The sequence below is a fragment of the Micromys minutus genome, assembly GCF_963924665.1.
Source record: "Micromys minutus genome assembly, chromosome: 17".
NCBI lineage: Eukaryota > Metazoa > Chordata > Mammalia > Rodentia > Muridae > Micromys > Micromys minutus.
Genome location: NC_137952.1, coordinates 39,012,075 through 39,152,073, shown reverse-complemented (window position 1 = coordinate 39,152,073; position 139,999 = coordinate 39,012,075). Strand labels below are relative to the sequence as shown.

The 139,999-nt window shown below is 45.3% G+C and overlaps 1 protein-coding gene and 1 pseudogene across 5 annotated transcripts; one reads left to right on the top strand and one right to left on the bottom strand.

The window, feature by feature from the left end:
- Window positions 1-19,482: 19,482 nt before the first annotated feature.
- Window positions 19,483-93,121, bottom strand: SHLD1 (shieldin complex subunit 1). 4 transcript variants are annotated; one of them, XM_080931327.1, is made up of 4 exons: window positions 93,098-93,115; window positions 68,888-69,072; window positions 56,505-56,574; window positions 19,483-20,287 (listed from the first exon to the last, which is right to left on the bottom strand). In XM_080931327.1, exons 1-4 carry the CDS (start codon window positions 93,108-93,110, stop codon window positions 19,845-19,847), a joined length of 711 nt encoding a protein of 236 aa, XP_080787453.1. In that variant the 5' UTR covers window positions 93,111-93,115; the 3' UTR covers window positions 19,483-19,844. The 4 variants fall into 4 exon arrangements, with proteins under 4 accessions (XP_080787453.1, XP_080787456.1, XP_080787455.1 ...); XM_080931330.1 differs by lacking the exon at window positions 56,505-56,574 and having other exon boundaries at window positions 93,098-93,121; XM_080931329.1 differs by lacking the exons at window positions 56,505-56,574; window positions 93,098-93,115 and adding an exon at window positions 73,418-73,511.
- A 23,549-nt stretch (window positions 93,122-116,670) lies between these two features.
- Window positions 116,671-117,604, top strand: LOC308431627 (peptidyl-prolyl cis-trans isomerase D-like; annotated as a pseudogene). Its single transcript has one exon. The product of its transcript is annotated as a peptidyl-prolyl cis-trans isomerase D-like (transcript).
- The last annotated feature ends 22,395 nt before the right edge of the window (window positions 117,605-139,999 follow it).

The window sequence follows — 139,999 nt, the reverse complement described above, 5'->3', positions numbered from 1 at the left end:
GGGATAGGAAGGGGTGAGTGGTGACCCAGCTCTAGATCTAAGTGGAAATATCAGGATTTATCAGACTAGGGTCTGTTCTAACACATGGTGACTTACAGCCCAGAGGCAGAAAAAAAAAAAAGTAAAGAATTTTAAAATACCTGTCCTGGTCATCTGAGAGGAGGAAACTTCAATTGAGAAAACTGTCTCCAAAAGATCAGCTGTAATCAAGCATGAAGTCATTTTCTCAATTAGTGACTGATGGAAGAGGGCCCAGCCCATCTTTGTAAAACTATCTTTTACTCCCCTAGTGTAATTGTCCTCTCAGTCTGCTAACCTAGTCCTAGTCCTAGAAGCTTCTAGTGTCCACTCAATCTTATCAAGCACTAGAATGTTTTCAGCCTCTGAGATTTATTATTGAATAAGCTCACCCTTTCTAGTTCTTTCTGAACTCTGGCTGGCTGGTCAACTCAGCTCTTCTGGCTGAAAAACTTCTCTCCAAGCTGACTGTTTCAAACTGGCTTCTTTCCTCTTCTGATTGAATTGCTGTTTGGCCTCATACTATGGCAATATGTTCTAGTCTTCTGGCTCCTCATTCTCTGGATTATTCTGTCTTCACCTGTGTCTAGCTTGTTCTCTCCTCTCTCTCTCTCTCTCTCTCTCTCTCTCTCTCTCTCTCTCTCTCTCTCTCTCTCTCTCTCTCTCTAACTTGTCTCTGTACAACTGCCCCCAGCAAAACTGCTCTCTCTCTCTTTGTTTTCTGTCGTTGATGTTGTCTCTTACCTAGCCTCTTTTTTCTCTCTGTTCTCAGTGAGAGTTGGGAAGATCCTATTCTATCAAATCTTTCTCTGACTCATCACTGTCTGCCTCTCAGTTAGACATCACTTTCAAACATGGTGCTTCCTCATACAAACTAACTATACTTCATTGTTTGGAATTAAAGGTGTGTACTAAGGGCTGGTTTGTATTCTAGCCAAAGAGATTAAAGGTATGTGCTAAGAGTGTGTCTGTATTCCAGCCAGAATAACCATGTTGCTGGATTAAGATCCCTTTATACATTGTAGGTAGTGCCACTTGTAACCTGGTGGTCCTTGGTTTTCTAAGAAAGCAGTCAAATCAAGCCATGGGAAGCAAGCCAGTAAGCAGCCTCTCTCCCTCCATGGCATTGGCATCAGCTCCTGCCTCCAGGTTCCTGCCTAGTTTGAGTTTCTGTCTGACTTTCTTCAGTGATGAATAAAGATGTAGAATCATAAGCCAAATAAATTCCTTTCTCTTCAAGTTGCTTTGGCCATGCCATGGTGTTTCATGCTGTAGCAATGGTAATCTTAGAGTTTCAGGAAGTTCTTAGACTTAGTCAACAGTTTGACTAAGGGTTTGCTTGAAATTCACTGACCATATGTTGCAAGTGTTCTGTCTGTGGGAATAAGTAAGAATTAAGGATACACCTGAGTGTATGCCTTCTGCATGAGGTGAACTACACTGCACCATTTTGGAATTTTTTGTCATCTTGCTTTACGGGGGAAAAGAATGTCATACAAAGGTGAGATTCCTGAAGAAGTCCAAGGCAGAAGATGTCCATGAGTATAACAGTGCAGGCGCCAGTAAGGGATATGCTTTAATGAATCTTTATGAGATCCCTCACTTATGACCAGTGAGCCATGAACCACTCAGTGGGATAACTGTTCTGTAGGTCCCTAGAGAGAGAGTAACGTTCAGGATTAGATGCTTAAGGTACAAGAAGCTGCTGAGAAGGACATCTCTGTGAGTCCGTTAGAATAGGTAGTGGGCTGGGAAGCCTTTTAGAACTGAGAAAATAACATTTTTATCTTTTTACTCTGACACCTTCTGGTCCGATCCCAGGGATCAGTTTCTGGACAGGTAGGCTACATGTCATCAGGGCTAAGGAGACGCCATCTTGATGTACCACTTGGCTGCTTTTGCAGTTCTTATCTATCCACCTGGCACTTAAAGACTCAATTATGCCCGAGTCTCAAGGCCTCTCGCAGTCCTCTGCATCCTGGAAGAGATGTAGAGAATTCAGCATCAGGACCACATTTGCCTAGTCTGGAATCTGAGTGCTGGTGACTCATCTCCCTAGTCACTTCCACTGCAATCTAAGATTCCATAGTGTGTAGTTAAGAGTTTTGGGAATCTCAGATCAAATCCCATTAAAGCCACTTATCCAAGTTGTGTGGTTTTGGACACATATTCACTCTGTGAAGCTTTAACTTCCTTATCTCTAAGAGGAGGATAAAGAGGAGAGCCTCGGAAGCCAAAACTGGGGAGCAAATGATTCTGTAGTAAATCTGCCCAATAGAGTAGGTAAATACCCAGAAAATCATTAAGCTTTGTAATAGTGGCAGGAAAGGCATATCAGCATTGAGAAGCAACCCTGGGATGAAGTCTCTGGGGACTTTGCCTCAGCCATGAAAAGAGTGGACCATCTGCAGAAGACTTGCTTGCCCATGGCCTTTCCTAAATGGCCCCTGAAGGCTTCCCCACTTGTGTCTCTGTCTTGTCCTTGTCTCCTCACACAATATGGCAGTCAGACAGAGTGGGCAAAAATAATTGAACCATTTCCTCCAAGACAGGAAAACAATAACAACAGAAAAATAACTCAAAATAGCTTTACGAAGTTCCTAAAGCTGACAAGATGCACTAGGCCCCTTCCTCCCCAAGTACATATAAGCTCAAAGATGGCTGAGAGATGCTTTCAGACAAGCTGAGTAGACTAGAAAAGGCTTATACCAACAAAGCTACATAGAAAGGATATTCCCCAACCTGTTTGGCTGCCTGCAGGTTGTATAGTACGCTCCAGGTTTCCAGCTTTTGTGAACTATCACTCATGCTAGGATGGGTTTTGGTGATACAGTTATCACCAAAACAGATAAGTCATTCTGTTCCTTATCTGTTTTAAACAACAGATATAAAACTCATTGGCTCACCAAATTTGGTCTTTTAATATCCTTACTTTCGTTGTGTTGTTGGTTTCCTTTTTTTTTTTTTTTTTCCCAGTATCTAAATCATTGATTGTCCCCACATTGTACTTGTGATCAGGGTCTTGTTTCTGGAGCTGGGAAACTGAGGTCTCACTCGTCAGCCTGCTGCACGGTTCCCTTCTCAGACACACAGATGTCATCCGAAAACTTTCTGTTGTCCTTGTGTTTAACTGTTGTGGCTTGCTGAATCAGAGCCGCTGAATTTGAAACAAGTTCAGTATCATTTCCTTCAAGGATTAATTCATCCTACTGGGTTTGAGACAAAGAACAAGCAACACCTGTCCTCATCTGAACCCTGCAGATGTATTTTTCACCCAAGAAATTTCGGATTTCAACCAAAGACCCATTCTCCTGAAAAATGACATTGATAGGGAAGTGAGCACACACAGACCTCATCTTGTAACGGAAGCCCAGTGTGCCACCCTTGATCACGTTCTGAACAGGACTGCAGAGGGTTCTGACAGTGGCCAGTTCCTTTTTGTTACCCCACCATTTGTCAACACTGAGCCTTGTCTTTTTCTTTCCAAGACTCAGCTCTACACTGATGTGATTGAAGTCCCTCCGCAGAGTTCCCCCGGGGCCCTTCACAATGACTGTGTGCCCTTTCAGAGTGATTTTCTTGAACGCCGACCATCTGATTGCTGAGAATGGGTCTTCATTCTCGCAGTAGATGGGGTAAAAGGCATTGTTGGCTCCTTCACTGGGGTGAGTAAAATTCTTTGTTTATGTCTCCCCAGGAACAGTGTCACACAAGGTTCTGTCATTCACTCCTGTGCTCAAATTACTCCGAGCCACAGGCTGCAGTAGTTACTAGCCCATCAGGATTTGGTTTCTCTCGCCCTTCTCCTTTCCCATCTCACTACCCCACTCCACACTGTCTTCTGCACCATTCCAGACAGAGCATTCTGCCACAGGCCTTTCGCACTTAGAGCAAGAGGCACGTGGATAGCAGCAAGCAACGTGAGAGGACCGGCTAAGACAGAACATACTTCCAAGGGAGGAAGTGGCCCTGAGGGATTTCAGCAGCACAACTGGCTCTCTCCACAGGACTGAGGCCTTTGTGTTTCCTGAGTGGAGGCTTTGGACTCCTCTGTACAGCATGGGTGTCTCTGCACAGGCTTTGTTACATGTAGTTTTATACATTTTGCATAACTCAGCAACATAAGTACCCACCCAGAGGTGTGAGTTTTAGTATTACAAGTAATCAGGTCACCTTCAGACTCTGGAGGGCCTCTGTGCCTGAGCCAGTAGTGGGTCTCAGCAGGTCTTGGGAAGGGTCCAGACTTCCTCTTTGACAACTTTAAAGTTGTTTAACTTAATTGATGATCGGTGGTTAGTGGTGGATGGTGTGTGTGTGTGTGTGTGTGTGTGTGTGTGTGTGTGTGTGTGTGTAGTGACCTGTGGAGGCACTTGTGGAGGTCAGAGGACAACTTTCAGGAGTTGGTTGTCCTTTTTAATTATGGGTTCCAGGGACCAAATTCAGGTTCTCATACTGTGTGGTGAGCGCCTTTACCTACTCAGTGGTTTTTACGACATGCTTGTTTTATGAGGCTTTACAAGAAGCCTTCTAAGCTTCACTTTCTGCTCCACTCTTTGCCTTATCACTGTATTATAATTAATTTTTCTTGGGCCTACTGCTAATTTGGAGTCATTCTTACAAATAGAGTAAATATCAATAACTTCATACTTTATACAATGTAATATACTAGACCCTAAGAGTTCCAGCTTTGGAAGCAAAAAAGTCCATATATTGATCATTTTAGAAAGTGATTTTTATGTAATGCTATCAAATTCCTAGGTGTTTTGGTTAGGGTTTTACTGTTATGAACAAGCACCATGACCAAGGCAACTCTTACAAAGGACAGCATTTAATTGCGGATGGCTTAGAGCTTCAGCGGTTCAATTCATTAATTAAGTGCAATCATCAAAGTGGGAACATGGCAACATCCAGGCAGACATGGGCAAAAGGAGTTGAGATTTCTACATCTTCATCCAAAGGCAGACAGAAGAATAACTTCCAGGAAGCTTCCACAGTGACACACCTCCTCCAACAATGCCACACTTCCTAATAGTGCCACTCCCTGGGCCAAGCATATACAAACCATCATACTAGGTTAAAGTAAATGTTGGATTATTTAAAATTTCTCAGTAACTTTTGGTAGCATTTGTAATGTTTAGATGTTTGCTATAGACTATGGTTCTTCACAAATACTACTGAACAGAATATATTTTTTTAATTTTTAAAAATTGAAAACCTATAGCAATAATAAAAAAAAGAATGGCATGGTTGTGCACTCCTTTAATACTGGCATTTGGGAGGTGGAGACAGTCTGTGAGTTTGAGACCAGTATGGTCTATGTAGTGAGTTTCAGGACAGCCAGGGCTATGTAGAGAGACCCTATGAAGAAAGAAAGAGAGAAAGGAAGGAAGGAAAGAAAGAAAGAAGGAAGACAGAAAGAGAAAGAAAGAAACAAACAAAGAAATCAAAAAGAAAAGAGAGAGAAGAGGAGGAGGAGAAAAGAGAAGAAAAACAAAACTGAAAAATAAAGATTTTCTGGCTTCCTCCATCCCTAAGAATGAATAATGACTTAAATGTTTGGGAAAAAAAGTACAATGACATAAATAAAAATGTTAATCTACTTTGAAACTTCCTGGAAGCGGTCTTGTTTTAGGAGAAAATATAATGGTTTCCAAGAAAGCACAGGTTTTGAGGGAAACAGAGTTACAGCACACAGCAGACATCTCCACAGGTGCCCCTGGATGTGTTCCATTTTCTCTTACTTCCCCTGTTCACTGTTTCACTCACAGGCATCATTCTACTTCTGTCTTGGCTGACAAGTCAGGTCTACTAAGGAAAAATGCTTAGGGGAAGGTAGTAAGCCTGGCTGCTGTGCCACCCGGGGAATCCCAGCTTTGTAGTTAACCTCTCCAAGGCCAAGGAACTTTGTTGGAGCAGTGGGGTCTGCAACTCCCCACACACCCGCTGAATGTTCTCCAGTCAGACTGCTTTGGGTAGACCCAGGTAAGACAGTTCCGTCCTTGGTTCTCAGAGGCTGGAAAGCTCAGAGAATATGGAAGATAAACCCCTGCACACTTAGGTTTTCCTTCAGTCCTCAGACCTGCCCCTCTTCATTGCCCGGAGATTACAGATCTGTGCTACCATACTTGGCTTCTATGTGGATGCTGGCAATCTGAAATTCCCTCCTCCTGCCTTTGCGGCAACCACTTTACCCACGAACCCAATGGTTTCTATTAAAAGTGCAAATTATCTTCAGAAAAAAAAATGTGATGATTTAAAACTCCAAGTTATAAATAGATGTATGTGGGTCGTCCTGGCCAGTTTTATGTCAACATGACACAAGCTACAGTCATCTGAAAGGAGGAAATCTCAATTGAGAAAATGACTCTGTAAGATCTAGCTGTAGCATTCTTAGCATCGATGGGGGAGGGTCCAGCCCATTGTCGGTGGGGCCATCCCAGGCTGGTGGTTTTAGTTTTTGTAAGAAAACAGGATAAGCAAGACATAGTGAGCAAGACAGTAAGCAGCCCCCCTCCATGCAACAGCTCCTGCCTCCTTGTTCCTACCCTGCTTGAGTTCCTATCCTGGCTTCCTCCAGTGATGGACTTTAGTGTGATAGTGTAAGCCAAATAAATCTTTCCTTCCCCAACCTGCTTTTGATCATGATATTTCATTGAAGCAATAGAAATCCTTAAGACATGAGGAGGCACTTGATATACCCTGATCAGGTACTACATATATGTTCTCAAAGTTTTATTATAAGAATTTTAAACATACAAAATATTTGAAAAAAATAACATCTGCATACACACATCTAGATTTTACCGTGAATAGTTTACTCTGTTTGATGGTCTCATGTCTGTCCATCTGGGATGTTGTTGACCTGACAGAATTCAGAAGCAGCCGGGAAAATGGGACTCTGGATATACTTATGGGGGGAGGGGGTATCTCGACTGCATTCATTAAGGTGGGAAGATCAATTCACTGTGCACGGCATCGTTCCTTGGCTGGCATTGTGGAATGTATAAGTGGAGAGAGAGTTAAGTAGCAGCATGCATCCATTGCTCTTTGCTCCAATTGCTGTCCTGGAAGACTACGTTCTCAAAATCACCATATTTGACCTTATACAGACATATAGTACCAGCTTGCCTCTGATGGCCACCCATACAGTTCTTGATGGCAATTTTTGTTTTTTAAGGAGTAAGAAAATCATTATGATGTTCATTTAAAAAATGAACCTGGAATTCAAGTAAGGGTAAGCCCAGAAGCTTTTGTTTTGTTTGGGTTTTGTCTTTTTTAAATGTAGAATGATATTATTGCATTTCATTGCATGCGTGTGAGTGTGTGTGTGTGTGTGTGTGTGTGTGTGTGTGTGTGTGCCACAGTATGTGAATGGTGATCAGAGGACAGCTTGTTGGGGTCATCAAGCTTCTTAACATTCAGTTCCAGGGACTGAGAGGGCAGAATGTCAGATGTCAGACTGGGCAGAAATGGCCTTTCTCCACTGGCTCAAGCTCAGAGTTTAAGAACAGACACTGGAGGGAGAGCAAGACAGCTCAGGAAATGGCTAAATTGGTGAAGGCACTTGCTGAAAGCCAGACTTCTTGACCCTCAGACACCATGTAACGAAAGCAGAGAAGAACTGACTCCCAAATATTGTCCTCTGATCTCCCTCTCCCTCTCCCCCCCCCACACACTCACATACACACACTCACACACTCACACACACACTCACACTCACACATACACACTCACACACACACACACTCACTCACACACACATTCACACACACACACAGAGTAAAAATAAATGAAAATTAGAGCACACACTAAGAATATGCAAATACAAATACTATCCCAGTTCTCCAACCCTTCTTTTGGAAAAGCGTTTAGATTACTAATCTTTAGTGTTGCCTGGGGACTGAGCAGTTGCTCAAGATAACGTACGAAGGTCCCTTTTGTTTGGGATTGAGGGAAAAAAATGATGAAAACCAGAAAGACACCAGATTGCAAGCCAAGCATGGTGAGACACTGCTGTAACTCTAACAGTGAGCAGGTGGGTCAGGAATTCAAGGCTAGCCTGGGTTACAGAGCTAGAGCCCGTCTTTAAAAAAAGAGGGCAAACAAACTAGATTATTCATTCATAGAAGATTATATGGAAGACTTCGGATGCATCTTTAAAACCATTTAGTAAATGTCAGTAGGATGCCTATGCTTCAGACAAACTGAAGTGTTTCCATAGTAACCCACATCCCAGCCTCCCTTGGACAGTGCCAAGTTGCCCACTTGGAGCCAAAGCTCAGCTCAGGCAAACACTGCCCACGTTCTCGAAGGAAGCCCATGTCTTTCTCCCAGAGATGAAATCCCATTAAGATTATGGTTCTGGGGATACAACTCAGTGGTAGAGTGACTGCTCGGGTGTTCAAGGCCCTGCGTTGGAGCCTAACACCACAATAAACAAGCTCTCAAGTTTCTTCCCACACGAGAGTCTTTGTGTTCAGCAAACCATTCATCTCACCCAAATCATCAGATCTGACATGAACCCACTGCAAGCGCACTGACTGCAGACTGTGCTGTCTCCTGGTAGCCAGCTTTGCTGAATGGGAGGAATAAGAGTCAGCTAGTAAGCACCCCTTCAGCGTGTGGCTAATAAGCTATTGAGCACTGGCTAGCCTTGTAACATGGCAGGCATTGTTGAGCAATTTGTGCCAGTGAGAATTTTGGTTTTGGAAGTGGCAGAGATGTGTTTCTGTTGATTGGTTCTGGAAGCTTCCTGCTGCGGGTTGAATGTACTGGGGCGGGGGTTGGGGGGGAGGATGTCAGATGAAGTAAATTCAGGGTACCCAATGCTGAGGGTGACTCTTCTGGTCCTTTGAGTCCTCTGATCCTGTGAATTCTAGCCTTAGTCCCAATTGGCAGCATCTGTCTCTGTATCAAAAGGCATTGTCTAGTAGCTAAGACCGGCTCTGTTCCCAAACACTGCAGTGCGGTGCTTGAAATCACAAGTTTCCCAGTTGCCGCCTTAACCAGACTCATCGGAACTGGTGTTCACCAGTCCCCCTCTCTCGCTGCCCTGGATACCAGACTCTCCCTGTAGGATTCCTCTCTACTTGGCCATTTGTTTGGTAACATCATCTTCTTGGCTTCCAAACTCTGTCTCAGCCCCCAACCTCTCCATGAAGAAAAAGTACTTTTTTAAAAATTTGTTCCCCAGGGTCTGTTTCTGAGAGGACCATAAACTAGACTCACAGGCAGAGAAGCTCTGCCTGGCTTGTCATTTTACACCTTGCAATCCTCCGAGGCAACCAGAAAGCAGAGGAGATCTAATGCTTACCCCAACCCAGGAAATTCAAGGGCACCTTTCCCAGTAACAACTAAGCTCCAAGCCATTGGCAACCGCTGTCACGGTGTCAGCTGGGGCCTCATATTACTAAACCACGCAACACCATCTCCCATTATGGAATCCGAGAGCCATCAGCAATACACTGAAGTACAGATGCACACATCTAAGTTTCAAGTCGGCTCTCACCCAGTCTGGTGGCTCTCAGCCTGGCTTTCACGTGCAGCAGCTCTAAGTGCTGACACAGTCTCCGAGAAGAGATTTTTAACACCCACTCTGAGGTCGGAGCAAAGCCAAGTAGACACACTGTGCTTGGTTCTCCTTTACAGTTGGGCCACGTGGTCCCAATATGCAGAAAGAAACCGGTTCCTCTTCAGTGAGGTTAAAGCTTTTGCAAACTTGGAACTCAAAATAAAGATGGAATGCTTTAGGGGCGAGAATAAGGGGTATTTCTCCAGGTAATGACTGTAGGCTATGCTAACCAAATTCAAGGGCTGCTAATTTAGTTTACAGTCGTACAGAGGAGGGTAGGGACATCCTATCTGGACTGTCTCCGAAATGTGACTTTGACTGTTCCTCCTGTCCGGCGTTCATATATCTTACCAGTTTTTAGAAACCTGGCATCCGTCCTTCTGCCCAATTCCCTTAGCAACTCGTCCTTTTGTTAAAGTCAGGAAGAGTTCATTTCTCTCTGTGCAACCCAGAACCTTGACTGACAGAGAAATCAATAGCCCATAATAGAGCCTTTTCTGGGCTCCTGTGCAGGATGTGGGTTGTGATGGGGTCCTCTGCTGAACTGCTTAATTTATATTCCTGCTGTGAAGTTCTGCGGTTTTCACATGCTGTGATACCAGCTGAGACTCTCAGCTAACAGAGGTTTGCCAGACTTAATGGTGATGGGAGAGGATATGGAAAAAAAAAATCTTTACAAAGCCAGAGATATGGTCCAGATAAAACCTCATAGTGTCCTAAGTTACCATGTGTGTGAGTGGGGGGGGGGGAGGAAGTGGGTGTTGTCAGAGGATGTTGCTTTGTCGTCAAGGCCATGAAAGGCCGTGGTTCATATTATGTTCACAAGTGACTACATCACGCTGATAACAACAATCTAAAAAGTTCTGTAATTCATTAACATCAATGGGCTATGGGGCTTTGTGGGCAGTGAGTCATTCGATGATCCCACTGAAGCAAAATGCAGGGGAGGAAAAGGTTAAAAACTCATGGATCAGGAAATCTTTCTTGGCGGATGACAAATAAGCCAATGAATTTGGAACAAGATTCCAAAAGAGCTTCTTTTTTAGATGTGAAACCTCAAAAACTTATTTTGCTATGTGTTTACGTGTTTGTCTGTCTCTGTGTGTTCGCATGTGCATTGTGGGTATCTGTGAAGGCCAGAAGGGGCGGAGATCCCTGAGAGCTGGACTTACAGGTGGTTGTGAGTCACCAGATGTGGGTGCTGGGAACTGAACCTGGGTCCTCTGCAAGAACAGCCAATGCTCTTAACCACTAAGCCACCTCTCCAGCCCTCAGTACAGTTTTGAAAGGGTAAGACTACTACAGTTTGAAAGATACTTCTGGAGTAGTTCAACCACACATAACCACAAATCCTTGGATCCTTGTTCTAATCGTGAGAGAACTGAGGAAAATTCAGTACGGACCAACGATGTCAAGGAATTGACTATTGGGAATATTAGTGGTGCTATGGTTGAACAAGAGAAAGAAGCTCTGTGGTGGTGCATACATGGAACCAGAGCACTCCAGGTAGAATGTCTCCAGCTACATACCAAGTTTTAGGCTAGCCTGGGCTAGCATATCCTTATCCCCCATCCTCAAAAGTTTTATCCGTAGGGTATATCTGCCGAACTTGCTTAGGCAATAGAGCAATGCCTGAGATATGTTACAAGCCGCTCTAGTGCAGGGCTGCATTGTATCTTGGTTGCTGGAGTACCTGCTTCCAGCCCCACAAGAACCAGGTTTACTAGGCAGGCCTGTTATCCCAGCATTTGCAAAGCAGAGGTAGGGGAATCACCTTGAAATTTTGGGGCCAGCCTGGGCTTCTTAGTAAGATCCAGATCAGCTGTGGCTCCATAGAGAGACTGTTTCAAAAAACAAAACAAGCAAGCAAACCAGCTGGGGCAGGGCCCCAACTTGTCAATAAAGATATTTTAAACATATATATTTGAAATGTATACATTTACATCTAAACATAGAATATATACACACATACACATGCAAGTAAAATAGCATACCAATGCTACCCAGAGCCCACATCTCACATAGGGATGGTATATAATGATTCAAGTCAAGCCTTTTGGTTCTACCAAAGAAGGTGTAGGTAAACAAGCTGTAACTTGCTGGAGTATGAACTCCAGAAGCATGTATTATGTGTCAAACTCAGGTTATACAGCAACATTGCTTTAGGGCATGGGTCCCGTGAGATGCCTGCCCCTTCTGTCTCCAGAGCACTCAGCCCAAGGCTGCTAAGTAAATGATGTTTAATAAACATGGGCTGATAGACTAAACTCCAGAAATGAATTTGATATGAAGAGGAGTTTAATTCTCCAAGCACTTACCCCACGATGCTCAATCAATTTGGAAACCAGGCTCCCAGATTCACCCTCTTAGGGGATTTGTCACAGCACTGAGGGGGATTTGGAAATGTGCTAATGTCCTCACTTGGAGGAGGCAGAGGTAAGGGCTCCCGAAGGGTTGCAGGACATCCTGCTTACTACTGGCGTACTACCTAATGTCTGGCTCTTCACTGTTAAGTTGAACTTATTTAGCACTATTATCCCTTTGTGTGTACTAGTGTGGGTGCACACCTGCCATGCCATGCATAGGGATGTGGGAACCACTTGGAGGAGTACGTTCTCTCCTCTCACCTTCATGTGGACTCCAGGGCTCAAACTCAGATAGTCAGACTTGCATGGCAAGCGCTTTACCTCCTGAGCACTTCTCGGGCCATCTTTAATTTTTAACCAGGAATTTAAGTTTTGTTCTAAGTGCCTATCATCTGCAGTTGTAAGAAAAAATAGATATCCTGCATGGATATCTGCATCTCATGAAGAGATATCCTGAATGGATATCTGCAAATCATGGATAGATTTCCTGCAGAGACATCTACATCTCAAGGACAGATATCCTGCATGGATATCTGCATATCATGGATAGATATCCTGCATGGATATCTGCAAATCATGGATAGATTTCCTACACAGATATCTGCATCTCGTGGACAGATATCCCGCATGGATATCTGCATATCATGGATAGATATCCTGCATATTCTTAAGGCCATTTCCGTCCTCAACTTTATCATGCAAAGCTATAGTGTAATATCACAACTGGGATGTTGCTATTCGTGATGATGTTGGTCAGATTTTCCCATTTGATCTGTACTCATTTGTGTACCTCCAGTCGGGTGCAATTTTCTCATCTGTAGGCTCTACAGCTTGGGTCGAATAGACTATGGAAGACTTCAGTGTGAAACAAAGGGGTCACCCACACTTTCATGGCACCTTATAGTTTATAAAGAGTTTGCACACATATATTTGCATTCATATACACTGAACATTCATTGACCTGTAGAACTCCCATTGAAGCCTGGGACATAGCAATGACTTGCTAATTTAAAGACAGGAAAACTCAGGTCGATGGATGCTTATGTTCATGAGTGACCACATCTCAAACCTAGGCTTTCTTGTCTTCACATTCCAATGCCTTATTAGGCCATATCTACTTTCTGGGTTTAGACAGTAGACGCAGAGGGAAGAGGTGGTCAGAGAAAACTATGATTAAATGAAGGGCTTGGTGAAGGACATTTATTTTAGTGGGTTGGTTGTATTCACAGGCATTTACCTGTTTGCTTATTTTAAGATACAGACCTGTAAACTCCGGGACAGAAAATGAAACGGGAAAGATACTAGGCTGGGGGTGTTATATGGGAGGGAGGAGCAGGCACTGTAGCATCCTTGCTGTCAGGGACAACAGCACACTTTACACGAAAATGTTCCCACAGCTCCTTTGGTGTCTTGCAGCAGGCACTGAAGCTCTCATGGGAGGGGGATGAGACTTGTGAAGGCAACTGGAAGATTCTCACAATTTAATATGCAAGAATTACAGTCTCATGAGCTAACTCAGGGAGTTCCAGGCATCTGACAGTAGGCCCCAAGAAGAAAAAGCAGGAAGTGGGCAGGGATGCTAAGTCTTGTATCTTCTTCGAATGCACCACCCACAGAGACAGCAGGGAGAAGGATTTGCTTGGCATGCTTCAAGGTTTCTTGTTGAAATACTGTCTGTGATGCCCAGCTCCCAGGAATTGAAGAATACAGAAAGAATGAGGCCAACACAAAGTAGATGGGCCTGCCCTGGTCCACAAGCCTATCCACATTGGTTTATGCCAATGTGACCTTACTCATAAGGATGAAATCTCCCAGGCATAGGGAAGGTGATTTCCTTCCAGGAGAAAGCAAGAGTCTGAGAGAGCTGGGTGCTACAAGAGACCAAGGAAAAGGGAAAACAATAAATCAGCATGTTGTTCCCAGATGTGACAGAAGAGACAGTGTGACACTTGTTGGGGTTCACACAAACCTTCAACATGCTAATGAGGCTGATCTGACCTGTTTCATCACACCTCTGTTGAAGTATTTTTGAAGATTCATTTGTTTAGTTTTGTGAGTATACTGTTGCTCTCTTCGCTTGTTGTTTATGAACCAGACTGACCAGGTTAGGCATGGTGATCAAAACAGGCAGCTCCCAGTCTTTGTTCTTTGGTGAGGTGTGGAGACATTCAAACTGCATGTTTGCCTTATGTGTCCATGATGCTGAGGTAGTATATAAAGTAAATGCCACCTGGACTGGAGAGATGGCTCAGTGGTTAAGAGCACTGACTGCTCTTCCAGAGGTCCTGAGTTCAACTCCAAGCAACCACATGACTCATAACCATCTGTAAAGGGATCCAATTCCCCTTCTGAAGACAGCGACAGTGTGCTCACATGCATAAAATAAATAAATCTTAAGAAAAGTAAATGCCTCCTAATGGTTCAGGGGGGAAAGACATGTATAGAGGGATGGTCTGAAAAGGTCTCTCTGAGAGAGGAACCCTCCAAGGGGAAGTAGCTGCATATGAGAAGGCTATTGGGCACAAAGGGCAGCATCCGAGGCCAGGGAGTTAAGAATGGGCTGGAGCCATCTTACACCTGTTAGCCCCATGCTTCACTTTCCCCGTCTTTGAAGCAGACATGGTGAGAACACAACCATGCTACCTTAAACCACGCTGGCTACGGGGTGACATGTGACAGAGGCCACCACCAACTGCCTCTGCTTTTCACCCATCTGTTTAATTACAAAGGTGATGTATTCTTTCCTCCTAGAGGTTCTTCCTCTCATGTTTCCCCTGTCATGAACTGCATACACTGTTCTCTATGCTGGATGTTTGGTCTCTCTGCTGTGCTTTTAAAATGTCCTATTACCATCTGTTAGCTATATTTGACAACGTGTTTCATTATGACACACACATGTACATACTGTATTTCCGTCATGCCCAACCCTCCCTGTTACTGCCTTGTGCCTGTCCACCTTCCACTGACCCCGCCCTCCTTTCTATTAGCTTGTCTTTCTGTCTGTGTGTGTCCAGGTAGGGTTACTGGGGTTATTTACTGGGCTCTGGCTACAAACACATCAGAGAAGACATATGCGTCATTTTCCTAACTTCATATTTTTGTAATTTTTCCATCCTGGTTGCCTGTCTAATGACTTTCAAGAACTCTTAAAAAACCTCTATTTACATATTCCATGTATTTTTCTTTATTTTGATCTTATTATAACTTTAAAGCTCCCACCTTGTTGGAACATAATCAAAAGAATAACCCATGGTGAACAACTCTGTGGAGAACTGTAAGAGAAGCTCCAAGAAAAAAGGCAGAGGGCCCTGGACTGTTCCTGGGTGTGATTTCAGTCTCCTGTGACAAACATTTACACTCACTTTATAAGACTTGCTTATTCTTGTTGTATGTCAGAACATAGCTATAGAACCTGATGAAAGGATATGCTGCGTGCTGTCCTCAATGTGCCCTGGATCTGAGTATGGCTTCGGCATTGCTTTCATATTTCCCCATGCATAATCTATAACATGCGCCAAGCTATTGTGTTTTTTAAGCATCTTTTTTTTAAAAAGATTTATTTATTATAAGTACACAGTAGCTGTCAGACACACCAGAAGAGGGCGTCAGATCCCATTACAGATGGTTGTGAGCCACCATGCGGTTGCTGGGAATTGAACTCAGGACCTCTGGAAGAGCAGTCAGTGCTGTTAACCACTGAGCCATCTCTCCAGCCCTGCCATTGTGTTTTAAACTGGTCTGTCTTGAGAAAACTCTGGGAAATGGCTGTTCTGTCAATATTTAGTAGGCACCTACTAACATTTATTTACATGTATTTCTGAACTCAAACCACCATCCTTGGATCATGGCTTTCTTTGTTACATAAGGCTGTCTATGGCTTTAGACTACAGTCTGCTCCAGTCTTTCCGGTCCTCAGATCACAGGTCCAGCAGACAGGATCAGCATAGGTTGGCAAAAGTTGACACCACCTGAGGTTTTATGTTTTTTAAAAATGTTTGTGTGTGTGTGTGTGTGTGTGTGTGTGTGTGACTATGATGAGTGTGTATGTGACAGAGTCTGTGTGTGTGTGTGTGACAGAGTGTGTGACTATGTGTGTGTGTGTGTGACTACGTGAGTGTGTGACTGTGTGTGTGTGAGTCTGTGTGTGAGTATATGTGTGTGTGAGTGTATACGTGCCCATACATATACACCAGTACTATTAATTTCATAGGTCAGAGGACAACTTGCTGTAGTCAGTTCTCTCCTCCTGCTATGAAGCCATGGGGATCAAACCCAGGCAGATCATCACACTTGGTAGCAAGAACCTCTTAAGTCATTCTTGCCAGATCATAATAAAGATGTATGTTTTGAGACAAGCTTATGAATTTTTTAGGGTTTTACTTTTTTTGAGCAATTCTTAGAAAGATTTCTCCATTCTAAGACATCCCTCTCTCCCCATATGTGTATGTATACGCTTTATATATATATACACAGAATGCATAACTTTCACCGTAAACCAATCTAGAATATATTTTGATATAAAAAGTGAGATGGGAACTCAGCCGTCTCCTTTGACTCTCCCTCTCCCAAAGCAGGGAGTCCCTCATTCCGAAACCATTGCTGGCAGCTCTGTCCTTGCCTTATGTCTTTTTTCTTCTTCTTCTTCTTCCTGTGTTGATCACCAAACCAGGACTGTGCGCATGCCTGGTAAGTGGTCTACACCAAGCTATAGCCCCAGCCATGCCTCATCTGAAACACCACCTTTATCACATATTCAATTTGCATATCTGCTCATACACATTTATGAGCTCAACTTTTCCCTTTGATGCGTGTTTTTCCATTGGAACTGCTTCAGTCACTAGACCGAAACTGTTTTCGTTGATAAGGCTGCTTTCATATTGTCTGGTCATTTGGGATGCTTCTTTCTAAAATAATTTCCGCTGTAGCAAAGAGAGTCGAAGTTAGCTTACAACTTGGATGTATTCTGCACTTTCTAGTCCACCCGAGACTTGCCCACAACCCTCTCCTGCTATAGTTTACTATTATAGTCTATTCTACTGTGTCTTAGACTTCAACAATTGGGGCAGGGGAGGTGTCATCCCATATGTCTTAACTTTTCGTGCATATGGTGTGACCTACTCTATTATTAACTTTTATTCACTCAGCCTTTTACATTTACGTACTTATATCAAGCTAACCCTACCCAGCGAGGTAAAGGCATGGACTAGATGTTGTAGCATTTGCATTTCCATAGGGTACTGAATGGAACAGATTAGCAATGAAAGAAATAATATCCATGTGTTTATCCAGTTTGTGTGCTACCAGCACCTTGAGAAGACTGGTCAGTGCCAACTGCTCTCATCGGCTTCACAGATGGAACCCTCCACTTAGAAGGTGCCACCAGTCTGTTGGTGACCCTTATAGCTCAAGATTTTGCAAGTGGGCTCAGTCTTTGAGAATTATCAAGACATTCACATATAGAATATATGCACCTTTGTGTGCAACCTATGATTCAATACAGCATTCATATAGCATGTAATCATTAAAAAACATATTCAAAGGGCTTGATGAGTTTAAAAAGAATGAATCTTTCTGGACTGTTTTGAAATTGCTGATAATAAAATCAGTCACTTGTACTCTAGAAAAAAAATCACACTTGCTTGGGTGTAACTGAGTGCAGGCTGAGCAAGGGCGAGGTCTGGTCCACTCCTGAGCTTGGATCATCTGGAGAAACAAGCCTGGGCGTAGGGCAGGGACCTCAGATTCTGCTCAAAGTTCTTCAGGGTTTGATGTTTCTGGAACAAAGTGGCCCTCACTAAGGCTCTGTAGATCTGGAAAATGTCACCGACGATATCCTAAGTCCCCTCCCAATGTTCTGGAGATGGTAAGATGCCCTGACCGTACCCTCGGTGCTGAAACAGGCAACGCTGCCAAAGGTGTGAGCTGCAGTATCCTTATCTCTTAGTCTTTATTAAAGGCTCACAGAGAGAAATGGAAAATGCCACCCTATCTACACAGAGATCAGATTAAGAGGCTGGATCACATAGAATCAAATATCTTGTACTGTTCTGTCACAAACACTTACTCCGACTGACGTGCACACATACCACGTTCTGTGCTGCCCCGAGGCAGCCCTGTTTTACTCTCCACATCCTAAACTGTCAGGCTTTCTCCTGCTGACCTCCTCCAGCACCGATACGGGTGACGCTTAGACATTCTTTGACACTGAGATCTCTTCGAAACAGAGCCCACTACTTTCCCAACATGAAGATTCAAATCGTTTTTTGTTTGTTTGTTTTGTCCTTTAAAAATAAGCAGAGACTAACCCAGATCCCCTCTGTTGGGAGCCATGGAAATCAACTGTACTTCTGTGGCTGAATAATTTTCAGTAACTCCTCAAGGGTAAGAATAATAAGGCCTGGAACCTTCACATTTAACCTGCACATTTGGGGTTGACGCAGTACCAGTCTGCTGACTGTCGCATGGCCTGTTGAACAGGAGAGAGGGGAAAACTGGAGCCCCGTTTGTGAGCATCTCTCAAGGTCCTATTCACATCTGATTTCCTGCCATGTGGAACCCTTTCCACAGGTGCTTTGGTCTTTCTGTGTGGGATCTCTTACCTTCCCTGAACTGGAAGCCGGCACACACCCTGCTTGTTTTTAGGTTTCTTTCCATTCAAGAGTCCCCAGGAGACTCTCCCGGGTGCACCGGCCTGCTGCTCCATTTGCATAATCCACTTTCTGAAACGCTTTGGAGTCTTAGGCCAATTCAACTTCACCCTGAATCTCTCAAAATGTAACCGCACAGCGTTGCCAGCTTTTGCTATTCCTCCAAACGAGAGGAAGAAGCCTTTCTCCTGATGTAATTTGCTTGAAGAACTCTATGAGGCTTCCCAATTACTGTTTTGAGTTCCTGGTGCCAACTGACGTAATTCTCAAACCGAGGTATAGGATACAACCCGCAGAGCAGAGCATCTGCCACCGCGAGCCTGAAGGAGCTATTTAAAGAGCTCCCTGTCAGGCTAAGCACCTGCCTGGAGGGCAGGCATAGGTGACAGCAAAGCCTCCTCCAGGCCAGCATTGGCACTGGAGCTCAGGGTACCGCAGGGTGGGGATGAGGGGCAGCCCTTCAGGTGCTAGCAGTGGGCAGAGGGCAAAAGTCACAAGGATAGGGTCACTAATCACAAATGAGAAAGGTCACAGGGTGTTGCCCTAACACACCAGGCGTGTGCTCCCGCATCCTGAGTGGATGCTCAGCACAGGCTCCTTCCTCCCGTGCTGCAAATCTAGTAGAGAATTTTAGCTTTGTAGATGGAATTCTGGCTTTGGAGAGAAGCCAAAGGTATGATTAAGATGTGATACATTGTTGGAAGTGTATTTAAATCTTCACATTGCTTTAGGCCAATCAATTGGTACTCACCTACAACTGGGTAAAACTCTTACTCTTGATTCAGCACAGAAATATAAATCCTCAAAACACTCATCTCCCAGAATCCTGTTCTCCGAGGTTTGTTCTCCCAGGAATAGACTGAGTCAGGGATGCAGATGTAAGAAGTTTATTAAGAAAAGGTCCTAGAGATACTGGTAGGTGAATTGGGGAAGGGATGAAGCCAAGCAGGAAAGTGATTTCCTGCCAAAGTTCCAGCTCTGGCCAGGTCCCCAGGAAAGCACTCAGGAGCACAGACTAAGGCAAGAAGCTAGGCTAGGACTCAACGCTGGCTGAGTCAACAGCAGCTTTGGCCAAGGTGCAGAGGAGGTAGCACACCAAGATGCTCACTGGCTCTATCATTGGGTTGCTGGCGCTAGCCTCTACCTGCAAAGCTTATGGCTAATGGCTGGAGACAGAAAGATGCTCTACACACACCCATGGACTCTGGGGACCAGGTGACAGCACTTCCTCTCCAGCACTGCCTATGAGTCTTTCATCACGGTCTGTCTCAAGAGGAAACGAATGACCTCTCTTGACAGTCCTGGGGTGGGCTCTTCATCATCCACAGATCTGTCTTCTTGCTCCAGCGGGTAGAAGCGGGTTTTCCTGGAATGCTGCTGTAAGATAGAGCAGCCATCCCGGTTGAAGATGACCCGAGCCATCTGGAAACTGCGGAGAGCATACTCTTGGCTCTCCTGGCGCTTGAGCTCAGAAATTGTCTGGGTCAGGCGCTGACACACAGGTTCGGAGAGCGGGTCCCCAGAGCCTGACAGTGGATGGGCAAATGCCTCATAGAATCTATCCAGGGAATTCCGAAGTCCATCCTCCTCTTCGTTGGTCTCCACCTGGCCTTTTGCAGAAGAATCAAGCCAGAAGTGCTCAGAGTCCCAAGAGTCTTTTTGTTCAGTAGTCAGAGAATCGATATCTGCAAGACAAAACACATTCTGATAACCAACACGATCAGTTAAAAGTATCATAAAATGGGCTGGAGAAGTTGCTCAGTGGGTGAAGCCATTTTGCTACACAAACCTAATGTGTGCTTGTAGCCTGATGAGGTCAGAAGAGGGAAATGGATCCCCTGTGTCTGGAGTTACAGAGTGTTATGAACCAGCAGATTCTACTACCAGACAATAGACAAAATCAAAATATCCATTTCTCACTAGATTCACCCATTCACTGGGTCAGAGCCCACATGGTCTAACTGTGTCTGGAAATGTTCTCACAGACACAGCCAGAGGTGTCTCTTACTAAAGAGGTGCGCTTTATTACTGTGGTGGTGTGAGTGAGAAATGTCTCCGTAGGCTCATATGTTTAAACATTTGATCCCCAGTAGATGGCACTGTTTGGGGGACGTTATGGGACTTTTAGGGAGTATAGCCTTTCTGGGAGTTGGTGTGAGAATTATCATTGTTTAATCAAAGGTAGTTAACCTGGCAAGGACTCAAGTTTACTGAGCCTGAACCTTCTCCCCCATGTATCTACTAGTCAATCGCAATAGACTGTAAAGTCAAGCTCCTACCAATGGGATGAGGGGCTTTCTCCACATATGTGTGAGCATCTCTGTGACCACCACACCCAGCACAGTAACGATCTGTGGAAGGCTAGAAGGCAGTTCCACTCAACACTACTTAGTAGCTGGTGTTGGTTCAATGTCCAAGACTCTGACCTCAATTAGCTTGTTTCAGGCATATTTAAGCACAGCATACTTTGACGCAATCCTGTGTGCACAACAAAGCTTAAGATGTGGTTACACCGAAAGTCTTTGTAAAGTTCAGATGACACTGTCCATAAAGATGGGTTCTGTAAAATGAGGAAACAGGCTCAGAATGAGGGTCTGGGGAGGATCCAGTGTAATCACGGTGCCACACAGATGGCACAATGGCCACCAGGCTGTTAACCAGACTTTGGCAAAGAAGATAGGTTGTCCCTTTAAAGAGACAAGCCCATGTTTTTACCATTCCTGGATCCCTTAGTGCTTATCTGTGAGCACAAGGACCTACATGTCACCTACACTATGTCAGGGATAAAGGAGGAGCCATGCTGCCCCAGTGTGCTGCTAGGTTCAGGCACCATTTTTCAAGGTGAATCACCTTGCCCAGACACTTCCAATTTGCATGTTTCTTTGTGCAGCAAGGAGATTATTTATTCTTTGGTCCTCACAATGGGCCTTGCATTTCTAGACTCCCCACTTCCGCTCAATCTCTTAGCTTCATGCTCAGCTATTCTTTCTGCAACCACAATGGACTCATCCCTCTGGAACCATAGGCTGAAACTCTGGTCTATACGTTGCTTTTGGTCATGGTGTTTGATCACAGCAACCAGAAAGGACCTGACGCAGGCGCTCTCTTCCCTAAGCGTCTTCTAGGTGTTGAGATTTACTGTTCTAGAATACAACACGATTTCTTCACATGTATATGTACATGCTTGGTTCCTACACCAACTTTTCTATGTCTCTTCAGATACAACTTTCTCAGTGAGTTTTCAGCATCAGCTAGAATGGGTTATGTTTTGCAACATAACAAGTGTTACTGGACTCAGGGACCACAGCTTGCACTCTAATAAGCCAGGTTTAGTCCCTCATCCTCAATAAGCCAGTCAAAGGAGCCAAATTAATAATGAAAAGCAGAAAAAAGATTCAGTCAGTGTGGCTACCCCACCCTCAAGTCTACCTCTTTGGCCATGACAAGGGGGTAGGATTTAAATAAAAGCAAGAAGTATGCAAAACTAAGAAGTCTGTCCCTGCAGTAGTCCCGTCCACCACTGTAGTCCCGCCCACCACTGCCTATTCTCTGGGCTGTGTACAAGGTCAGTCTTGTTCATTTCTTCAGGAGACAAGTTCCTCTTCTGGATGATCTCCCAGATGTCAGCCATTTCTCAGCAGGAGATTCCTAGGTAAATTTCTGGGGTTCATTCTTTTAATAGTCAGATAGGCAAAGAAGTGTTCCTCTAAAATATATTCATTCCTGCTAGACAGGCTGTCACATAAGCATTAACGTTCAGGGGTGTAAAACAGCAAAATGTTAGCTCTCAGGTCTGTGGGATATGTCACATGAGGAGTATACACACAGACAAGCAGATCTGTTCATCTGACCCTTACCCCAGAGCCTAGTCTGATAGACCAGTTACCTTAATCTAACTGACTATGATGCTGGTGAGAACATGATTAAGCACTATTCCCAGGAAGCCTGTTACTTTGGTTTGTATTTCATTGACCAAGCCTGATTTCAAACGGACATGTGAGGAACTACTGTGTATGGTCAGGCAGAGAATACTGGTGAACGGTGACTCAACAGACACCTTCCCACAGCATATTATTTAAAACCACATTTCCCAACTTAACAAGAGCCAAAATAAATGCAAAAGTGTCAACTGTTAAAAAAAAAAGTCAACTGTTCTAGGAACACATTGACCACTGAGAAACCAAGCAGACACCTAGAGTATGACTTAGCTTGATTTGCAGAGGCTTGGGCCCAAACAAATGCTTTCACGGGTTGGATAAGTTTGAAACTCCATGGGACCATCTGAAGATGGAAATTTCCATCACCATTTAGCCATGATTGCAGGGACAAATATTGCAGGAAATAGGTCAAACATCCCTTCTTAGCAAACAGGATCTGTAGGTTGACCAGATAGCTGTAGTAATCATTTCTTAAGGCAGTTTCTTGCAAGCATTTTTTTAAAGCTACCATTCTAGTACTGTAAAAAGGCACCATGACCAAGGCAACCCTTAAAGCATTTAATTGGGAGCTTGCTTACAGTATTAGAGAGTTAGTTATTCCAAAGCCATCATGGCAGGGAATAGAAGGACATGGCGCTGGAGCAGTAGATGAGAGCTTTACATCCTCATCTGCAGGAAGCAGGCACAGAAAAAGACACGGCCTGGCATGAACTTTTGAAACCTCAAAATCCATTCCCTCCCTTCCCCCCATGATCCACTTTCTCCCATGAGGCCACATTTTCTCCAAAAGGCCATGCCCCCTAATCCTTCCCAAACAGTTCAGCTGACTGGGGACCAAGCATCTAAATATATGTGACTGTGAGTGCTATTCTCATTTAATCCACCACACATTTACCTTCCCAAGATAAGAAGGTAGCAGAACACAGTACATTTACTATTTCAGAGGTAAAACTTTAAATCCCTCTGTTACTACACACTCCTATAGTTTCTAGGCAAGGGGTGTTAATAGGCTATCATAATACAGAGTAGGAATATGATCTTATTGTGCACACATAAGGTTTACTAACATGTATGTATGTATGTATTGCACCCACAGACAGCTCTGCCAAAACTTGTTGGAGTTCTTACTGAACTCCAGACAGTCATCCTTCCTCCCCCTTTTCAGAGTAGGCAGTTCTTCTGCTCCCTTGCTGTTCTTCTGGGAAATGCTAGAAGGAACGATCCCTTGTCACTCTGTCAGCATCTTGAGATGTTTTCTAATCTGTTCCTTTCTTCCCCATATAACAGCAGTGGAATTCTAAAGCAACTTATATCCTATTAATATTATTCAAATGAATCATAAAACATGAACAAGCCTGAGCCTCCCTCATCCTAGCAACCCTGCCACCCACAGTCTATGGGATCTGCAACAGTTCCTTTAAAAATCAAAATCACAAAGAAGGTGTGTGGATATCAAGCTATTGAATCGGAATTAACCAGGAGGCTGGCTGCCTCTGGGTCAGGAGCTTTTGAAGCTAGGCAGTCTCTGTGGGTACTTGTTTACATCTGAAAGCCAGAGCTGGATGAGTCATGCAGAAGGAAATGGCATCTGCTGCCACCCTTCATCTTAATGATAAGCAGATGCACTGCTCAAAGGACAGCCCCGTGACAGGCCACTGCTGAGGAGGAAAGTGAGAGCCAGAAAAAGCCAAAGATACATGTGCAGAGACAAAGCCCCCCATGAGGGTCAAGGCAGCTGAATCCCCCGGTGTTCTGAACTGTAAATTACTTACAAAATTATTTATCAATCTTAAAAAATTAAATGTTCTAGGGCTGGAGAGATGTCTCAGTGTCTAGAAGTGCTTGCTACATAAACCTGATGGCCTGATTTTGATCCATGAATCCCATGGTGGAAGGAGATATGCTGCTCCTGAAGGCTATCCACTGAACTCCACATGCATGTACATATGTGTATCCATGAACACACACATACACACATGCACACACTCACCCACATGTACATATGTGTATCCATGTGCATACACATGCATAGACTCACATGTATGTTTATACCTGTGAGAAATGAGTTTTGTTTGTTTTTACAAATATAGTTAGTTAGCTTAGCAAGAAATCCCTGAAAGATGCATTCTGAGCCAAAAGTGGTGCAAAACTGAAACCCTGTCTCAAAAAATGCTCTCAAATAGTTTTTTTAAATATTATTTATTTAGTGCACTCTAGCTGTCTTCAAATACACCAGAAGAGGGCATCAGATCCCATTGCAGATGGTTGTGAGCCACCATGTGGTTGCTGGGAATTGAACTCAGGACCTCTGGAAGGTCACAGTCAGAGCTCTAAACCACTGAGCCATCTCTCCAGCCCTCTCAAATAGTTCTTAAACTTTCATTTCAAGGGCAGAATGGATGGCTCAGCAGTTAACAACACTGGCTGTTCTAGAGGGTCCTAGTTCAGCTTCCAGCACCCCCACACGGTGACTCACAACCAACTGTAACTCAGATAAAGAAAATTTGAAGCCTTCTTCTGGCCTCTGCCAGAGCTGCAAGCACGCACTACAGACATTATACACTTCAGGCAGAACAACCATATCATGAAACAAATGAATCTTCAAACTTTCAGTTCCGTTTGTTGCTCAGTCCCAGCTTGGGTACTAAAGAGCCCTTGTGAGAAGGAAAGAAAAGCAAGCAATTGAGATCCTAGGTTTTCCGGTCGTGTGAGACATGTTCTCACGTTGCTTCAGTGTTACCCACCGTGCCTAGTTTATCCTATGCTGGGGGCTAATCGAAGGCTTCTTGAATGCTAGGTAAGCACTCTGCCAAACAAACTGTGCCTGCAGCCCCAACACTGCTACCCTGATTATGACTTTGCTTCAGCAGAGCGGGTTAAATGTGAGCTAATTAAGATGATGCCTGAGGGGCTGGAGAGATGGCTCAGTGGTTAAGAGCACTGACTGTTCTTCAAGAGGTCCTGAGTTCAAATCCCAGCAACCACATGGTGGCTCACAACTATCTGTAATGAGATCTGATGCCCTCTTCTGATGTGTCTGAAGATAGCTACAATATGCTCATATATATATTTATATGATATATATATAACAAATCTTTTTAAAAAATATGATGCCTGAGCTTTAACCTTAATTATAAAACACATACAAGCATCTGAAAAGGATTTGCTTTCCTTTTACTCATGTGTACACATGTGTGTCTGTGTGCAGGTGTACATGTCTGAGTAATGGTAGTCATGGAAGCCAGAGGGCTTTAGATTCCCTAGAACTGGAGTTACTGGCAGCTATGAACCACCTAGGATGGGTTCTGGGAACTGAATTTGTGTTCTCTGCAAAGCATTATGGGTCTTAGCTACTGTATGAGAGCCAGCAAGATGGCTCAGGGCGCGAAGGCACTTGCTGCACAGCCTGACAAGCTGACTTTGATCTCCAGGGTCCACACAGTGGAAGGAGAGGACAAATCCACATGAGTCCTGACCTTCATAAGTGCCAGGACATGCATGTACGTACAGAGCCACAATAAATATATTTTAAAAATTTTAAGTCAGAAACAGCCTGCTTGCTGGCTCCTCTGAGGTCTTTAAGAAAAGCTAGTCCCCCTTTGCTTCCCAGGTCTGACTTAGAGCCTTCACCATGCTGACTATAGTGCCAAGACCAAAATCCCAAATCCTCTGACTAACATCCATGGTGTCTTCCCCATCTGTCTGCTCACCGTGTTAATAAGTCTTCTAATAAACTGTTTACCCCCCAAAGACGATCTGTCTCAGTGGAACCCCTGGAGCCTGCAACCAAGACCTTTCACTCTCCACTGAGATTTTTTCATTCTTCTATATATACATTACGGGGGAAAATAATGCTTGAAGTGTGGAGGATGCAGTCAGGCTATTTGGAAGACTGGTCCTGTGTCCTGAAGAACTGAAACCCAATCCTTTCTCCTTAAAGAGGAATGGGACCCTGCCACATTTACCCAGTGACCAAGCAAGACTCCTGTAGTGTACCGTTACAGTGTTGACATTAGCAAGACCTGTTCAAGAGAATGTGACACAATTGGTCTGTGATATACCATGTTTCTATATTCAGGAGGGGTTTTGCTGGATGCACAGTTTTCTAAATGGATTACTATCCACACTAACATGTCAGTATTTAGGGGGAAAGAGGCAGACATCCCACTGTCGTCTGAAATAGTACCTCAGGGCTTCCCCAGGCTTCTGGGGGACTTCCAGCTCCAGCCAAACTTAGATTTGTTGCTTTGACACTGAAAAGAATTTCGGGGTCAGCCAGTTAATGAGATAGAGCTGGGGTTAAATGAGGCTATTGTTTATATAGGTGTTAGCACAGGATTAGAAGAAAGAAAGGCTCTCAAAAGCATGTCCGGCTTCTCACAGAAGAGCTGTAGACAGTCAGTCACAGCCGAGTATGAGATGGGTTCCCCCAGGGAGAGCATCCGAGTATCTTTGTCTAACGATTGTTTTTACAATTATCATATAGTATGGTTTTGTGGGGTCTAAAGTTATATCTTTAAAGGATTACTCAAAAACTTAAACATGGTCGCAGAATGATTCCTGGAGGACCCTTGACCAGAGTTTACAGTTGATGAACTACCCAGTATGCAGGAAGGGAGGATGTCTCTGATGTAAACAAAGTCAATAGCACTGCTTGTCATTTCCAGAAAATGTCCTGAGGAAGGAATAAGGTCCCATGCGTCATCATAGGCCTGGGTCATCGCTACTTAGACATCTAAGACAAAAGGTGACACATTGTCACCTCTGTGTCAGCAGCCTTACAGCTGCTGTGCATGGTAACTGTGCAGGGATGATTGTTTCTTTGCTGTAAGAGGCTCAACCAGACTCCCAGGGCGAGAGGCCCCTCGCCTTTCCCATGTCCCCATAATTTCCCCATCTTTCCATCCTGCAGGTACAGATTTAACCGTGAACAAATATTGCTATACTATAATGCATGTGCAAAAGAGTTCGGGGTCCTCCTCAGAGTCAGCACCCAGCGACCAATGCTCTTATTTGTAAGACACTGATGCTGCTTAAAATTGTCAAAAGTTGTCTTCAGCCCTAGAATCGTTTTGGTGTCCCCACTGGTCACAAATCACAGCCCCAGGGGATGGCACTGCCCTTTTAGAAATCGTCATGCGGCATCAGTGCTGAGATCTGGTAAATACTCTAGATGATCAGGAAGATCACACGTGGTAAGAAGCAAGGAGTCACCACAGAAAGGAAAGAATGCCTTTATGTTTCTTCACGAGCTAATTTAAAAAGCAATCCTCACACAATCAGTTGTGCACAATGCCAGGTTCCAATGCAGTCAGACTTCTAAACGGTTACTTTGTAAGGTGAATTTCAGTTCAGGCCTTGTAAAAGTCAGTTCATGGTCAAAGATCTGAAACTGGAATGTCTTCATCCTGACAGAAATGCTTGTAAATCTAGGAGAGGGGCCATGTGGCCTTGGGCAAATTACTCAACACCAAGGAATTGTGTTTCCACTTATGACAGCCTATAATCTAGCTGTTAACATAAAGCCTAATACATATCAAGTGCTCAAGGAATAAAAGATAATTTTTAATTATTGCTATAGTAACAAGGGCAGAACCCACAGCAGATTTGTTACATCTGAAAACCAGGGAGTTTGTCACTTAACATCTGGGACTTGAAAAGATAAATTGCACATCCCCATGCACATCTCCTAGGCTGATGGAGGGTAAGGAAACATATCCTGTAGCTGCTGGCCCATGCTGGGAAGGGATGAGTCACTGGGAACATTATCCAGCTCCAGGCAGAGGTCCCCAGAGCACCCACTGCAAAAACAATCGTGATCCCAGTGTGGGTGGAAACAGCAGGTGCCTTAGTGTGTGGGAGAGTCACACACTGAAGCCCAGGCTGGCAGAGCCCTCCAGATGTCCCCAAGCCACTTCCCCCACAAGACCCCAGGAAGGGAGCACCGGAGTAGGTGAGACGGAGATGGTTATGGGGAGGTTTCCTCGGTTTCGACCCCAGCAGCGAGCTCTGAACTCTGAATTTGTGCTCCCAAGAATTTGTATGGGGTAGAGTCCAGGCAGATAGGAGTTCGTTAGAGCCAGCAAGGAAGCATGGTACCCTCTTTAGGAAGAGGGTGGGCTGGACAGGAGAGAGGCTCCGTGGATAAGATTACCTGCCTCTGCAGAGGAGCTGAGTTCTGTTCCCTGCACCCATGCTGGGCAGATCACAACAGCCTGTAACTTCTGCTCCGGAGGATCTGATGCCCTTTCTGGACTCAGAGGGCAGGCGGGCAGGCTGACAGGCACACAGACAGACAGACACAGACAGCAGATATATATATATATATAACATATACACATAAATACATAAAAACAGAAACAGGAGAAAAGTGGGTTGGGCAGAGAGACAACTGACTATTGGCAGGGTAATAGTTAATCCTCAGGGCCAAGGAGGCAAGCCTGGGGGGACATGCTGTGAGAGCTTATCTTTATTTTTAAAAGTTTTAAAGGTTAATTTTTAAGTGTGTGAATGTTTGCCTGTATGTCTGTATGTACCATGGGTATGCCTGGTGCCTACAGAGGTCAGATGTGGCATCAAAGTCCCTAAAACTGGATTAGATATGGTGGTGAGCCAGGTGTGGGTGCCGGGAACTGAACCTCTGCAAGAACAGAAGAGGAGCCATCTCTGTGAAGGATTATGTTGATTAGGCAGCAGTACTTCCTGGGCCAGGACCCTAGACTTGTAAAAAAGGAGGAAGCTGCCATCTTCCCAAGGACACATGGGCTGATGAGCCACTCTGCTCTGAACAAGGAGGAGAGAAAGGTAACAGCCCAGGGAAGGAGCAAAGTATCCCTGGTGGGGGTTGACGCTGCTGACCGGCTCCTCCTCCACCTCTTCTTCCTCCTCTTCCTCCTCCTGGTTTTATTTAACTCTCTAAATATGCCCTCCTTTATACCTCTAGGCCTTTTCCTAGGATATGAACTGTGTCTCAATATCTGTAAGACTATGCTGTAAACTTTCTGTGCCTTTGGATTTGTAAGTTCCTTGGGTAAAGTTAACATTTTTATAACATGTGTAAAAAAAAAAAAAAAAAGGTTATTAAAACTTGTAACGAACAGTTGATGGTTAAGAATCTACAACATGCTTATAGGTAATTTGGATTCAACTCTTGTTTGGGAAAAAGTTTTTTTTGTTTTGTTTTGTTTTTTTTTTTTTTTTTTTTTTTTTAAGGGGGTGTGCATACCCCTTGGGCTCACCTTGAAGTAAATGGCAATAAAGTGTCTTGGCATCCATCCACCTCACCAGGATGGAAGCAACCATGTGGCTGCTGGCCATCTTCACATGGTTAAAAGAGGACATGCCATGTGATCTCACCACCATCATAATATGACCACGTGGCATAAACCAAATAAAGCAACATCCATAAAATGTGTTAGTCCTTCTGAGCGCTCAGGTTCTACCTCCTTTTTAGACTAAGGAGGCAACTGCAGACCTCTGGGACATTTTGGATTAGGACGGGTTTTTGTAGGATGATTTTGGTCTTGAGAGTAAAAATAACCGATGAGAACAAAACCACAAACAAGGTCTTTGAGAAACGGGACTTTAAACCAATGATGTCGATGAGTAAGTTATTAAAGCGGGCTTGGATGCACTGCCTGAGCAACCAGAAAAATTTAGGGGCCAACCCCGAAGAAACTGGCAATGAAAGATGTGAATAAAAATGGTTAGTGGTTTTTATTCGTCAACCAAGGCAACATAAATGAGGCTTTGTTTACGGTGTTCAGTAGCTTTTTGCTATTTTTGAAAAAGGCTGAGTTTCTGAGAGAAGCACAGAAATAAAAAGTATATATATATATATATGTATATATATATATATATATATATACACATACATACATACATATATATGTCTTTTAAGGCAGCCAAGAAAATAGTTATGTAAATATTTATGTAATTATGGAAATATTTAGTCAATCTATCTAGGTCAGTGAGTGGTTTCCCAGCAGGGAAAATCATTACTGTCTTTATGAAATGCCAGCGTGAATAACAGGTCGTCTGGAGGTCACCTTTATGTCAGAATAGTGTCATGGGTTGAACCAAAATGCTGTCCTTGAATGTCCTCAAAATGCAGCATCTGCAAATGTCACTGGTTCGATATATGCCGAGATTCTTCTAATAGTTTTGCCTATTCTAGTTTTTAATATAAGTAATGGGTTGTGGCCAGATCTATCTCTGAGCTAACAGAATTCACCAGCTCAGGACCCAGAGGACTAGGCCTGAGGGATCTACTTAAAAGGTCAAGGTACTTAATCCCAGTACTTGGGAGGCAGAGGCAAGCAGATCTCTGAGTCCCAGGACAGCCAGGACTACTGAGTGAGTTCCAGGATAGCCAGGGCTACACAGAGAAGCCCTGTCTCAAAAACAAAACAAAACAAAATCAAACCAACCAACCAACTAATAACAAAAACAAAACGGTCAAGTCAGGAAGTGCTACCAAATCAGAACCATGAGAGAAATCATCACAGGTCACCTCCGGAAAGGAGGGACAGACTGGCTTATCACATGTAGAAAGTCAAAGGGGTCAGCCTGGGCTTTATGTATTTCCTGGGGCATGGAAGGAACCCACAGAGAGCCTGGGATCTGATGGTTGGGAGTTGTGTCCCCAGGATCCTTATGTTGGAGGAGGCCACCTCCACACTGTGTTTAAAACGGAAACTCATTTAACCAGATGGATTCCTGGCCATTCACAGGTGCCTCTGTGCCCATTACAGCAGAGAAGAGCAGAAAATAGAGATCCCTTAGTTATCAGCTTCTCTTAAAAAAAAGAGAGAGCCTCTCCTCCTTCCTTCCCCTATGCGTGTTCCTTCTTTTCTGCATCAGACAAGTGGGCCTTTCTGGGGACAGAGTGGACCTCAAATGAGCCAATTCTGCCTCCTGGTTGATTGCCTCTAGCCAGATTTTACTGGCACCCTTAGTTGGGTCTCTTTATTAAAAATATGCCTTAGGGAAGACCAGCAGAGGTTTAACTTCATGAACTAGGGTCTGGCCAGGGTTTTGGACAGGCTGAGATGGCAGAGATGGGTATTATTCTAGATGAAGGATAGCAGAGGCTCAAGGAGCCGGTGAATGGTCCAGGATGAGGAAGGATCAAGGAGATCCTTTAGGGATGTGGGGAAGGAGGAGAGAGGCTGAGGAGTTAGGGGCACAGCTGTGAGCATCAGAAACGGACTGTTTCAGTCGAGGGGACACTGCGACTGGAAACACTGAGGTGACCCTAGCTTGTAGCGCAGCAAGACTATAAATCAGTGGTTCTCAACTTTCCTAACTGCAACCCTTTAATACAGCTCTTCATGTGGTGGCCACTCTCAACCATTAACATTTTTTCATTGTTACTTCAGAACTGTAAATGTGCTACTGTAACGAATTATAATGTAAATATCTGATACACCACACCTGTGAAAGGAAGATTTCAAATTAGAGCCAAGGATTGTGCTGAAGGGGATAAGACAATTAAGCAGATGCCTGATATTAAAGGGGACAAAGGCTAGGGCAACCTCAGGGCAAGACTCCAATTAAGCTTCCAACTAGTGAAAGGAAAAGGCCCGAGGAATGTTCTGCTCCTAAAAGCCACACAAGAGCTACGGTAGTAGCACACACCTTTAATACCAGCACTTGGGAAGCAGAGGCAGGCATATCTCTTTGGATTAGAGGCCAGTCTGGTACATATAGTGAGTTCCAGAATAGCCAGGGCTTAATATTGAGGCCCTGTTTCAAAACAACAACAAAACCTTAATAAACAAAAGCTGCTGCAAGCGTGGTTCAGGGGAGCTAGGCTCTATCCCAGGTGGGCAGCAGAACTTGGCAGTGTTATCCATGTGGGTCTGGCTTTAGGACTGTGAAGGATGCACTAGCAAACGGGCTGTAGAACCTTCCTCTAGTTAAGGAGAACCTCTGAGTGCAGGTGTGTGGCAGGGAAGGCTCTGCACAGAGGCCAAAAGAGGCCATCAAAGGAAACTGTGAAGCCCGAGTTGCAGTGGAGACCCCAAGATACTGCAGGTACCAGAACCACGTATCTGCCAAGAAGAGCTGCACACAGGCTGTGGAATCACCAGAAAAGAGAGAAGTGTGTTGTGGGTAGCAAAGCTGGAAGGGTAGAGCCAGCCAAACCCTCTGGTGTCAGACATGGAGCTTCAGGACTTAGAGTTTGTCCTGACAAACTCCCGTCTTGTTTCTGTCCAATGTTGCTTTACTAGGCCCCTTATTTTTCCCCTTTGGAATAGTCATGTGTATTCTGTTATAAGAATATAGCTTGCTTCTTTATTTTACTGGGGATTACAACTAAGAGATTGTCCTGCGTCCCAGAAGATACTTAGACTCTTAAGCAGTGTTGCGCTGGAAAGACTATGGGAACTTTTGAAGTTGGACTAAATGCATTTTACAGCCACAAGCCAATGGGGGCCAGGGAGTGGGATGTGGGGTTAGAGTGAGAATAGCCCCTAAAGCCTCCTTTTGCTAGAACTCTTTGGGAAGGATTAGGGGATATGGCCTTGTTAGAGGAAGGTGTCACTGGCGGCAGGCTTGAGATTTCAGAAGACTAATGACATTCCCAGTGCATTCCCAGTATATTCCCAGTGTTTCCTCTCTGCCTCCTTCTGTGGACCAAGGTGTAAGCTCTCAGTGATTCCATGCCTTTGGTCTGTCATCACGAATGCTAATCCTCTGAAATTGTAAGCCCAATTAAACACACTCTTATAAGTTGTTGGGTCGCAGTGTTTTGTCACATCAATAGGAATATAACAAATGCATATGTTGAAGTACAAATTGGACTAGATGGGTTATGAAAAAACAAAATTGGGAGGGAGTGGGGGAAGGGGTATATCTACAAGGGGTCATGGTAAAGAAGGAATATGACCAAAAGGCATGATATGAAATTCTCAACTAATAAAAACTATTATATTGTTAAAAATAAACACATTTATTTAGTTGCTAGAGAGTGGTTTGAATGAAAATGGCCCCCACAGTCTCATGGGGGTAGCACTTTTGGGAGGTGTGACCTTGTTGAAGGAAGTGTGTGTCACTGGGTGTAGTTTCAAATGCTCAAGTCAGGCCCAGTGCTTCTGCCTTGCTGCCTGCTGATCTGGATGTAGAATCAGGTGCCTCTCTAGCACCACGGCTCCCTCTATGTCACCATGCTTCCCAGAGTGATAATGGACTAGACCTCTGAACTGTAAGCCAGCCCCAATTAAATGCTGTCCTTTATAAGACTTGCTATGGTCACGGTGTCTCTTCACAGCAATGGAAACCCTACAATGGACCACTTGTTTGCATGTACAAGGTCTTGGGTTCAACCCCCAACACCACAAGCAAACACTTGTTTGAAGACATGAGACTTGTAAGCCTTACAGCTAGGGTTTGAACTGAAAAGACACCAACAGAGAGAACAATATTAGAAAATACAGGTAAGCTCACAGGTCATGTTCCAGCACAACACACAAAATTCTCCTCACAGACATCAACTATATCCATGGTGCTCATATTGATATCACCTCTAGGAATTCAGACTTGCAGTTGCTCATCTTCAAAGTTCAAAAATACTGATTTACTTAATAATTTTTGGTCTTGGTCTAAAAGTGGTTTCAAATGTCTTGGAGGCAGCAGATAGGGGAGTGGGTGGAGGTGCTAAAACTCTCATATCACACAAAGGCTGTGCTCAGTACAAATTATAATTACCACAGGTTTTTCTTTTCTTTTTTTTTTTTTCTTGGAGGGGGGTTGTGGGGCAGGAAGGCAGTACTAGGGATTGGATTCTGGGCCTTCAAAATGCTAGGAGGGTACTTTACCAAGCCATATCCTACCCCCTTATTGTAGGCCTTTCTAATAGAGCTCCCTTTTGATCCTACATTTATCAATTAGTTTGGTAAACTACGCTGGATTCAAAAGGAAAGATCATTATTTATGTTCTGCTTGGAAAGATAACCACAATGTAGATCTTAGAGACTGAGAGACTAATGCCTACCGTGTATCGTCTGCTCTTGAGCCTTCCCCCATCTTCTCTATCTATCTGCCTACCTGTATTCATCCATCCCCACCATCCATGCCTTTATGACACACCTCTCAGACTAAAAGATTAAACTGGGTTTAAATAAACTCACTGACTACAGACTAAGGCTGTGTGCTGGTATGAATGGGAAATGGCTCCCATAAGCCTTAGGCATCTGAGCACTTAGGGGAGGCACAGGCAGTGTGCATTCTTGCTAGAGGGAGTGTATCACTGGCTTCAAGATGAAAAGCCTTGGGCTCTCTGCTTCCTGCTTGCCACAGAAGTTTGAGCCCTCGGCTTATTTTTCCCACTGTCCTGTGTCACATCCCTGCCATGACTGACATGGTATCCCTTTGGAACCACAAGCCAAAGAGAACCCATCTATAGGTCGTAGTGTTTTTATCACAGCAACAAAAAGTAGTTGAGCAAGCGGTGAGAAGTGGCAAGGGTGAGTTTGCACGTCAGGGATGCAACTGTCAAGCGTCCGCACGCGGTGGGACACAGCAACTATTTTAAAAGACAGTTTTGAACGGAGATCCTTATGGAGGCACAGAAAGAGAAAACGTTTGATTAGACATGAAGAGTTATAAATGCTAAGTCTGCCAGTTGGTGAAGGTAAATGTTTGCTGAAGATTAGATATGTGGGAAAGACATGTCACCAAATCTAAAGTAATTAAAAAGCCCAATTTAATATGATACAGCTTTACTCAATTTTAATAAGCCTCTCTGCGGTGCAGAAGGAAATGACAAGTGCCTTTAGTATGACTCCAGTGAGGCCAAGCTGAGTTAATTATTCCCAAAGTAAATAGAAATAGACTTGGTTCAGTAAATGAACCTGGCCGACAAGTTCATTTCCACATGCCAGAGAAACTTCCTAGTAACCAAACACACATCAAACTGTTACAGGGACATGTGTGCATAAGAAGGGACGTCAACGGGCATATTTTAATTAATGACTGATGTTTACTTTTATTGACATAGTAATTTTGAAAGAAGAGACTGGGTCCTGTTCTGGAGAACAGTGGCTTCCCTATCTCTTCAGCATCCCCTCAGCCCGCCACTTGAACCCACTGCTTCAACTTTTCTGACCGTTGGGTCTGTCTAACCAATGTTTCCAAGGCAGCCCACCAGTTTTAAATGTCACATGTTTGTCTCCTACCCAGCAGAAGAACTTGAGCCTAAGGCAGCGGGGGAAGTCGTCCCTTTCCCGTCCTCTGAGTATGGTTATATCAACCACAGTAAAGCGGTATTCAGTGCGTATAGTGTTGTAACTACACAAACCTGACCGTGTGTACATGCTTGGTTCTCTTCTGTAGCTGTTTGCTGTGATGCTAACTGGGTCTCACTATGTAGCTCCAGCTAACCTGGAACTCACTGTGTAGACCAAGCTGGCCTAGAGCTCTCACAGATCTACTTGCTTCAGCTCTGAGTGCTGGGATTATGGGCGTTTGTAGCAGGTTTATATGCTGTGTTTATAGCTAACTAAATTTTACCCCAATCCTGCATTAGTGTCTTAATACAGTTTTCCTACATTAGGACAAACCCTCGTTTTCTCAGCCCCTTGCCACACTCCAGGACCTTCCAAACCTGGCTCCAGCATGCTGGAATCTCCACCCTATTTTGGCTTTGGTGTTTTGTTTCAGATTTCTCTGTCCCCTTAGTTGTCTCTGCTTCTCCCAAGTTCCTCAGTTCTCACCCCTGTTGGTCACCATAGCTCTATTTTTTCTAACAGACAATTTCCTTGAATGGCCAAGTCAGTATTTTGGGGAGAGGGTAACTGGAAAGCCTCATATGAATAGAACTCACAGATAGACCTCCCTCCCACCTGAGCAGACAGGGGAGGTTCAGGTCCTACTGTATTTAGATGAGATCCACAGCGTTCCCTTCCCTGCTCAGTTCTGCAGAGAACTTCCCTTTGTCAGCTCCACACTGAAGAGTTAGAGACTAGAGGGCATCTAGAGCCTCCGCCTGAATGTAAGTTCAAGTGACTCAGAATTGGCTCTAAGAGACACCTGTGCCCCTCCTCCACTGGCCACCCTCCCGAAAGCCCCAGTATGTGAACACCGCCAGCCATGTTCCCTACTTAACCTTTCCTTCTCTACCAGAGGCCTCTGGTGCTACGTGGGAACACAAGGCCTGTGCGCAGCCTCTGGGTAGCCATCCTCAATTCAGGGAGGTTAGTGGTCCCCACCAGCCCCCTGCAGCCCACACACCGATTCAGATTCCTCAAGTTATTTTGTTTGTATTTCCCTGGTTGACATTTCCTGGAAGCAGAGACCCTGTCCTGCCTTTAGGGAGGAAGAACGGATGAGGGCCCTGGTTTTTAATGCGAAGGGTTAACTCCCAAATAACCATCACACAAGCAGCAGTGCAGACCTGGAGAGATGCAGAGGTGCGGTTCCAACCCAGTCCCTAGTTAGTGCTTTGGCTTCGGGTCCTGCCCCCTTTCACAAAGGGAGCACAACCTGCGTTCTCTCATACACACTGGAAGGGGGGTTTGAGTTGCTAAGTCTGACGCTGAAAAGCAGGATGCTTGGGTCTGCAGAGGTGTCTCCTCGGGTTCATATGTTTAAATCCTATCCCAAAGTGATGGTGTGACAAGCCGGGCCTTTGGGAAGTGATTAAGTCATAGGGGTGGAGTCTTCATGAGTGACATATTGGTGACTTTATAAAGGACAGCTTAGACAGCCCTCCCTCTCCACTACTTGAGGACACAGCTAATAGGTACCTTCTATGACACCAAATCTGCTGGCCCCTGACCTTGGACTTGCCAGCCTCCAGAACTGTAAGCAACAGACTTCTTTTATTTATAAGCTATTTAGTCCATGGGCTTTTGCCATAATCATCCATACAGACTAAGGCACGCTGTGGAGCACATTCAACTGGTTTAGAGCAGACTTCTGTCCAGAGGGTTAGAAGAGGATGGGCTGGATAGAGTAAGAAAGAGAAAGCTACTAAGGACTGGCTAACCATGAACTCTAGGGACTTTTTTGTTTGTTTGTTTGTTACATTTTGGGTTTTGTTGTCACAAGGTTTCATGTAGTCCAGGTTGGCCTTGAACATACAATGTAGCCAAGACTAGCTTTGAACTCTTGACCTTTCTAATCTGCTGGGATGACAGGCATGTGCCACTCCAGCTCTGATCTGTGGTTTTGCTTTGTTTTTGTTTTCTTCTGCTTCTTCCTCTTCTTCATCATCATCATCATCATCCCTAAAATACTCAGTAGATTCTTTTCATAAACTTTTTAAAGAGAGAAAGTTAGTTCACTCAAAATACTAGGCAAATTAGAAGGCAACCTATCAGGGTGCGCTTGGGACACCTGTACAGATATTCCCCACTCTTCTCTCTCCTCAGTGCCTAGGAATACCTCAGGTGGGTTTCAAGAAGGGATGACTCAGGGAGGGTAGGCACAGTGACCTGGGCAGTGGCTAAGGGCTCTACAAAGTGGAAATGATAAATGTGCCAGTGCTAATGACCTCCCTCTGCGGTTCCTGAGAAATTCCTCACTCCCTCACAAAGGCCCAGGCTCACAGCATCATACCTCCTTGGCGTTTAGATGACCCTGTTCAGGATGTTCAGTAACTTACAGCTACACAGTTAAGCAGAGGCAGCGACAATATTACCCTGCCCTAAACCAGAATACGATGCACCCATTAAGGTTCAAGAGGGACGTGCTTGAGGGCTCCTTAGGGCTGCTCACACACTTCAGGAGCCTGAAGACGAGGGTGAAGCTCAGAAGGGTCTGGCAAGAAAGACCCAAGGGAATCAAGGAAAGAACCCTAAGGGCCTTTAGAACTGGCTTAGGAGCCCATTTTTAGGAAGCAAGAACAAGAGTTCAAATATAGTAGGTTGTGTGTGCCTGAGAGCACACAGGTTAGGAACAGTATGACAGCAGCATGAGGCCACATTAGTCACACTAAGGCAGCAGCTACTGTGGTTCCAAAACCGTGAAGGTCACCACAGCTACCCAGAAACCCAGGCAGAGTCCGAAAAGGCAAAGCTTAGGATCCAAGGTTAAGAAATCAGGAAGTATGAGGTTTTAAAAGGTGAAAGTTGTTGAGATGTACACACACACACACACACACACACACACACACACACATACACACACACACACACACACACACACACACACACATACACACACACACACACACACACACACACATACACACACACACACACACACACACACACACAAAGTATACAGTATATATGCTTCCACTAAGCTAAAGTAAAGGGGGGGCTAATGAGGGTAGAAGAAAGACCGTGAATCGTGATAGCAGAAGGTGATATCTGGGGGAGGAAGACGTACAGGAAAGGAGGACGGATGGGGAAGGGACAAACAAGAAAGTTACAATGACATACGTGTATGAAAACGTCACAGTGAGGGGCTGGAGAGATGGCACTGACTGCTCTTCCAGAGGTCCTGAGTTCAATTCCCAGCAACCACGTGGTGGCTCACAGGTAGAGGGAGGTGCCACAGAGGCCAGAAGAGGTCATCACAGTCCCTGGAGCCAGGGTTACAGGTGGCTGTGAGCCTCTGGATGTGGTGCTTGAAAAGGAACTTGGGTCCCTCTGCAAGAGTAGCAGCTGCTTTTAACCCAGAGCCAGCTCTCCAGACTGCTGTCTCTCTGACTTATAAACAGGAAGTCACACAGGACATGCTCATTGGGGGCTGGGTTCTTTCACCTATCATTGGGTTTTGACAGTCATTCCTGTGTACCGTGACAACCTGTATGTTTTCAGTTCTACACTGTGAAGAACGACTACTGACCGTCCATTCCAGTTGTGGCAGCTTTGGGGTGGTTTCCGGTTATCGTCAGCATTGGTGTGCTGACCGTCAGTGGATCTGGGCGTGTTCCTTTCAGAGATGTACCTGGTAGTAGATGTGTTATGCTCAGAGAGCACAACATGCTCAGCTTTGGAGATACTGCACACAGGAAGGCAGCTTCTCTGTGCTCTGCCTTAATCCTTACGATGTGGCATCTTACGCCAGGACTTGAGCAAATATGACCTTTCATCACATAGGACTGAAAGCACCCGGAACGTTTACCCTAAAGGGGTTGTCAGAGACCGGGCTTCATTCATGGGAGCCCATGTGAAAGCAGGAGAGATACAATCCCACAAAACTGTCCCCTGACCTCCACAAGCATGTCACGTGTCACGTGTGTTTCCCTGTGCTCCACGCCCCCACACCTACCTCAGCCCCACACACTAAAATTAATAAATAGCTTCAAGCCAGGCATGGTGGCTCCTGCTTGTAATCTCAGCACATGCGAGGCAGAGGTTGAGGGACAATCAAGAATCCAGGACCAACCAACCAGCCTGGACTACTGAGTTGCAGGTCAACCGGGGTAGAGCAAGATGCTGCCTCAAAACAAACGACAAAAATTACCAACAGCAGCAAACATCTGCGGTGCCCCGGCCACCATGTCAGCCCCTGCAAATGCCAAAGATGATGTCTGAACAGAGATTTCAGCGACAGCTGTCTGAGCCCTGCCGCCCGTTCCCTCCTCAGTCAGGAGCTCTTAGAGACACTCGAACCAGCAGATGTCAGAGCCCCTTGTCCCTGCAGCTCCTCCACCCCTTCAGGGGTTCAAGCAGGAATACCATGACCCACTCTATGGGTTCCAGTCACCCATGGGAATCAAGCAGGAGCCCCGAGATTACTGTGCTGACTCGGGTTAGCAAAGACCTGCTTCACTGACTTCTATATTCTCATAATTGGCTGTCTAATGAGTGTTGAATCCACTGTCTACGATGTTTTGGGGAATTATTATATAAGAATTGGGGACTGAGGCAGCAACACAGTCTTCTGGAGTTCATACCCAGCACTTCCAAAAACAAATAAACTACCCTCAAAGAGCTTAAAAATTTTTTACCTTCACAGATATTCCTTAAGCTTTTATTTTTTTTTAAACTCCTGAAGAAGCAGCTATTTATCAAGAAGGGCGGAAGGAGTAATACTGCAGTTAAAAGTAAATTATATCACAGAGGACAAGCTGCTGAGTAAAGCACAGGACAATTAAACATAATTAAAACAAAACACAATTAAATCAAAATCAATCAAGTGATCCACATAAAACCCAAGCACTAACTGGTAAGCTAATGAAAGAAATTGGACAGGAGTGTGCTTTTAATAGCGTCTGCTCCGAACGCCGCGGTTCCAGCTTAGGTGACCAGGCAGATGAGAGGCAATTAACTCTCAGAGACGCAGCAGAATTAATCTTCCCGGTTCATTAGGACCATCTGCTCACTTGATTTTTCCAGATTTTCACTTTATATAATCTTCCTTAGTCCCCTCAAGCTAATTGCCTGCTGCTTTTATATTTGATCAGTATCTTTTCTTAATATGCTCAGTTTATGAGCCTCATAGGGCTCTGTTATCTTAAAGTGCGTGTTCAATTTCCTCCCCAGAAGCTTTCTAAAGATTATTAGACCAGGGGAGGAAATGACAGATGAAAAGATTATTGGGCCATGCAGGGCTTAAATAAACCGAGGTTTCAAGGCTATGTTGCTGCTTCCTGTTTCCAAAGGCAATTTTTTTCCAGGTTATTAAACATCATTTGTGACCTTTAAGAAGAATTGCCAGTCGTTAATAATGAAATCTGTCACAAGAGTAATATAAAATGATGCCAATTCTCAATAAGACTTAAAGCCTATTTGCATATATTCAAAATTACTACATAGGCTCAATGTAGTCCAAATTATAACAGAATATATTTTACTTAGCATTAGAAATTAAGAAACTACAAATACATGGAGGCAGAGACAGTTGAATCTCTGAGTTCAAGGCCAACCCATCCACAGAAGTAGATGGACAGCCAGAGCTACCCAGAGAAACCATGTCTCAAAAAAGAAACCAGTCACAATAGACAGATGATTTTGGGTGAGAGACCTCAGTGTACGGGTGTTTCTTGGGAAAGCCTAGTGACCTGAGTTCAATCCCTGGAGCCCACAGAAAAGTAAAAAGAGAGGACCAACTCCAAAAGTTGTACTTTGACCTCCACACAAGTGTCCCATAACACACACACAGATACACAGACAGACATACACACGGACAACAAAGAAAATACTTTTTTGGGTTGGGGAGATGGCTCAATGGTTAAGGGCACTGACTGCTCTTCCAGAGGTCCTGAGTCCAAATCCCAGCAACCACATGGTGGCTCACAACCATCTGTACAGAGATCTGATGCCCTCTTCTGGTGTGTCTGAAGACAGCAACATATGCATAAAATTAAAAACAAAAGAAATATCAATGAAAATACTTATGAAGGACATGTTAAGTTCCACATGCTGTTCTAAGACCTGGAGATTCCATGACAAGCAACATGAAATGGCCTCTGCCCCCATACCCTCTAGAAAGATCTAGAAAATTAAATGTGGATGTTGGTGGCGGGGGTTGGGGGGGGAGTGAACAGCCTATTTACACAGGACATAGGGTAAAAAGTAACGAGGTGACAATAAATGATAAGATGGTCAGAACCCCAGGGTTCATGGTGACCCGTCTTAGCTAGTACAGAGTACCCGCTATGCATGAACCTTTAAGTTTTCTTTAAGTTTGGAAAGACCTTTAAATGGGCAGCTTGAGGGCATCGTAAGAGAATGTAGAGAAGTAGGGTTGTCTGTCCATAGCTGGATGATCTAAGGTAGCCGTTCCCAGAAGGATCAGCAAGGCCAACACACGAACCCCACCTAGTGAGGTCATAAAATGTCATTCGGCTATTCTGGTACCTGACCGGAGGCAGGGGGACTGCAGACCAGGTGGGTTGGTTATTTCCAGCATTTCTCCAGACTAGAAAGCTAAGGAATCCTGGGGAAGGAAACAGCATGAAAGGTGAAGAGTCACAGAGGTCACGGTGTGGTGGGTGAGCAGTTCCTAGGACAGCAGAGTTCTAGAAGAGACACAAGGTTCCCCAAAACAGTCTGAGCAGTAGTCAGCTAACAGCCATATCCGAGTAAACTGCTGGACACAGGAGGACAGAGGCTTCGAAGTCATCCGTGGGTACATAGAGAGTTCAAGACCAGCCTTGGCTGCCTAAGATCCTCTTTCCAAACAGACAGATAAGCAAATAGTGATCAGCCCTGAACAAAGCCATGGTTATGTTCCTAAGGAACATTAAAAATAGCTACTCAACACAGAAAGGGAGAGCAGAGGCTGTAGATAAAACTGGGTGATTCTTCCTGTACTAGTTCAACAGTGAAGCGTTGAATTCTGTCACTAGCCATGAATAATAAAGCACTGGACCACAGACCAACAAGAGAATCAAAAGGAAAGACCCTAGACAGCAGGAAAACGTAACCTGTAGCCCATTCACAGCCACAAACAGCATAGAAAAATCCTCCTTGCTGCTAGCCGGCCTCTGGCCTCCTTCCTCACCCTCCTAGGTGTGGCCAAGCCATGAGTAGACACCTTTCCTCTAGTCCCCGGGCTCGCTCTGGGTGCCCCTTCAAGTCCTAAGGGTGCAGAAAGCCTCCACTCAACCCGTTCATAACAGCCAGTGTTCTCTATGCAAATTTCTGCCTGGCTAATTAACAATTTGTGTAAGGTCTCCGGCAGCAGATAAGATCATGAAAACAGCACTCCGATAAATGAGGATTGCTTGTGATGTAACGGCCCCACAGCACATCCTGCTACTTGTTTTAAATGGCACTGTGCCATCTTAACCCAGGCAGTCTTTGAGCCCTGCCACTATGCCTATTAATATCAGAAATAACTTCCCTGGCAAGCACTTCCTCCCCTTAAGGAGAAAGACAGGAAGGGAAAAGGCTCCCTGGTCAGACCCATATCTTTCTCATTTGCACCATGGGCTGCCAAGATTGCAATGAGGAATCTAGTGATGAGCTCTTTGAAGCACCGGCAGGGGCCTTTGCTTCTGAGGGCCTGAGATAACAGCGCTTGCCGTACCGATGGCCTGACCTAATGGTGCTCTCTCCTGAAACGCCCTTTCGCTGTGTCCCAGGCACAGCAGACAGAACTGGAGGGAATGGTTCATTTCTGCATTGTCCTCTCACTATCAAAGGCAGGTTACCATGACTACATGACTACTACTTTTCTGTGTATGAAGGCAGCTGGCAGGGTGCACGCCCCTGTCGGTCAGTGATGACCCACACGTGCACTTTAACAGGAGCCAAGAAAAACAGGTACACACTTTTCATGTATTTCAAAGGGATAGATATATGCCTTCTTTAGGTGCAAGACAAGGAAGGAGTTAATGTGGTATTTCTCAAGGCAACAATGTAGGCAAACCATCTTGTGATTTGCAAGGAAGGCTAAGGTCTCTAGTGATTACTGCGCCATCTACACAACCCACAAGAATCAAATCACTGCAGATCTGAAAAGACGATATCAATGCAAGGGTCCAGAAAGGCCAGCAAAATTTTAGGACCCCCAAAATAAGCCAGAGAAAGCAAACCTTAATGCCCATGGTTGAACACTAGGCGTTTGCCAGTCAGGAGAGAGGCTCGGCAGTTAAGAGTGGTCCCTGCTCCTCTCTGAGGGCTGGAGTTCAGATCCAGCACCATGATCACAGAACATGATCACAGAAAACTAGCCATTTGGTTGCCAAATCATTCCTGGAAGTCCCCCTTTAAAATGCAACCTCGGCTAGGGTGGTGGCTCCTGCTTTCGACCAGGCATCCGGCATTCCCGCAGCAGAGATGGGCTGGTCTCTGTGAGTTCTAAGCCAGCCTGGTCTACATAGTGAATTTCCAGGACAGTCAAGCTACACAGTGAAACCCTGCCTTTAAAAAAAAAAAAAAAAAGTGACCAAATAAATAAACAAGAGAGCTTTGTTTTCCGGTCTGCTTTCAGCCTGTTGCTCCAGTCCGACTGTACCAGGCTGGTGGGTGGGTCTCTGAAGTCTTCAGTTATGGCCGGTGGAGAGGACAGGAGATAATTAAATCTTGCTCTATCTACCGCAGAAGCACTAGTTCCGAGTTTCCCTGAACACACCCCACTATGTGTCCTCTAACAAACAGCTAGACAGTATTTCCAGCCAAGGGCGACCCTTCCATAATGTCTTCTCCTCTGGAATGTGGTCAGAAATGACATGTGCTCCTGAAAGCCATGGCCCACTGAAAATATCTTACCCTGGGGCTGGAGAGATGGCTCAGTGGTTAAGAGCACTGACTGCTCTTCCAAAGGTCCTGAGTTCAAGTCCCAGCAACCACATGGTGGCTCACAACCATCTGTAATGGGATCTGATGTCCTCTTCTGGTGTGTCTGAAGATAACTATAGTATACTTATATATAATAAATAAATCTTAAAAAGAAGAAAAATTAAAAAAAAAAATCTTACTTCTCCATGTTCTTTGTTGTTTTGGTGTCTTGAATAATGACAGGGACCAGGAGCCATGTGATGGAAGGAACCTGGGTTCCCAAGGGGCCGCGTGGAGGGAAGCCCCCTTGTTGACCTGACCACTGCCTAGGAGGTTTACACAGTCAATGAAAAAAATTTCTATTCTCTGCTTTAAAAAACAAACAAAACAAAACAAAACAAAACAAAACAAAAAAACTGGGACAGGGTGTACTGGAGGGATGGTTCAGTGGTTAGGAACACCGGTTGCTCTTCAGAGGGCCAGAGATCTGTCCCAAGAACTCATATTGGGCAGCTCACAATTGCTTGTAACTCTAGCTCCAGGGAAGCTGACACCCCCTTCTGGCCTCTAAATACTTTCATATACATGACATTGATTCAAGCATGTGTGCACGCACACACACATGCATACACACACACACACACACACACACACGTGCACTAAAGTATGATATTTACATTCTATTCCTAGCAAATGTATTGTCTTCGTTACTGTTCTCTTGCTGTGAAGAAGCACCGGGACCAAGGCAGCTTATCAGAAGGCATCTTCATCCATGACCAAGATGGAGGGGAACATAGGCAACCAGGGCCCTGACGCATTAGCCGAGAGCTCACATCTGATCCGCAACATGCAGGCAATTACTGGAGAGCAGACCTGCCGGGCCTGGGCTTTTGAAACCTTGAAATCCACCCCCTCCTCCAACAAGGACAAACCTCCTTCCTAATCCTTCCAGCAGTTCCACTAACTGGAGACCAAGCTTTCGAACATAGGAGGCCATTCTCATTCAAACCACATATCCAAACCACAAGGAACAACGAAACAGGCCATCTAAAACAGCTTGCAACTGACAACTGAGAATCTAGCAGGGCTGGGGAGACAGTTCGGTCAGCGCTGGCTTGCCTTGCAATCATGAGTCAGAGGTGCGGCACACAAGCACACACTTGTGATCCTAGTGCTGGGAAGACGGAGACAGGAGGATTGCCGGGGCTCACTAACCAGCTGATCTAGCTAAACAGTGAGCTCCAGGCCAATGAGAGACCCTGTCTCAAAGGACTTGGACAATATTTCTAAGAAGATTATCCAAGGCTGTCTAATGTAGTCACATGTATGTGCACACAGGTATATACTCATCCACATACATGAATATACACAATCATTTTTTAAAAAAATCTACTGTTCTTGGAATGTACATTCTAGAAAAAGACAAAGTGTGGGAACAGTAAGAAGAAATGTAAAACAAAATCAGCAAAAACCCAAGAAACTTCAGCCAGAGGCTAAAGTTTCAGGAAAGGACAGAAGGGTGAAGAGGCAGAGGAAAGTCTTTTTGACATAATAAAGCTATTCTGTGTGACCTGGCTGTGCTATGATGAGAAATACCTCCTACGGGACCCCTTGTCTAAATGCCTGGTCCTCCTCACTGGGAGCAACGGCTGTCCTGGGTGGTTGTGGGTACTTAGGGTGAGACTTAGTTGGGAGAAGCAGTTCTTTGGGGGAGTCAGTGGCCTTGGAAGGTTGTCCTTGCTCCCTGGCTCTCCTCTCTCTGCCCCACCCTATTCTCCAGGGGGAAGACCCTTTCCCTTAGTGTCCTTAGTTCTGAGAACCTAATCAAGTCCAGAGGGTGTACCACACCCAGTGAACACACCTGTGACCTATGCACTTTGCTGAGAGTGACAAACGTGTCACTGGGGTGGGGAGACCTGTGCGTGTGTGAGAGAGAATGTGTACGGGGAACCTCTGTGCTTCCAGCTGTGCTATGAACTTAGAAACTCTCTTAGAAGGGAGTACTTGTACTTTTACATTTTATATTCGTCAAACATGGAGACGAGACTGATAATAGTCTTATAAAAGCTGTTAGGAATAGAGTTCATTCCTGATTCCTTTATTTAAAACAAGCCTTTCCATGATGGAAAATGTTCTTCACAAGTCACCCAATATGGTGGTCACTCTTAGAGCACTTGAAATACGGCCACCGTGACTTAGGGCCATGGATTTTGGAGTTGCGTGGCCTTATGTAACTGGCTGGTACCATATTGGGTAGACGGTACCAGAACCTCATGGTTCTGCAGCTCAGAATGGAAACTGGATGGCCCAAATTCTATTTCTGAGACCCGGCAAACAGCATACCATCTACATTTCCAGTCTCTTAAAATTCAGGAAGGAGGCACCATTTGGCACTTCAGCATCTTCTGGCCCAGATAAACAACTCTCCAGTGAACCCCAGTGGAAATGTTTCTACTTGCACACGACTAGAAGCCTCCCTGTGAAGACTGATGTGGGGTTAGAATAAAATAATTATGCTATGGCTATTTAGGCATGTATGCGTTTCGGAGAAAACGTCTCTAAACTCCACCCTCACAACTCTACTGTTTAGTGGCACCATGATACATGAGGATTCCATGCACGTGGAAGGGCAGAAGTCGCTCTAACTCCCAGTGCCATCCCCAGGCAATGGCAATACTGTGCTTGACAAAGGTCCCCTGTGCTGACCACGTCTGTAGCACAGAATGCTTATTATCTTACCGGATGAGATACTTTTGAAATGAAAACATTTCAAAAGGTAAGACATTAATACAACGTTAAAGTGAGGTAATAATTTTCATGTTATCTGAAATGCGGACTGGTTCATTACTTGGCACAACATGCTGGCGCAGAGGCCATGCTAATCTCTGGATTGCCCCACCCTTAGTATATGCGCTGCTGAGGCCAGCACTAACTTAGCTAGCGAAAGCAGGCTGGGAAACCTGCAGTCAGCTGACGGCCTGGGATCAATACCCAGAACCCACGAGGTTCTTTGGAACTTGTGCACACATCATTATGTATGATAATTTCAGAAAAAAAAAAATTAGATTGCAGGTTTTTGGTAAGAAGTCAAAACATGGTAACACATAAATGGGAAAACTCGGGGCTGGAGAGATGGCTCAGCAGTTAGGAACACAGACTGCTCTTCCAGAAGATCTGGGTCCACAAAACCCACACTGGGTGGCTTACAAGTGTTTATAACTTCAGTCACGGGGGATCCAGTGCCTCTTCTGGCCTCTGTGGGCACAGAGGTAGGCTCAGGAAAATACCTATTACATAAAAGTAAATGTTAGAAGAAGGAGGGTTCAAGGCCAGCCAGGGATCTTTGACTCAAAAACCCAACAAAACAAAACCGATCATAAACCTTGAGTCAACCAGTAGGGGTTGAGGGAACTGAGGTGTGATGTTGGTGACAAGGAGGCTTCGAAGAGACGTGTGACAAGAGCAGAGGCTCTTGTGAGGGCTGGAGGCAGATGAGCCTGGTGGCAGGGGAGGAGAAAGCCGCTTCTTTTTCCTCAGTAAATTGGGGAGGAAGAAGAATCGTAGGAAGCAGATAACATGACTTCCTACGCCGACAACAGCCAGGCTCAGATTTGGACAGGAGGGGGCGCCAAAGGCCAGCGGGCAGCCCAGCCTACAGACCTGGTCAGGTCTTAGCAACTTAGCAGCCTTGAGGGAGAAAGAGACTGGTAGCAGTGGGATCAGGCACCTCCACTTGCATGCCTCTGGCTTGCCAGGCTGCAGGACTCTGAAGAGGGGAACTGGGGCTTCCCCATAGCAACCAACGATTCCCACGTCTGCTGTTGCTGTTCGTGCCCTGGGAGCTTCTCTTCCAGGGTTCATCGGTGTTGGGCTCTGTGATGCCCAGATCCTCATACTCATAAGTCTCTCTCCCTCCCCCGCTCCCTCTCCCGCTCCTACTCTCTCTGTGATATTTTGAGGACACTCTGATGCCCAAGAAAGGGGTCTCTGGAGAAAAACCAGAGTTTTGAGCTTCTCAGAAGCAGGTTCTCCACCTTTGCCTGGGCTTCAACATCAGCACGGAGAGAGAAGGAGCACTTGGCCAAGCTAAGCCCTCCTGGGTTTCTGACCTCCGAAATGGGAAACAGTCAACACGTGTTGTGTCCCGGCCCTTCGGCTTGGGATAATGTCTTATTGCTCCCTGAGGGTAGCCAAACTCCCTAGCCCTCCATACTGAGTGCACTACAAAAGTCTTTACTAAGGGCTGGAGAGATGGCTCAGTGGTTAGAGCACTGGCTGCTCTTCCAGAGGTCCTGAGTTCAATTCCCAGCAACCACATGGTGGCTCGCAACCATCTGTAATGGGATCAGATGCCCTCTTCTGGTGTGACTGAAGACAGCAATAGTGTACTCACATAAAAATAAATATATTAACTTTAAAAACTCTTTACCAGACAGTACCTTACAGGCAAAAAGACCAATGTCAGTCATAGATTTCCACACAGTTTCTAAAACCTCTTAATTACTATGCATACAATGGGTAGCTCCATAATCAATTTTCTCAGCGGCTATAACTCAGATGGTGAAAGTTTTTTTTCAAAAGACTATAAATAGCTATGACATCATCCAATACCTCAGCAGTACACCAGGCTGGCTTTTCCCTCGCTAGGCTCTTTGTGTAAAAACGACCCCTGGAGATGAAAAGAAGATAGGCCAAAGCTGACTGGAGAGCCTGCAGGCTAACCCAGCAGACCAAAGGTGACAGAGGTAAAAGCCTGGGCTAAGGTATGGCCGGCAGGTTACGATCACATAAAATTCCCCACGCTTTATCTTACAAACTTGCTCATGTTTTTTCATTCTGCTTTTAAAATTCTTTTCAAGTGAAAACAGCTTCTATTATGAATATTTTATAAATCCATTTTCCTGGTTATTCATCTCCCAAATGGGAAAGGCTGCCTTTTGCTTATATGTCATCCCCAGGGGACAGCACGGAGCCTGGAGTAAGTGCTCACATACGTCTGCTAAATGAAGACACTGAGTGTGTCCAGTGGGCCAGTCAGGGAACACCCGTTGAGTGCCTATTCGTAGTGCAAAAAGCTGCCAAGTCTATAAAAGTTAACACGATCTATACTTATTTACATTTGCTTACGTGGACTCACCTCAATACCTTTGGTTTGTGGCTTTCCTGTGTTTTATTAAGTTTGAGTTTTAAAAAAAAACTTTTTTTTAAAGATAGGGTTTCTCTCTTGTAGATCTGGCTGGCCTTGAATTTATACACAGACCCACCTGCCTCTGCCTCCTGAGTACTGGGATTAAAGGCGTGTACCACCAAACCCAGCCTAGATTCTGAATTTTAGAAGTCCCCGGGCAAACACTTTACAAAGAGCGGGGCTACACGAACACTCACGAGCCCTCGTGTCGTATTTGCTCCTTTCTGTCACTTTTAGGGCATAACCACAAAAGTTTAAACAGCGCTTGCAGTTCCTGAGGCATCTGAAGTCAAGAAGGCTTCACTGGATGCTTCCCACACTCCACGAGATCACAGTGATGCCCAAGATAGGCACTGCGGTTAAGCAAAACTGGGTTTGGGAAGAATCATCTTCAATATCGTTAGATTCGCCTATCATCAGAATGTGTTTGCTTTAAAATGGGGTGTATTTAGACTTTAGAACTAGAAGAATAACGGAGCTCCTGCCGAGGAGGAGTGCCGCTTAAGGAAAGAGAGCAAGAGCTGATTAAGTCGGGAAACAAGGAGTGCAGGCCACAGTACGCAGGCACAGAGCTTTGCCTCTGACCCTGTTTCCGGACCTGTAAAATCGACACGGGGGTCGTCTTTTGGAAGAGGGGTAAGATTACATGAGACAATACATTGTCCTTGGCTATACAGCAAGTTTGAGGTCAGGCTTTGCTACATGAAATGTTGTCTCAGAAAACAACATCCCCAGAGCTGGAGGGTGGCTCTGTAGTTTTGAGCACTCGCTGCTCCAGCCGCGGTCCGGGGTTCAGTTTCCAGCGCCCACAGCACAACCTGGAACTGCCTAACTCCAGAGCGTCCGCCTGCACCTACATTTTCCTTTTGCACCGGAAACTGGCATTTCAGTCACAGAACTCACTTGATAAGCAAAAGAAAATATACTAACTTGCTTTCTTGTGTTCTTTTTCTTTTCTTAAAAGATTTATTTATATGAGTACACTGTAGCTGTCTTCTTATGCACCAGAAGAGGGCATCAGATCTCATTACAGATGGGTGTGAGCCACCATGTGGTTGCTGGGAATCGAACCCAGGACCTCTGGAAGAGCAGTCAGTGCTCTTCATTCAGAAATGACACTGAGCCATTTCTCCAGCCCTCGTTTTCTTAACATTTATTTAGTTTGTGTGTAAGGTCAGAGGACAATGTTGTGAAGTGGATTTTCTTCTCCTGTGTCAGTTTTGGGTACTGAACTCCAACTTGTCAGGCTTTAGTGACAAGCACCTTTCCCTGCTTGGGCCATCTTCCTGGTCCTTTCCTAATACCAAACAGGTCTGTCCAGATTGTATAAGCATATCACATTGTCAGAGGCCTTTGCCGGTCATCTTATCTGAATTGACTGTCCTCCCCATCTCAAATGCTGCTTATGAATTGTCCCCCCATCTCTAACACCGTTTATGAATTGTCCCCCCATCTCTAACACCGTTTATGAATTCGTCTTCTCCCCATCTCTAATTGACCCCCTTCCCCATCTCTAATTCTGCCTTTCTTTTCCTCACAACACACCTAACACACACGTCTCTGTTTAACTGTCTCTCTCCCTCTTCCATTAGAATCTGAAAAGCTCCTGGGATGGTTGGATTCTTATTTCATCCTCTGTCCCCAGTGCCATGTACAGGGCCTGGAGCCTCTGGTGCTCAGCGGCCATTTCTTAACTGGATGAACAACACACACTATGGTGTAAGAAATCCAGTCATTAGGGGCCAGGTACATACCCCAGTATAATATGAAAAGAACTCTGTACATCAACGATAAAGAATTCCCAGTGAAGGCAATTCACACAGCAAAACCAAAGCTCACTCTCCCACTGGCCAGTTTTATAAAGCAGGGAGACCACGTTACTGAGTATTTCAGATCTAACAAACATGACCTATAAAACTTTATAGAAACCCCTCAGGGATGGTTGTCTTCCAGAGTTCACTCAACACTGTTCAGAGGTCTAGACTCTGTATGCATCGACTCTAAGCAAGTTATCAATATTGTTTTAATCCTCCATTTTGCTAATAAGCACCCAGCACAAGAAGCAGCTCAATATGCTGGCTGCCTTGAACCCCTCCAGGCGCTGGCCTGTAGGAGGTGCTCACGAGCCAGCACCGAGTGAGAAAAGCAGGGACTACAGAAGGCTGATTTCTATTCTGGGATTTTTCATTTTAGATATGCAAATATCAATTCTTCCAGAAATTGTGATAGGTTTGCAAGGAGAGTGATATTTTTAAAGTTCTTTCCTTGGAAATTAAAACTATTACGGCAATCTATATAGATCTTCAAATTAAAAAGAAGAAGAAGAAGAAGAGGTTAGATGTGTATTGACTCACTTAACCCTCATAGCAACTATGTGAGTATCAGTACCATTCTGCAGATAGAGAAATATGGGCGAGAATTATCTACCATGGGCAAAGAGAGGCAAGAGAATTTAATGCAAGCTCCCAGACATAACCCATTTATCAGTTATTCTATTGCTAGTGAGGTATTAGCTCAGCATCAGTACCCCAATGTCAGAGACGACAGCTCAGCATCAGTACCCCAATGTCAGAGAAGATTGTTTATAGGAGGAATTTACAATGGCTGAATTTTTGTCCAGTTTGTGGCAAGAAGCTTTTTTTAGAAAGTATTCTAGTTAGCTTGTGTCAGCTGGACACATGCCAGGGTCATCTGGAAAGAGGTAAATTCAAATGAGAAAATGCCTCCATCAGAGTGGTCTATAGGCAAACCCATTAGACGTTTTCTTGATTTGTGATTATGTGGTATTTCTTGTTCAATGGTTGATGTGGGATGGTCTTGAACACTATGTGCAGTGCCACCCCTAGGCAAGTAGTCCTGGAAGGTATAAGAAAGCAGGCTGAGCAAGCCACAGGGAGCAAGCCAGTAAGCAGCACCCCTCCATAGCCTCTGCTTCTGTTCCTCCCTTTAGTTCCTGCTCTGACTCCCCTCAGAGGTGCAGTGTGGACCTGGAAGTTGTAATAAACCCAAGAGCTGAAACAACCCTTTGCCTGTGCAGGCTATTTTTAGTCATGGTGTTTATCACAGCACTAGGACAGAGAGCACATGATTTCTATGTGGTTAGGTCAGACCTCCACTCCCTTATCCTGTGACCGGCTGAGATCACAGGCGGAACACACTCTCAGAGTAAGGGGAACTATTAAGACCTCTGTCCCTAAACTGTCACAGAGACTCTGGCCTGGGAGCATTTCTCTAAACTCTGCCCTCTATGTCTTTACTTAGAGAAGAGGCCCTTTATAGCTCTCGTCCAACTGTGTGTGGATCAGAGCTCAGTGAGTGTCTGTTTAAGTTACATGTGCATATGAATTGATGCTGACCCCCTACTGCAGAAGTAACAACGGTGGCTGGGGCCATCTTTTGATTACTGATGGAACTGCTTGGAGTTGGATGTCCAGATTCAACCTATAAGATGCTCTTAAATGCCAGGACCTCTGCAGAGCTAACCAAGTATTTGATGGTTGATAGATAGATGAAGACTATGTCTGGTGCTCCAAAAGCACAAGTTGAACAGAACATCTCTATGTGCCTACTGGCAACCTCTCCTGACCCCCCAGAGCACATCTGCGGTGGCAGTGATGCAAGAGTTTAAGACTTAAGGTCGCCACAGACTCGCAAGCAAATGCCCTCATTCACACACAATGGTGAGAAGTAATTACACAGCTCCCCCAAAGCCTTGCAGCTACTTAGAGCAGCTATCTGCTGTGTCAGCATCCTCCACCACAGCATTGGTTCCCTTGGTTACTCTGCATCTAGGGCAGCCTCTTACTGAATGATACAGCACAGCAACAAACAACGAAACAAAGCAGAGAAACGGAACCCAACCCAGGGTGACAGTGAGGCCTCGGTGTGAACAGCGGTAACTCTCTGGTGGGAAAGCCAGCCCGAACACTGAAGAACCTCTACCCAGTGGAAGCCAGCGGAACATTCAAGGCTCTACCAACCCTAAGTGCTGAGTCCCCCTGTGCCCGATGGGAGATGAGACTGCTCCCAGTAGAGTTACCTCTGCAGCCCACAAGGCTGTTGTAAAATGCAGGGTCACAGAGGACACCATCCCCCTGCAGCTGCTGAGGGTCAGCTGCACTGGGCCATTCCCAGTGATAGATCAGAAGAAGTGCAGTCAGGAGCAAGCTGGACTATGGTATTGGAGGCCGCCATGACTTTGTGAGGGCCATACCTTACCTGATGCTGCTCCTTGGCCATCTGACCACAGAACTGTGATAAAGAGGAAAGTAGGGGACCTGGCTGTGAGCCCAGGGTAAGTTCAATTCTAATGATTCCCTTAACGACACCATACAGACGGGCTCTGCTCTCAGGGATGACTCCAAATTGTGGCTCTCAGGTTTCCTAATGCTGTGACCTTTAACATGGTTCTTCACAGTTTGGCGATCCTAACTGTAATTTTGCTACTGGTATGGATTGTAATGTAGATACCTGATATACGGGACATCAGATATGTGACCTCCCCAAAGGGCTGGAGAACCATAGGTGGAGGACCATGGCTCTAAACTGTGGTTCATACTCACTTCATGGAACTGCGTGGGTTTCCTAGTTTTGTACAAACACGTACAACCAGATCCTTTCTATACAGCTACAGTATCCAGTAACTTTTACAAGCTGTCATCACTCATAAATCACTTACAAGTACATTTTTGGAATGAGAAGAGCGTCCAACACTTCCCACCTCCTCCTAGGAGAAGTTACTCTTGCACCCCCACCTCCATAAGTGCCACTGAGTGTGCCCAGCTCTGTCCCTGGACCCCAGCAACTTAAAAACAAAAGAGCCATCCTTACGTTCCTGCGTGTGGTGTTAATTTGATGTTCTAAGACAAAATTACCACCAAGATTGGCTCCTAACAAAACTGAATTCTAAATACACATACATGTGTAAGATGTACTTGTTTATGTGGGTATATACAAATGTGTGTGTGGGTACATGAACACATGTGTAAAAGCCAGAGATTAGCACTGGATTTTTCTTCCACTGTTCCCCAGCCTACTTTATCTTTATTATTTTTAGTTATGTGTATGGGTTTATGTGTGTACAGGTGCCCATTTGGCCAGATGGTGTTTGGGGCTGGAGTTCCCGGTTCTGACTGACCAGTATGGGGGTCCTGGGAACTGAATCCAGTTCTCTGCAAGAGCAGCAAGTGTTCCTAAGTGCTAAGCCATCTCTCCTGCCCCATACCTTATGCCTTGCTACAACATCTCTAACCAAATGTGGAGCTCAGCTATTCGGCTAAGCTTGATGGCTAGTGAGCTCCTGGGGTTTATCTGGGACCCCCCTCCTCAGCACTGGGATGACAACAGGGTTCAGCTGCTTCTATCTGGGTACTGGGGATCAGAACTTGGGCTCTCTCACCTTTCGTAGCAGGCACTTTACTGAGTGAGACATCTCCCCAGTGCTACCCCTCCCCCCTTTAGAGATTTCATTCTATAGTCTTGGCAGACCTAGAACTCATAGCAATCCTCCTGCTTCAGCCTTTCAACTGCTTTTACCAAAAAAAAAAAAAAAAAAGTATGTTTATGGCACATTTTTGAGAAGATCTTTTGTTAGTTATTGGACTTCGTATTTTTGGATAAAAATCCACTACACTGGTAATGCCTGACATTAGCGACAGAGCTATACGTTCAGGTCTGATTCTATCGGTGAAAGTATTTATTCACTGAATGCATTGAGATACGTGTATAAGGAGATCCGAGACTGTCAGTGACAGTGAAAGGCTGAGTAACTAAACATCCATCCTGTGTCATTCATGCAGCCATGACAACAGGAATGCTCCACACACACTAGTGTGACAGGGTGCCCTGACGCAGTAAAGAAGAACAAGGTAGTATGGTATCCGGAACCCATTCTTCCTGGCAGAACTCAAAGCCAGGACCTCACACATGCTGGACACGAGTTCTCCCACTGAGCCACAGGCCAGAGCTACCCCCACATGCTTTTAAAACCTGATGAGGATTCATGCGTCTAAACACTCAGGTACCTGTGTATCTGTGTAAATACACTTACAGGTGCAGGGAAGCAGCAGAAAGGACCTAGTTGTTTACAGAGATGCTCTGTGGGAGACACTTTGTGTAAATTCTACTAACACATTTCACACAGAACTTTCAATATGTATGCAGACCAACTGGCTTTGAGCTTGTGCAATCCCGTGGCTACTGGTGCTGGGATCATACGCCACCATATCTGGCCTCACGTTTGATTTTATATTTTGCTGGGATATTTTTTTTATTTCTATTTTTTAAAAGGAAGAAGGACACTTTATTATTAAAAACTGCTGTGGGACTAGAGCCGGCTCAGTGGCTAAGAGCACTGGTCACTCTTGCAGAGGCCTGGGTTTGGTTTCCAAGACTCGCAGAGTGGCTCACAACTATCTCTAACTCCAGTTATAGGGGATCCAGTGCCCATCTCTGTCCTCTGAGGGTACTAGGCATGCACACATAGTGTATATGCATACATGCAGAAAAACTATCATTCATATATATACATATATATACACACACACATATATATATATACACATATACGCACACATATATATAATAAAACAAAATAGACCAAACCTAAAACACATGCACACACAAAGCTGCCAGGTGTAGTGGCTCCTACCTGTAATCCTAGTACCTGGGGGCAGGGCTGAGGCAGGGAGTTTAAGGCCAGCTTGACTGTGAGATCCCATCTAAATGCAAACAGAGCTGTTGAAATCCACCAGTAGGTAAATAAAGCCCGATCACCCATTTCTGATACCTGGGACCCACGTGTTGGAAAGAGGGAAACGACTCCTATAACTTGCCTCTGACCTCCACATGCACACCTCACCCCACACATTAAACAAACAAATGTATTTCAAACACAAACGAAATAAACTAACTTGGGCTGGCAATATGGCTCAGCAGCATAGAGCTTGCCTAGCAGACAGAAGACCTTGGATTTGATTCCAAGCAAGCAAACAAGCGCGCGCGCACACACACACACACACACACACACACACACACACACACACACACACCATACAAAGCCAGACTAACTTTATCCCAAATGCTCTAACTATCATGCAAACACCTAAGTAAAGTCCCCTCTCCCAAATCCAGCAGAAGTAATTCCACAACAGAAAAACTTTAGATATGTTCTTATAGAGCCTATTGTCTGAACTCATTTCTTCCTTTTAAAAAACAAAGTCTGGGCTGGAGAGGTGGCTCAGTGGTTAAGAGCACTGATTGCTCTTCCAGAGGTCCTGAGTTCAAATCCCAGCAACCACATGGTGGCTCACAACCATCTGTAATGAGATCTGATGCCCTCTTCTGGTGTGTCTGAAGACAGCGACAGTGTACTTATATATAATAAATAAATGCCATCGGCCACTACCCTGTTCTTTCCCTTGCCCTGGATATCCCAGTTCATACCCAACGGACACACAAAAACAGGAACTCACACATAAGTATCTGCACAGCATAAGCACAGGCAAGATGGCTGAAGTTAGCATTCCTGCCACTGTTGCTGTGTCCAAGACCAGAGCAGACAAGAGCACCTGGGAGCCAGCATGGTGGCTCGCGCCCATAATCCTAGCACTCGGCAGGCAAATTCAAGGCCAGCTTCCACTACAAGGTGAGTTATAGCCCGGCTGGTGCCTCCAGAAACAAAAGATAATGAAAGCCCCTGGGCCCACACTGATGTTATTCTATCAAACTTCCACTGTTGTGGCTGGAGAGGTGGCTCAGTGCTTAAAAGTCTTCTCCAAGGACGCAAATCCAATCCCCAACAGCCACGGACGCTCACAAACAAGTTTCAGAGTATACAGCACCCTCTTCTGGCCTTCCCAGACACTGCATTCAGACATTACCAGCTGGGCACAGTGGCAAAAGCATATGGGTTTCTATAAATTTGAGGCTAGCCTGGTCTCCCTAACAAATTTTAGGATAGCCAGAGCTAAAAAATAGAGAAACCCTGTCCCAAAAAACAAACAAACAAACAAACAAAAAGGTACAAGGCCATCCTTAGCTACTTAGTGAATTCAAGGCTAGCCTGGGCTTCTGAGATGTGGTGTAGGAAGATAGAAACAAACATAAGGCTTCTAGAGAGACCTAATTTCTTTCTTTTCTGTTCTTTGTGTGAGTGTGTGTGTGGTATGTGTGAGTGGTATGTGTGTGTGTGAGTGTGTGTGAGTGGTGTATGTGTGTGTGGTGTGTGAATGAGTGTGTGTGAGTGGTATGTGTGTGTGTGTGTGAGTGTATGTGGTGTGTGTGGTGTGAATGAGTGAGTATGTGTGTGTGTGAGTGGTGTGTGCGTGTGTGTGGTATGAATGATTGTGTGTGAGTGGTATGAGTGTGGTGTGAATGAGTGAGTGTGTGTGTGTGTGTATGTGAGTGGTATGTGTGTGTGGTGTAAATGAGTGTGTGTGTGTGGTGTGTATGGTGTGAATGTGTGTGTATGTGTGTGTGTGTGTGTGTGTGTGTGTGTGTGGTGTAGACATGCACTTGCAGAGGCTGGAGGATACCAGATGTCCTATTCTGTCACTCTGACATATGCCCTTGACAGAGAACCGGAACTTGTTTTGCTCAGTAGCAGGCCAGCAAGCCCCAGCTCCTCCCACAGCTCGGGCACTGGTGAACTGGCCACTCTGCTTTTGACGTGGACGCTGGGGCCAAGCCCTGCTCTCCACAGAGCCTCAGCCTATGCCTTGTTTTTTTGCTTTCAAGCACTTGAGATGGTCTTGCCGTGCAGCCCAGGCTGGCCCTGAATTCAAAAGGAAACTGAGGGCACGGCTTTAAGACTTCTTAAAGTATGTACTTGAAATCTCAGACTTATAAAGTCACACTCAAATGCTTAACGAGTTTGGAGTCAGCAAAGGCTACTTAGCAAGACCCTGTCAGGAGGGAAAGGAAGAAATCCAGGCTGGATGTAGCTTAATGACAGAAACTTGCTATGTGTAAGGCCTTAGTTCAACCACCAGCACCGGGTAAGGGCAGCTGGGCATCAGGCCTGTAATCCTAGGTATCTGAAAGAATGAGTCAGGAAGACCACCCCAGAGCAAGGCCTGTCTGGTCTCGAACACGGCTGTGTCAGCCTGGGCAATGTAGTAAGACTTTGTCTTGAAATTAAAATAGGGTGAGAGTGGGCAGAGGATAATGCCCGAGGGATGCTTACCCAGGGGGCACCAGGCCCAGTTATTGGAAAGGGAGAGTAGGGCGGGATTTTTAAATGCCATATTGCACTTAATGTGACCGTAATTCTATCAGCAGAGGAAACATGTTCATCCTTTATTCTTTCCCAAAGAAAAAGCCTAAGTGTTAGGAAAAAGATGAAGAGGGTGGGGGAGGGGGATATACTCTTGGGAGGTAGGCCAGGCCTGGGGGTAAGGGGGAAGCCTCTGGGGGACCCATGTTAGGAATCCCTTCCCCCTGAGGGACCAGCCACATGGTATAGTACAGAATAGAGTTTATTCAGGGCATGGGGAGGGGAGTTAAGAGGGTGGTAGGGGCAGAGAGAGAGAGAGAGAGAGAGAGAAATAGAGTAAAGAAGAGGAGGCTGGACATGAGCAGGTGGAGAGAGGGGGGGAGGGGGAGAGGAGGGACAAGGAAGGGAGAGCAAAGCGCAAGAGATCAAGAGGACAAGAGAGAAAGGAGGGGGCAAGCAGCCCCCTTTATAGTGTCCGGTAACTGGGACGGAGCATACCTGGCTGTTGCCAGGTAACCGTGGGGTGGGGTTTACAGAATCCCAACACCAAGCCCTATTGGTAAATGCACAGACAACACTATTGCACATAAATGAACATACTCTTAGACCACATCACACATACATAGTGATGACACCTGACACTGGGGACAGTGACAAATTAGCTTCTCAGGTTTCAGCCTAAGATCCCAATTTCAAAAAAGGAGCCTCTCTACCCCTTGTAGACAGCTTCTACAAAGAACACAGGAGAGGGGCCGGGTGTATAGCTTAATCTATAGCTCTTGCTTCCCATATGCCCGAGTCTTGAGTAATCCGAATCATGACTGTGTACATCTGTCAGTCAGTCAGTCAGTCAGTCAGTCTGTCTGTCTGTCTGTCTGTCTGTCAGTCTGTCTGTCTGTCTGTCTGTGGGTGGGGGGTCAGCTTAATCAGAGCAGAGAATGAATAACAAAAGGTTTAACTCACTTAGATTACAGCGCCCCACCCACCCTCAGAAATATGTGAACAGCAGCCACAAGAGGGCAGTAGAGCCGAGCGCAGCATTTGATATTACTGTATTTGATATTACTGTATAAAAAGCAGCCACCTCCACCTCCACCCCAAACTAGCCCTTCTAAAGCAGCACTGCTCATGGGTGACTTCGTATTCTATACCGTGCTCAACTTAAATTCTCAACCGTCACTCTCCGAAAAGTGAAAGCCGGTCTGGTGGCTCACCTTTGTCATCCCCAGAGACAAGGGGATCCTGAGCTTGAAGCCAGCTTGAGCTACGCAGAAAGATTTTATCTCAAAACATAAAACTCTAGAAAAAAAGATGAGAAAGTACAGAAACACCAACTTCTGTAACATGCTGGGAAGAAACACCTGCCATCCTATTTTATCATTTTATTAGTAGGAAAAGACCCAAAGTGCTGGTATGTGTTAGAAACGGTTATGCTGAGGAGAATATCTGCAGGCAAATGAGACTGACCAGCAGTGCAAGCGCGGGTCATGAAAAACTGAATTGACTTTGATCCTTGGATCTCACACAGAGGTGAGGAATTAGCTGTTTGTGAGGCAGAGTCTAACAATTTATACCAGGCGGCCCTGACAGAGCTCTGTCTACCTTTGACCCCCACATGCTCACCCATGGCTACCCCAAGGCTTTTCAGCAGACCAAAAGCTGGAGAGCACAGCTGTGGGGGCAGGAGTTGGGAAGGGAGGGAGGTGTCCACTCCGTAGCAGGACAGCAAGCAAATCAAGGCCCTGTCCATATTTGGCCGCCTGACTGACAGTGGTGGGTGATCACACTCCCCAGAATGCACAAGACTCCTGATGTGGGAAGAGATACTCTATCCAGGCCTTGAAGGAGAAGGCGTGTTTGCATATATGCGTGTTTGTGTGTGTGTGTATCTGCCTGTGTTTGTGTGCCTGTCTGGTGTGTACTCACGCATGCCAGAGGATAACCTTGGGCACTGCTCTTGAGAGGCCATTTGTCTTAAGAGTTTTTACTGCTGTGAAGAGACACCATGCCCACAGACCCTTCACCCCACCCCACCTTTTTATTTGGGGGGGGTGGCTTTTTCAAGACAGGGTTTCTCTGTGTAGCCGCCCTGGCTGTCCTGGAACTTGCTTTTGTTGACCAGGATGGCCTCAAATTCACAAGAGAGCCACCCGCCTCTACCTCCCGAGTGCTGGGATTAAAAGTGTGCACCACCACACCTGGTACCCACAATCACTCCTAATCAGGAAAACACTTCATTAGGGCTGGCTTACAGTCCCAGAAGTTTAGGTACAAGTAACACTTAGGAGCTAGAGGCAGGCAGATCTCTGTGAGTTCAAGGTCTATATTGTGAGTTTTAGGGCAGCCATGCTACATAGAAAGATCATATCTTGCCTTTAAAAAAAAAAAGAAAAAAACCTTTAAAAGCAATCTTAAGGAATATCCTTCATTCTATAATTTTATGTGCTCTTATTAGGAAATATTTGCTGAATTAAGAAACAATTCCTGGAGTGGAAAGATGGTTCAGTGGTTAGAGTTCCTTGCAGAAGCCCCACACCAGGGAGCTCACAACTACCTGTAACTTCGGATCCAGGGAGTCTGATACCTCTGGCCTCTGCGGGTACCTACACTCACACACACACACACACAGACACACACACACACACACACACACACACACACACAGACAAGCGCACGGAATGGCTGAAACAATTCCCTCAGGGCACAGTGGCACAAACCTATAATCACATCACCTGAGCGGCTGAGGACTACGGATTTTGAGCTCAGGACCAGCAGAGGAAACAAAGTGAAATGCTGCTCCCACAGCAGCAGCCCAGAGGGCATGAGTCTTTAACTGGAGCACTAAGGAGTCAGTTGGATCTCCGAGTGTTCAAGGCCAGCCCTGTTTACATAGTGAGTTCCCAGCCAGCCAGGGATATACAACAAGACCTTGTCTCTCAAAGTAAATACAATCAGTGAATAAACTCTCTTTTCGGAACATATATGCATCAGTATATTCCACTCGGTAACATGATATACCTTTAAAGCTCCATCACTTCCTACCCTGCTCTTCCTCTTTTGCTATTTTCTTTTGCTTATATATTAACCACATTTATTTATGGAGTTGGTTCTCTTTCCACTGTGTGGGCTCCTGGGATCAGACCAAACAGCAAGCACGTTGACCTTGGAGACTTCACACTGTCTAGCCCACGCTGGCCTTGAACTCACTAGGCAGTTCAGGCTAGTCTCAAAATCCTCCTCCTTTCCCTCCCCCTCCTGCCTCAGCTTCCCAGGGGTGCACCACCATTCCAGCCCCAAGAATTCCCTTTTCGAGGAAAAAAGTGAGTGGGGTGCATAGAGAGAAGTGTGGACTAGTCACTTTCTAAATGTGGTTTAAATAAATCCGAAGGGCCTGTGCACACTTTTACCTTGTGGACTTTGTCATCTACCCTCATAGGCAAGATCAAACATTGCTTGAATGTGTCAAAAAAATTACAAATTTATGAGCAGGCACTTATGAACAATACTTTGAATCCTTAAATCTTTAAAAAAAATTTAATGTATTTTATGTATATGAGTACACTGTAGCTGTCTTCAGACACACCAGAAGAGGGCATTGGATCCCATTACAGATGGTTGTGAGCCACCATGGGTTGCTGGGAATTGAACTCAGGATCTCTGGAAGAGCAGTCAGTGCTCTTGACCACTGAGCCATCTCTCCAGCCCCCTTAAATCTTAAAAAATAAAATGAAATAAATTCTCATTTTATGTGTATGGGTGTTTTGCCCACATACATCTATGTGCCAACTACATGCAATGCCCACAGAGGACAGAAGAGGGCGTGGGATCCCCGAGGCCTGCATGCTGCCATGTGGATGCTGGAAATCAAACCTAACTCCCCAGAAAAGCAGCCAGTGTTCTTAACCACTGACCCATCTCTCCAGCCCCTTTCTTTTAAATTTTAACAGGTTTCATTTATTCAGTCTATCAGCCTTAACTGACCACCTACTATATACCAGGTGCTGCCCTGAGCATCCACTCAGAGGTCAAGGCCTAAGTTTGTGCACAGCAGCTGTGGGGCGTAAGCCGGTCAAGCACAGAGAGGCCAGAAGTGAATACAAAAGCATTTACCCTTAAAGGCCACGCTCCAGGAAGCTGGACTCTCCAGCAGCTTTCAAAGGCTCTAGTGACATGTGATTCACAGTTCAGTGGTGACTTGTGTCTAAAATACAAAGGCCTGGGCTGGAACCCAAGCTCCACTTCAAAGGTCAAAGCCAAGAGACCATCCTAGAGGCGGGTGAGCAAATGTCTTCAGAGTAAAATAAGGGTTTCACTCATTCCAGCAGACAGCTAGAATCCAAGTTTCTGCTTCTTCCCTGGTTTCCACCTAAAATGGAGCTTCTGATGTCTTCTCTGCAGCTGGTCTGCAGGTAGCTGAAGGTGCTTCTTCCACAGCGTGGGGTTAGGGAGGGTGGTGATGACTCTGTGTGTGTGTGTCTGTCTGTCTGTGTTTGAGTATCTTTGTCTGTCTGTGTGTGTTTGAGTGTCTCTGTGTGTGTGTCTGTCTGCGTGTGTCTGTGTATGTATGTTTCCGTGTGTGTCTGTGAGTATGTGTCTATACATGTATATTTGTGTGTGTGTGTGTGTGTGTGTGTGTGTGTGTGTCTCAGGTGAGCCAGGAGGCGTGGTTGGCTCCTGAGATGTATTGCTGTCGGAGGGCAGTCAGCAGGAAGGAGCTTTCAGCTTAGCATTTAACAGTCCTTACAGACCTCGTGTGTGCGTGTCCTCAAAGTCCTGCCTCTGAAGTCAACCTGACCCAGAGCTGAGTCTCAGCTTTCGAGCACTCTTTAGACCAAATCTGAACACCAGCTTCTCTAAGGCTGTTTCCTTAGAGGTCACACAGAGGTCACAACAGTGTTTACTTCTGTGGGGATGGCTTTAGGAATCAAAAGGAACAATCTTTTAGGAATCAAAAAGAAGCTCTGGGGTTGCTGCCTGGTAGCAACACACACACACACACAAACACACACAGAAACACATACACACACACACAAACACACATAGACACACACACATACACACACACAGACACACAAACACACATAGACACACACACACACACACACACACACACACACAAGTGAATAAATGCTTGTGGCACAGCACCTAGAGCAGGTAGACGATAACTTATCCTCCCCGATTGCCTCTTGTGAGTTAGACACGGGTACGTTGGACTCCACCAGTCAAAGCTTTTCCTTGCACTGTAGGGAGACACAGTGGAACGAGTCCTGAATGTCAGGTCACCCGAGGAGCCTGTGAGGACAGCTGTTACAGACACTGGTCACCATGCCCAGTTGCCACACGGGTGCTGTGTACCGGAAAGCCCAGGCCCCACGCTCGCTCAGCAAGTGCTTTACCCACTGAGCCACCTCTCCAGCCCCAAACCCAGAATTCTACAATTATTCCGTAACTTCCAGTCTGAAGTACTGACTGCAAGAGTCTGTGATTGTTTTCGCTATGATAACAGAGTTTTATAGCATTACAAAGAGATACCATGTGAATTATAAACAGGATAAAGCATATTTACCTATTCTTAAATATTACATTATCTGGATACCTTTGAAGACTGGGATGTTGACAGACTCAAAAAAAAAGAAAGAAAGCAAGAAAACCCACAAGGGACATTAAAGTACTGTTTATAGTCACCTGCCAGCAGGAGCCTTTAATCATCAAAGAGTTATTGTATACTTAACTCTCCAGTCTGCTGTCTCCATTCCGGTTCCCAGCACTGTTCTCAGACAAAAGTTCTAGTCTGAGGAAAGCGCCAAGATCTCCTCCACCCATGTTGCTGTGTCTAAACAACTGCTCTGTGTTAGAATGCTCTGTGAGTACCTGCAGGACAAAGGTAGGCTACCTTATCGGGCCACAACATACCACAGAAGAACGTGCCCTAAGGGACCTGTGACCCTGCCTTTGACAGTTAGTGGAGACCATTGCTTTATATGGCTCTTTGCGTCTGCTTATCCGTGTGTCTCTGTAGTCCTGCGTCCAGAGACTATCGAACAGGCAAGAAGTTCAAGTCCACTGCCAAGTCCGAAGCTGGTGGTGATGGATGGGATGGAAGACTGGACAGCTCACGGAGCGAACTGGAGTTGATCAAGGAGGGAGAGCATCAGAGGGTCTCGGGAGGCTCAGGCATTAAGCGGTGGCTCAGCCTAAAACGGGAGTCCGGGCTCACCTAATGGGTGGTCCCAGGGGTCTGTGTCAGCTGCCACGCCCCTGTACAGCCTTGCCTTGCTGCTACAGCCTTGCCTTGCTGCTCAATCGGTTGTTTCGAACAAATAACATGGCTACAAAATTACAGGGTCCTGAAAGTGAGGCAAAGGAGCTGAGCGAGGGCTGCCGAAGAGGAAGCGATCTCGGGGGTCGCGCACACTGGGATGAAGCGTGCCCCAAGACCTCTTGGCAGCTGTGAGTTTTCGTTCGCCCTTATCTTCCAGGACAGGCACGGGGAGGAGGCTCATGACTAAGCCTGTGTGAGGCAGTGGTTGTTTATTTCAACAGTACTTCCTGAGAAGTGCCTGCCTGGTAACCTTAGGACATACACACACACACTCACACACAGCTATTAAGTCCAGTCTCTCCTCAGGACACACACATATATACACACACACATATACACACACACACTCACACACTCACACACAGCTATTAAGCTCAGTCTCTCCTCAGGACACACACACACACACACTCACACACACAGCTATTAAGCCCAGCCTCTCCTCAGGACACACACACACACACACACACACACACACACACACACACATACACACAAAGCTATTAAGTCCAGCCTCTCCAGCCCTAGTATACCAGACTGAAATGGGAGAAATGTTCAAGGTTTTCCTGACTTATTCCTGGGGTCCTTACAACTCCTTCATTTCTTAGAAAGTGATCTAAAAACTCATTCCTCTTGCCTCCAAGAGCCTCCTCTAGTGCAGGGAGTGGTATGGGTTAGACACATCCAGGGAGGGTAGGAGGTGTCTGTCAGCTTGGTTCTTAAACACGAACATAGGCACCTGTGCCAGAGCAGGCTCTGTCCTGTGGGTAGATGGGGTGGTGGCTATGTACCTGGGAAAGAGCAGTCAAGGAACGAAGAAGTAAAAAGGGCCAGCATCTTGGCTCTGTGTCAGGCGGGTTTGGAGAGGTCACAGCTTGGGATCGCTGTGCCCAGTGTCCCGTCTTCCACTCAGGATACCTGGGACTCTTTAAATTTAAGATTTTCTTGATGCACACGGCACAGTCGAGGAGTTCTTCCTCCCCCACCATGAATGAAGGCCCTGATGCAGGGCAGGAAATATACCAGCTTGGAATGTAACAGCAGGCGCAGTATACACAAGAGCTGTGGTCCAGGCTCAAGGATGTGTACCTGGCCTTACTTCATTTGTAGACCATCGAAACCCCCACACCAGCTTTGCAAACAGAGAAAGGGTGGAAGGAAGCTGGGCCTACAACTCCAGCAGAAACACTGCTTCCAGCCTCCGGAATCCATAACACTTCGGTCCTCCGATAAAGCTCACAGTAAGTTTGCATGAAATTAATTCGTGTCAAAGGAAGGTGCAGACCTCTTGGCACTACGCCCAAACCTGCCCAAACAGTGGTTTTGCACATGGATGGTTCTGGTGATAAGTCTCAGAGACCTTTATATAAGGTGGCTTTGCTTAAAACTTAAAACGTTCTCCACTTTACTTTTCCAATATAAAAGGCTGTTCAAAGATGCAGCGTCAACCATTGAGGTCTGAAAGCAGGAAGCTTCACCAGCAACCAGGGCCGTGACCCCTTGACGGCGTGAAATGTGAAGTTGAGGACAGGGGCCAGTCCCCGTTCTAAGATGGTCCTGAAAAGTTCCAGGCTAGCCTGTGCTATGACTGAGACGTTGTCGCAAATGAATAAGGCAACAAAAGAGAACAGAAACCCTGAAGCCCGTCCTCTCCCCTACCACTCTCCTAGGGGTCAGAACAGTGACCCTGCCCCAGGTGAGCCTCCTTCACTGTGCATAGCTTAGGTCTGGGCTTTGGCGGATGCCAGCTGGCTTGCCTGCTGCAATTAGTTGGATGCCACCATCTGGAGGCTGCCCCACGCCACTGCTGTACACCCCACTCTTTCCCAACTCATGCCCGGATGTCATGGAGATCATGACAAAGGGGTTGTTGGATTGAATTCTAATATATCTTTTAGTTTTCTGCTGTTGGGATTGAACTTGGGGCCTTTGGCATGCCAGACACGCTATACAATTGAGCCCTCAGCCCATGACTGGATTCTCACAGTCAGCTCCTGGCTCCTATCCAACTTAATGGCCAGGGAGGATATTATCAGAACGCCATCCCCAGACCCCAGCATACTCTGCTGGCTCTCCAGAGCTGACTATATTTGGAGCCAAGCACAAGCCACACCAACACTGCCCAGGGCTCCTGAGTACATACTGAAGTTGCAGAACACTGTGGAGCTACCCCAAATGACCACCCCCCCCCAGTGGGGAGACTCCTCAGAAGACGAATTCCCTAGCAATACAGGAGACACAAAAACTAACACTGGCTTAGGAACTGGAGGTGTTAAGGATCTGGGCCCAGACAGCAGTTATGGGGATACCCCTGGAGATCAAAGTAAAGGCAAGCCTGGTCTGAGCACACAGCTGGTCCAGAATTGTCAGAAAGAGGAAACTGTTGGCAGGAACCTGCTGGCAGGCTATCGGGAGAAAAGCCATAGCTCCAACTACTTACAAACATGCAATGATGGGGGGTGAATGGACTCAACATGGAAATAAAAAACAAATCAAAACAACGACAAAAACAGCCTCTTGCACAGACACTGGCTAGGCGTGGGAGCAGGTACCTGTATTGCCGGCACTGGGAAGGCAGACTGACGGGGACCAGGAGTTCAAGCCTAGCCTCGTCCCCATAGCAAGCTCAAGCCTAGCCTAACCGAGTCGCCGTGGAGCCAGGAGTGGTGGCAGAACACTTTGAGTTCCAGGATTCTGATGGACAAGGTAGATGGGTCTCCGTGAGTTCAAGGCCGGTCTAGGCCAGCCTGGTCTACATTGCAAGCCCTAGTGGCTTGTTTAAGTTTGAATCCAGGTTTACAGATTATAGATTGGATAATTAGTGGGAAAGAGACAGGCTTTCCAGCGTGCTAATTGTCATTAGCCTTAAATTAGCAACGTCTGCGATCCAGCTAGGAAATTTTACAGAAAGGTTCTTATTTAAATCCAGAGCACAAGGGACCGGGATGGTGACTCAAACCTGATTAGCTGAATTAAATCCCTGGGACCCACACAGTGGAAAGTCCTTACCCCCCCCCCCCCACACACACATACACACTCACAGCTGGCATCAGTCCAGAGCATCCTTCCCAGAAGAGGCACTGACACCTCAATCCTCCTCATTCCCCTGCACACAGTAGGATGAAACTGCTGTTTCCTGCTGTCTTAAAAGAACAAAGTTCAATTCCACTCTCTTTATCAAACCAAGTATCCCCCTGGACCGAGTGCATCTGGACGGACATCAGAAACGGGATAACAAAGACCTGCCTCCCTTCCTGCTCCCCTTTGTCTAGACACTCTGTGCTTGGATCACCCCAAACTCTGAGCTCCATGAGGGAAGGACCTGGGCGTTCACCTCCACATCCCCAGTTCCTGAACACCATCCTGTGAGTCAGGGAGGCTTTGCTGGGTAAAGTGCTTTCCTAGGTGAGGTGACTTACATAGTAGGAACAACCACAAGCCTGTGTCTCCGTTAGTTGCTGTTTTCTTTAAGTGGGTTGATTCAAACTGTGCTAGTTACCTGGATCAGCATCCGAAGAAGAAGGAAAAGGATGGGGTTCCAGAGAACCCAGAGAGTTGCTGTTGCTCCCCTGGCTGGCTCTCTGGGATGCTTCGTAACTCCAGGTGTCACACACTGTGGGTAGATCCAAGGTACAGCTCTCTCCTGACAGGCTGCTGGGTGTGGCTGCCTGGGATTCCATAGGCCTGTGAGGGGAGGTAAGACAGCTCCATGTCATGGGTCCTGTGCAGCAGGAGCTACCCAAAGCACAGCCCGAGGAGGCCGGAGGAGCAGCTACTTTCTTCCCCTAAATCATAGTTTTTCTTCTCTTCTCCCTTGGTCCAGTGTTTGGGTACCAAGTTCCATTAATGTGAGACAGATATACTCCCATTTGAGAAAAAAAAAAAAAAAATCAATCCTATTTTGAGCTAGGAGGCAGGCATAATGCCAAACATCTATAATCCCAATACTCATGAGATTGACCCAGGAGGATTCCACGTTTGAGGGCAGCCTGGGCTAAAGAGCAAGACTATACCAAAACAAACCGTAACAACAGTGATATATATTGTAAACATAATTTCACTGGAATAAGAGGCTGTTGTTAGAAAACCAGGAAGTACAGTCACAGCACCCTCTTCTCCTGTGGGGTACTGTATGGAACTAGAGCTCAGTGGAAATTCGAATATCTGGGATGTGGTTTTTAGGGGATTTGGGGGGAGGTTTCTGGGGGACTTTGTTGTTGTTGTTTCTTCCTTCTTCCCCCTTGAGACAAAAATCTCACACTGTAACACAGCCTACCCTGGCGCTCCTATGTAGGCCTGAAAACAGTCCTCCGGCCTCAGGTCCCAAGGACTTGAACTACACCAGCTGAAGGGGAAACGTCTAGGCTACAGGGAAGGTGAACAAGTTTGAGATAATGAGAGCTCTCGATCTGGATTTTATAAAACCAAATACTATGCACGCCTGAAATACCGAGGCAAGCTGGGAGCAAGACTTCCCAGCTTATCTGGTTGTTCATCTGGTAGTGAGGGTCAAGTGACATGAATTCCCTCTGTGGCCTGGGACAGGCTCTAGGCACACAGAGGGGAATATTCACCATAGGTCCTTCACGGAGCTCAGAGTCTGGGGAAGATCCAAACAGAAACCCACCGCGTTGACTCTGAATTTAGAGAAGGAAGACAAGAAAGGGAGGTGGGCTCTAGGAAGACATTCCCCCCCCAACCCCCACCCCGACCCCCACCCCAGGGCTTCTGGGAAGGCATGGCCATGCCTAAAAGAGAACCAGTTTAATGGGGGAGGGGAGAGCAACGAGAACACAGTGCATGTATGAAGAGGCAAGGATGAAACATGTTACCCTGTGTGCTAATGCAAAAACATGAGGAAAGGAATAATAACCAGTTTAAGCCAGTCCTGGTGTTACAGGCATATGATCGAAACTACTTAGAAGACTGAGGCAGGACAGCCAGCCTGGACCCTTAGAGGACTCCCTGCCTCAGAATTAAAAAATAAAATAAAGCAAAACCAAGGGTTTGAGGAGGAAGAGCCACAAGCATCACAGGGTACTGGGACTTTAAAATGAGCATCAAAGATCACTTATGCTAGGTGTGACTGCTCATGTCCGTAACCCCAGCACTAAGGGATCACTTATGCTAGGTGTGGTTGCTCATGTCTGTGACCCCAGCACTAAGGGATCACTTATGCTAGGTGTGATTGCTCATGTCTGTAACCCCAGCAACTAAGGGATCACTTATGCTAGGTGTGGTTGCTCATGTCTGTGACCCCAACACTCAGGAGAGAGAGGACAGTGGGTTTCTGTTTGGATCTTCCCAGACTCTAACACACCATTGGTCTTAGCTAGATGTCCTCAGAGCTTCCTACCCTGCTGTCATCTGGAGAAAGGACAGGAAGGACCTGGCTTCTGTCAGCATCTTGGATACTGAAAGTCTCTAGGTGAGTTCTGAAGTCCTCCAAGGTAGCTTGTTAGACGAAGCACTGGAAATATTCTTTTTTAAAGCTAGGAGTTAGGACTGGAGAGAGGGCTCGGCAGGCAAGAGCACGGGCTGTGTCCACAAAGGTCCTCGGTTCAATTCCCAGCACCCACATGGTGGCTCACAACTGAAACCATTTAACTCCAGTTCCAGGGCATCTAATACCTTCTGGACCCTGTGAGTGCTGTAAGAACATGGTACACAGACACACATGAAACATAAGACACCCATGTACAAAAAACTAAAAACAAGTGTCCTCACTCCTGCCCATGTCTCTCATGAGTTGCTGACAGCAATCAGCTTTCTGATAGAACCCGATGCTAGGGTTGCCACAAGCCACCTTACACCATCCAGAGGTGCAGATACACAGTTGTGCTTAAACACTTGGTAGCTGGAAAGAGGATAGGCTGACGGACTGGAGCCTGCTCAATCCTGGCAGCAGGCAGTCCCATGAGCAGCAGACACCATGCCCCCCACAGTAAGGGAGCCTCTATGAACTAGGCCAAAGTCCTATGAACCAAAACTAAGGGGGAGATTAAGAACATAGATAAAAACTAAAAGGAGGCAAGAACTTAATAACTGGATGAGGAGAGAAATTAGTTAAGAAGGAAGCCAACTAGAAGGGACAGTTTGGATGCCACAGCTGTCAATGAACTTAGGGAAGAAGAGGAATGGGTTTGGGAGAAAGCATTATTTCAAGCCAAGGAATATTATACAGCTGTTAAAATAATAGAACACACAAAAAGAATTACCAAGTGCTTCACAGATAATCCTAAAATTACACTTTAAAGGGCTGTTCCTAATGAATGAGCCAGGCCTGGAGGTCCAATCCCCCGTGTCTGAGCAGCCTCAGCGCTACAGCCTTAATCAGGCAAAGACAGCAAGCACAGAAGATAAATCAACACTGACGTCTGGCCAGGTCCTTGTTTGCGGACACCCAGTCACATGCTGCAGACACTTGCTCGGGCAGAGGATCAGCCAAGGTATCAGCTGATCACTTCTAAAAGGAGCGGAGAGATAAGGTTTCCAATAAAACAGAACATCCCGTCTCTCGGCGGGCGCTCTAACAGCTAAGCACACTTGGAGCTCCAGCAGGGGCCTCTGCCTGGCACCTCTGGCTTCTGCTTCCCTTATGTAACACCCTGCACGGGAGGCCAGTGGGAGGGAGTGAAGAGGCCACAGACCGGTATATTCTGCTTGCCTTCAAAGGTGCCTTGGAGGAACATCAAATTGAGTGTCGTTAATGAAAAGAATCCCTGAAGTGATAGTCTCGCTTTGCATTTTGGATCACTTAAATGCCCCAAATTCCAAGCTGGGCACTGTGCCAAAGGGAAACAAACAAACGAAAAAATCATGCTGAAAATCAGAATCCTCTGCACCATAAAGAAGCAGCTGCACGTGTTCTTCTGAAGCCAGCGAATGTGTCAGGAGGAAACGATGAGACAGAGGGGACAGGGAGATCGAACCCAGGTCCTCCGGCACACCAACCAAGGGCCTTCCTTACCACTGAACTACACAGCTGGGTCTACACAGTGAGCTCATGGTTTCTATTCTGAAAGAAAAGCAAAGGACAAGGGGAAAGGCAGTACAATATCCACTGTCACATCACAAGAAACACACAGTCCTGAATCACAGACACATCTAGCAGTGTCCTCGACGGAAGAAAAGACTGCGGTGGGGGCAGGTGGTGGGCCGAGAGATGCTCTAGGGTTCAGGACTGTTGTTCCTCACAACAGTTTTCCTTGGGGTGATAACAGTCCAACGTTATCACAGGGGCACAATTCCGCTACTGTACAAAACATACTGTAGTTTACACTTTAGATTTTAAGAAAGCATCAAGTTACTAATATTGCTGTTTAAAACTGTAATAGACCCCTCCCCCATAGCCCACGCCTTTAATCCCAGCAAAGGTAGGAGGACCTATCTGTAAATTCGAAGGCTATCTTGTTGGCATTAGGATAGCCCCCTCCCCCAGCAATGGCTCCACCCACAGGTGACAGGAACCTAGCACATCAATTGCCATGGAAACAGCCAAAGCATTCCCAGAAGACATCAGTTCTAAATCCCATCTCCACCTGGGAGCAAGTGACGTCACTACCCCTACAAAAGACCAAAACCCTTCCTCCTCTCCCTCTTTCCTCTTCCTCTCTTCGCCCGGCCTTGACCCCTGCCCTATCCCGTTCTATTAAACCTCTCCACGTGGAACCGTGTTTGGTGTGGTCTGTCTGGGCCTAGGCGAGAAATCTAATTTACAACATATCTGACCTACGTAGTGAGTGAATTCCAGAAAAACCAGGGCTATGTGGAGAGACCCTGTCTCAAACCAAACAAAAACGTAAAGCACTAAAACAGATAATTAACTGGAAGCTATCCTGATTCCAAAGCCAGGTAGAAGAGCACAGTGGGCGGAGCCTGGAGCGGAGGGGCGGGGCGGGTGCCGGGGAAACTCGTGGGATAAATTGTGCGATCCTCCCTTCCCTCCTTCCTCCCGGCTCCCTTCCCATTGCCCTCCGGGACAGAGGAGAAAACCCGCAGACATTCCTCAGAGCCCCGAGTCACTCACCGCCTGACTGCAAGAGCCCGGAACCGGAAGCGTCGGCTCCATCTTTGTTATGGAAAAACAGAGGTTTAAAAGGAAGTCACTGAACCGGTCTTTGCAGAGGGCAGAAAAGGGCAAAGCAAGGCAGCTGCGGCCATCTTAACTGAGGGCACTTGCCTGAGCCCCCCCCCCCCCCCCCCCCAGCACACAGTCATTTGGGATATCTAGTTGCTGTAAGTGCCCTTGTCGGACCCCAAAGAAACTGGGAAACTGTTAACATGCAAAGTCTCTTTAAAGGGACATAAGACGAAAACTAGCCTTGGAAGTACACTCTGAACCCGAGGCCTGGGGGGCAGGATGATCAGGAGCTTCAGGCTAGCAAAATTCTCTCAAAGCATTAAAAAAAAAAAATTTAATATTGTTTCATGAATTCTATTCGGGCTAAAATTTCAGGACCACACAAAAGGGGGACGGACTATTGAGAGACAAAATTTGAGGGGCTGGGGCTATGGCGTAGCATGTGAGCAGGTGTCTGGATAGGTAAGGTCCCAAATTCCTCCCCTCTCAAGAAAGGGCACAATCAGAACAAACTCAGCCTAGAGCTAGAGGAAAGTTCTAGAGCAGCATGGATCTGCTCATGGGGAGATGTGACTGAAAGAAATGGAAACAATAAAAAGCCCAAGTTCTAGTGTCTTGTCTTTATTGGTTTAAACAGAGGAGAGTGTCTTAACCAGAACTAAGGAAAAAGCAAACTTGTTTCCAAGTTCATTTAAGTAGCACTTAGCACAAAAGATTCCACTTCAGTTTGGTGCTGTCCACTGGGCCTACTACTGTAAAAAGCTAGTCTAGAACAATTCTGTTTAACTAGACTGAGGACGGTTTTCTGCTCACCATAATTTTGAAGGGGTCCTGTATATTCATAGCGTCCTCTAGATACCTTTGGATGAGACCCCACACATTAGGAGTCCTGCAAGTTAGAGGAATGTTTTTAAAATTCTTCTTGAAGAGTTAGAGAGATGGCTTAGCAGTTAAGAACATGGGCTGCTCTTCCCAAAGATCTGGGTTCAGTTCCCAACATTTACATGACAGTTAACAACCTTTTCTAAACTCATTTCCAGAGAATCCAGTGTCCTTTTCTAACCCCCAAAGGCACTAGGCACACACATGGTGCAGAACACACATACATATAAAGTTTAAAAAAATAATTTTAAAAATATTTAAAGATAGTGCTTGAGCCAGTTGGGATGATTTTAAATGTTTTTAAAATCCATTGCCCAAGTGGCTGAAACAGGCTGTTCTCTGTAAATTCAAAGCCATTCTGGTCTAATTATCTATTCCAGGCCAGCCAGAGATGGATAGTGAGATAGTGAGATACTATCTCAAAAAGCAAACAAACAAAACAACCCAAAAACAAAACCATGCAAATACTGCTTGAAGTTTGAAGTTTGGCCATTCAACAACTGAATACTGTGAAAATATGCACACATGTGTCTTGGTTATGGTTTCTATTGCTGTGAACAGACAGCATGACCAAGGCAACTCTTATACGGGACAACATTGAATTGGGGCTGGCTTACGGAGTCAGAGATTCAGTCCATTATCATCATGGCAGGAAGCCTGGCAGGCAGACATGGTGCTGAAGAAGAAGCTGAGAGCTCTACATCTTGATCCAAAGGCTGCCAGGAAAAGACTAGCTTGCAGGCAGTTAGGAAGAGAGTCTAAAAGCCCACCCCAACAATGACACACATCCTCCATCAAGGACACACCTACTCCAACAAGGCCATACCTAATAGTGCCATACCCTGGGCCAAGCATATTCAAACCACCCTAACATACAAAGACGTCGTCATCCCCCAGAGCTCCACCCACACACTGACTGTATCTTTCTTTTAAATTCCCCATGCTTGTTCTTTTTCACCCTGAGCTTTTCTTCATCCCAGCTTAGTCCCTTAAGAACATTCTTTTTGGAAAAAAAAAGAAATCACGGAACAGATGGAGTCTGAGACTGGATCTTCTATCATGATCAATAGCAAATCCAACTTGAACATGCCCGGACTTACAAAGTGCCAAGGGGTGACTGGAAGTCTGTGGGTATCAGGGTATACATTAAATCAGTGAGTTGGGGGTGGGGGGGAGGAAAGACCAGAATTCCCTGAAATTGTGTTTCGATGATGTAATACACATGTAAAGATCGCCTTGAACACTCTTTGCCTTCCAAAAAACCATTATTATGTCACAGGGAGAGAAACCGATTTGGGTATAGAACATGTCCTGAGAACCTAAATGGTGGTGCTTGGTGAGTCGTGGTTCTAAAGGTACCGAACGGGGAGCCGAAGTCCTCCAACTGCTGCTTACTTTGACAAGGAAAATCTGTTTTTGTCTCCTGGTCTACATTTACGACCTAAGTCAGGTAAATATAAGCCTGGTTTATTTCAGTAACATTTTTATGCAATCTGTTATGCACCATGTTTTCAAGATGTACAATCATCTGTACAGCGGTTTATTCCCAAGTATGGCTTTAAGCAGGACAAATGTGTTTTTCTATATAGTTCTTGCTTTAATAAATATGTAATATAAGTTAAAAAAAAAACATTCTTTTCTACTTTCTGGTAATATTCAGATCTCAGCTTTAGAGAGCTCTTCCTCCAGGAACCTCCCCTGACTAGTCAAACAGGAGTTGACCATTCCTTCCAGGAGAGCTGCTTTCTACTTATCTCTTTAGATCCTTTTGCTTTTCCTTCTTTCCCCACAAAACAATAGACAATAGCCACCCCAAGGGCTAGGACCAGGTGTATGTTTTGCATAATTCCATCCAGATCTCAGCTCAGTGACCCAGGTCGAAGAGCTGCTGTGGTCACAGTCTCCAGCCACACCCAACTCAACAATTACACCCAAACAAGGCTTTACCACCCGTTTGTCATGGAAGCAGAACTCAGAGCCTTTGCCTCTCGGCATTATCTCATTTATTTGGCAAATAGCTCATGTGTCCATTTACTGCTCCAGTGTTTTGATGTCGTGTTTTTCATGATGAAGGCTGTTTTTCCTATGGAGCTTCCTGGAGCAAAGTTCTGAGATCTCAATAACGTTGTTAGCCTGCAGTCTGCTTCTGACCATCCTTCAGTCACTTCCTGGGTATATGACAGCCATCAAAGCGGAATCTTACGTTAGTCATAGAACACGGTCCAGCACCCAAAAGTCTGCGGTGGGAGAAGGACCTGAGTCTACCCTGGAGCATAAACAAACAGAAAAGGGAAAACAACAGATCTTAACCAGCAAAACACAGCATGTTAATCAGTGTGGGGGTGTGTACCTATAATCCACATTTAGAAGGCTGAAGCAAGAAGACTGCTAGTTCCAGGCTAGCCTGGACCACATCCGGAGAGTTGTGTAATTGTGAGACACCATGTGGGTGCTGGGAATCAGATTTCGGTCCTCGGCAAGAACAGCCAGTGCTCTTAACAGCTGAACCACATTAACAGCCCTGACCCTCTCTCTGTTCTCTTAATTATTGACTATATAAAGGCAACATAAGATGACTTACATCACAACTTTGTATTTGTATGATTTACAATTTTTCTTAACTATTTTCAATTTATTATGTTAGTGAGTCTGGGTTTGTACACTTGAGTGTAGTGCCTGAGAAGGTCAGAAGACAGCACCAGGGGCACCGGAGTGGCAGGCAGTTATGAGCTGCCTGATGAAGGCATTGGGAAGTGGACTTAGGCCCTCCAACAGAGCGATACATGATCTTGACCACTGAATCATCTCTCTAGCATCTATATTTGTGCTTTATGATTAAATTTCTGCAGTCATTTACTTCAACCAAATGTCTTTCAGCAGGAGGAGAAGAATCATTTAGTTGGAAGACCAAAATAGCTATTTTCAAAACAGGTTGAGGTCCTTTGACTTTATCTCTGTGTCATGTTGAACTTTGGCCTACCAACTACTGTCATTTGGGAAATGATCCTTATGAAAGGGGAAAGAAAACATCACAAAAGTTCAAGGGTTAAGTAATAATGAATCTGAAAATATATTATTGTTCTTTCAGTGATACTGTAAAGATACCATCATATAATTACTTGGCACTTAAACTTCTATCAGAGACTATGAAGTTCCTGACTAGATGTGTAGATCTACAAGTGTAGCTGAAGTTTTACTTCCCAGTGACTTCTCAGTAGCTAGAGTCAGAGTCACCTTGTCAGCAGCACCTACATATTTACAAATACCAGAAGGATGGACTGTAACAATGAAAAAAATTACTAACACAATGCTACTCAAGTAGTGAGTACTCTGAAAACATCCCACCACAGCAGAAGCTACAGCTCATTTCCTAGTACCCAGGGTTGTGAGAACACGGTAAACAGAAAGCCTGTGGCAGATTCTGTTGGTCAATAACTGGTTATCCACCAGCCAGGATATGGAATCATGAAGGAGACAAGCCTCTGGGTGTGTCTGGGAGGGAGTTTCTATACTGATTAGTTGAGGTGGGAAGACCCACCGTGACTGTGTGACGTTCCATGGGCTGGAGGCATAGGCTGAACACAGACAAGAAATTGAGCTTAGCGTCCAACAGCTCTCTGCTTCCTAGCTTAGATGCAGCCTGTACCTGCTACCATGCTTTCCCAACTGGGCTGAACTAAAGCCTTGGAAGCTGTCAGTCAAAATAGATCTCTCCTCCCTTTATTTGGGTCTTACCAAATATTTTGTGACAGAAACAAAAAGTAATTATTATCACGATGCTAGAAGCAGACATGTCTAATCCATGACCCAGAGCCACCTTCAGCTATCGACGTTGACAAGAAGAGCAAGAAGTGCCTAGGACATGAAGCCGAGACATTCAGCACACTGACTGCAGTTAGTAATGTATGGTGTCCTCAGGAGATGCTGAGGTAGGTATAAAATGTCTTCACCACAAGTGGTACCTGTGTGAGGGAGTACATACGGAACCTACCTAGCCAGAATGAGTCATCCTGTATACGTTGTGGTATACATATGATTTTGTCAGTTGAAAGTACATAGTATGAAAATTCTTCTCAGTTGAAACATAGTGTGTTCTTTAGAGGCAGAGTCTCTCCATAGCGCAGAGTAGTTACAGGTTGGAACTCACTGTGTATCCCAGGCTGATCTCAAACTCACAGCCAACCTGTGGTCCCAAGAGCTGTGCTTTCAGGTATGGCTCACTACCTCTGACTTTTTTGGTTTTGGTTTTTTTCTTCTGATAACCACTTGCCTCATAAACAAAGACTTTCTTTTTCTTCTGGTGGTGCTGGGGCCCTTGAACATGTTAAGTAGACTCTCTGCCACTGAACCATATCTCCAGCCCTTAAAAAGTGTCGGGGGTGGGGGGAAGGGTGTATACATTTATGCACCCATGCACAACTATGTGATTTTTGTATTGAGAAGGGGTCAGGACTTGTCCTGGAATTCACTGTGTAGAACAAACTGCCCTGTAACTTACAGAGATCCACCTGCCTCTGTGTCCTGAAAGTTGGAATTAAAGAATTGTACCACCAAGTCTGGATCACATGTATAAATTTAATCTTGGTTCTGAACATAAGAGAAAATGTCTGAGGCTGGGCATAGTGGCATATATTTTTAATCCTAGTCAGGGACATTTGCCTTCCTGAATCTTATTATTTGGTTTAATATGACTTCCAGTTATGTCTGTTTTCTATAGTATCAGGATTTCATTTTTCTCCCCTCCCACCTCCCGAAAGGCAGGCAGGCAGGCAGGCAGGCAGGCAGGCAGGCAGGCAGGCAGGCACGCAGGCAGGCAGGCACGCACGCACGCACGCACGCACGCACGCACGCACACACACACACACTTTTTTCCTGGCTGTCTTCGAACTCATTAAGTTGACTAGACTAGGCTGCCCTCAAACTCATAGAGCTCTGCCTGCCTCTGTAACCCGAGAGCGGAGATTAAAGCTATGTATCCCCACACTCAGCTCATTCTTTATGTCTCAATATAATTTCATTTTGTGTATATGCAGCATTTGCTTTATCTGTTCTTCTGCTGGTGGATATCAAGTCTGCCTCTTTAAAGCAGGGTCTTTCAGGGTGACTCGCTGTGTGACTGGGAAGTTACTGCGTAGCCTAGGCTTCTCTGAAACTTTGGATTCTGCTACCTCATCCTCCAGAGCACTGGGATCAAAGGTTCTTGGCACCTGTAACCAATGCCTTTGAGTAAAGTACTCAAGATAGGCCTCACTGTATAGACTATGCTAGTACACAGGGAACCAAGAGACCTTGCCAAGAACAACTGGCCTTGGCTGCTTTTATCAGTAATGTTTGAGCCCTAACTGATTTTGCTGTCATGGTCTTTAACAGTGATCTCAGAGACAAGAAAAGACAGCACTCCATGATAGTCCCTCCCCAGGGTCACCTGCTCCAAAATGACAGGCAACAAATGATTAACTCTCCTCCCCACTCCTCCTCCTTTTCTTCCTCCTTTCCCCTCTCCTCCTTCCCTCCTCCCCTCTGTTCTTTTTCTCTCCTCCTTTGTCATCACCTCTGCTCCCCCTCCTGTAGCTTCCCTGCCACCGTGAGAGTATCTGTGCCTCACTGTACCCCTCTTATCCTTAGCTAAGGGTAGCATGTCCGGGAACCCTTAAGGAAGAGTGAGTAATGAGTTACAAATATATTATATGTTCAGAGTTCTCTTGAGTTGTGCCCTCTTTTTGTTTTCTAATCCTGGTACCTGGGAAATTACTGCATAAAACCTAGCAGGTAGGGAGGGGGATGAAAATTTGATGATATCAGCCTTGGACAAACCTTGAACTTGCAGTCTTCCTTTGGCCTCCTAAATAGCTGGGATTCTAGGCCAATGCCACCAGGCTCTGTTCCCGATTGTTTTCTTTAATTAAAACTTCCTTGTCATTTATTTTTGAGTCAGACATGGCGATTTGTGACTATAATTTCAGTACTTAGGAGGTGGCGCCAGGACAAAACAACTCCAGCTTCCTAATGAGTGGGGCTTGAGACCTGCCTGGGCTATATAAGACCCTGACTCAAAAACAGAATTAACTAAATATAAATGCTTGGGATAGTAACCGAATCACCTTTCTATGCATGAGACAAAACAGATCGTCAGCTTAAAGAAAGAAAGGTTTATTTTGGCTCTTGATTGCAAAGGCTCCAGTTGACAGCTACTTGGTTCTGTGGCGGTCTCTGTTTACTTAGTGGGAGAAGGTTCCAGGGTTTAGCTTCTCCACAAATGCAAACTGACAATGACCAAACTTCCTTCTTCTATAGGCCCCACTTTGTGAAGCCTCCACCATCTCCTAACAGTGACCAAGTCTTTAGCATACAGGTCATTAGTGACATCCAAGAACTAAACTACAAATAAGATGTACCATGTCTGCAACTCCAACACTCAAGAGAGTGGGGGTAGGAAGAGCTTGACTTCAAGGCCAGCCTGGGCTACATAGCAAGACTCTGTCCCAGGAATAAAATAAGCAGTCAAGCAAAAAACGAGATCTAAACTGTAGCACTCTGATGCTTCAGAGGATTCTACCATTCTTCCAAGTTTATCTGTTTAAGTTGAGCCTGCTGTATATCAATATGGCCTTCAGTTTTCTCTGTGGCCAAGATCAACCCAGAGTTTCTGATTCTCCAGCATCTCCTTCCGAAGTACTGGGACTAAAGGCTTGCATCACTATACCTAGGCAACTTTTTGTTTGTTCTGTGAGTAATATATATTATTTTGTTACAAAGTTTAAATTTTGACTGGTGATACAAATCCCTATGATGTTTGTTTTGCTGCCATACGTTTTAAAGAAACCATTAAGTATTTAGAAACATTCAACATCAAAAGCCTTAGCTCTAACTATAGGTTGCAGCCCCTGAAAAAGTCTTTTTCAAAAGTGTTTTCTCTACAAAGAATCTCATCAGCTCTACAAATATTTGTACAGTTTCTAAACTGAATCTAATGTTGTGCTGCACTTGAACTTCACATTCTTAGCAAAGCGGTTGCCTGAGCAACACACACTGTACACATCTAAGGAGCCATTTATTCTTCTTCCTCTTCCTCTTCTTCCCCCTTGGTCTCCTCTTCCTCCTCTTCTGGTTCATTCTTCTTCTTTGAGCCTGTTGGCCTACCAGGACCCTTCTTTCCTGCTTCACCTTTGCCCTTGGCACGGGGCACAGCAATCTCCTTCTCATGTGTCTCCTTTAGTTCAGCTGCTCTCTGCTCATATGGTTGGTTGTTTATCTTTGGCAGGTTGTTTGGACCACATCTCACCCAGTTTCTCTGCAGTATCTCCGATAGACAGGCTTGGGTGTTTACTTTTGATCTTTGGGCAATGTTAAAAGCTAATCATGATTAGGCAGATGGTGGTGTGTTTGGAGCTATAAGGTCTTTTGGGGGAACATAGTTCTTCACTTCCTCGCCATAATGAGCTTTGTCACTCTTGGCCAAATCTTTTTTTTTTTTAATATTTATTTATTACGTATACAGCATACTACCTACATATACACTGCAGGCCAAAAGAGGGAACCAGACCTCATTCCAGATGGTTGTGAGCCATCATGCAGTTGGTAGGAATTGAACACAGGACCTTTGGAAGGTCTTCCAACTTTCGGAGCATTTCTTCAAGAATTCTGCAAAGTTGACTGAGGAGTTGGTCTTCTTCTTCTTCTTCTTCTTCTTCTTCTTCTTCTTCTTCTTCTTCTTCTTCTTTTTCAGATTTATTTATTATATATAAATACACTATAGCTGTCTTCAGACACACCAGGAGAGGGCATCAGATCTCATTACAGATGGTTGTGAGCCACCATGCGGTTGCTGGGATTTGAACTCAGGACCTCTGGAAGAACAGTCAATGCTCTTAACCACTGAACAATCTCTCCAGCCCAGTGTGCTTCTTGTATTGCTCCTGTCAGGTCTGCACAAAGAGGAAGGCATACGAGAACATCTTGCCCCGCAGCTTGTTGAGATCTTCCTTGCCCATATAGACAGCAGGATGTCTACCTGGCCTGAGCTCTTCCCTCAGAGCTCAACAGAAATCCTAATTTCCCCAAGCTCCAGTGAGAACTGGGTTATCACTAACACAATCCCCAGCCTCTCGTTTTGCCATACCTAGGCAACTTAATGAAGACTTCTCACAAAGTAAAGTGCTGGAGAGATGACTCAGAGGGTATAGGCTTGGAAAGGCCCAATGACCTGCATTTAATCTCTGGGGCTCACGTGACAGAGTGTCTCAGTTCCATTGCTGTGAAGAGACACCAAGGCAACTCTTAGAATAAAGGATGCATTTAATTGAGGCTTGCTTATAGTTATGGTGGTTTAGTCCATTGTCATCTTGGCAGGTAGCATAATGGCAAGTGGCAGACATAATCCTGGAGAAGTAGCTGAGAATTCAACATTTAGATCAACAGGCAGTAGGAACAGAGAACCTCTGGGCTTGGAATGGGCTTTCTAAAACCTCAAAGCCCACCCCAAATGTCACACTTCTTCCAACAAGGCCACACCTCCTAATCCTTTTCAAACAGTTCCACTCCCTAATGCTAAGCTATCAAATATATGAGCATATGGCAGTACTTCTTATTCAAACCAGCACATAGAGGGAGAAAATTAACCTTCCCAAGCAGTTCTCTGACTTCTATATGCACACTGTAGTGTACATGTGTTTATATACACAAAGAAAACCTGGGGATATGACTGAATGGTGATATGCTTACCTAGCTTTCAAGAGCCCCTGTCCCCCCAACATTGCTAAGCAGGGGCATATTAATTTAATTAATTATTTTGTATATATTTTAATGTTGGTAAAGTAGATAAAGCGGGCAGCCTTTAGCTGGATGTTTATGACACAAATCCTTTAGGCATTTTATTTTTCTACCTGCCTATATGCATTTTAGAAGCACAACTTGTGTGCACTATACTAACCCCAGTGTCAGACAGAGTGTCTCACACTACATTGGCTTGCTTAAAGGGCAACAAAGGGAAAAATTACTGATAAAATCATAAATGAAGAGAAATATGTAATTAAGACACTTCTTCACATGCCCCCTAACTCATCGATGTAGAAAACAAACAAGCCCTGAGCTCATTACCTAAGATTGGCTCTCTCTGTGTGGACAACTGCACAGACTCAGGAGCAAGCCAGGGGGCTAAGGTCATGTCTGCAGAGCTATTGCAGGTCTATAGTCCCCGTGGCTGGTCCATACCTGGTCGATAAAAGGAAGATAACACAACCTGCATTGCCTCATACCTCAGGGAATAGAGGATAAGCCACACCTTGCTGCGCCTTTATAGGGTCTGTCCTTACTCCTTTTCTCTGAGATATACGTGGAATCAATCTCCTGGTGGCATCTCTGAGACATGCCTGGTATCTCCTGGTGGCATCTATAGAAACAGCTGTTGGCAGTAAATCCCGCAAATGCCTTAAACTGGAGAATTTCTCCACAACTCAGGAGCCAAAGTGGGTGAAATTTCACTAAAAGGAGCCAACCTCTCAAGACAGCGACAAACAGAACTTATAGGAGGTTCTCGGTGGGAACTAGGTGTCTGCAATAGGCTCCAGGCCAGGCTAAAAGCTAAATGAAGTCGATCGCTTTTTATTTGTGTTCTGATTACCAAGGTAACCTAGAAGCCCCGATCTGATCTTCCAAGAAATCAAGATGAGGCAACCAACAGCCACATCAAAGGGTGACCTGAAAGTGCTCGGTACTGTCTCTAGAGAGATGTTCCTCCTACCTCACCTCACCAAAAAAAAAAAAAAAAAAAAAACCAAAAAAACAAAAAACCATGGGAACTCTTGTTTGCCCTTTGTTTCTGCTTCCTTCTGCCTAGAAAACCTTCTTCTGCCTGCCTCACTGGAGCACATTCTACTTTATGGAATGAAGCTCATTAACACCTGTAAAGAGAATTGTTGCAAGTTGGTCCCTTGACCGGAAGTGCTACCCATCAGATGATTTGAATAGCACCAGGTGGGACTTCCTGAATCAGAGTACCTCCTCACCACACACACTGCTCTTCGAAATGTATTTCTTTGTCAAGTGTGGGGGTGCACACCTATGAGCATAGAATTCAGGAGACTGAAGCAGAGAGATCACAAATCTGAGGCATCCTGGGACACACACACACACACACACACACACACACACACACCATCTCCAGTTCTAGGCTAGATTGGTCTATATAAACAAACCACTTCTCAACACACTGAAAAGGAAAAAATAATACATAGTATTTAAACCTTATCGTCCTCCAAAATGAAAATTAAACTAACAACAACAAAACCAGTTCTCTGCAGAAACAAAAGGCCAAAAGTAAAAGCATACATCCAGGCTTTTGAAAGACCAGGATAAATCCTGACCCCCAAACAGGTAAAGTAGAAGACCCCTAGCAGGTAGAGTAGAGCCAAAAATGTAGGATAGCAGGTTCAGTGACTCTGTTTCAGGAACTGGCTGACCATAAAAACATAAAAGTTAAATAACACATCATAAACAATCTTGAGAAACTGGATGTTCCCCTCGAGATTCTTCACTGGTATTTTTGGTATTCTTCAATGACATACTGCCACCCCCCACCCCCCCCCCTGTTGTGGTTTGTTTCCTTTAAAACCCCCATCTCCCAGCCACTTGGGGTCAGACTCCTCTACTCCTGCATGGGATATGAGTCTTGACCCCAGTGCACTGGTTAATAAAAAAACCTCATGTAATTGCAGCAAGGATGGTCTCTCGTGAGTTCTTGGGGGGCCATGTTATCCGGAGACTTGACTGAGGGTCTCCCCTCTGTGGGGGTTTTTCACTTTAACCACACTTCCTGACATTTGGAGCTCCATCTGTGATGGCTTACTGTCTGAACCCAACTCCTAGCTATGGCCAGGTAGTACCTAGTTGTTAGGATCAGAGCCTGGTCCTAGCAGCCCTAACAAGCTGGCTTGTTCACCCCTCTTCAACAGTTCTTGAGACAAGCAAACAAAATGCTGAGAAAGGAGATGTATTCTTCTGTGTGGACACTCTAGGAAGAACGAATAAAGATGAATAAAGAGACTCAAGACAAATAAAAAAGACACAGCCCGCCTTTCCCAGGACAAGCTCCATGACTCCTGTAACAGGTCCCCAGACGTCAGCACAGCTGACTCTCTGATCCCTTTCAGGACATAAAACTCAGCATGCAGACAGCACCACCTGCCAAAACAAAAACAGAGATCTAATCCATCGAAGTCCATAGTTCTGGAAAAGTCTCTGAATGTACAACCTTGCTTTTTTAGCTTCCGCAGTTCTACTTCTGGGTAACTGTTTTTGCTCATTGAAGAATATCAACCCAGAATATGGGTTTTGTGCTTGAAAGCTTACCCTGAGAAAGACTCTGGCTTCACTGGGATGCTGGACACCCAATGGAGTCAGTGTCCCGGTTAATAAAGACCTTCTCTTGGCTTAAGTCCATGACCGAGTAGTGTTCCCTGTGAACCTCCCTCAACACTCTGAATGCTCACAGACATCCTGATCCCATATCCCAAACAAAAAGAGCCAGGCTGAGATTCTGCATTCCAACTGCAACGAAACTTTTCTCCTATCCCCAGAAGACAAAGGCTATTAGTGAAAACATCTGGGAGGCTCCTCCCACCTTACTTCTCATCAGAACTTCTCACCAGAACTAGAGACTCACGGAGCCTCAGCTGTCCTAGAAGAACCTGAGACCTCCTAAACCTTAACCCCAGGAATTGGCTTCCTGTTTGCTTGTGATTTTGAGATAGATTTTTACTGTGTAGCCCAGACTACCCTACGATTCCTAATTCTATCTCAGCTATCTCCCCAAAGCTAAGATTGTGGGCGGGTACTATACCTCCCCTTTTCTTTTTTTTCTTTGTTGGCAGGAGGGGTGATTACGGTTCAAACCCAAGCAAGGCCTTATGCTTTCTAGGCCAACACTCCGCCACTGAGGTACATCCCTAGACCTTATTGTTTTCTTTTTAATTATATCTTTTTCTTGGAGAACAAAAGAGTATTCAGCTCCATCTAACGACAAAAAGTCTTTGATAAGTTACTTCTTTGCCTCTAAAATGAGCCAATTCAAGCCAGATTAAAAAACACATAAACACAGGCTTATGCGGATCGGTTCACTGGCCCCAAGGAAGGAAGCTAAGAAAGTCAACATGGGAAAGGAGAGGGTGAGGGAGAGAGAAATAGAGAATCTCGAGTACAGAGAGAAGCAAAAGCAGGCAGAAAGAGAGAAAGAGGAGAAACCAAAATGTCTGGATTATATAACAAAAGGCCTCAGCCTGGGATCTGAAACCAAACAGCCCTGATGTGATATCCTTTTTTCCTCTGAGAGAAAGCTAAGAATATCCACATTCTTTCTCACCATGTAATGTACCACTCTCTAAGCTCCAACCCCTCCAACCTTGAACTCAAAGGGATTTTTCATAAAAGAAAATTGGTTTTGTTGTTTGAGAATAGGATAGATATCCCAGGCTGGCCTCCAAGTTGTGATCCACCTGCCTCAGCCTACTGAGTGCTAGGATTACAGGAATGTGCCCACCTCCTCTGATTTACAGACAAACACTACTAGTGCATATTTAGTCTGAGGACAGAAAGGACTGGGAGACGGTTCAGTGTTAGAACTTGTGCTTAGCATGCTTGAGACCTTTCCATCCTCATCATTAGGATGATAACAAAGCTTGATGAACTGCAAGCATGCACAGGATGTGTTAGCATTCCTTCTATGCTCTGCCCAACAGTTGCCTGGCAACAGCCAAGTAGGCCTGGCTTGCTATAAAAGAGACTCTCTGTTCCCCTTCTCTCCTTTCTCTCTCTCTCTCTCTCTCTCTCTCTCTCTCTCTCTCTCTCTCAGTGTTTGTGTGTGTGTGTGTGTGTGTGTGTGTGTGTGTGTTTGTCTTTCTGCACAATACCCATCTATGGCTGGTACCTCATGGGAAAGAGGTTCCTCAGCATGAGTCAGCCAGTGCACCCCCTCCCACCGACTATACCACACTCTACCAAACATATCCTGGCTCTTTTTTATAAAACACAACAGGTAGATTGTGCCCACTGTGCAGATGTAGACACCTCACAGTTCACCCCTTCAGCAATCAGAGGGTAATAGACTAGGGCTCTACTCTGAGCAAGAGTTTAGTTACCCCCAGAATGTTAAAAAACGAAGAGAACACGTCTACCAGGGCTGGAGATGCAACCCAGTGGACGGAGTGCTTGCCTGGCACACATGAGCCCTGCATTTGATTCCCCCGGTACTGCATAAACCAGGTGTGGTGTGGTACTCACTCGTAATCTTAGGATGCTGAGGCAGGAGGATTCATTCTCAGCCACTTAATGAATTAGAGGCCAGTCTGGGCTACATGAGGCCGAGTTTCAGAAAAGAAAAAAGGAAAGGAGAGGGGGAGGGAAGGAAGGAGGAGGGGTAAGGGATGGAGGGAGGACAGGGAACAAAGAAGGGAGATGGGGGGAAAGAAGGAAGGGCAAAGGACATTTGCTAATTCCACGTGACAAGTGTGTCCTTCTGTCATTCCCTCCCTGGCTTTCTCCCACCTCTCCGTGCCTGACATTGCTGACTGTTTTCACTTGATAACGTAAATGAATTAAACATAATATTTTAATACAAATTAAGCCATTTCTCACTGGCCAGTTCCTCACACCTTCCAGGTCTGTAGGAAAAAAGGTCCAGAGATGGCTGACTAGAGAGACTCCTTTTGTAAGACGATGATAAAATGTCAAAGCAAACAATTCAAGTCCTCGAAAACTGCCAAGAAAAAGCCACTCTGGGAATAAATGTCTTCTTTATAAAGATGCTCTCGCCAACTTCCCACACTCAACAGAGCTGTGCCATGTCTCAGGTCCCCGTTCATATCTCTGATATCACATGTAAAAATAATCATAACTCAAGACATACAGTAAACTCCGGCAAGCTGGGGAGTCTCAGGCAGCTTCCCTTGGCCGTCCAGATTCCACACTGCAGAGACAGAATGGCTGGGTCCACAACCAAGGCTGCGGTGAACCCACTGGGGCTTTTTAGTGAGATCTATGGCTAACCTTTGCCTTGTCATCTTTGACCATTCTTGGTGTTCTTGAGATTGCTCCAGGGCAACCTTATATATATATATATATTTTTTTTTTGAGAGTTTCCAGTTTCCCTTATTTGCTAATAACTGACTGATCGATCTCCTTAGAGATCAAAGACTGTAACGGATCTCACTGGCATTGACTACTGAGGCCACAGTCATCTGCTGGTTCATCTGGGGCTCAATGTCTATATTTGCTTTCCCGTTTATCTTTGTTTTTCTATTTTTAAGACAAGGTTTCATTATGTAGACCAGGCTGGCTCACAGATCCACCGGCCTCTGAATAGGTAAAATTCCTTTCCATGGGGAGAGATATAAACAATGTCTCCTCTTTCTCCTCTTCCTCCCTCCTCTTCCTTCTCCTCATGCCCTTCCTCCTCCTCATTTCCTCCACCTCCTCTTCCTCCTCTTCGTCCTCCCAAGGTCCCAATGACAAACTGAGGTATGATTCCACCAAAGTTCACCTGTGGATCACTGAGTTTATTAGGCTTATCACCGAGCAATGGTGAGTGGTTAGGCTGTGGAGCACAGGTAACCTTAAAGTGGGAATGATACCTTCCCCTGGCGTCATAGTTGGAACCTCTCACTCTTCCCCACTCTAACCTCTCCCAGAGCCCCCAAGGCCACATGCAAGTAGGGCAGAATTGCATTGAACTGCTTAGGAAGGAGACATTGTGATCTTTAATGATGTCGATGGTGACCGGTTGGGTCAGAAACTAGTCCTCCTGGGTGCCGAGGTTAAAAGCAAGTGCCACCATGCCTGGCTATCATTGTTCTTTGCAACAGGATTTTGGGTATCCCAAGATGGTCTTGAACTCACTCCTTCCCAAAGTGGAAGAGTCCCAAAGGCTCAGGCTGCTTCCCATCGTCTCTCCGTGGCAGCACATTTGTGCTCTGGTCACGATACTTTATAAATAATACACTATCACACCAAGCTCTCAGGTTGCAAGTTTAGGAACTTGGAGGGAGGGGTAAGCTATGTGCATGTGGCAATGGATGCCCTGGAGCTGAAGTTACAGACAGTTATGAAATGCCCGATACTGGGAACTGAATTTAAGTCCTCAGGAAGATCACTACATACTTTTAACCTCTAAGTTATCTCTCCAAACCCCCAGAAATTTCCGGAAGCTACTGATTGTTAGCAAATGAACTTTTAAGAACTTTTTAAAATTAATCTAATTTATATACACTGGTGTTTTACGTGTAAGACTGTAAGGGTGTCATATTCCCCTGGGACTGAAGTTACAGACAGTTGTGAGCAGACATGTAGGTGCTGGGAAATTGAACCCGGGGGCCCTCAGAAGAGTAACTGTTACCCTTAACCACTGAGCCATCCCTCCAGTCTCCCCCCCCTTTAAGAACTTTTAAGTACAGAGTTTTCAAAGTATTCTTCTTAGCTTATTTTATTTTAATTTAATTTATTGATTTTTGTTTTCAGAGACAGGGTTTCTCTGTGGAGGCCTGGCCATCCTGGAACTCTTTATGTAGACACCATTTTTCTTAGTTCACAGTGACAGATGCCTTCCCTTCCTTAATTCAGTGGCTCTTAGACATTAGCATGTGAGCCCCTGGAGAGCCTGTTAAGTCATAGATCTGTAGCCAAGGACAGTGTTCAATGCCTGATGTCTCCACTGTTGGGAGGTGGAAGCAGGGCAGTCAGGAGTTCAAGGCCAACCTTGGCTACATAACAAGTTCAAGGCCAACCTGGTGTTCGTTTGATGTTTTGTCAACTTGACCCAAACTCAGGTAATCTGAGGAGGAGAAACGTCAAAGTGAGAAAATGCCTCCATCATTACTGGTTTTTAGACAAATCTGCCTTGATTAATGAATGTGAGAGGGCCCAGCCCACTAAGGGTCCCATCCTTGGGATGGTGGTGCTGGTTTATTTTTTAAAAAGGCAAACTAAGAGTTCCAAGGAGCCAGCAAGCACAGCACTCCTCCACTTCAGATCCTGTGCCAGGTTCCTGCCTTGAGTCTCTGGCCCACGTTCCCTCAGTAATGGCCTTTGACCTGAGAGCTGTAAACTAAGATAAGCCCTTTCCTCCCCACCTTGCTTTTAGTCCTGGTGCTTATCACAGCCACAGAGAGCAATCTAGAACACTGAAGAACACTGAGTTATGTTCTTACATATCCCATCTCCAAACCAAGCCACCACCAACAAAACCACACCCAGACACAAAGTAACTCTCACCCCCTTATCTCTTGGCTCTCATCCCCAGAGGTTCCAATTCCATGGTTTAAGGCAGGGTTTGAGGATATGTTTGTAACAAACGCCCAGGAACACTGATGTCACCTGATTGACCACAGGCTCATGTGGCCTTAACGCTGTTGACATTATGCCACTCTCTGTCATGGAGCAAGTCTGGGAGCTGCAGATTGGGCAGCGGTACCCCACTGCTCTCTAGATGCCAGCGAGGACGAAAAGCCCTTCAGATCCTCCCATGTGTCTTCTGGGAAGTGAAACTCCCTAATTTAGAGCCGTCTCTGTGAGACAAGCCAAGTAACTCTAATCGTCTTTAACCTCCCCATTCCATCAAAGCGAGACCCTGTTTCCACATCCCAAGCATATGTAGGCCTATCAGATACCTGCCTTTGCTTTGCCTCACTAGGATAAAGCATGAGAGGGAACCTTCCTGCTGCAACCCACTACAACCAGGAAAGACCGTTTCCTGGCCTCCTCTGGTCAGGAACACACAGCCTTACCAGCCTCCCTCTACGTTCCCAAGGGCTAGTTCCTGGTGGGGAATTACATCAACGATACCACACAGGGAAAAGAAGCATCTTCCTTTTCCAGGAATGTGGAGGGATATTGGATTCCCAGCCTTACCTTCCCACCAGGAGAAAAAGAGCAGAGGAAACCAGCATCTGTCTCTGCTGGTCCTTATGGGCCCCTGCGTGACCTCCCCAGGACAGTCTGTAGAGATTGAGTGACAGTGAGGGTCTCAGTGAGTCACCGAGCTTATGGCCCACCCAGGCTACAGAACCAAGTAGACGGTGCCTCTACTCCCAGCTTCTCTGAGCCTTTGCACACAGCTATGCCTTTGGCCACAATACTCTGTAGACAACCAAGCACTGCACGCTGTCAATTTTAGAACCCGGGAAACTATGGGAAGAAGATGTTTGTGTCTAAGGTGCTGATGCTTCTCCATCACTAGCATCATGCAGGCGGCTGGCTTCCTCCACACATGCATCCCAGAGGCCAGGAGCTAAGGATTTGAGGACGGCTGCAGACAGAGAGTCAGAGTGTGCAGACTCCATTATCCATGCCCACGTTCACTTGAAGGCCTGGATTCCTTCTGCCACCCCGTATCTCTAAATCTACAGCAGCTTGATAAGGCCTTGCTGCCCTATCTAAGATGATCAGAGAATAAACTGCTCAGTTTCAGATTGTCCTGGACCAAACCTAAGCACCATGCAGTTTGTACCAAGCCAGGTCCTCAGGCCAGGTTTTATGGATGCCGGTGGGTAGGTGACGTCTTGCTCACTGACCTGTGGTGGAGATTACCAGTCATTATACTCCCGGGGCTGTGAGAAGGAGACGCTTACAAGCTCACTGACAGTGTGGGTGTATTGTTATGATGTTTTCCTGGATTAACCAATTCTTCAAAAGGATGGGATAAAATCTGACAGGCGTAGCCAGTGCAGCCAAGCAGGTATAACCTTTTGAGCATTTTTCGGCAAAAGTACAAGTTAGTGTTGAATGGAGCTGGGCCAGGGGGACCTCACGGGGGTCACAGCAGTTAGCTGTTAGAATCCTGTCCCTGACAGAGCTCAGAGAAGTGCAGAAACTCCAACTAAAGCATCTACCTCTTCATACCCGACATTTGGGGTACAAGGAGGACACTGATTTTTGGACCCACCTGGTGGCTGTAAGGTCTTCCCCAAAGAGGAAGTCCTCACCAACCTGCAGGTCACCATCTAGGGCCCTGAGCTTACCTGGGACCTCACCATAATGCAACAGCCTGCTACACTGAACCTACGACCCCAGAGTTCTAGGAGGAAAGCTGCCATGAAAAAGCATTCAGGATAGCAAGGTAAGTTAGCAGCCAAGACAGTGTCGGACAGAATGCCAGCACTGAGGAGACTGTAGTGGGCTCTTCTTTCTAATTCCTTCCTTCCTTTCTTCCTTCCTTCTGCTATCCCCCATTCCACACCCACACACGCTGCGTTTAAGTTATTTCATTTACAGCTGGGTTGGAAACAGAGACATACCTAAACCTGGGTTTGTTTTCCTAAGTAAAGCTTGGAAAGAAAATAAACCAAAAGGCTGACAGAGCTAGCTTGTAAGACAGACGGAAGCAGTGGCTGAGGAGAGCTTCGGCATGGAGACAGCTGAGAACCAGTCTCTCATCAGCTTGTCTCTGAAGATTTGAATCAGGGAGTGTTTGTTTGATAGAATTTAGAGTCAGTATGGAAGCATGTCTCTGAGCATGTTTGGGGAGACCATCTAAATCAGGGTACCTGAGGTGAGAAAACTGGTTCTGAGGGCCAGGATCTCAGACTGACTAAAATGGGGATAAACACAAGCAAGCATGTATCCCTCTCTGTCTGGATACAATGTGACAAGCTCCCTGCCTTGATAGAAGCACCCTTAGACTGTGAACCAAAGTCCTTTTGTTAAGTGTTTCACCACAACAGCGAGACCAGAAAAGCTAAAACAAACATGATCCAGACTTACCTTCTTCATTCATTTTGATAACTGGTCAGGACTCTTTATATGCCAACTCTCACGCAAAAGGCAAAGAAGCCTAACGTCCGTGCTGGCCAGCCTCCAAGTAGCAAATCGATCCCAGGGGCAAATGGAAGGCATTTCTTGAAGGTTGACTAGAAGGAAGCAACAAAGGGAGCCACAGTCACCAGTAGCTGCAAATGCAAGGAAATGGGCGTCTGAACCTCCAGAGGAAGGCACACTGGATTCAGCTCAGCAGAGATGATACTGAACCTCAGGCCTCTGCGCAGATTGAAATAAAAGCCAAGCAGTTCCTGGCCCAAAGCGTGCCAGTGAAACGTGTCTGACTGGCAACGTGTTATAACTGCTACTGGTGCGAGGGAAACTTCACAGCTGTAAAAATGGGAGGCTGTAAGAGATACTGATATATTTCACCTTCGTTTGTACATCTGTGCTTTGGCTCACTTGATGTTTCTTTTTGGGTCTGGAGTATAAAAAGTGAGTACATTTATCAGAACCAGAAATTCACATTCTTGCAACCTACGTGTTAAGACAGTAAAGCATAGCATCAAAGTGTTGAAGAACAGCGAGTATGCGGGAGCAGCCGTGAACTTACTCAGCATCTCCATCATCCCCATGAACTTACTCAGCATCTCCATCATCCCCGTGAACTTACTCAGCATCTCCATCATCCCCGTGAACTTACCCAGCATCTCCATCATCCCCGTGAACTTACCCAGCATCTTCATCATCCCCATGAACTTACCCAGCATCTCCTTCATCCCCGTGAACTTACTCAGCATCTCCTTCATCCCTGTGAACTTACTCAGCATCTCCTTCATCCCCGTGAACTTACCCAGCATCTCCAGCATCCCCGTGAACTTACCCAGCATCTCCATCATCCCCGTGAACTTACCCAGCATCTCCATCATCCCCGTGAACTTACCCAGCATCTCCTTCATCCCCGTGAACTTACTCAGCATCTCCATCATCCCCGTGAACTTACCCAGCATCTCCATCATCCCCGTGAACTTACCCAGCATCTCCTTCATCCCCGTGAACTTACTCGGCATCTCCTTCATCCCTGTGAACTTACTCAGCATCTCCATCATCCCCATGAACTTACTCAGCATCTCCATCATCCCCATGAACTTACCCAGCATCTCCATCATCCCCGTGAACTTACTCAGCATCTCCATCATCCCCGTGAACTTACTCAGCATCTCCATCATCCTGCGCGCACACGTGCACAGTAAGTATGGAAGCTTGGAAAGCTAATTTGTACTTGTCTCTTCCTAGTTCACATGAAAGAAGGATGCCCATATCCATACAGAAAAATACTGTGTAATAAAGAAACTACGCAGTGTAAGCTAGACCTTTATAGGGTTTTCAAGCACAAGTTGCTAACTCATGATAAATGCCTAGCTGAATCTGTAATTCTCCTTGGCTGCCTTTAGTAAAGAGATGACATTCAACAACAATCATGAAATTCTTCAAAAACACATCATATGAAACATTACACATTAGATGACTTATAATAGCAAATATAGGGACTAGAGAGATGACTCAGGGATAGGAGTACTGGCTGCTCTTCCAAAGGACCTGGGTTCTATTCCCAGTACCACTGTGGTGGCTCACAGTTGTCTGTAATTCTAGTCCAGAGGATTCATTGGCCTCTTCTGTCCTTTCTGGACAATTCAGGCATGTGGTACACAGACATACATGTAGGGAAACAACTATATAGTTAAAATTAATAGTAACTGTGTAGTAACATTACCAATTATTTGGCTTAATGTTGTAGTTGATGTTGATGACCAGATGGACTTTATGTACAACATGGTATTGGAAATTATCTCTAAACAATCTAGAAACAAATCTTATTTAAAGTATTCCACAAGAATGTTATTATTAGGGCTGGAGATATAGTTAGTAGTTAAGAGTACTAACTGTTCTTCCAAAGGACTTGGGTTCAATACCCAGCAAACACATGGCAGCTCACAACTGTCTGTAACTCCAGGATCTAAGGTCATCACACGGCATAGGAAAAACCCAATGCACATAAAATAAAAAACAAGTTTAGAAAGATGTTATTTCTAGAGATCTTGAAATAAGCCGGGCATGGTGGTGCACACCTTTAACCCTAGCACACAGGAGGCAGAAGCAGGTGGATCTTTGTATGAGGTCAGCCTGGTCTACACAGTGAGTTCCAGGACAGTCATGTATAGACCATGTCTCAAAATGAAAACCAAACCAAACAAAAACCAAAAAAAAAAAAAAAAAAACAACTGAAATAAATATATTTTAAGTGAAAGAAAGGGGGATCTTATTTACATTCTTAACAGCAGTTTGGAAATTGAATTCATTCCATTAAATATTTCTATCAATTATTTGAGAAACATATACAATATATTTTGAAACATAGATATAAAAAGGAGTTAAAAAAAAAACAAACTTCTAAACATTAGGAAAACAAATATCCCAATTTAAAAGTGGGACAAGAACTAAACAGAAACTTCTTAAAATATGAATTATGAATGGCTGACAAACAGCTTTTGATAGGGCCAACACCTTTGCAATTAGGAAAATGCAAAGTAAAACCACTGTGGGTTTTCCCCAGTCAGAATGAACAAGATAAAAACAAAACAAAAGATGGCAAGTACTGGCGAGAACATGGGGAAAGAGGAACACTGTGTGCACTGTCGATGGGGGTGGAACTGGTGCAGTTGCTATGGAAACTGACGTGGGGGGGTTCCTCAGAAAGCTGCAAACGAATCTGTGCATGATCCAGCCAAACCACTCTCGGGCACGTACCCAAAGGGTTCTATATCTTACTACAGAGAAACGTGTTCATTTGTGTTGATAGCTGCTCTATCCACAACAACCAGGAAATGGAAACAACCTAGATACTTATCAACCGATGAATGGATAATGACAATGTGGAACATTTACACAGCGCAATATTATCTCAGTGTTAAGAAAGTAGAGATTAGGAAATCTGTAAATATACAGAGGGAGCTGGAGACAGTCCTATCCTGTAGTTCCAGTTCCTGGAGACCCATCCAACACCCTCTTCTGACCTCTTTGGATATGAACACACACACACACACACACACACACACACACACACACCACAATTAATTAATTAAACCAAAAGCACAACCCCATGTTCCAGTCAGACCTCCAGAAAAGTTGAAAGCACCATCAGGCTTCTCCCAGGAAAGGGCGCAGGGGCTCCTTTAAACATTGGACAGGGTCTTTGAAAAATAAACACCAGGCACCTTGGAACCTAACCTATAAATAAATAGGTAAGCAGCAGGCATCAAACTACTAGAAGTCAAAAATGTCAGGTCCCTCCTCTAACCCAAAGGCAGAGTCAAGAGGCCCAAGTGTGTGACGTCACCTGTCTAGCAAGAAGTTGGTTTGTTTGGAGTCAAGTCAATGCCTGGGCTTTCTCACCTTATCTTGCTTGGAGGGTTCAAGGGTAACTGACTGCACAAAGCTGCCATCTTTGTTTGCATGTGCAACTTCTGGTTTTGTTGTTTTCGTTTGAGACAGAGTCTGTGCAGAGCCTCACACGGTAGCCCAGGCTGGCCTTGAATTTACTATATTAACAGCTGAGGCTAGCTTTGAACTTGTGGCAGTATTCCTTCCCTAGCTCTCAAACTGTGAGACTACAGGCAGTGAAGACAGTCTCTACCGCCCTCTTACACTGTCCTGTGTGACACTGCCTTGATTCCACTAAGAAAACTTGACTCATCTGCCTATCTTCCACCCACTTATCACCCTTGCAAAGTCTTTTGTCACACAGAGGACATAAGTTCCAAAAGTGTGGGTGTGGTACGTTTGTGAGGGCGGACCTCCGCCTGCTGTATCATTACTAGGGTCATTCTCTTGACTACAACATGGACACTTCAAACTGTGAAGAAAGCCCTGTCTCCTTCTTACTCAGTGACAGGTGGAGTAAAGAAACACCTTATGTCATCCAAGGGAGACTCAGTCCTCTAATCATTTTTGTTTTGTTTTGTTTTTCCGGGAGGCATGGCGCAGAGCAAGGGTGTCTGAGTAATTTACCAGCAGTACTTGGTCTTTTGAAGTCTGAACTTAGATATGAACAAAGCTGGGTACTGCCGAAAGAAAGAGGAGAACAATACAGTGATGGAAACCGTTTTTGGGCTAGGGGGCAAAACTTGTTGAAATAACCCTTTCAAGCAGAACAGCGCTCTGCACCGTTGCAGGGAACAGCCCAGCTGAGATCTTAGCCTACAGCCCAGAAGCAGGACCACCAGGAGGAGGCTTGGATGATGTCCGTTAGTGGATGCTGTTTGAGGCTTCTCAGATGAGACCCAAGTTCCATGCGGAGGAGGCAAACGGTCCTTCTGCGCTCTTCCTGTCCTCCGACACAGGGAGTGCAGAGTCTCCATCAAAATGGTTGTTTTAGGAGCTGTTTTTGGCATAACAATAGTAGCCAGTATTCTGGCATACATAAGTCCTAAAAGATAGAAGGCTTTTAAGTTTTATTTATTTATAATTTTTGACATAACCTTATTTAGCAGCCCAGGGTAGCCCTAAACTTGCAGTCCCGCTTCCAGCTCCTGAGTGCTGGGATTATAAGGCCTGTGCCACCATGTCTTGCTTGGCAGACATGTTTACCAGAAGCCACAACAACCAGGATGAGATGCCTGAGTCATACCGGTTGTTCTAACCTATTTCTTTTATTATTGTCGTTGTTGTTGTTATTAATTGCATTTGCTCTCTGACAATTTCATACACGTATATAAGTCACTGTCTTCAGTCTCCTTTACTCTCTTCCCCTCTCTGCTCCCCCTTTCCCTTCCAAATCCTGTTTCTAAATTCGTGTCACTTTGTGTTGTCTTGTAACTTGCCGAATCTTTACCAGGGCTGTCGTGGGACGGTGGATGTGGAACTATCCACGGGAGCTGAGCACAGTGATACCCCTCCCCCCCCCCAGAACCTACAGCCGCCAGGAGCTTGGTAGTAGGGTAAGGGGCTGGAGCTCCACTCCTGTGGCTGACGGCTGTCAGGGTTAGTCCTGTGCAGCCCCATTGTGGATACCATCGGCTGATTTGAGTGCATGCTTTCAATGGCTTTGTCCTGCCTAGAAAACTACACACTGCTGGCATTTACCTTCCCTCCCCTCTTTCTTGATGCTCACTGAACCTTATGGGAGTGGTGGACACGTATTGTTTAGAGCTGAGCCCGTAACCATCACTCGCTGTGCTGGGCAGCCACAGTTTTTTTTTAATCTACCTCTGTTTACTGCAAAGAGAGCGTTTTGGTTTTTTTGTTGTTTTTGTTTTGTTTCGTATCCCCCCACCATTAAGACCAAGAATAGCCATCTCATGTTTCTTTAATGTCAGCGTTGTGTTTGTTATATATGTGGGCAGGTGAGCCATCATATGCAGGGGAGGTAGGAAGACAACTTGTTGGACTCTGCTTTTTCTTCTACCATGTGAGTCCAAGTCCTCAGGCTTGGCCCACAGAGCCATCTCACCACTTCCTCAACTAATTTTCTTTAGGGACCAGAAGAGGGTATCAGGTCCCCTAGCACTGGAGTTCCATAGAGTTGTAAGCTTGCAAGTGGGTGCTGGGATCTGAGCCATGATTCAATCTTTTTGAGATTCATTCTGATCTGAAGAGAATTCAGACATATTGTTTGAGGAAAGCCATCCTTGGAATACGTCTATGACTAAGATCCAGGGCCCATTAGACTAACTGTCCCATGAGGGATCTTGTAGAGAGCCGTTTGTGCCGCACCCAAACATGGCGCCGGCTTCCCGCCGATGACTCAGCAAACAGCTGTTGTCCAACCCGATGGATGTACTGCGCATGTGCCACAGATGTCACAGCCCGCTCTCGGGGCATGCTAATGAGTTACTGGAGGGCGCACCAATCAGGTAGCGACACGAGTCTCCTGAACATATATAAGCAGTGCATTTTTCTTCCACGGGGGTCCCCTGCTCAGAGTATTGTACAATAAAGGTTGTTCACAGAAGAATCCTGTTGTTGCACGCCTATTCCTGCTGGCGGGAAGTGGGGCGCGCAACAGGATCTGGCTTTCAAAAGTTGTCACAAGTTCTAAAATGAACTCCTGTACAGTACTCACACCAGGAATGGGGGATGGGTAGTAGATACGTTTTCATGAACGTCTGGAGTGAAGAGAGAGGTTTTCATTCATGACTGTCCACCACTCCATCTTTCCATATCTCTGTTTCTCTCGCTGCAGGTTGTCATCTTTGGTGGCTATGCGTTTATGGCTAAATCTAAGCGAGAGCTCTCAGACGATTACGGGATAAATTCTGTCCTCTTGTATTTGTCAACATTGGTTGGTGTGTCGATAGCATTTGCCTAAGCATCTCCACCCTCCCTTCACATCACCTTCCCACCTAGAAATGGAGTTCAATTTTCAGTTTGGGCAGAGTTATGGAAATGGCTTTGTCTAATGGGACAAATAGGATGTAAACCAAGGCTCGGGAAAATGCTTATGTATTTGATTCACCTGTTGTTGGAAGTTTTCTGCCATCATGGGAGCAAGACCATATTCTATTGCCATTCATCTCCTTATGGGTTCTCCCTGTCCATCCTGTGCTGGAATCAACCTAGTTATCCTCAATTGATAAAGATGATGAATTAGATTTTCTTTTCTTTCTTTTTCTCTCTCTCTTCTTCTTCCTCCTCCTCCTCCTCTTCTTTACCCCCACTCTTGTGTTTGTTTGTTTGTTTGTTTTTGAGCCATAGTTTTACTCTAGTCCAGGCTAGCCTTAAACAAACTTCTGGGATTACAGATGTGAGCTAACACATCTGGAATTATTCCAGTTATCTTAAATTTGTCTTTCTAGATCAGGTCTTTTCCTTTCTCTATTCTATTCTGGGTCCTAGATGCTGAGCTTTGGTGGGCCTTAGCCTTCTGCCTTCCATTTTAGATCCAGTCAAACATGGTTCTGGCTGAGAGGTTAGTCTTGAGTCCTATGACTTGGCTGTGTCCTGCTGGAAGCAGTGCAACACAGATGTCACTGTTTTCTTCACCTGTCACCGTGGCTACCCATCATGCCTTCAGGTCTAAGGGTATATAAATAGCTCCCTGCCCTTGCTCGTCCTATTGCACTGAACTATCCAAAGTGGCTTCCCCTTATCATCACATACTGTTGTAACAGGTCTATGAAATTCTCCGTCACCTCAGTTTTGTGTGACACAGCCAGGAGACTAACACTTACGTTATTTAAAGGGATCCGTACCATTCCTAAAAGACAAGCAGCTTTGGGACAACCATTAGTTTAGATCATCTAGGATTTCAACAACTTTAGGCATCAGAGCATATCATGAGCCTTTTTGATAAGGGATCATCTATGGGCTTTTCCATTTTGAATGGACCATCTAATCCCAATTCCCTCTCAAACTAGCAACTGCCACCTCTCCAGAGGTCAAGCGTCAGGAACACTTGGTTCTCTCTTCTTCCAAGTACATCATGTTATCAAGGCTGACCAACTCAGGAGCCCTGCTGAATTACCACATAATGAACTTAGATGACCCATCCTTTTCTGACCTTTTTCCCAGATCTACACTCTGGGTACTTGCCTCTTGGCCATGAAATCTGCTGTGGCTTGGCCAGGGGTGACTATCTATCTGGCCTCTGCCCCTGGACTTTTTTCTGTGGCATTTAGAGAACATGATATTTAACACCTTTAATTTTTTTCCCCTCTAGACCGTAGTATTACCACACACTTTCTTTGGCATCTGAAGGCACTTGGGGCTCTTGAAGGAAGAAAGGAGAAAAGAGAACCAATTTTAACATCTATGTGTTGGGACTTTCCTGTGAATTGTTTCAGTTACTATTGTTGCATTAGAAGGTACCACCAATGTATAATAACTTCAGATAACCACTTAATTCTACAAGAATATATCGTGCATTAAGGTTTCAGACAGGAAGGAGAATGGTTTGTCTCTGCTACATGTTGTCTGGACCCCAGCTAGGAAGACGTGAAGCTTGAAGGGACTTGACAGGGTGTGGCTGGAAGCATCTGTAGTTCATTTACTTCAGTTGCAAGACATAGTGAAATCAAGCATGAAGTGACCTGAAAACTTCCTCCCTGCTGATTAGCTTTTACAGTGCCAGGAAGTGCTATGCAAGCCATCTGGCGTAGAAAAGACATCATTGACACAGCTACACCCAACTCTGAGCACTAAGATGCTGACCTACCAGGTAAAATGCGCTCACAGATGCAATGGTGGCATAGAGGTTATAGGTGTAACCAACTAGTTTGGGACTGAATTTGAGGCCTGATCCACAGGAAGGAATTCAAGCCTGATACTATACCTAGTCAACAAAAACCATGAGTTAAGAGGTTATAGCCCTGCTCCAAGGAGGAACCTACTACCATTGTTGGTTTGCTAAGTGACACATTGTCAAACCTTTTCCTAAATATGGCCTCCTATACCTGTAGATTAGTACTGCTTTCAACCTTGGCCTGAAAGACTTCTCTCTGCAGTTCTCAACAACCAATTCAGACCCATAACCAGTCAACGTGCAGTAAATATTTACTGAGCTTTCAAACCCAAGTGGAGCATGTGTATCAAAACTTTCACCCAAAGTTCAGGGAGAATCTCAGGAAAGGAATAGAAAGAACATAGTAATTGGAGTTCCGAGAAGTGCTTTGAAATGATGTTCGAGGAATACGACGTGACCTCTGCATACATGAACTCCTGTGGCTTTGACATCTTCTCAAGATCAAGTCAACAAGAGCAATCAACCTTTCAACAGAGAGTCCTAATTGGGCTCAGGAGATTACTAACAACAAACAAAAAAAGGATGTAAAAGGAGAGAGAGACTTATTCTAGGTGCCCGAGGGAGTGGGATGGGGAGTTAGGATCCCTATGATCAAGATGCACTACTTATATGAAGAAAATTGTCAAAGAATAAGTAAAAAGTTATTCTATTAAAAAGAGGGGGAGGAGCTGAGAGGTTGCAGTGCACTTTTAATCTCCGAACATGGGAATTAGAGGCAGGTGGATCTCTGAGTCAGAGGCCAACCTGGTCTACAGAGTGAGTTCCCGGAAAGCCAGAGTTACACAGAGAAACATGGCTCCCACAAACAAAAACAAAAAAAGACGTGGATCCGTGGTTAAAAGTGTTTACTGCTCTTGTAGAGGACCCAAGTTCAGAACTAACTTGGTGACTCACAACCATTTGAACTTCAGTTCCAGGAGATTCAGATCCTCTTCTGACCTCTGTGGGCGCTAGGCATGCACATGACTCGCACATGCACACAAACCACTCGTATACACACATAAAATAATCTGAAAAAATGGGTGCGGTGGCATATAACCTATAATCCAGCACACAGCGGGTAGAGTCAGTAGCTCAGAAGTCCAAGGTCTTTCTCAGTCATAGAGTGAGTTCAAAGTCAGTTTGAGATACACAAGTTGCTGACTATCCACAAGAAAGAAAAAAGGGTATTTTCTTCCTTCCTTCCTTCCTTCCTTCCTTCCTTTCTTCCTTCCTTCCTTCCTTTCTTTCTTTCTTTCTTTCTTTCTTTCTTTCTTTCTTTCTTTCTTTTAACAGATGAAGAAACAAGGAAAAAGTAGATAAAGGAGTTTTCCCCCCAAAGAGAACATGGCACATATAGGAGTGAATTTAATTGCTGGGATCCATTTACTGTGTCAGGGATATAGATGTCATATATGGACTTATGTTCAAATCAAGATGTTTCTACTAAAAACAAAGCCTACATGTAATTAAAAATTAACCTTTGTTTTCCTTTTGTGTGTATCAGTGTTATACCTGTTTATTTGTCTGAGCACTTTGTACATGCAGTGACAATAGATGCCAGATGGGGACATTGGGACCCTTGGAACTGGACTTAGAGATGGTTGTGAGCTACCTTTTGAGTGCCAGGAATTGATCTGGGTCCTCTGCAAGAGCAACTAATGCCCTTAGCCTCTGAGCCATCTCTCCAGTCCCAAAAGTATATAATCTCAAAAGCAAGTTTATGCCTTAACTCTATGGCCAGTAAATCTATATCTCAGTTTTTCCCTGGTTTATCCAGGATGGAAATTTATACTATCCAAATTTATATTACTCATATGTTTTTCTGGAACTTGCAACAACTGACTTCAAGAGACAGATTCTGGGGACAGGGAGATGGTTCAGCAGTTAAGAGCATGTTCAGCTCTTGGAAAGGATCTGAGTTTGGTTCCTAGCACCCACATCAGGCACTCATAGCTACCCATAACTCCAGCTGATATCCTGATATCTTCTAATGCCTCTGGCCTCTGAAGACATTTGTACTCACATGTATATGCCACACACACACACACACACACACACACAAATACAAATAATATTTAAAAATAAAGATAAGTTCTGTGTCCCCTCTCCATGGACTTCCTGCCACATCTGTGAACGGAATCCAGGGAAAGGATGCTCTGGTGTTTCCAAAGTTAGCTCATAAAAACCCATGACCTGGCCTTCAGTCAGCTGGCTGGAGTCCTCTTGCCCGGCCCAGATCAGAAGGATGGGTAGGTGAAAGGAAACATTGCAAGTGTTTCAGTCCTCTGCCCTTGAGAGCCTAGGGCCTAGGAAAAGTTCAGGCAGACCCAGAGGCACATAGCTCCAATCTAAAAGTTAGGGGCTATTGCTACAGGCTTGAAAAGCATGGCCTTCCAGTGCTCAGGCTGGAGGCTTATTCTTGGTTTTAACCACCAGTAGACCTGGTAACTCATACCCATCAGCTCTCAGGAGCAGTGGGGTATGGCATCAGACAGCAGAAAGTAGAAACAGACACTACTAACTGTCTGTCTGTCTGCCTATTTTTCTTTCTTTCCTTCTCTTCATCCTCTTCCTCCTTCTCTTTTTTTTTTTCCTTTTTTTTTTTTTTTTTGTTTTAGACACAGAGTCTCACTGTGTAACCTCTGCTGGCCTGGAACTTGCTATATGTACCAGGTTGGCCCCAAACTCGCAGAGATCTATATCCCTCTGTCTCCTGGATGCTTCGATCAAATGTCTGTGCTTCCTCCACCCTCTCCCACCCCCCAACAGAGAAAGGTAGTGTCTTCTAGTGAAGTTTTTGGTACTTGCTTCAGGTCTTTGGACTCCCAGCTTTCCAGTGACACATGTTTTAGGTCTAAAATGGGATCCTTATTCCTTAACAACAAACCGTAAATCTCCTGAGCCTGGCATATTTGAAATTTTGGACTTTAAGGCCTTGAAGTTCCCTGGAAGTCCCAAGGCAAAAAGTTCCTTGTCTTTAAAGAATTTACTCTGCTCCTCCTCATTTCTGGGATGGCCTATCAATCTCTTGTCACTATGGCTACCGTTGCCCCTGTGTTTGCTACTGTATTGCTGTTTGGAGTGGCCCTTAAAGGAAGTAACTAGGTCAAGTTAGGTCATTGGGTGGAGAATTGGATTAGTGTTCTTGTGAAGAGTTCTTGGTACTGCCTTCTAGGAATTTGGCAGAAATTTGACTTTGGGCTAGGACAAGAAAGTAGGCTCAAGATGAATACAGCAGAGTGGCCAGTTCACCAGAACCCTGAGCTGTGGGAGGAGCTGGGGCTTGCTGGCCTGCTACTGAGCAAAATGACAAGTTCCAGTTCTCTGTTAAGGGCATATGTCAGAGTAACAGAATAGGACATCCTGTATCCTCCAGCCTCTGCAAGTGCATGTCCACACCACACACCACACACACACACACATCACATACACCACACACACACCACACCACACACACTCACACACTCATTCACATATGCCACACACATACACACATACCCCCACACTCACTCACACACACCACACATACCACACACACACACACTCACACATACCACACACATACCACACACATACCACACACACAAACTGACACACACTCACTCACACACACTTACACACACTTACTCACACACACTCACACCACACACACACACACACACACACACACACACACACTCACACACACCCCACACATCCATACAAATTAGGTTCCATGATGAGATAAAATGTGAAATGTGCCTTTCTGGCTCTAGCTGTCTTTATGATCTTCTCCAGGTCTACCCATTCTCCTGGAAATGATATAACCCATTTTTTCTTGGTGGCCGAATAAAACTCCACTGTGCTCCCAGGATTGGAATAGGAAACATTAGCTTTTGTTGTTGTTTGGTTTTTTGTTTGTTTGCTTTTGAGGAGTGGGGTTGAGACTCTTGCCTGCACGTATGAGTGTCTCTGTGCCACTGGTGCCTGAGGTCAGAAGAGGGTGTTAGATCCTCTGGAACTGGTACAACCATCTGTAACTCCAATTCCAGGGCATCCAATGCCTTCTTTTGACCTTTATGGGCACCAGTAGGTAGATGGTGCACATACATATGTGTAGGCAAAGCACCCATACAGTATAATACAATTAACAAATACTTTAAAAAGCAAACAAGTGAGTGAGCACCCCCCCACACACACACACAAGGACGTTACCACCCACGGCAGGCTCATCACGTTTTCTTCTGTCTTGATTTTAATTCTTGAAAATTTAATTTTTATGGGTATGAGACTGTTGTTTATGGGCCTGTATGTGCGCCATGAGTGTGTCTGGAACCCATGGAAGCCAGAAGAGGGAATGAGCTCCTCTGGAACTGGAGTTACCAATTTTGAGCCATCGTGTGGGTTCTTGGCACTGAACCGAGGTCCTCTGAAGATCAGCCAATCCTCTGAACTGCTTGGCCATTTCTCCAGCTCCTAGATTCCAGTTCGTACATTAAGCTCATCTTCTATAGATGAAGATCCACGTCTTCTAGATAATTGGTTTATATACTAAATCTTTAGTCAGAGATGTGTGCTATGTGAGGGTCAGGTTTTGGTGACACAAGAAAGTCGTGCAGCCCGGCAGAGAGATGACCCGTTAGATACAGCATTACCTGCTCATTCCTGGAAGGCTGAGCAGGGCAGAGGGCCAGCAGTATCACTTTCTGTCTGTTCCCTTGGAGACAGCGTTCTTGCTCTGTGCTGATCAGATTACTGGGGCATTCTATTTTAGACTCACCTCAAGGAACTTGGTAGATTGAAAAGAACTTGACTTTACCGGTTCAGGTAGAGCATAGCACAGGCTAGCTCACACTCACTATGTGACCCGAGCTGGCCCTGTACCTACGAACTTCTTGTGTTCCGGGACGACACATGGGCATCACGACATCTAGCTGCTTGTGTTTGCCTTGTTTTTACAGTTTCAGCATGTAAATCCAAGGCCTCGGGCTAGGCAGATGCCTTTCTGCTGAACTGTGACATTAGCCCAACTTGGATGTGTTTGCTAACTAAGCGGCTGGTTGTTTTTTGCAAGCCTGCGCACTTACCTGTCCCACTGACTGTCAAAAGGACTGTGTAAGATGGGAGAGCCATAAGTCCACCAGCTCCCTGGGTAAAGGTTAGTGCACACAGTGAGTCTTTGCACCCCTCAAACTCTGCAGTTCAACACTCGGTGTTTTCCTTCTCTTCGCTGGACAGCCGGTAGCTGTGTGAAGAAACAGAAGTCTCTGAGCTCAACCCTTGCTGAGCTTCCCCAGAGCAAAGCTACTTAAACTTTTCCCATGAGCCCCATTTTACCTAAAAAGTTTTACAGGACCCCGGGCATAAAATAAAATAAATATGCAAACTAAATATTTACTATAAAATTATTTTTAAAAAATGTTTGAAAGCAATTCTTTGGGAATTGAATAGTCTGTTATCCCAATACTTTGAAGTCTGAGGCCTATAATTGTTCCCATTTGTTACAGAAAAAAGCAAATGTGCATATAAATGAGCTAGATACTCCCGTTTTACATTAAGAGCTAAACTGTAGCATTTAAAAACATTTACTGCTACACAGTATCTTCAATGTTTTTCCACGTTGATCAATTCTTTGATTGTATAATTATCAACACAGAATACTTCAAATAAACATATAGAGCAAAATGGCAGACGTATGTATAGAACCATTTCAGAAATCGTTGGAAATTCTTTTTAAAATTTCACTTATTTTTAGGGCGCCTGAGAGAAGGCTCAGGAGTTGAGAGAACTTGCTGCAATTCCAGAGGACCCAAGCTCAGTTCCAAGCAATCATGTCAGGCAACTGACAACTGCCTGTAACTCCAGCTCTAGGAAGGCTAATACCAAGTTCTGGACACCTGTGGTACCCACATACTGTGCCACATGTTCAAATACACACACACACACACACACACACACACAGAGAGAGAGAGAGAGAGAGAGAGAGAAAATCTTTATTTTTTTAAATTATCCATAGCTTATTTATTAATATCAAATTAAATTCTAATTTTCACCATTTGCTTCTGTTCACAGTTTCTTCACCAAGTCTTCATTTTACACCCCAAAATGTGTACTGTACCCCAAAACAATGAAGGGTTTTTAAACATCACAGCTCCCAAAGCTGGACATTCACTGCAGCTTCCTACATGCTTGTTACTGGCAAACATAGTTCTGGAAGCTTGTTTCAATCACTTTCCATGACAAGTTTTTGGAAAGCATTTGTTCAAGCACCTTCAAAAGAGACAGGTTTTGTCGCACCTCCAAGAGCCCAAGGACACACCAGGTTCTGCCGCCCCGGCCTCCGATGCCCTCCAAGTAGCAGGATCTGCTTACACTCCGTGGCACTGCCTGGAAAGTGAAAGAATCTTTAAAACAAAGCTTCTTAAAAATTATTTTAAATTTTGGGCTCAAGAGATGGCTCATCAGTTAAGAGCACTGGCTGCTCTTCTAAAGGTCCTGAGTTCAATTCCCAGCAACCACATGGTGGCTCACAACCATCTGTAATGGGATCTGATGCCCTCTTCTGGTGTGTCTGAAGACAATGACGGTGTACTTACATACAGACAATAAATAGATCTTTAAAAAATTATTTTAGATTTTATTATTAGTGTTTCTCTCTCTCTCTCTCTCTCTCTCTCCCTCCCTCCCTCTCTCTGTGTGTGTGTGTGTGTGAGAGAGAGAGAGAGAGAGAGAGATGTGCACACACAGGCACACATGTACTTAGCATGTTTGTGGAGGTCAGAGGACAGCTGCTGAGAGTTTATCCTCTCCTCTGAGTTTAGAACGTAAGGCTTAGACAGCAAATGCTTTCATTGATAACCATCTCACCAGCCTAACTAGAAAGTCTGTCCTAAAACCAAACTAAAATCCTTTTGATGATCCTTTTCGCCAGTTTTTTGGAGACAGGGTCCCACTAGCCTCAACTGGGCTTGAACTCATAAGCATCACACTGCCTCTGCCTACCAAGTGCTGAATTAAAGTCATGTGCCACCACACCAGGCTTTGCTTTGAGATTGTTTTTTGATGACACTGAGTCAGTAACTCAAAACAGCAATTTTTAAAATCAAGCACGATATAATCCAAATGTATATTAATTTAATGCTAAGGAATGTTGGTAGGAAAATATGAAGTGTCTTTGTTTTCTGTCATTAAACCGCCGTGTTTCTATAACAGTAAAAACCAAAAGCACCCCAGTCCATAACATACATCGGCCTGGAGGCTGAGCGTGCGTGTTTTGGGCAGTTGTGGTTGGCCTTGCATTGCGGGGTATCGGAGCTCACGCATCGTGTTCAGAACCAAGGCAAGAAAAAATACCTTTATGGGGCTGTGAGCCATTTGATTTTGAATTCGTTTTTAATTCCAGGGGTTCAGTTACTTTTTACTGCTTCCAGATGTCCTGTGCCCCTCTCTTGAATTCAGTGGCATAACCAGATATGGGGCGGTGACTCACAGATTAAGAAGCTGAGTTCTAGACAGCCCTAGGGCAGTGCCCCCTCCCCCACTTCATCCTTTTTGAGCTGATGAGACTCACTGTCTACAGTCACTGAGTATCTACTGCCACCTGTTTTTCTTTTACAAATCCCAACACAGATTTAGGAGCCTCAGAAAAAGGACAGCCTTGTAAGGAGGCCAGAAAGCCTTGTGTTCAGCAAAAAGTCCCATATCAGCCCCCTTTCTCTCTCCCCTCCCCCTCTTCCTCTTTTTTTTCTGTAACACTCAAGCGTTCTATCACTGAACAATATTTTGGTACCCTTTCCTATATAAATTCTTTAAATGTTCTTTTTTTATATACTGAAAAAACAATCTAATCTAAACTCTGGTCTAGGTGAAGTCAACTCTTCTTCAGTTAGCTTATAGAGACCCACCCTCCTGAGTGCTGGAATTAAAGTCCTGTACCACCCCACAAAACACAAGACAACTTTTTAAGTTTGGAAAAAAAATTTCTTTTAGTTACAATAAATTTATTTTTGCTCATGTTTTTAAACGTCAAGGAGGCTAGAAGGTCCTCAAATAATTCTAATCCATTAGTTGTATCAGTGGTTGAGTTACGTTGTTAGATTTTAAAATTTTTTTAATTTATTTATTCTCTCATACATTATTACATCCTGACAGTAGTTTTTTCTTCTTCCTCTCCTGCCAGTCCCCCTCATCCCATCCTCCTCCATTTCCCTTTAGAAGCAGGTATGTGAGTGAGTGAGTGAGTGAGTGAGTGTGTGTGTGTGTGTGTGTGTGTGTGTGTGTACCGATCTCCCATGGATATCAATCAAACTGGCATGCCAAGTCTCAATAAGACTAGGCACCTCCCCTCATATTAAGGCTGGATGAGGCGACCCAGTAAGAGGAAAAGCGAACGTCCCCAAAGCAGGCAAAAAGGTGAGAGACCGCGCCGGCTCCCACTGTTAGGAGTCTCTCAAGAAGGCCAAGCTACACACCCATAACAAATACTCGAAGGGCCTAGCTTACACCCACACAGGCTCCCTGAGTGTCCCCTCAGTCTTTGAGAGCCTCTTGAACTCGGGTTAGCTGATTCTGTCCGTTTCCCAGCGGTGCCCTTGACACTTCTGTCTTGTGTAATTTCTTCTCCAGCCGGATTCACGCTGCTCTCCCTAACGCTTGGCTGTGGGCTCTGCATCTGTTTCTCTCTGTCACTGGATGAAGACGATTACACCAGGCTCTCAGCTCTGAATATGACAGAATATTATTAGAAATCATTCCTCCCTCCTTCCCTTCCTCCCTCCCTCCCCTCCTTCATTCCTTCCTTTCTTTTTTTCTTGCCAAATGTGTTTGGTTTCACCCTAGGTCTCTGGGCTATCCAGCCTCTGGTTCCTGGCCTTCCGGGCTCTGGGTGGTATCGGGGCTGGGCTCCCCGTCCCGGCCTGGGTCTCATGCTGGACCAGTCATCGGTTGGCCACTCCCACAATTTCTGTGCTCCCTTTATCCCAGTGCATCTTGCAGGCAAGACGAATTGTAGGGCAAAGGTTTTGTGGCTGCACTATGTCATAATCCCTTCGCTGGAAGTCTTTCGGGGTACCACATGGCTGGTTCAGACTTGTATTCCTCACTGTCCTAGGAGTCACCACACCAGGTTCAAAACTTTTTTTAAAAGTTAGAATAAAAAAATATATATTAAACTTAGTTTAGAAAAAACATTGGTTTTTTTTTTTTTTTTTTTAGAACAGATGTGTTGATTTAATTGCAGTATGTTTGAGATTTAAAAAGTAAGGATTTGGTTTGGGTGCACCACTGGTTTCTTTGTTGTTTGAAAGACTTGCTTTTTTCCTATTTGTACTTAGGTGGAGGTGTGTCTATCTGCGTGAGCGTGTACATGTGTGCACAGGTCCCCAGAGCTGGAATTACAGATGGTTGTGTGCCACTTGACATGTATTGAGTCATCTCTCCTGCTCTGCTTGGTTTTTGATACAGACTCTCGTGTAGCCTTGACTGGCCTAAACTCACTATATATTGAAGGCTGGCCCAGACTCCTGATCCTTCTGCCTCCACCTCCCCTTATTGCTTTTTATTTTATTTTATTTTATTTATTTATTATCTCTGTTGCTACGGATTAGGTCTGGAATGACAACTCATCCACGACAACGCATCGATTCCACCGTAGTCTGAATGAAACTTTCTCAGGTCAAAACTCTGTAGACACCCCCGAACAAGCACATGTGGTTTTGGTACTTCGGAAAGTTATTGAAACAGCTAGTACATAATTTAATTTCAGACATTGTGGCAGACTAGGAGCCCACACACTGTAAAAGCCTGATTTAGGGGTGACAAGAAGCCAGGGGACGAAGGGCCCAGGGTACAGTAGGCAAGCTGGGCCTCAAAGCCTCAACTATCTAGGCAAGCCCAGCCTTTACAAGTTTCAGCATCCTGAGATGCTTCCCTTTTGAAAGTAGATCAGTCCACTCAGAAGTCCCCAGCAGGGGCAGCTTTCCAGCAGAGATGCAGACAACACTGCAATTTCATCTGTTTTAAGATAAGGTAACTGATAGAGAAGGGTAACAAGATCACCCAAAGGCTTCACACCACGAACACCCGAGGCTTCATACCCAAGGCTGAGAGGGAAGTGCCAGGCGTGCCTTCTGTGATTGACAGCCCTGCTCATACTCCGGATGCTAATGCTAATGGATCACTTTGTTTTCCCTGAAGTTTCTTCTCCTGAGGCTGAAGGGTTTTTTGTTGTTGTTGTTGTTTTGCTTTGTTTTATTTTTATGTGCATTGGTATGTGCCTAGGGTGCAAAATTCCTAGGAGCTGGAGATACAGACAGCTGTGAGCCGCCATGTGGGTGCTAGGAATTGAACCCAGGTCCTCTGGAAGAGAAAAGCCAGCGCTCTTAACCACTGAGCCATCTCTCAATTCCCCAAACTGAAGGGTTTTAATTGAGAATTAAACAAATAAACCCAACAAAGCAAGGACTCTGCTGAAGACCTCTTAAAGGTAGAAAAGGCCAGAGAAACCAACTGCCTCTCCCATGAGATTTTGTCCTGGAGAAACTGATATAAAGGGATGTTCTTATTATTCCTGAATAGTAAAAAGGGGGTGTAAAAAAAACAAACTGAAAAACCTATTTTGGGATACTTTGACTATTTTTCTTTTCAGTGATGCAGACAGCACATGGTTGAAAATTCACTTTGTAGAAGAACTGCTTGCTGCTAAAATCATATTCTGCAAACACAGCTTTCTATAACCTAGATTTTGAGCCTGTCTCTTACTTATAGTACCCTATACATATAAGCACATATATGTATTGAGAAAGGCAATGTATATAGGTGTCTTAGTCACTGTTCTATTGTTGAAAAGAGACATCATGTCCGAGGCAACTCTTATAAAAGAAAGCATTCAATTGGGGGCTTACTTACAGTTTCAAAGGTTTGGTCCATTGTCTTTGCTGGGAGCCTGGTGGTACTTACAATGCTGGAGAAGCAGCTGATACTACATCACTACATCCTGATCTGCCAAACAAAAGAAAGCAAGCCCGGTCCTGGAGTGGGCTTTCAAAACCTCAAAGGCAACTGTCAATGACACAATTCCTCCAATGGCCACACCTCCTAGTCCTTCTGATCTTTTAAAATAGTGCCACTCCCTGGTGATTAAGCATTCAGATATATGAGCCTATGGGGGTCATTTTTATTCAAATCACCAAAACAGACATACTTTTAGCCAGGTTTGTTGTTGTTATGTCGTCCTGATGCTGAATTTGAAGTCAATAAGATAATGACGACACAGACCCTCTAGTCACGGTGTCACGTGTCTGTAATTCCTTCACTCATTCCACAGGACACACACACACACACACACACGCCACTCCCACTGACAGATAAATCTGTGTGCTTAAAATCCCAAGATGCTTAAGGAGCTCCCATAGGCTGCTGCAACCTGAGCACCACAGCATCCTCAATCCTTCCATATCAGGTTTTCAGATGGCCGAACTGCACTCTCCTCTCACCTCTGGGACTCCTCTTATCTTTCAAGTCCGATACTCAGAGTCAGTACCTGCTGGCTTAATTACATCCCGAGGCAATGGTGTCCCTCGGGGACAATAAGTAATAAGCCAGCCAAGAGAAGCAGCTGGAGGTGTTTGGAGAGACAGAATTTGCCAGCAGACCTGTCACTCACCAGCCATGTAGTCCTGGGTTGCTCCAGTGTCCTACTGTGAATCCTCCTGGAAGCAGGATCTTGGAAAACATAAGTACAAGCAATTTACCTAGTGAATGATCAAAAAAAAAAAAAAAAAAAAAAAAAAAAAAAAAAATTACTAAGGGAGTTGAGAGAAATAAGACCAGAAAGAGAAGATAGATAAAAGAGAAGATATTTTCCAAGCAGGACACACTTTAGACAACTGGAGCTTAATTACATTAGGAATTCTGGAAAACTGTGTATTATGGTCAATTAAAACAGGCTGAGGGAGTTGGGCCTATTGGTCATTGACAAGGGAGGCTTGGGAACACAAAGAGGCATTAATTATTTTGTACTTCTGTCTTTAGAACAGGCTTTAGCAGCCACAGAAGAATCCTTACACAAACAGCTGTACAGGTGGGAGTTGGAGTTCCAGAAATAGTTAAAGATTGACACCACCCAGAAGGCACCTGGTACACCCTGCTGCTTCTGGGTCAACAATAAGACTCCTGTGCCCACACAGGAGGCGCCCAGTCCGCTGTGACTCCTATCCTTACAGGCAGAGCAGAGCAGGAACAGCAGGCAACATGGATGTGGGTCCCACAGTCAAGCCGATTTGCTGATGCAATCAACATAAGGCTTTGAGATGGAAAAGCATTTCCTAGGTTGTCCAAGTGGCTTCAAAGTCATTAGAAGGGTCCTCAGACCGGGAAGCAAGAAGGGCAGATTCAGAACAAGCGATGGGATGGATGGTAGAGACAGTGATGGGATGGGGGGATGGGTGAGTTGGAGAGTGGGGTTGCATGAGCTAAGAGATACAGATTGCTTCAGACACGAGAGCTCTCTCCTAGAGCCTCCAGGCAGAATGCAATTCTGATGACCCACTTTAGATGTCTGAACCCCAGAAGTGTTGGGCAAGCGTTCAGTTGTTTGGGGCTGCCAAGCCTATGGCTGGTTGTCATTGGAGTCACAGGAAACCAACTGGAGGTCACACTAAAGGAAGGAACAGCTAACACAACAGTCCTCCCTGTAAGTAAGTGTCAGCACTAAGCCCTTCCGGGAGCCCTCCATCATCCCATATCCCAGCTGCTGCTTCCACTGCCTGCTAATGAAAGACTGAAGGCTGGCACGATTCACTTCAAGCAGGTTGCATGAAAATCAGCTTTGTCCCCTTTAAGTTTCATGGCATACAAGTAGGTTTTTTTTTTTTTTTTTAAAATCATGTCTGTTCCAGGTTATTAAAGCCGTTTAATTATTCCGAGGAAGGGTCTGTGGAATTTCCACTGTAGAAATTGTAGCCGAAATCTTAATCCACATCTTCCAGAGATGACATTGGCAGAGATGGTGTTAGACATGCCAGCAGCTTGACATTCTGAAATCTTCTCCAGCTCTTGGGGGAGGGGGGAGGGGTGGAACTGGGGTTTGGGATACTAAAGCATGGAGTTCTCTCAGCAGCCACATCAGCAGAAAGCGGGACTCTAGGCCAGGAGCAGTGCTAGAATGAGTACAGAAAGAGGTCTTTGTGCTCTGGGAAATTCTTGAAAATTTGACTAAGAATCTCAACTTGTAGGTCAGTGTGGTATTTATACTAGCTCTGTCTGTCTGTCTGTCTGTGTACCTGTCTCTCTCCTCTCTCTCTGTCTTCTTCTCTCCATCTCTCTCTCTCTCTCTCTCTCTCTCTCTCTCTCTCTCTCTCTCTGTGTGTGTGTGTGTGTGTGTTAGTTTGGATTTTATTACGGTGAAGAAGCACCATGATCAAAGCAGCTCTCATTAAGGCAGACATTGAACTGGGCCTGGTTTACAGTTCCAGAGGTTCAGTCCATTATCATCATGGTGAGGAGCATGGCCGTGTGCAGGTTGATGTGGTGCTAGAAAAGAAACTGATTCAAAGGCAGCAGGAGGAGACTGGGAGTCTCTCTGGGTGTAGCCTGAGCATATGTAAGACCTCAAAGCCTGCTTCGACAGCATCACACTTCCTCCAATAAGGCCACTCCCCATAGGCCAAGCATTCAAACACAAGGGTCTATCAGCACTGTACCTATTCAAACCATCATTGTGTGTGTGTGTGTGTGTGTGCGCGCGCGCGCGCGCGCGAGCATACACATAAGTGCTTCCTTTTTCTTCTCTCTACCATCTCTCCCCTTTTTTCTTTTCTACTTACATACTACATGTAAGGGGAAAAGACATTACATCATTCAAGAAAGAAAGCAGCATAATTTTACCTTAAACACGGGGTCGGGAGGCAGGACTCAGCCGGACATGAAGACATGATTGAGTATGCTTTTAATCCTAGTACCAGGAGCCAAATACAGATGGATTTCTGACTTTGACGCCAGCCTGGTCTACATCGTGAGGTCCAGGACAGCCATGGTTATATAAAGACACCCAGTCAGGTTCTTTGGGGAGCCCTGTCTGCTGTGTATTTCCTCAGGGAGAAATAGAGGAGAGTCAGTGTTTCTTTAAAACTAAAAGAACTGATCTCAGTAACTTCTGAATCCAATCTGCCTTTGCTGGTCCACTCTGAGGTCTGCCGAGTCTGACTTTTCTCATGAGGAGTAAGTAGAATCCAGGCCTTCCCCCCAAATGAACTCCACTGCCTTCAACTGGCCCAATAGTCAGAAGACAGGACAGCCATCAATAGAAGAAAAACCAGTTGATACAGGAAGGTGGGAAGCTAACTGTTTGTAGAAAAGGAAATGGTGTAAGGTCATTTTTCCAGAGGTCAAGCATCCTGAAAGGCATCAGATGATCAGCCATGGCCCTCCTGTTTAACGGAGCCAAAGACATCTACGTTAACCTGCTGTCTTTATTGTGTTACACTTTTCAGAACTTAGAGAAGTTAGAGAATCTGTTTAAGGCACATGGAAGATGTTGTTTATTCAATAAATATTTATTGTGTTCAGAGTTAAAAAAAAAAAAAAAAAGTCAAGACAGCCAAGCATCATGGCTCACACCTGTAATGTGATCTGTTGGGAAGCTGGGGCTGAGGCTTTCCTGAGCTACAAGGTGAACATCTTCCTAAGAAAACACGTAGGTTACATAAATAGTTTTGTTCTTAAGGCCACAGCAGATGACTAGGCAAGATGCTGGATGTGTCTAATCCCAGCATTTGGGAGGCAGAGGCAGGCAGCTCTCAAGGCCAACCTGGTCTACTTAGTGAGCTCTCCGCTGCTGAAGTAGAGTCACAACCTGGAGTGTTTTACCTGTCCCGAGATCACTGACCCATGAATACAGGAGTCCCTTGAGGTACTCTAGCACCTTGTGAGGCCAATTGGTTTTTGAGGATCCTGTAAGTGATCCTCTGTGCTGGCTAAATTTTACATCAACGTGACATGAGCTAAAAGTATCTAAAAGAAGGGGGCCTCAATTGAAAAAATGTCCCCATGAGACCCAGCTGTAAGGCATTTTCTTAATTTGTGATTAATGGGGGGATGGACGTCTGTAAGAAAGCAGCGTGGGGAAGCCATGATGAGCAAGCCAGAGACTCTGCATCAGCTCCTACCTTGGTTTCCTCACTGATAGACTACAATGTGGAAGTGTAAGCCAATGAACCCTTTCCTCCCAGACTACCTTTTAGGTCACAGCGTGTTAATCCAGCGATAGAAACCCTGACTAAAATAATCTCTCCTGTCCCGCCTTTCAGTGCCTGCAGTGAAGATGTCCCACCCGTCCCCAGCAGCCAAGCCCTCCAATTCCAAGAACCTGAGAGTCTTCTTTGACATGGACATCACCGGGGAATGAGTTGGACAACTTGTTTTAGAACTGTTTGCAGATATTGTTTCCAAAACTGCAGATGATTTTCGTGCATTGTGTACAGGAGAAAGGGGCACTGGATCCACAACTGGGAAACCTCTCCATTCTAAAGGATGTCTTTTTACCGAATTATTAAGAAATTTATGATTCAAGGTGAAGACTTCTCAAATCAGTATGGTGCAGGGGGACAAAGTATTGATGGTGAGAAATTTGAAGATGAGAATTTTCATCATAAGCATGATCAGGAGGGTTTGCTGGGCATGGCAGATGCAGGCCCCAGTACAAATGATTCTCAGTTCATTATCACGACAGTTCCAGCTCCTCATTTGGATAGGAAACATGGTATTTGGTCAAGCAATAAAAGGACTAGGTGTGTGTGGCAAGGATGGTTGAGAATGTAGAGGTGAATGGTGAAAAACCTGCAGAACTGTGTTATTGCAGAATGTGGAGAACTGAAAGAAGGGGAAGAGTGGGGCATAGTCCCTAAAGATGACTCTGGTGACAGTCCTCCAGATTTCCCTGAGGATGCAGATATAGATCTAAAAGATGTAGATAATTTTTTTTTAATGTCTGAAGACTTAAAACACATTGGAAATACGTTTTTCAAGTCTCATAACAGGGGGATGATTATTTAAAAAGATTTTAAGGTACGTGGATAGTTCAGAGGCCGTTTACTGAAAAAGCAGATATATCTAGACTGCAACCTAGAGCCTTAAGTTGTGTGCTGAAGATAGCCCCAGGAGATAAAGCCATCCAGGTAGGATGGCTTAAAGTCAAACAAATGACAAAGGCACAGAAAGAGAAAGAGAAGGCCGTGCATGCAAAAATGTTTGCTTAATAAGGATTAAATTGATTATATAAAGGACAATGTATATCTCTGTCTACACAATCCCTGAGGTGTTTCCCTTCATCTTTGTCATTGTTTATATAGCAGTGCTGACACTTAATAAAGAATAAAGTGTCACGGGGAAAAATAATAATCTCTATCACAACGTGTTTAAGAATGTGTGGCTGCCATAGAAATAATTGAACACAGGACATCGAAGCTAGCTAGACAAGAACACTGTCTGTACTTTGGGAAAAAGCAAAAGCAATTAAGGGTGGGGTTTGCCTTAGAGACTGACAGTCTACGAAGAGAGACAAAGTAAGAGGCAGGAAGTAGATGCAAGAATTGAAAAGCACCAACAGGCTGAGTGAGGGGGCTGGGGAGATGGGCCAGCAGTTAAGAACACTGCCTGCTCCTCTGGAGGGTTCAACAGCCAGCATCCACATGGTGGCTTACAAGTGTTTATGACAAATTATAACTATAATTGTTTATAGTTTCATGGGTTTTACTATATATCCCTGGCTTGCCTGGAATTCACTATGCAGACCAAGCAGGTCTCAAGCTCATGTTTCTTTGTATGTATGTGTGTGTGTTCATACTTGTCTGTATGAGGTGTGATGGCTAGTCAGGAGCAGGCATGATAACCCAACACTCAGTTAGTAGACTTACACAGATTGGTGGCACACTCATGGCAAGAGGGAGTGGCGGTTTTCAAATGAGCTCTCTGCCGCAGTTTCAAGCTAATTTATTGAGACCTTCTTTAAACTTCACATGACCACTGATGAAGCTCTCCGAATGCTTGAGGCATCTAGCTGGCTGTTTTGTTTTTGTCTTTCTTTTCTTAAAGTTTAACATGATTGCGTTTCTCAACTTTGAGATATTTAAATATAGAAACCTAGCACAGGGGCTGGAGAGATGGCTCAGTGGTTAGGAGCACCGACTGTTCTTCCAGAGGTTCTGCGTTCAAATCCCAGCAACCACATGTTGGCTCACAACCATCTATAATGAGATCTGGTGTCCTCTTCTGGTGTGTCTGAAGACAGCTACAGTGTACTTATATATAATAAATAAATAAATCTTTAAGAAACTTAGCACAGGTCTGTGTATTGTTCAGCTTTTTTTTTTTTTTCTTGCCACATTGAGACCCATTTGAAAGGATTGGAATGGAGGCCATTTTGTTTTGTGCTGTACAGGACGTAGGGTAGTTGGCAGCCATGTGGTAATGGTTTCATTTGCAATGCAGCTCTGTGGCTTTACTAAGCATTTGTTCGATGCTTTCATTTGTTTCTGTTTTGTTTTTTTTGAGATTATAATTTTCATTGCAATATTAGAAACCAGAACTAGAACAAGCTCTGTACCACCCTAGAGAGATATTAAAATTCTTCCCGAATGCTACACCAATGCTTTTGCCTCTGTTTAGAACACAGATAAGATAATATTCCCATTAGCCAATAAAGAATATGTAACCCCTCCCCCAAAGTCAGCAGGCATTTGTTGGGTCTACAGGAGGGTCCCAGTATCTTTCTCTGGGTGTTGGCTTGCTGTCTGCTGGGGTTTGCAGCAAAGTGTTTTTAGAGTACACCATCCTCATGTTTCCCTTGGCACCTAAATAAATCCTCAGGGTTATTTCCAGAACTCAAATAAACAACCAGGACCTCAGCCTGAACTAAAAGAAAGATAACCTCAGACAACCTTTCCTGCCCTTAAGTACATAGACCTTGTAGCACGTGCCTCAGAAGGGTGGTTCTTACGGTATTTATCCTCTTTAAACAGATCCCGATGGAGAACCTCTTAATCATCCCAGAACAATGTACAGAAGCAGCCCTTCATGTAATTGTCTCAGAAGACATGATTAATCAGAAGCGGTTTTTGTGGAAGGTCACCAGCCAACCCAAAGGACCTGTGCAGGTCAGAAGAGACATGTACCAACGAGCTGTTGTGGTTTGTGGTTGAGGTTCCACCTTGCATGCTCGAACTGCTAGCTCCACGAGACGTGGGCAGTAAGCACAGTCGGATTTAATTTCTCTCTAAGGCAACCCCGAGGGAAGGATATGGATGCACATGGATTCTTGGATAGCTAATCCCAGGAAGCTGAAATAATAGGCAGGGAGGATAAAGCAGAGAGAAGAGAAACGCTAAGACAATGCATGGTGGTTAGAGTAGGAATGCCCCCGTAGACTCATGTTCGAATGCTTGGCCCATCGGGAGTGGCACTATCAAGGGGTGTGGCCTTGTTGGAAGAAGTGTGTCACTTTGAGGTCTCCTATGCTTAAGCTGTGTTCAGTGTGTCACAGTTTCCTTCTGCTGCCTTCAGATCGAGATGTAGAACTCTTAGCTCCTCCTCCAGTACCATGTCTGCCTGCATGCCACCGTGTTCCCCACCGTGATGATTGTTGGGATTCTGTAAACCCCACCCCTCAGTTACTTAGCAACAGCCAGGTATACCCCACCCCTCAATTACCCAGCAGTGGCCAGGTATGCTCCACCCCAGTGACCTGACACTATAAAAGGAGCTGCTTGACCCCTCCTCTCTCTCTTGGCCTCTCTTGCTCTTGTGCTCTTGCAGCCTTGCTCTCCCTCTTCCCTTCCCTTCCCCACTCTCTCCCACGTGCTCATGGCCTGTCTCTACCCCTCTACTTCTCTCTCTCTCTCTCTGTCTCTACCACCCTCTTAACTCTCCCATGACCTGAATAAACTCTATTCCGTACTATACTGTTGTGTGGCTGGTCCCTCAGGGAAGGGATTCCCAACATGGGCTCCCCAGAGGCATCTCCCTTGCCCCCAGGCCTCGCTGCACCCCCATGGGCCATATGCCCCCCACTCTCTTTATCCTTCCCCTAACATTGGTGCCGTGACTCGGATCGTCATCCTTTTACAACATTGGTGCCCTGTGACTTTTCCTTTCAGTGACTTTTCCTTTCATTGGTGCCCGGTCATCTTTTCCTTACAATGATAATGGACCAAACCTCTGAAACTGGACCAGCCCCGACTGAATGTCTTCCTGTATAAGGATTGTGGTGGTCATGGTGTCTCTTTGCAGCAAGAAGACACAAGGCATATTTATAAAACAGTTACCACTGAGGGCAGCTGAGACTTGGTGCTGCTGGGACCTCATACGAAACCCTGGGGAACCATACCTAGCCATGGGTCTTCCTCTCTGTCAGATGAACATTGATCTCCATGTACTTTCACGTTGTACCTGGATCTGCCTCACTGGCCTTTTCCCAATTTAGAGAAAGCAGAGGTGTTTCCATGTGAGCTTAAAAACAGAGGCTGGGGGAGGGGCTGAAGAGATGGCTCAGTGGTTAAAAGCACCAACTGCTCTTCCAGAGGGCCTGAGTTCAATTCCCAGTAACCACATGGTGTCTCACAACCATCTGCAATGGGATCTGATGCCCTCTTCTGGCGTGTCTGAAAATACCTACAGTGTACTCATATAAATAAAATACATTAAAAACAAAAACAAAGGCTGGCTAAGTTCATGGAACTGTCTATCCAAGGAGCTCTGAAGCAGGCGGATGACACTATTTGCCAAAACATCCCACAGTCATCTGCTACCGATGCACAATAAAGATCTAAGTGGACGCTGGGTATGCCACACACACACACACACACACACACACACACACACACTTGATCCTCCGACTCAGGAAGCAGGGCGGGAGGGTTAAGGAGAGCGCGCAAGCCCATGCGGTCCATATAGGGAGTTCCAGGCCATTCAAACCACAAGGAGATACTCTGTCCAAAACCCTCACAAAGCAAAAAGATAAATAAAGTGCATCAACACGGGGTGTGTAGGTTACAGAGGGAGGCATTGGCCTTCCCTGTGCCACATTTCCTTTGGCAAACTCTGCTTTTTCTCCCTGTCTCTCACGATCCCTAACAACACCCCCTCAGAGATCTCCACGTCACAATCCCTGGATCCTGGTGGAATGTAAGATTATGTGGCTGAGGGAAATTAGGTTGCTAATCAGCTGGCTTGGAGATCGGGGATTATTCTAGATTACCCAGGATACCTAAAGAAACCAATTTTCCTCTGACCTTTCACATGCGTGTTCTGACATGTCTGACATGTGCATGTACACACACAAACACACACACACACACACACACACACAGACAGACAGAGAGGTGGAGGGCACAATTTTTTTTTGAGAGATGTTTAATTTCGGAGTATCATGGTATTGTTGGCTTGTTTACTTTTTCACCAGCAACAAAGTCACAGTTTTTGCCTGTCACTGTGGCTCCTCCCATTCATCGCTGAAGAAAAAGGCTGCTTCATCAGAAGGTGGAGGTTTTCTTCTTAACCAAGCTTCTAGACCACCTGACCTCTGCTTGCAGAGAGATCTTGATATCTACCGACCTTCAGGCTCAGAAGTCCTGGATTACAGTGCCTCATTTCCCAAAAGAAAACCTGGATTAATTTTAAGAATTCAAATTGAACTTTGAAAACTTCTGTGCTGCTGATTGGGCATGTTGATTTTACATGCTAAGCATGTGTTCTCCCACTGAAGATATACCCATACCCCAAGCCCACATTATAAAATACATCATGTATACAATTGTATGTATATCTAGAATACATTCATTTATATATTATTTATAAAACAGCTAAGACCTGCTGCTGCCCACCGTTCTCCCCCAACATCTCTCCCCAGACCACTTCTCCTGACTCTGCCTGTGTGTGTGTAGTTAGCTAATACTAATAAACCCACAAGGGACATAACCTCGCCAGTTATACATTGTTGTTTACCGAGGGCCGACACTGCCAAATTCAGATTCTTTAAAGCCATTATCTATTCTAATGCAAGGAGGCAGCAACTGTCTTCCAGGTGAATCGTAGATAATATGATAAGAGATAATATTAAGAGCAATAAAGTAATTTGCCCCGAGGCACAAAGTGAGAGGTGTTGGAGTAAATCATCCTGACTCCAGGTGAATCCCTGAGCATTCCTCAACAGACCTTTGGATGTTTTAGTGCCTCTGTGAGCATGCCTGTTACTCTCCACCGGAAGTGCCTTAATCATCCCCTTCTGGTAAGAGCTACATGACTGTATCTTCTGGCCTGATCAGGTCGGTACACAATGCCGCAGTTCCGACACACAGCACCTCCTACCCCTCCGCTCGGTGCACAATGCTGCAGTCCCACAGCACACAGCACCTCCTACCCCTCCGCTTGGTGCACAATGCTGCAGTCCCACAGCACCTCCTACTCCTCCCCACCCTATGCCCTTGCCCAGAGAGCGGTCCTAAACTGTTGGTATCTGCTCTTCAAACATGCACATCAGCCCGAAGCGTCACGAGATTAGTGCCCCCAAGAGAGCCTTTAACCCTTGATGGTGGCAGTGGATGGATAAATCCCCTATGTCATATCCCTTGAGAAAGGTGACTCCTAGGCACAGTCTGCAGTGTTTCCTAGCATCACTGGGAAGGACTGCATTCCGGGCGCCTGAGAGGTCTTGTTTTGTACTTCACGTTCTGAGGGTTCTGTCATTTTCCTGTGTAACTCTTCCATCTTCTACTGGAGCTTCCTGGGATCGTCAAGACAACTACAACTATCTTCGCTGGCACTTACTGCAGAGGTTGCTTCTGCGCTGGGCGGGGCATGGGGTGGGGCTTAGGGGAGGATCTGGCGTGCCTCCTACAGGACACCAGAGCAAGGCTGCCTTTTCCTTGGTGATATCAGATCTTCCCTTCCTCGAAGGAAGGCTGCTCACATTGCCTTTCAGTGGTAGGTTTTCAGCTGTTGCTATAACAAATAACTTCATATATACTGGCTTAAAGCAGCAACCATCTTCTGACCCCCAGTTTCACGGGTTGAAGTTCAACAAGGTGGCAAGGCTGGGTTGTCTGTGTTAGTTCCAGAAAGGGCCGCTGGAGTATTGGCAGGGCTTAGAACTCTGGAGGTGCATTCTTCTCTAAGTTCCTGAGACTGGTGGGCAAATTCCAAACTTCCATTCCAGCCTCCTTGCTCCTTCTGAACCAAGGCCCATCTTGGTTGTGAGAGGTTTTCTCTGAGCCTCTTAATACTTTCCATGTGGCCTCTGCAAAGCAGGTCACACCTTTGTCACAGTTTCAAGTCTCTGCCTTTGGCTTCTTTCGGCTGGAGAAGAGATTCTGCTTATAAGAGATCATATGATCTAATTGGAAGAATCCCGGTAATTCGGGGGATCTCTCATTAAATAGCTTTGGTGCCTGGTGTGGACCATGCTTATAATTCTAGCACTAGGGAGGTGGAACCAAGTGGGTGAAAACTTTGAGTCCTGGCTACCTAGCAGCCAGGGTGACACTGACAAAGCCCAAGGGCTGGAAGTGTTGCCCAACTGTAGAGCACCTGCCTAGCGTCTTCAAGGCTGTGGGCTTGCTCTCTAGCCCTGCAAAAACAAGCCTACTTTCTCTCCTTTTGTCATGTAACATATTTATAAAACAGGGGTGCATGGGGTGGTGTGGGTGGGGCGGGGTGGGTGAGGTGGGGTGGGTGGGGTGTAGGAGATGGGTGGGTAAGGTGGGTGGGTGAGGTGGGGTGGGGAGGTGGGTGGGTAAGGTGGGTAGGGTTGAGGTGGGTGGGTGAGGCAGGGTGGGCGGGGCGGGGTGGGGTGGGTATAGACAGTTGGGAGTTACTCTGGTTTTTACAATCATCATCCTCATATATCAATTATCTATCTTTTATAAAGAAACTATAGGAAACTTCATGAGCTAAACCAGCAATCATTTTTCTGTCCTTATAATCCTGCGGTGAAGGCGTGGCTCAGTTGGATGGTTATAAACTGTGAATATATGTTTTGCCGCCCACAGGATGAGGACCGCTGGTCTAAGCCCAGTGTCTGCCTGGTAGCAGGAGAGATGGTGGAAGCAGCAGGCTTCAGATCATCATAGCATTACTTCTGCCCATCGTTGGTCAGAGAATGTGCCAAAGTTTGCCTGAATGGGACACGCCAGTATCATCTTAAGAGCTTTTGTTTCTGGCTATTCTATTATCTTCTCCTTTACGTGTGGTGGGTACTCAACATTTGGGGAATTAATACATTTAGAAGTATCCTATAAACTGTTTTATAATTTGTTATGTTATGTTATGTTGCAGTATTATTGTCTGTTTGAGCCTCCAGAAACCTCTCTGGATACCCATGTGAAGGGTAGAAATATTGATGTCCAGAAAACAGTAGCTTAAGGGCTGTAATGGTTTATATATGCTTGGGCCATGGAGTGGCACCTTTAGGAGGTGTAGCCTTGTTGGAATAGGTGTGTCACTGTGGGTGTGGGTATAATACTGCCTGGAAGCCAGTATTCTGCTAGCAGCCTTCAGATGAAGATGTAGAACTCTCAGCTCCTCCTGCACCATGCCTGCTTGGATGCTGCCATGTTCCTGCCTTGATGATAACGGGCTGAACCTCTGAACCTGTAAGCAGTCCCAGTTAAATGCTGTCCTATATAAGACTTGTCTTGGTCATGGTGTCTATTCACTTCAGTAAAAACCTAAAAAAAGGCCCAGAGGTTATATGTAAATGCTTCAGGCCAATGAAATCTAATGGGATTCTGAGATGTGTCCCATTTGGCTTCTGAAAAGGCTGGTGTGAATCCTAAGTGAACATTTCTTTCTCTCCCCTGTCTCCCATCCCCATAGCCCCACTTCTTCATTCTTGCATCAGCTTGAAGCAAAGTCTGTATCTTACAGCTGGGTCCTTCACAGACTCATCTCTCTCCCTGTGATCTTCATGACCCCCTAGAGCTGCCTTGAGGGATTTCTACCCAGTCTCAAACTGCCTGTGAGGATTCTGTCTTTGAAGTGCTGGGACCCAGCCTGCTTCACTTGATGGAACACACCCCAAGTGGCTCTTGTGGTCTGAAACCAGTCTTTGAAACCACTTTGACTAAGTGGGTCTTGTGCTAGCCTTTTGCCTCCTGACAGTTTGAGAAAAACAGTTCAACCATTCAAATAAACTTCATGCTGAGGCCATGGATTTTCATTTCCTAGTTCTAAGGCATCCTGTTCCCACCCTCCCCGCCAAATTGTTGTTCTATACTTGAAAGAAAATGGAAACCGGTTTCCAACTTGTGCTAAGGTCTGGGGACCTACTACCTTCTGGTGCTCTGTTATATTTCTGGTCTTAGCAAATAAGTAAAATTGTGGACTTATCCTGTTTTAAAGAGATGGGGTTGGTTCTAAGTACAGTTAATCTTACTGAATGGATACATAATTGATACAGTTTAAGATGCAGAGCCCCACTAGTAATTCTAGTAATTCAATCAGAATGAGAATGAAAAGGCCAACCAGTGCTGATACCAGGGGAGTCCAAGAGAACAGAGATTGATACCAGTTATCTATCTGATTAATCTCTCTCTCTCTCTTTCATTTATTTTGTTTACATTTCAAATGTCGTCCCCCCTTCCCAGTTTTCCCTCTGCAAGCCCCCATCCCATTCCCCACCCTTTGTCTCTATGAGGATGCTCCTCCCACCCACCTACCCTCCCACTCCCACCTCACCACCCTAGCATTCCCCTATGCTGGGGCATCAAGCCTTCACAGGATCAAGGGCCTCCCTTCCCACTGATGCTAGATAAAGCCATCCTCTGTTACATATGCAGCTGGAGCCATGATGTCCCTCCATGTGTACTCTTTGGTTGGTAGTTGAGAGCTTGGGGGTAGAGTGGGGTGGTACAGTTGGTTGATATTGTTGTTCTTTCTATGGGGTTGCAATCTCATTCAGCTCCTCAGTCCTTCCCCTAACTCCTCCCTTGGGGTCCCTGTGCTCAGTTAGAAGGTTGGCTGCGAGCATCTCCATCTATATTGGTCAGGTGCTCACAGGTCCTCTCAGGATAGCTATACCAGGCTCCTGTTACTTCTTGGTAGCAGCAATGTCGGTGACTGGGTTGGTATTTGCAGAGGGAATGAATCTCCGGGTGGAGCAGTCTCTAGATGGCTTTTCCTTCAGTCTCTGCTCCACTCTTAGTGACTGTGTTTTCTTTAGACAGGATATACCCAAAAGATGCTCCAACATATACAAGGACACATGCTCTACTATATTTATAGCAGCCTTATTTATAATAGCCAGAAGCTGGAAACAACCCAGATGTCCCTCAGTTGAGGAATGGATACAGAAAACGTGGTATATTTAGACAATGAAGTATACGAAGGTATCAAAAACAATGACTTCATGAAATTCACCGGCAGATAAATGGCAAGGCCTTTTTAATTAATGAACCTCTTTGTGGTAGTTTGAATATGCTTAGCTTGGGGAGTGGCACTATTAGGAGGTTTAGCCTTGTTGAAGTAGGTGTGGCCTTGGTGGAAGTGTGTCACTGTGGGGACCGGCTTTGAGACCCTTCTTCTAGCTGCCTGGAAGTCAGTCTTCTCCCGTTTGCCTTTGGAACACGATATAGACCTTTCAGCTCCTCCAGTGCAATGTCTACTTGGATGCTTCCATGCTTCCCACCATGATAATAATGCACCAAACTTCTGATATGTTGTCCTTTATAAGAGTTGCCTTGGTCATGGTACGGTGTCTTCTCACAGCAATAGAAACGCTAAGACTACTCCTGTTCTGCTAAAGCATCCATCTTTCAGGTCCAAGGCAGTGTACACCTATTCCCCTGGAAGAATCAGACACACTCAAGTCAGAGACCTCAGGTTTCTTCACAGGTAGGAGAGGAGTATTCCAGGGTCACTGGCAGACAGCAGGATGCCCATCTCTAAGCCAGACAATATGGAGGACAACTTCCAATTTTGTTTCCAGAGTCATCAGATCTTATTTAATCTGGATGGGAGAGGCTGGACTTGTTAGTTGACTAATTATAGGAGGGCTGTTTGTGTTGGGCTTGGTTTCTGCCCATACCCCGGGGGAATCTTTTATGTCAGACTGAGAGATAGTCCAGTCTTTCTGATTGAAGGCAGGACTTCCAGGTAGAAAATATTCTGACATGACAGCAGGTAAGACATCAACATTTTGTTGGGCATCTCTAAGACTAACTGTGTCTTGTCATCAGAGAAGGTGACAGTGACTTTTCAGTTTTTTCAAAAAGGTCTTGTCCCAATCAGTTGTCTGTTGTTAAACACCTTTTGAACTGCCTCCAGCAACTGGAACCTTCTCATACCTTGAAGTTTCATACGTTTATTCCTAATATCTGGGGAAGACTGGGTAACAAAAAAAAATCTTTTTAGCAGCTGTTTCTTTAATTTAGTGGATTTAGTGAAATTGTTTAAAGTCTCTCTGGTCAGTGTTGGACAGAAAGGAAAATTTGTTGTCCAGAGTGCGTTGTCTGGCAGTGATCCCCCTGCCCAGCCTAGGGGTGGTTTGTCTTTCTTTTCTTTTCTTCTTTTCTTCCTTCCTACCTTTCTTTTTTCTTTTCTTTTTCAGAGAATGGTGGGTTTTGAGTTTTCCAATTGTAAGGATCAGCGGTTGTAAAGAAGACATAAATCATGGAAGAGAAAGGGATGACACTCCCTTATCCTTCAGGCTCAGCCCAGGGGAACTTTCCCCCTTTCCTGGGGTTGCTTAGAGCAGTCACGGAAGGCAGGAATCGCTCACCTGCTTAGACGGTAGGAAACCCTGGATGAGAAAGAAATCCAGTCCCTTCCCATCTTCACATAGGGACTGACCCTGACCATAAGCAGGAGTCAAGCAACAGCACAAGCTTGGAAGCTTTATGGAAATCATCAACACCAACCTCCTTTCCTTCCACCTCTACTTGGAAAATCATTTCTTTCTACTGCAATCTTTGAGATGAGACTTATAGCCCAAGCGTCCCTCAAATTTGTTATCCTCCAGCCTCTACCTCTTGAGTGCTGAGATTCTGAGCTTTCCTGCCTGGCTCTGTTTCCTTGTTTATTGTTTGTTTGTTTGTTCGTTTGACTTTTGAAATGAGATCATTGCACAACATTGTTCAGGATGGCCTTGTGCTCTTAGTTTCTTTCAATCCCCCTGCCTCAGCTTCCTGGGATGCTGGGGTTACAGGCATAAGTCACCTTGCCTGGATTCTTCCTCTAGAATGTTTCATCCAACAGAACACACAGGTAGGAAGGAGTCTAGAGGGAGGGGAAGAAGGAGACTTGGGGGCTCTGGCCTCTTCCTCCTGTGACAGTGCCTGGCTCCGTGGGCTGGCTCCGTGGGCAGAAGCCTGTCAGGTGACCTTCTCTCTGTACAGTGGCAGGCCTTTCCCGGTTCTGCGTTTTGGCTTGCTGCTGCCATAAAGACTTCATACTTATCATGTGTTCCCTTGTTGCAGTCTTCATGTTTATAAATCAGTCTGCGTCCTGGTATGAATGAGGCACATATGAATGTGGGCATACTGTGCTCAAGGAGGCTAAAATATCTATAAAAAGAAGTCGAAGAGAAAATCTGGCAGGGGAGAGTCAGCAGTATTTGTGGTTTTATTTATTTCTTTTAAAAAAAGAATACATCACATCAGAAGCTATTGTGTTTAAATCAGTTAAACCTAAGACAAGAGTAGCAGCTGAGACTTAAGGTTAGGTGCACAGGATGGACAGTTCTTGCTCTTTACCAGAACATCTCCAAAGACACACGTTTTACAGGAGCTTCCCATGTGGGTCCATCCTCCTGCCTAGAGACAGTGGGGAGTACGAAATGCAATGAGAAAGATCCTGATGAGGGCAGGAGAAATCTGGACCTGGCTCAGGCTGGAAGGTGCGTGCCACGCAGGACATTGCCTTTATCACTGTCATTGCAAGTGCAGGGGGCACACTCAGACCCGTGTGTGTGCTGGCACATTCTCCATCTCCAGGCTGTACTCCAGCTCCGAGTTTTTGAGATAGGGTCTTAGTATGTAGCCCAGGCTACCCTGGAACTCCAGACCTACCCACCTATCTTCCCAACTCCTCAGGATTGAGACTACGGCTGTGTACAATCAAGACCAGTGTTTACTAAGACCCCGTGACTAAGCCCTAAACATGTTGTTTGTTTCCATATTCCTGGGGAAGTTGCTTATGTAGGCAAAAAGTAGCTACAAAACATTTCCACATTTGCCATTCTCTATCTTAGAGCCTAGAACCAACCTTGTTTTACCTTGCTCAAGGCCCAGCTGTGAAGGTATGCAGATGTGAGCAAATGTAGATGTACACAGATGTATATGCTTATTATGTGGAGGTCTTAAAATATTTTCTTTTAAAAAGAAGACGTATTTATTTATTATATATGAGTACACTGTAGCTGTCTTCAGACACACCAGAAGAGGGCATCAGATCTCATTACAGATGGTTGTGAGCCACCGTGTGGTTGCTGAGATTTGAACTCAGGACCTCTAGAAGAGCAGCCAGTGCTCTTAACCTCTGAGTCATCTCTCCAGCCCTTAAACTATTTTCATTGCAGCTAGATAAGGTGGTATTCATCTGCAAACCTATACCCTGGCATGTTAAAGCAGGAGGTTTCCCGTAAGTTCTAAACTGCACAGTGAGTTCAAGGTCAACTGCAGAGGGAGAACTTGTCTGGGGGGTGGTTATATTGCTTTTTTATTGTGTTTATGGAAATCACGTTTGTTGTTCTACAAGAGTGAATACCCGCTGTAGAATCTACTGTCTTCTCAACATAGCGCCCCCTCTGAAATAAACACTGGAATTACACAGTATCATCTTTCCTTTTGGGTGACCGAGGCAGAAGGATTGTCATTTGAAGTCACCTGGCTGGCCTGGGGCACATAGTAAAGCCCTATCTTAAAAAAAAAAAAAAAAAAAAAAAAAAAAAAAAAAAAACAAACAAATTTAAAAAAACGTAACACTGTCGTTAACAAGGTACATTTTATACCTATATAGGCATCCACATAGATACACTTTGTATATGTCTATGAATATGTACATAAGATGTATGTGCACCTATTTGGGTGTGCGAGTCCAGACATGTGTGTGCCCTGGTGCCATTGTGCAGGTCAGAGAACAGTAGGTGGTGGTCCTCACCGTGTTTGGGACAGGGTCTCTTGTTGTTCCTGGCTGTGTGTGTCAGACTGGCTGGCCCAGGAGCTTCTAAGCGTTCCTGTGCCTCCCCTTCCCACCTTGTCACAGGGCACTGATTACAGACAAAATCCAGCTTAATGTAGGTCCCGAGGACCCTGCTGTCATCTCCCTAACCCCACAGGCATTATTTTCAGTGCCAAAGCCCTGACTCTGTGCTTGGTATGCAAAAGTTTGTTTTTCTTTTTCTTTGAAACAGGATATCCTGTGGGCCAAGTAGGTGTAGAGTTCCCAATATAGTCAAGGATGGCTTTGAACTCCCCGGCCCTCCTACTTCCCACTGACAATTTGTTTCTTCTAATGAAGCATGTTTATTTATTTATTGCTGAGGCAGGGTCTCGCTATGTAGTGCAAGTCTCGGGCACCTGCCTGCCTCTGTGTCTTAAGTGCTGGGACCAATGGTGTGCACCGCCACAGACCCTTACACGTTCTTACCATTTTCACCAGGACCTAATAACCAGGACATCCCGAACATGATTTCAGCATCGGTAGTCCTCAGTGGCTACCTTTGTGCCAAGTTTCATCTTGTGGCTGCCTCTGGGTCCGCTCAGATCTTCTTTGTAGGTGTTATGTTGGCAATAAATTAGATGAGTCATAGCTCACGTAATCGCTCTCCCAGGCAAGGCGCTGTGCCGCCTGCAGCCTGTGACTCACACCAAGTCTTGTACTTGGCCCTCTGTTTATACGAGTAACTATATCTTTGGACTAGACCACAAAACTTGAAAGTGCTGAGTCATGTCGAAAGTGCTGTGTCATGTCATTAAAGTACCGCCGCACACCACTGATCTCTCTTGCCAAAGCCTCTGCCAGTTCTCAGTTCTGCTGACAGTGTATACTCTTACAGGTACTGGAAACTATCAGCCCATACTAGTAACAATAAGTCTATCTGTAAGTCTACTTTTTAAAACCACCTTTATTTTTCTTCTTTTTTGAAATGACGTCTCACTGTGTAGCCAGAGTAGCCCAGACTGTGTAGACAAAGTTGGCTTCAAACTCAGATATGTCCCTACCTCTGCCTCTGTTGTTCTGAGATTAAAAGTGTACACCACCATTTCCAACTAACACCTTCTCTTTCCTTTTCTATTCATTTTCTGTGTGTCTGAGTCAGGTCACGTTTAATTTTTTTATAATATCGAATTAGTCGGTTTTCTCTCTGGCTTCTGGGGAAGATGTGTTCTTTTCTGATTAAAAAAATACTATAATTCTGTTATAGAAAACTTATCAACACTGACAAACACAGATGAGATGTAGGGCTGAAGTTGGTAGAGGGTTTGCTTAGCATCCAGGAATCCCTAGGTCTGATTCCCAGCACTGCATAGATTGGGCATGGTGGTGGGTGCCTGTAATCCAGAACTGTGCAAGTGGAAGGGTCAAAAGTTCATCCTTAGCTGCATGGAATCCAAAACCAACACAGAGTGACAAGGAAACACCGTCTAACCTGGATACAGTATCACCTCAGCAGAGAGAGGATTCTCATGAGTTCGAGGCCAGCCTGATCTATATAGTTAATCCAAGATTAGTCAGGATTACTAATCTGTTTCCTGTTTTGTTGTTTGCTCTTGTTTTTAATTCGTGTTGAGGAGATGCTCAGTGGTTAAGGCACCCGCAGACAAGCAGGAAAGCCAGAGTTCAGATCTCTGTGACCCATGTAAATGCCAGGTGGGTATGACATCTTGATTCTAATTCCAACCTTGGAAGACAGACCCAAGGACCTTGGAGCAAGCTGGTAATCGAGGTTAGTCAAATGGGGAGCTCTGGGTTTGATTAAAAGATCATGCTTCAAAAGAATTAGGTGAAAGCCCAATTGAGAGAGATTCTTAACATTTTAGCTTTGGGGTTTCATGTGTCCCTGCATAGCTGTGTGCCCATGTCATGCATGTGTGAGCACATACACAAATTGCATGCATATACTACACATATATGAAAAGAAGAAAAGGAAAAGAACACCCAAATTACTGATGCCTTGTTATTTCTATCAATAAGTAAGTATTGTGCATATGAATAGGTATGGTTCACATATAAAGAGGCATAGTTTGGAATATATATATGTGGGCTCTAAAATATATGCATTGTGTACTAGAGATTAGATGGTCCTTATATTGCCTGCTAGGCAAAAACTGTCCTACCACAACCTCTTATATATAACTATGTCTTTTTTTTATCAAAAATATTTTTTAGACATGGCCTCATTATTTAGTCCTAGCTGGCTCCTGTCTCAACCTTCTGAGTGCTGAGAATATACATCTCTTACGGGTATACACATCTGAGACAACTTTTTCCTTTTGGTTTCAGAGATTGAACCCAGGCCCTTTTTAAAAAAATCATTTATTTATTTATTATATATAACTACACTGTAGCTGTCTTCAGACACACCAGAAGAGGGCATCAGATCTCATTACAGATGGCTGTGAGCTATCTGGACCTCTGGAAGAGCAGTCAGTGCTCTTAACCACTGAGCCATCTCTCCAGCCTGAACCCGGGCCCTTTTCCATGGTAAACAAATGTTCCACTACTGAGCTGTGGCCGTGTTCCCTGATCAGATTGTCCCTGAAGACCTGTTAAACTGATCATGACACTGAGGAGCACGAGATCAATGTCGGGAACCAAGGACTCCGTGGAACACTGTCTGGAGAAATGCAGGGGTTGGTAGGGTCACTCTGTTTGACATCAAGGTGACAACTGGAAGATTCTCTGAGGAGCAGGAGGTGTCCCTTTTCAGTGAGAAGCTCTGCTCCCACTAGAATCCTCTACCCTAGATGGCTCTGGCTACTCCTTGTGATGGAAACAGATGATTATACCTCTGGGATTCAAGACTCCTGGTTGCACAGGCCTCACCTTGGCATGAGGAGTTTTCCCTGAAGCCCTAATGCTCATGGGTCTCATTTGCTGTCTTGCCACAGGCACGTAAGAACTAGGTACAGACTTTCCTGTGTCTTCAAAGAGGATGTCACAATCACAGAGCTCCTGAGTCTGTTAGAAAACTCCGTGGTTTGTCCCGTTAAGATGGAGACATTTAAGTGGTAAAGGATACACTATTGAAACATACTTTTCACTCTCAAGTCAGATGACTGAATATTGTCATATGAGCACAAAAAGGTTCCATGCCCCATCACCAACCTTTTCCACATTAGCGTGTGCGTATGTGACACACGGTCTCAGCTGCAGCCCGGGCAGGGGTGGACCTGTGTTGCCCATTTGCCTCCTGAGAGCTGGGATTACAGATCTTCCCCACCACACAAGGCACTCTTCCTGCCTTCTGGAAGGCTGCATTTGTGACCTAGCAAAGGTATGAGTGAAGAGGAAGAGAGAGGATCGGGAACTTTGCTGGGTAGTTTAGGACTGATTGAGCACCCAGGAGACAGAGGTAGGAGGATCTCTGCAAGTTTGGGGATAATCTAGTCTACAAAGCAATTGCAGTCCAGCAAGATCTATGTAGTGAGATGCAACCCACTCCACAAATTAGAATTAGGACCCTTAATATAATCAAGTTCTCATACCCTCGTCCCCTGGAAATGTCACTGATATATCAATACACTGCTTAAAATTCTCCTGTTAAACCCTTTCCAAAGGGGTAGCCCAGACCCAAGAAGACAAACATCACATGTTCACACCCATAGTTAGATCTTAGCATTGCATCTTTAGATTTGTCTGCTTAGATGGAGTGTCTGTAGAATCCAGGAAAGTAGAAAGGGACCATTGGTGGGGAGGGAGAGAACAATCTTTTCTATTTTTAAATATTTATTTATTTATTACATATAAGTACACACCAGATGAGGGCATCAGATCCCATTACAGATGGTTGTGAGCCACCACGATTGCTGGGATTTGAACTCAGGACCTCTAGAAGAGCAGTCAGTGCTCTTAACCACTGAGCCATCTCTCCAGCCCAAGGGAGAGAACAATCTTAAGGATAGGGGATATTAGAATATTAGAGAAGAGGTTATATGGAGGGGAAAGGGAATAACGTTGAGGGAGGTTTAGTCAAGGTGAGGGATGGGAGGATAGGGCAGAGGAGGAATGACTAACTCTAAGGATGTTGGAAAAAGCCATATGGGAATCTGCTATTTTAGAAACTTCATACACACACACACACACACACACACACACACACACACACACACATACACACACACACAGTAGAAGCTAGAGGTCTGACATCAGGGTGCTGGATGACATCTGTCATCATGACCTGACTTATAGATGCCAACATTCCTCTGTGTGCTTTTCCTCAAGGTCTTCATACTAGAGAGAGCCCTAGTTCACTCCTTAAGGTCAACAATGCCAGGCTGGAGAGATGGCTCAGTGGTTAAGAGCACTGACTGCTCTTCCAGAGGTCCAAAGTTCAAATCCCAGCAACCACATGGTGGCTCACAACCATCTGTAATGGGATTCCATGCCTTCATCTGGTGTGTCAGCAATGGTGTACTCAGATAAGTAAAATAATAAATAATTCTAAAAGTGGGGCAGGGTTATGTGGGAGAGGAAGAGAAGGCCAAAAGGCTGAGCGATCACGGAGGACTGTCTCCGACTCTTGAGGATTGAAAGTCACCTTTCTACACTGCAACTCCAGTTGTGTGACTTCCTTGATCACCAACTTCCTGTTGCTCTTGGGGAAAGCCCAGACTCTGCTGTTGCCAATCCACTACTCAGCCTGTCACCTTGTCACCTGCTGGTGTAATCTTGCTGAGTTTTTTTCTTTCAGGCCAGGGATTCCCCTTCACCTGTAGGCCTGGACCCCATAACTACTAGAACATTTACCCAGCCAACAGCTCCCGTCCCACTGCCCCCCATCCCCAGCTTGTGCTAGATAGTGTTTTTTCTCATCTTTGAGGTCTCAGCCTAGAGGAAGAGATGTCTGGAATCGGCAGTGTGGCATGTTTGTGCACATGTAGACTGTATCCCTGAGAGACACTGTGAACTGAGAACTGGATCTAAGTTTAGGTGGATTTCGGAGCTCTTCCCTCTCCCAAGCCCCTCTAAAAATAGCCTCAGGAAATCTGTCTCAGATCTGAGTATAACAGAAAAAGGCATTGCTGCCGGGGAGAACAATCCATGAGTGGATAAGGAACTGTCTAAAATGGCTTTCTTTCCAGTTAGAGTGCTAGCAGTGTGTCTCCTCCCACACTTCTGAGCTCTGCACCAAAACCAAGTAGCAGACAAGAGATCCCCGTGAGGTCTGGTGATCGATCACCAAGGAGGAAAATGCCGAGTTCTGCGTCCTTTGCACCTAATGCTCAAGAAGGAGATGCCCAAGAACCAAGAACAGAGCACATCTTATAGTTCGCACTGGCAGCCGATCTTATTCAGTCTTGTTCAACAAAGCTGTGTATGTGGCTGTTGCTATGGAAACTATATGTAATTAAGTAGTTTAAGATTAAGATCAACTTCCGTGGACTGACCTTCTAAAGTTGAGTTGGAGTGGTTCTTTGACATTGGGAATTTCAAAGCTGGGAGGAAGATTGTTTTTTTTTAATGTTTTTATTCATTTACTTTGTCTGTCTGTCTGTCTCTGTCTCTCTCTATCTCTCTGTCTCTGTCTCTCTCTCTCTCTGTGTGTGTGTGTGTGTGTGTCTAAGTCCAAAAACAACCTGTGGGAGTCATTTCTCATCTTCGATCTTTCCTATAGATCCCAGGGATCAAATTCCAGGAGCCTGGCTTAGCCTGGTGGGTATGTGCCCTTACAGTCTTGCCAGTGTTATGGAATTTTTTTTCTGTGCCTGTGTTTATTTTTATTTAAAATTCTTTTGTTTGTTTCTTTGAGACAGTCTCACATAACCCAGGTTGGCCTTGAACTCACTAGGTAAAGATTGAACTTTGGGTCCTCCTGAGGGCTGGCATGGTAGGTGGGTTTAGCTTATTCAATGCTGTGGATTAAGCCTAGGGTCTCATGCATAACCTAAGCAAGCACTTCACCAAGTGTGCTCCCTCCTCAACCCTGATGCTTCTGTTCTCATGAGAAAAAAACCCGAGTTGGATGTTTGTGGGATTTTATTTATTTTGTCACTAGAACTGGCATCCTGGCTGGAAGGAGGCAGTGACCACCAGTGGCTCATGTGTGCCCTCTAAATTCTGCATCATATTTGGAAAGGAGATCTTGAGAGCTGCAGCCAACACTGCCAGAACCACCACCACTGCCTCCTCCTCCCCCTCCTCTCCTCCCCTCCTCCTCTTTCTCCTCTTCTTCCTCCCCCTCCCTCCCCCTCTCCCTCCCTCCTCCTCTCCTCCTCTCCTCCCCCTCCTCCTCTTTCTCCTCTTCTTCCTCCCCCTCCCTCCCCCTCTCCCTCCCTCCTCCTCTCCTCCTCTCCTCCCCCTCCTCCTCTTTCTCCTCTTCATTCTCCCCCTCCCTCCTCCTCCCCCTCCTCCTCTTCCTCCTCTCCTCCCCTCCTCCTCTTTCTCTTCTTCATTCTCCCCCCTCCCTCCTCCTCCTCCTCTTCCTCCCCCTCCCCCTCCTCTTTCTCCTCCTCTCCCTCCTCTCATCCACAGGTCTCACTTTCTCTCTGCCTCTGGAATGCTGGGATTAAGGATGAACAGCACCACACCGGGCCTCACAACCTTCTTGTTTACAGCCTGTTCTTCTTGCTGTCTGTTCTGTTTACAAAAACACCCATCACGGAAGTGAGTTCTCCGTAACTTTTCCAAGTTCTTCACATTCTCATTTGTTCAAAGTGGACAGTTCTTTGGTGAGACTCTAAGGAGACGTGTGGCCTCCTTAGCTGCCCAATGAGGTGTGTCATTGCTTCCTGCCTGCATTCAGCCCTCCGAGTCATTCATAGGACACACTTGGACGGGCAGATGCTACTTAGAGATTGCTTTACTTTCCAGAAGTGCCCTCCAGCAACAAGTGCATGAAAATAGTTAGCAACAGGGGAGAAGACAGACAATGGCCTCTAAAAGGTCGGAGCTCAGATTTGGGCCTCTTTTGGTCTGGTTGCTATCGCTAGAGGCTTGGTAAATTATGAAGCAAGGAGGGCCGATGTTGCCCATGGATCTGTGGTGACTTTTTTACAAGAAGAGGTCATAGGTGATACAGGGTATCATGTGGCAAGGGAGGGTGTGCTGTGACCTAGAGGAGAGCTACTTCCTAGAAAACCTAGTGAGCCCAGCACTGATGGGCTGGCAGAAGGACTGGGAATTCAAGGCTAACCTGGTGTGTGTGTGTATGTGTGTGTGTGTGTGTGTGTGTGCAGGGGTGGGGGGAACAAGGAAGAAAAGAAAGGAGGGAGGAAACTAACTGGCACATATGAATGAGAAAAACTTTGTCCCCCCCCCCTCCTTTCCTCATTTTTTGAGAAAAGGTCTTATGTAAACAGTTCTGTCCCCAAGCTCACTAACCTGACACCTGCTTCCCTCTGCCTCCTTGGTGCTAGGATGTCAGGTGTGTGCCACCGCCACCATACTCAGCTTGAGAGCAGATACTTAGCCACTTCTTCAGATCCTACCTGGTCCCATTTCTCAGCATCATCAGATGGAGTTTCAAGATGAGTATTGGAGAGAACAAACCTGGGTGGCTTCTCTTTTTCCTTAGCTGCTTCCTGGTCTTTAGCACACTGCCAAGATTCCTCTTCAGGCCGGGAGGGCTGTTGCTCCTAGTTACTGAAAATGTTATCAGTGGACAGTGGAATGCCTTACAGAAGAAGCAATCATCTTTTGGGGCTATCCTTCCTTCCTTCCTTCCTTCCTTCCTTCCTTTCTTCCTTCCTTCCTTCCCTTCTTCCTTCCTTCCCTCCCTCCTTCCTTCCTTCCTTCCTCCCTCCCTTCCTTCTTTCTTTCTGTCCTAAGCATCAAACAAACTACACCTGGGCCATCAGGGTATGGGAATAGAGATCCAGCCCCTGATGTCTCTCTCACTCCCTGATACTCTACTCACATCGAGATCCCTCTGAAGGGCCACCAAGGTGGCTGAGTTCTTGGTGAGACTGCCGAGTAGTTCAGCTTCTGCTCAGCTGCAGTACTTCCTTTTCCTCTCCAGGCATTTCTCTCTCTCTCTCTCTCTCTCTCTCCCTCATAGCTTAGATGGAGTGTCTGTAGAATCCAGGAAAGTAGAAAGGGACCATTGGTGGGGAGGGAGAGAACAATCTTTTCTATTTTTAAATATTTATTTATTTATTACATATAAGTACACACCAGATGAGGGCATCAGATCCCATTACAGATGGTTGTGAGCCACCACGATTGCTGGGATTTGAACTCAGGACCTCTGGAAAAACAGTCAGTGCTCTAACCACTAAGCCATCTCTCCAGCCCCAAATAATTTCTAAGCTGCAGTATTTTTAGCTTTATTTGTGTTTATTTGTTTCAGGCTGTATGTGCAGATGTGTTGGCCAACATGAGGACACCTTGTAGGAGTTAGCTCTCTCCTAATATGTGGTCTTAGGACTGAATTCCGGTCTGTAGGCTTTGTGACAAGCACCTTTACCCACTGAGCTATCTCACTGGTCCTCCAGTATTTTTAAAAGCCGAACTGTATAATCCATTTGATACTAGTTAGCTTTAAGTACCAACTTGACACAGCCTAGACTTACCTAGGATGTCTCAACTGAAGGACTGCCCGGATCAGATTGGGCTATGAGCATGCCTATGGGTTATTTGCCTTGATTGTTAATTGATGCAAGTCAGCCCACTGAGAGTGGCGACATTCCATCACTAAGAGTTCCTGGCCTGTATTAGAAAGATAGTTAAGTACCATCCCATAAGTGAGTCAGCAATAATCCTCTGTGGTTTCTGCTTCAAGTTCCTCCTTGAGTCCCTGCCCTGGTTTCCCTCATTACTGAACTATGACCTGGAAGTAAAAGCCAAACAACCCCTTTCCCTCCAGCCCCCCCACCCAGTTGCCTTTAATGAAAACACACACAGAGAGACATACATACATATGAGTAATAGAAACTTCCCATATGCTAGGTACCATGGTAACGGTTTACTTATAGGTTATATAAGTTATATATATGTGCTTTGTGTCAAGTGTGAATTCACTGGAGACTCCTAACAAGCCTGTGCGGTAAACATCACTATCATTGATAAGGGATTACTAGAGAACCTGTGTGGTGAATTTCAAGAGTGCTGAGCAGTTCATGCAGAATTCGACAGCTTGTCAATTACTCTGAATTTAGACACGTTGAATCCAGCTTTAAGTCACAAGATTTTTGTTTCCAGAAAGCAGGAAACAGAATGCATACAGGATATGTAGCCTTCACACACACACACACACACACACACACACACACACACACACACACACCACAAACCACATGCATACCACACACACACATTCATACACTACATGCACACATACACACACACGTACACATGCACATATGCTGCATGTATTTTTTGGGTTTTTTGTTTGTTTGTTTAAGTGGTCTGTATCCTGCCATTCAGAGAGCAGATTTGGCTGGCTCTCTTAAGTGCTGCAGAGAGCCGTTGTGGAGAAATAGGGCAGTTTGATTACAAACCTC

Coding starts and splice junctions, on each gene's coding strand:
- SHLD1 (XM_080931327.1), bottom strand. Junction 56,575..68,887: donor TTCTTCGGATGCTGATCCAG/GTAACTAGCACA, acceptor GTTTGCATTTAG/ATGGGATCTCACAGTCAAGC. Junction 20,288..56,504: donor CCCAGGTACTAGGATTACAG/GTAGGAGCCACT, acceptor TTTGTCTTGCAG/ATATCGATTCTCTGACTACT.